This window comes from Thalassophryne amazonica, chromosome 8, assembly GCF_902500255.1.
Source record: "Thalassophryne amazonica chromosome 8, fThaAma1.1, whole genome shotgun sequence".
Lineage (NCBI taxonomy): Eukaryota > Metazoa > Chordata > Actinopteri > Batrachoidiformes > Batrachoididae > Thalassophryne > Thalassophryne amazonica.
The window spans coordinates 15,948,722-16,088,820 of NC_047110.1; the positions used below are offsets into that span (position 1 = coordinate 15,948,722).

General features: G+C 42.5%; 3 protein-coding genes across 4 annotated transcripts; 1 reads left to right on the top strand and 2 right to left on the bottom strand.

The window, feature by feature from the left end:
• Positions 1–232: 232 nt before the first annotated feature.
• LOC117515280 lies at positions 233–50,646 on the bottom strand. Its single transcript, XM_034175765.1, has 12 exons — positions 50,124–50,646; positions 49,943–50,036; positions 34,226–34,313; positions 25,673–26,009; positions 22,953–23,046; positions 18,824–18,911; positions 17,689–17,995; positions 16,147–16,240; positions 4,313–4,400; positions 1,290–1,612; positions 391–483; positions 233–288 (listed from the first exon to the last, which is right to left on the bottom strand). Exons 1-10 carry the CDS (start codon positions 50,182–50,184, stop codon positions 1,421–1,423), a joined length of 1,443 nt encoding a protein of 480 aa, XP_034031656.1. The 5' UTR covers positions 50,185–50,646; the 3' UTR covers positions 233–288; positions 391–483; positions 1,290–1,420.
• An 8,123-nt stretch (positions 50,647–58,769) lies between these two features.
• On the top strand, positions 58,770–94,307 carry kcnj11l (potassium inwardly rectifying channel subfamily J member 11, like). Of its 2 annotated transcripts, none has more exons than XM_034175767.1 (6): positions 58,770–58,897; positions 61,293–61,486; positions 71,906–72,145; positions 72,221–72,490; positions 74,994–75,201; positions 93,471–94,307. In XM_034175767.1, the coding sequence occupies exons 2-6, from the start codon at positions 61,328–61,330 to the stop codon at positions 93,899–93,901; spliced, it is 1,308 nt and encodes a 435-aa protein (XP_034031658.1). In that variant the 5' UTR covers positions 58,770–58,897; positions 61,293–61,327; the 3' UTR covers positions 93,902–94,307. The 2 variants fall into 2 exon arrangements, with proteins under 2 accessions (XP_034031658.1, XP_034031659.1); XM_034175768.1 differs by having other exon boundaries at positions 61,321–61,486.
• A 3,676-nt stretch (positions 94,308–97,983) lies between these two features.
• cd59 (CD59 molecule (CD59 blood group)) lies at positions 97,984–110,983 on the bottom strand. Its single transcript, XM_034175769.1, has 3 exons — positions 110,698–110,983; positions 100,393–100,494; positions 97,984–98,434 (listed from the first exon to the last, which is right to left on the bottom strand). The coding sequence occupies exons 1-3, from the start codon at positions 110,750–110,752 to the stop codon at positions 98,235–98,237; spliced, it is 357 nt and encodes a 118-aa protein (XP_034031660.1). The 5' UTR covers positions 110,753–110,983; the 3' UTR covers positions 97,984–98,234.
• Between the last annotated feature and the right edge of the window lie 29,116 nt (positions 110,984–140,099).

Here is a 140,099-nt window from a genome sequence, read left to right on the forward strand (position 1 = left end):
CTTCCATGAAAGTCACAGTGATTTCAACCCGATCAGAAAGTCCTCATACAAGTGTGTTGAGATGAAATATGGAGCTGATGTTCAATATACTGCTTTTTTTTTTTTTTTTTTAAACGTGGCTCTTTAACATCTGATACTTACAGTCATGTCTGAAGTGTGGCAAAAATAAATAAATAAAATGCTGTAGGCCACCACATTACCTTATATCGCCTCTTCAGATTGTCCCATTTCTTTGCCATCTGGTGTGTTGAAATCTTTCCCTGTAGCCCGAGCTCTTTCAGAATGGCTCTGATATGTGGAGTCAGGACAAGCAACACAAACACAGATTTAACCTGATGTGCAAGACAAGACCCTGTACACCTTTTTAGAGACCAACAGATAATGTCTTACTTCCAGGCGGCTTTAGCAGCATTTCTTCTCCCAGTGAACAGTGCCTCGTTAGCAGCTCTAGGCTAATCATCTTCCGGGTGTCCTGGTCTGTCACTTCACCAGAAAATAAATCAAGAGACAACTGAGATTACCAGGAATTACTAACAATTTGTGCACTACGTACTATTTTTGACCCTTATCATTAAACGACTATATAAAATTGGTCAGAAAAATAAAACATAAAAAGCTAAACTACAAACTGTGAGCAACCTCAGGAAAATGGTACCTCCCACTCTGCCATACAAGGTGTCAGCACACATTGTGTATATATCATTGGTAGTAAATCCTCTGTGTGGCAATCAAAAAAAAAAAATCAGCTCATCTGAAACAACTGGTAAGTATGGTTTTAATTTACAGATGAAGAAAGGTTTCTAAATAATCTTTTATGTTTTTACTATTTTAATTACAAGTGGTCTAATGTAAAAAAAAAAATCTTTTGTTACAGTAATCCAAAATAAATTGAGGTTAAAAAAAAAAAAACATTTGCAAGGATTTTCTTCAGACAACTGCTGTGTATAAATGAGCAGTTCTGTGACACGTTTCTGCACTGTAGTCTTTAGTGTTTTGGCCTGATGCCTCGTTTCTACTGGACAGCGCAAAGTTACGTCACAGAGCACAGCGACAAAAGTTGGACTGGGTTGAACTTTGACTGCGGCAGCTTGACAACAAGCGGCAATGTGTGCTCCCGGTGGAGCGTCAGTTTAGCTCGGGTTTTGGCGCGATGCTTGGCGTTGCGTCAAAAACGCAAAGTGTCTCATTGAAAATAATGCTTTTTAGACCGACCCGCGATGCGTCTAACGCCGTCAACGCTTGCAGTGTGAAATGGGAACAATACACTCGTGTGGAAAAACCTGTCTTACTTTTATAAGAGAGGTCTGAGGGTGTTGAGCATTCCTCGCCACTAGGCATCGATGTAGGTAATATTCCCTTCAGACTCGCTATTTTCCTCCACCCACCATGCTCTCCAGCTCTGATACACTGCTCCTCTCAGCTAAAATACAGTCCTCTGTCGGGAGGCGGAGAAGAACTGAAAAACTCCATCCTCCTCGCTGGTCCAGACAGGTGTCACTCTGGGAGCTTTACTCGCCAGTCGCCCCTCTAGAGCATCACTCATTAGCTGAAACCAGGGCCAGGAAGCAGGGTTTGTCTGACCCTCCATTCCTCGAGGAGGAAACTTCAGGTCCTACAGAAATGTGCAAAGAACATCCACAGATTAAAGTGTGATCCAATAAAGACCCAAGACCCATGGTACACAGCGGAAGAACCCGAACTGTGATGATAAACCTTTGCTGAATCAGTAACAGTACAGACTGGCTGCAAACCTAAAACAGGACTACATCATAAATCTCCAAACACAATACTTCAGGTTGTACCTGGCTTTAATTACAGTAGTGTTCAGAATAACAGTAGTGCTATGTGACTAAAAAGATGAATCCAAGTTTTGAGTATATTTCTTATTGTTACATGGGAAACAAGGTACCAGTAGATTCAGTAGATTCTCACAAATCCAACAAGACCAAGCATTCATGATATGCACACTCTTAAGGCTATGAAATTGGGCTATTAGTAAAAAAAAAAAAAAAAGTAGAAAAGGGGGTGTTCACAATAATAGTAGTGTGGCATTCGGTCAGTGAGTTTGCCAATTTTGTGGAACAAACAGGTGTGAATCAGGTGCCCCCTATTTAAGGATGAAGCCAGCACCTGTTGAACATGCTTTTCTCTTTGAAAGCCTGAGGAAAATGGGACGTTCAAGACATTGTTCAGAAGAACAGCGTAGTTTGATTAAAAAGTTGATTGGAGAGGGGAAAACTTATACGCAGGTGCAAAAAATGATAAGCTGTTCATCTACAATGATCTCCAATGTTTTAAAATGGACAAAAAATCAGAGACGCATGGAAGAAAATGGAGAACAACCATCAAAATGGATAGAAGAATAACCAGAATGGCAAAGGCTCACCCATTGATCAGCTCCAGGATGATCAAAGACAGTCTGGAGTTACCTGTAAGTGCTGTGACAGTTAAAAGACACCTGTGTGAAGCTAATTTATTTGCAAGAATCCCCCGGTTAAATAAAAGACGTGCAGTAGAGGTTACAATTTGCCAAAGAACACATCAACTGGCCTAAAGAGAAATGGAGGAATATTTTGTGGACTGATGTGAGTAAAACTGTTTTTTTGAGTCCAAGGGCCGCAGACAGTTTGAGATGATCCCCAAACTCTGAATTCAAGCCACAGTTCACAGTGAAGACAGTGAAGCATGGTGGTGCAAGCATAATGATATGGGCATGTTTCTCCTACTCTGGTGTTGGGCCTATATATCACATACCAGGTATCATGGATCAGTTTGGATATGTCAAAATACTTGAAGATGTCATGTTGCCTTATGCTGAAGAGGGCATGCCCTTGAAATGGGTGTTTCAACAAGACAATGACCCCAAGCACACTAGTAAACGAGCAAAATCTTGGTTCCAAACCAACAAAATTAATGCCTCGCAGATGTGATGAAATCATGAAAAACTGTGGTTATACAACTAAATACTAGTTTAGTGATTCACAGGATTGCTAAAAAAGCAGTTTGAACATAATAGTTTTGAGTTTGTAGCGTCAACAGCAGATGCTACTATTATTGTGAACACCCCCTTTTCTACTTTTTTTTTACTAATAGCCCAATTTCATAGCCTTAAGAGGGTGCATATCATGAATGCTTGGTCTTGTTGGATTTGTGAGAATCTACTGAATCTACTGGTACCTTGTTTCCCATGTAACAATAAGAAATATACTCAAAACCTGGATTCATCTTTTTAGTCACATAGCACTACTATTATTCTGAACACTACTGTATGTGTACTGTTTCTGAAATCATGTGATCATATTCATAACAGCACTGCCCTTCTGTGTTCCCTCACTGTACAGCTTTTGTAGCATGGTGATGAAAAATGTATGAGCACACTAAATCCAAAGTCTGTAGAATGTGGTGATCGAACTTTGCTTCTGAATTGCTAGAGTGGTGAATACAAAAGAAACCTTAACAATTCTAATAGTACTACTGGCAAAAAGTACTGTCCTTTTTTGTTGCACCCTATGACTGCTGGGATAGGCTCCAGCCCCCCACGACCCTTAATTTGGCTAAGCGGTAGAAGGTGAATGAATGAATGTGCTGCACTCTGAATTCCATTTTGAAAGCTGTCACACATCACGCTGCAGCTCCTCTATGAAAACACATATAATTATAGACGCCGCTGCCTGATTCAGAGGAGTTTGGGGGATGATGAAAGATAAACCGTAATTCTTCAAAAGACTTTTTACTGACCATTACTGTCCGTTATTCAGGGTAAAGTCATTTTCACATTCGGGCACAAATAAATTGATTTTTTTTTGTTTTTAAACTGTATCACTATTTTGTGGTGTGGAGGGACGAAATGCAACACCAATGTTAATTTAATTACTTCTGTGCGGGCTGCATGTCACACAGAAACAAAAACACACACATGCACACACCCGATGCAACTCTTGTGGATGGGATCAGTTTCTGTGCATAAAACCCTGTGTGCCTCCACTGGCAAGATTATTCTCCAGTTTAAGTATCATCAGAATGTCTGAAATCAGATTATTGGTTTTTAATTACAAGTGCTTGAACATGCTCAGATGGTTTGAGCGTAACAGCACATGGGAGTTGTGGATGACCACGCAGCACTTTCAGCAGAGAGAGCAACATTACTGTAATACACTACTCGGTATTAAAAAAAACGAGTAGAGTCGAGCCTAGTCGTGCTACTTTTGTGTAGTGGAAAAACGGCCTTTTTAACAAGTTCAAAAAGAGCTATTGTACTGGAAACAAGGATCGGAACTGAAAAAACAGGAGATCAGCCCATTCTATTTGTCACCTTAAATTTAGTCTTCAGGTTGTCCCATTTCTTTGCGACTTGGTCGGGGGTTATCTTCCCAGTTAACCCCATCTCCTTCACTATTCCCCTAACAAAATAAAAAAAAAAAGCAAAACAAGGCGAGTTAGCCATTTCAGATACAATAACTGTGCAAGTAGCTCTGCCATACCTAAAACACAGGTTGTTGCTATTCATTTTATAACTTTCTTTTGAGAGTAGGACTCATTAAGAATTACACTGGTTCATAAAAAGCAAATGGGATATATATCAGTCCAAGTAATCTTGGTTTCATTTGGAACTGGACAGTCTCCACCTGAAATCCCACCAAGACGAGCAGTTTAGGCTGGTTTAGCATGGTTGTTTTTACTCTCCAACCATGCAGGTTCAGCATTAACAAAAAGAGAAGGATCCCAGTTAACTACTGAGAACCCTTTAAAAGGGGAACACAGTAAAGGTGCCTTGACACTTACACGCATTTTGGCTCCATACTCTTGCGCACTTCGTCATGAAAATGCCACCCATTGTGTTCCCAGCTGGATGCTGCGCTTTGTGCGCTGAACACTGCGTATATAAAATAATTACTTCGTAACAGATTAATCATTTTCTCTCAGAGTTTGGATGTTGAAAACACCTAATCACTTCAAGAATCACAGAGGACCATTTCATCTGCAGCTTTTTTCCCCTCTCTCTTTCCTGTGCTTCATGAGGTGGAGAACGCATTTGGAACAGCCTAAAAGGTAACTATTTGTAATGTTTATTTTGTAATGGTTTGGCAAACAGTTGCATGTTCATTCCTTCTTATGAGTAGCTGTATAGATTAACATCTCGTTATAATCGTTCAGATGAGCTGAGCTGTGATGCAGTGCACTGACAGTCACTCGCACTCACGCAGTGTTTTTTAATTGTTTGTGCAATGTTCACGTGAAGTTCACATAATTAATGCATGACAGAGATTTTGAATATTTCAAAATTTTCTTTGCACACTTGCATGAAGTTACGCACATAACGGTTTGTGACAAGTTTACTCTCCTGCACAACAGAGTGCGTGCAAGTGCGGGAATCAAAGTCGTGCAAGCATCAAGGCACTTTAACTTTATGACCTTAATTTACAGCTTGGGAGTCATTATAATGGTTAAATTATTCGTTTTAGGAGGAATGGGGGCTCTCTCTCCCCCATCAGGACCCTTGTAGCAGAAAATTAGCCTTACAACTTCAGAGACACTGACCTGGTGTTGTGTGAATGACAGTCTTTAACTTTAACTGCTTTACGGCACTACAACGACACAAACATGCCCCTCTATCGAGGGGTCAGTGAGTTAACGGCTATAAGAAGAAGACAATACTTCAATTTTTTTTTACATGAAAATTCAGTAAGATATATCTTATATTCCAATTCTAAAGTGGAACTATGCCAGTATACAAAGGTATTTCTAAATATCTAAAAAAGAAGAGTAAAATAGGAGAGTAGACAAGAGTAGAGTAGAGCCACTTAGGTGCCTGGTCTTGAGAACCAGGGATGGTAGGTTAAAAAGCTTATTTATCCCATGGGAACTCTCCCTATCCACCCAAGCAGCTCAAGAAAAAGGTATATATAATAAATAATAAGACATAAGAAGGATAAGACATCACAGGAGAAGATGTAAAGTAGGCTCACCGCAACATGTAACAGTAGTGTTCCGCATAATAGTAGTGCTATGTGACTAAAAAGATTAATCCAGGTTTTGAGTAATTTTCTTATTGTTACATGGGAAACAATCGGTACCAGTAGATTCAGTAGATTCTCACAATCCACAAGACCAAGCATTCATGATATGCACACTCTTAAGGCTATGAAATTGGGCTATTAGTTAAAAAAAAAAAGTAGAAAAGGGGGTGTTCACATAATAGTAGCATCTGCTGTTGACGCTACAAACTCAAAACTATTATGTTCAAACTGCTTTTTTAGCAATCCTGTGAATCACTAAACTAGTATTAGTTCAGGGGTGACCAAGTTCAGTCCTCGAGAGCCACATTCCTGACACTGTTAGTTTTCCTCCCTGCTCCAACACACCTGAAATCCAATGAAAGGCCTCATTAAAAGTCTACTAACGAGTCTTTCATTGGATTCAGGTGTGTTGGAGCAGGGAGACAACTAAGAGTCTCAGGAATGTGGCTCTCGAGGACCGAACTTGGCCACCCCTGATTTAGTTGTATAAACCACAGTTTTTCATGATTTCTTCACATCTGCGAGGCATTAATTTGTTGGGTTTGGAACCAAGATTTTGCTCATTTACTAGTGTGCTTGGGGTCATTGTCTTGTTTGAAACACCCATTTCAAGGGCATGTCCTCTTCAGCGTAAGGCAACATGACCTCTTCAAGTATCTTGACACATCCAAACTGATCCATGATACCTGGTATGCGATATATAGGCCCAACACCATAGTAGGAGAAACATGCCCATATCATGATGCTTGCACCACCATGCTTCACTGTCTTCACTGTGAACTGTGGCTTGAATTCAGAGTTTGGGGGTCGTCTTACAAACTGTCTGCGGCCCTAAATTAGCTTCACACAGGTGTCTTTTAACTGTCACAGCACTACAGGTAACTCCAGACTGTCTTTGATCATCCTGGAGCTGATCAGTGGGTGAGCCTTTGCCATTCTGGTTATTCTTCTATCCATTTTGATGGTTGTTTTCCATTTTCTTCCATGCGTCTCTGGTTATTTTGTCCATTTTAAAGCATTGGAGATCATGTAGATGAACAGCCTATAATTTTTTGCACCTGCGTTAAGTTTTCCCCTCTCCAATCAACTTTTTAATCAAACTACGCTGTTCTTCTGAACAATGTCTTGAACATCCCATTTTCCTCAGGCTTTCAAAGAGAAAAGCATGTTCAACAGGTGCTGGCTTCATCCTTAAATAGGGGACACCTGATTCACACCTGTTTGTTCCACAAAATTGACGAACTCACTGACTGAATACCACACTACTATTATTGTGAACACCCCCTTTTCTACGCTTTTTTAAATGGTTGGTCTTGTTGGATTTGTGAGAACCTGCTGAATCTACTGGTACCTTGTTTCCCATGTAACAATAAGAAATATACTCAAACCTGGATTAATCTTTTAGTCACATAGCACTACTATTATTCTGACACTACTGTAGGTATTAGCATGTAGACTAGTAGTAAATCAAATATAGTTAGTAGGCTAAGCTGTAGATGCAGAAGCTGTGAGTGTGTGAGTGTACTGGTATCTATCTAAGTAACTCTGTTAGCATACAATAGGAAAATAAAAAGTATAATCATTATGCTATCAAATGGAAACCTTAGGTTACTATATGTTGTCTTTAGAGGAACACATAAACTGATGAATCATTAAAAAACCTACACCATGTAAAAAGTATTGTAAATGGTGAAAATAGGCTCGTGGAAGAGCTAAATTAGCCGTGAATAAGCCAACCGTACCCAGCAAGCTAACACGATAAACAAAAACGGTAATTAGTCTATAAAGTATAATAGCGTAGTTAAAACTGCAGCGACAGTATTAATAAATACATATAAATTAAATGTGGGCAAAAGTATGAATTAATGTGGGTTATCAAACACAAAGGAACCAACTATTTTGTAAGCTACGATGAATGCCGATAAGGCTTAAACTGGAATATATATATACACAAGGTCTATTAGAAAAGTATCCGACCTTATTATTTTTTTCAAAAACCATATGGATTTGAACCACGTGTGATTACATCAGACATGCTTGAACCCTTGTGGGCATGCAAGAGTTTTTTCACGCCTGTCGGTTACATCATTCGCCTGTGGGCAGTCTTTGAGTGAGGAGTGGCCCACCCTCTCGTCGATTTTTTCATTGTTTAGGAATGGCTCAGAGACTGCTGCTTTGTTTGATCAAACTTTTTTCAAAACTGTAAGGCACAACTGAGTGGACACCATTCGATAAATTCAGCTGGTTTTCGTTAAAAATTTTAACGGCTGATGAGAGATTTTGGTCTGGTAGTGTCGCCGTAAGGACGGCCCACGGCGCCTGACGGCAATCTGCGCTTCGAGGCGGCAGCGTCTCGCCATTTCAAGTTGAAAACTTCCACATTTCAGGCTCTGTTGACCCAGTAAGTCGTCAGCGAACAGAGAACTTTCAGAGAAGTCCGGCATGAGGAGGTTATTCGGACATTCCATTGTTAATGGACATTTTGTAATGAAAGAACGTGCGGGCAGAGTCGCATGTCGGGCCGGACCCGACCACGGGGGGTCACGACAGTAAAAACACATCCGTTGGAAACCTTAACGGGCAAGTTGGAACATGCCCAAGCTGTTAAACAATTTCTCAGTTACTCACTTGTTGAAAGCCATCAAAAGCCGCCTGAATTTTACAAATGGTTTTCAACACGGAGGTGTTTTTCCTGTCGCGGCGCACACAGATTGCCGAGTTGTCACGGAAACGACTCGGCGAATTTGCGCGCACGTCTTTCATTAAAAAATGTCCTTAAACAGTGGAATGTCCGCATAAAGTCCTCATGCCGGCCTCTTCTGAATCTTCTCTGTTCTCTCACGACGTCCTGGGTGAATTAAGCCTTAAATTAGGATGTTTTCAGGTCGAAACAGGCCGACGACGGCGCCTGGAAGCGCTGCACCACGTCCCGCTCCGTGGGAAGTCCTTACACCGACAGAAACACCCCATAATCTCTCACCAGCCTTTAAACTTTTCACCGAAAACCAGCTTAATTTCTCGAATAGTGTCCACTCGGATATTCCTCACAGGTCCAGAAAAAATTTTGATAAAGCAACGCGCGCCGTCTCGAGCAGCGTGTGAAACAAAGGAATTCAGCAGAGAGGGCGGGACCACATCTCACTCAAGGCCTGCCCACAGGGAAATGACGTCACCGACACGCGTGAAAAAACTCACGCATGCGCATGAGGGTTCAAGCATGATTGGTGTAATAGCATGTCATTCAAATCCATATAGTTAAAAAAATAATAATAATAATAAAAGGATCGGTTTATTATCTAATAGACCTCGTATATACACATATATATATATATACACATATATACACATATATATATACACATATATATATATATATATATATATATACACACACACACACACACACACGGTGAATGGGGGTGAGGCAGCTTATTAGATAATTAATAGCTAATAAGCTAAGCTATAATTGTAGCAGTATAACTATATAAACAAAGGCTCAGATATAATATGTTATAGGTTTTATCTAAGGTTTACTCTATTTGTTAGGTTATCGTTAGCTAATAGGTAGAAGAAATTCCATCTTCTACATGGGAACCCCAAACTTAGATATTATTTCTTGATGTCTATTAAAAAATCTTTTTGAACGGAAGAACCAATATGTTATACAGAAACCCTTGTTTAACTAATTTACTAGTAAGTTTATGGTGTCTGGTGGGAAAAACTTTGGTAATTATCACAAATGCAACCAATTCTGACTAACTGAGAGGTGTAAACACTGTATGTAGGTTTACTTGGTATGTTACTACTCATACAAGGACATTTTACAATATGAAAGTTAAAATCATCCCGTTTGTTGAAAACGGCTGTTCTAAACTGTCTATCTATAATGCTCAACTCTATATCTAAGTATGAGAGTTTTTTATTGTTTTCTGTAGTCTTTTTTAGTTCTAATTCTGATGGATAAATATTTTTAATTTCATTCTCAAAATTAGGGTTATTTAAAGTAAGTAGGTCATCAATGTAACGGAAGGTATTATTAAAGGTTTTTGCTGACTTGCTATTAGTTTTAAGTTTATCTTTCATAAATTTGTATTCATAATAAAAAAGGAAAAGGTTAGCTAAAAGTGGAGCACAATCTGTTCCCATAGGTATCCCTATTGTTTGTTTGAAAATTCTGTTGCCAACTTCTATATAGATATTGTCTACAAGGAATTCTATATGCGCAATCATATTTTCCTCAGTTATATTATGATAATGTGTTGATGTTAGACCAATATGTTGTGCTATCATTTCTAATAACGATATATTTAGAACCTCTAATTCTAAAAGCTTCCCTGACTAGTTCACTGATACTATATATAAATTGGTCATGTCGGATGTTAGTATACAGGGTGGAAAAATCAAAACAATCAAAATGTGTAGCTACTTTAGTTTGTTTAACTATTTTAGTTTATTTAAAACCTCTGTAGCATTATCGATAATCCAAAAGCAATTAACTCGAGTGTTACGAGCTATGCCTTCGCAGTATTATTTGAAATGTTTTGTAACTAATTTAAGGCTAGAGGTTAGTAGTTGGGATAATAGTTTAATAGTACACGCATTAGAGGCCACTATAAATCTACTACCTATTGGATTTTTATGCATTTTTGGAAGCCAGTAGAAGGATGGTAATTGTTTCATATCGTTAGTAATTTTAATGTTATATTTAGTCATAAATTGTTGGTGTTTTGTAACAATATCTTCTGTGTGACTATTATAAGACATATATGTTTGTGGGTTAGTCCCATCACTAGTGTTGAGTTCCTTAAAACTACATCTAAGTAATATTTTTTGCAAACTATTAGGATATTGTTGCTGGCTTTATCTGCTGGTACTAAAACAAAACGTCTCTGTTATTTAGGTATTCTAGGCAAACCTTGTCTGACAGTACATGTTTTTTATATGGATTTTTCCTTTTTTCCTAAGTCTATCTATCTTAATTTGAACTGTTTCTAATACTCGACCTTCCCATTCGTCCAATGTTCTAGTATCTACTTTTTCTTTTTTAGCCCAACGTTTTTTGTAATCCTTAATGGCTTTTTTTTTTTTTTTTTTTTTTTAACTATTATGAGGTTTGTGTCCCAGTTAATATTATTTTGTTCTCTAAATGATGGTCCTTTACTAAGTAATTTTCTAAGCTTCCTGTTCTAAATTATTCTGAGATTACCGGTTATTATATGTCCTGTTGGCTCGTATTTGAAATTAGACCAGTGGCAATCACAGCTAAGGTTTGTAGTAACTAATTCAAAGTCTAAATTTTTTATGCTTTGTTTGAAATTAAAAACTTTACCAGCTATATATTTAGCTACATATCACTACATATCATTTCAATGCCTTTGTTGTGAAAAGGAATTGTCAAGAAAGATTTATTATCATCTTTGGTTATTGTAGTTTTTTCCATTTTTTGTAAAGCTAACCTATAGTTAGCTAAATCTTTTATGACAAGTGAAATATAGTTAGGTAATCTTTGTTCTGAAAGTATAATATTAGCTAAAGCTGTTAGGATGCCAAGTTTTCGTTGTAGAACCAAAAACATTAACGTGATAAGTTCATATACTAACCCAGGTCTATTGTAATTGTTAACTAGTTCTTTTAATTTAAGTTCTAAATCTATCTTTGTAGTTGCATGTTGTCTACTGCACTTACCTTTTTTGAACTTACGTTGTTTTTTGTTAAAAAATGTCCATATGACAATATTTTCCATATCTTTTTTAGAAACATTACCTAGTTTTTTGACACTGTCATTAAGCCCATACAGATAAATTGTGGCTAGTTCTTTGTACCAGTATTCCTCCCTTTGTAATCGTTTAGAAGCTAAACTAAAGCATTCACCCTCTTCCAAAAATACTTCCTCTATAGGCATAACCTCTATGTCATCTACATTATGACCATATGAGCAAAAGTGTTGGTATAAAAATAAATTACACATTTTATTAAGCCTCTGTTTATGGTTGTTCATTCTGTGCCTAAGGGCTTGGCTAGTTTCTCCTATGTATTGGATACCACATTTTTTGCAGCTAATCAAGTAAATTATATTTTTTGTGTTGCATGTCATTTTTGTTTCAGGTGAGCTAACCTTGCATTGTCTACCTGTGGTGTTACTCCTGAAGTTATTTCCTTCTACTATGTATTTGCAAGTTTTACATTTACTACTACCACATTTACCAACTCTATTGTCCTGTATAGCATCAGTCACATCCCTTCCTACCAAGGTAGGGTTTGGGGATGTAACGTCATAATTACAGGACGAGTTGGAAATAAGAGGTATACCCTTCTTTAAGGGAGTAGGGTATGAGTCCATCACCTTGGTTTGCCGGGCTAGTGACCACCCCCTCTTATAAGTAGCCATCATGATATTTAAACCCTTGTTTAAGGGACTAGGGTACGAGTCCATCACCTTGGTATTTAGGGCTAGTGATCACCCTATATTAAAAGTAGCTATCATATATAGTAACTTAAGTATGAGGGACAGGGTAAAAATATATTATATTATAGGACTATTATTATACGTAGTTATCGTAATATCAGAAAAGTATAGAAAATTATTAATAGCTAGGAAAAAAATAGAAAGAAAGAATAGCTAGGAATAAGTATATAATATACAAACAGTATATGGAACATATATGAAGATTACCAGGCACGAATAACCGTGTCATATCAAAACTTAACCTAAACCAGTCTGCCGGGGTAATGAAACCACCAAGCACAGAACTGGAAGTTAAGTAGCTGCATGAAAATTCAGTAAGGTATATCTTATATATTATATTCCAATTCTAAGGTGGAACTATGCCAGTATATAAAGGTATATCTAAATATCTAAAAAGGAAGAGTAAAGTATAGGAGAGTAGAAAAGAGTAGAGTAGAGCCACTTAGGTGCCTGGTCTTGAGAACCAGGGATGGTAGAGCCAACGAACAAAGCAAAAAAACGCTGTCAGAGGAAGCGACAAAGAGGAAAAACAGCATGACAGAGCAAGGAGTCACCCATGAGTCAACATTCCTCTGGCTTTCTTGGAATAGCAGAGCTGAAAGATAACGAAGCGTGAAAAACAGATGCAGACGTGCATTCTTGCTGCTGGGGGAAGCTTAGGAGCACAGTTCAATGGGGCAGGGAGACTGAGAAACAGGAGGTGGAGCGAGTGCATCCACTGCTCACAACACGAAGTGGAGACCAAGCTGCACTTCCTAACCACCTGCCAGCTGTACCAAGACAGAGACACGTACTTCCCCACAGATCACAAACACCCAAAAAAGACTTTGAGAGCATGACCAACATAAAAAAAAAAAAAACTTCTGTATCTGTTGGGTGAAGTACACCAATGTGCAAACACAGCAGCGAGGTTTGTGAGCTGCTGTGACACGAAAAGGAGAAGCAACGGACATAAACCACCACAAACCCAAAACAGGAGGTTAAACTGCTGTGTCACTTTATCTATGTACAACCCCTGGCAAAAATTATGGAATCACCAGCCTCGGAGGATGTTCATTCAGTTGTTTAATTTTGTAGAAAAAAAGCAGATCACAGACATGACACAAAACTAAAGTCATTTCAAATGGCAACTTTCTGGCTTTAAGAAACACTATAAGAAATCAGGAAAAAAAATTGTGGCAGTCAGTAACGGTTACTTTTTTAGACCAAGCAGAGGGAAAAAAATATGGAATCACTCAATTCTGAGGAAAAAATTATGGAATCATGAAAAACAAAAGAACGCTGCAATACATCACTAGTATTTTGTTGCACAACCTCTGGCTTTTATAACAGCTTGCAGTCTCTGAGGCATGGACTTAATGAGTGACAAACAGTACTCTTCATTAATCTGGCTCCAACTTTCTCTGATTGCTGTTGCCAGATCAGCTTTGCAGGTTGGAGCCTTGTCATGGACCATTTTCTTCAACTTCCACCAAAGATTTTCAATTGGATTAAGATCCGGACTATTTGCAGGCCATGACATTGACCCTATGTGTCTTTTTGCAAGGAATGTTTTCACAGTTTTTGCTCTATGGCAAGATGCATTATCATCTTGAAAAATGATTTCATCATCCCCAAACATCCTTTCAATTGATGGGATAAGAAAAGTGTCCAAAATATCAACGTAAACTTGTGCATTTATTGATGATGTAATGACAGCCATCTCCCCCAGTGCCTTTACCTGACATGCAGCCCCATATCATCAATGACTGTGGAAATTTACATGTTCTCTTCAGGCAGTCATCTTTATAAATCTCATTGGAACGGCACCAAACAAAAGTTCCAGCATCATCACCTTGCCCAATGCAGATTCGAGATTCATCACTGAATATGGCTTTCATCCAGTCATCCACAGTCCACGATTGCTTTTCCTTAGCCCATTGTAACCTTGTTTTTTTCTGTTTAGGTGTTAATGATGGCTTTCGTTTAGCTTTTCTGTATGTAAATCCCATTTCCTTTAGGCGGTTTCTTACAGTTCGGTCACAGATGTTGACTCCAGTTTCCTCCCATTCGTTCCTCATTTGTTTTGTTGTGCATTTTCAATTTTTGAGACATACTGCTTTAAGTTTTCTGTCTTGATGCTTTGATGTCTTCCTTGGTCTACCAGTATGTTTGCCTTTAACAACCTTCCCATGTTGTTTGTATTTGGTCCAGAGTTTAGACACAGCTGACTGTGAACAACCAACATCTTTTGCAACATTGTGTGATGATTTACCCTCTTTTAAGAGTTTGATAATCCTCTCCTTTGTTTCAATTGACATCTCTCGTGTTGGAGCCATGATTCATGTCAGTCCACTTGGTGCAACAGCTCTCCAAGGTGCAATCACTCCTTTTTAGATGCAGACTAACAAGCAGATCTGATTTGATGCAGGTGTTAGTTTTGGGGATGAAAATTTACAGGGTGATTCCATAATTTATTCCTCAGAATTGAGTGAGTCCATATTTTTTTCCCTCTGCTTGGTCTAAAAAAGTAACCGTTACTGACTGCCACAATTTTTTTTCTTGATTTCTTATAGTGTTTCTTAAAGCCAGAATGTTGCCATTTGAAATGACTTTAGTTTTGTGTCATGTCTGTGATCTGCTTTTTTTCTACAAAATTAAACAACTGAATGAACATCCTCCGAGGCCGGTGATTCCATAATTTTTGCCAGGGGTTGTATAACACATTTTATAGGATAGTATTCTTTACTATTATTTCAATCCCATATCTCCTGTTTACAAATTTATTTACTGTACAATACTGTTAACTGTATGTACATCTTCTTAATTTTTGCTCTATATAACACTTGCTTTGACAATGTAAACATGTTTCCTCATGTCAATAAAGCTCCACTGAAATTGAAATTTAAGATCACACACGCAAGAGGGGCAGAGATTGACAATGAGAGAAACAGAAAGCATAGAGAGAAATCATGCATGAAAAGAGATAGAGACGGGAGCAGAGCAAGAACGAGAGATGCAGAGAAAGACTACACACGCAAGACAGGAGGAGAAGTAGAGGGAGAGGCCACAGAGAGTGAGAAATGGAGATGGAGAGAAAGAGAGAAGACAGAGATAAGGGACAGAGAGAGAGAAAGAGAGATTAGCCTGAGCTAAACTCTTTTCTCTGTGTATTTCTGATTGTCGCTTTCTTGACACGACTCCATGGGTAAAAACAAATGCACATGGAGAGAGCTGGAGGGGGGCAACAGTGAGGTTTTTTTAAATGACAGTTTTGTGACATATGTACTCCTGAGCTGTAGGGGGAGTGCAAACAAAAAAACAAAACAGACAAAACAAACAAACAAAACAGAAAAAACTGACCAGGAAGGTTGTGAGGTTCCAACAAGACAAGCAATCCGAAATAATTTCGACCCTCTGCTAGCCACGCAAGAAATGAAAAAAGGACTGAATGCCGGGTGACGTGCTCTCTTATACTGTCAGCTGATGTCACCTGGATCACACACACTAACGTGACTTTGTTGGTATAAGACTCGGCCAGTGTGCATGCGTGCATGGAAGAATTCAGCTGCTAAGCACTGCCCTCTGGTGGTCATCAGGAATTCATAGAACTGTAGTTACATACGTAACTGTCATTCTCCTTTAAAGTGTTCATTGGGCCATTGGTTTTATTTGTTTCTTTACCTCCAAGCCGGTTTGGCAGTGTTTCTCCTCCCAGTAAACAGAGATTCATTAGACGCTCGCAACTCAATCAGCCGCTTGATGTCTTCCTCTGTCACTACAAGTAAAAGCAAACAATTATCAGAATTCAGTAAAATTTTTAAAAACATATCCATCTCAGGCAAAACCACATTAGTTTTTATCCATCTGAACACAAGAATGTGCCAACGAACTGTCTAAAAACAAAAAACTTCTCTGTGGTATGTGAGATATCAGGCTCTGTCATTCACCTGGCATAAAGCAGGACAAAGCCCAGTGTAAGTGTCATTTCTAGATTCCAAACAATTAGTAGAAATACCCGCTGGTTATAAAGCAAAATGTAAAAGATAAAAAATAAAAAATAGAAAAACAAATGCAGCAACCATATTATAATGGACAGAGAATGAACATTTTTGTGGGAAAACAATAGTTATTGTCATCATCTTTGCTCAAGAAAATTTAAGAAATGAAAACAACTTAGATCAAAATAAATGCAAGATCAAAGGCAGTGGTATTATTTGAATATGTACTTATTGATTTACAGACATCATCACATTCACTGAAGCCCTATTCAGGGTGTTGCCATGCTAAAGGATAGCTGATAGCTTGAGTTGATGTTTTTGTTGTTTTATTTTTTCTTTGCTTGTGTGTTGTCACTGCAGTCAGTCAGAAGCTGATGGGTGCGGCCACCATGAAGGACCGCCTTTTATTACAAAATGTGTGTAATAACATAGCTTGTTGTACAGTTAATTCTCCAAAGGGATCACCTAAGATGTGTGCGCTGGTATTCGCACAGAGTGCAATTATGTTATGATGTAATTCTGGATGCTAACGGTGTTAGCATTTTTACCAGCTATTAGTAGCTTCATGACGTTAGGTTGTTAATCCATGATTATTGGGGAAATAAGCGGTTCATAATTTTAAATGCCCACACCAAAACAAAATCACTGTAACCACCACTATGCCCCCAAAATATGATTTAATAAACACCCGAACCAATGTTAGCTCAGCTTGTCTGTGTTTGGGCATTATTTGTCCTGGCCAGGTCATGTACGTTCTCACTCTCGCTCCACCTCTTTACCCACATATGGGCGGTGGACACACACAGAGGTACACGTTAGGCATATTATGAATAGAACGCAGATTCTTTTTTATCCCCAGCTTTTGCATCCTCACAACCACACTACCACTTGCACAAATGTGGGCATGATCTAATAATGAGATGTGCTTGGGTAGAGAGGTGGCACACTGATATCTTCTGTCGCCAAAAAGCATTTGTGCCTTATGCCAGCCATGATGGTGACACTTTGTGTTACCGCCATGTCATAAACACATCAACGTAATGCAGAAGTGTATGCCTCTGCTTTAATAGACAAGTGCATTTGGACATGCCCTCAATGGACTTGCACCCTGTGGGCAACATGATTTTGCGTTAGTTGTCATAATACAGCCCATCTTGTTTGAGTAACAACCAGTGGAACATTGTATTCTCAAACATAAGAACACTCTCTAAAGACAGATACTTACATTTGTAGGTTAACTCCGACATCCGATGCAAATCTCCCAGAACTGTGGATCCATTTTTCTCTTCATTGTCAACCAGCAGGTCCATCTCAGACTCTGTAAGGAACTCAGTCATACCCCCTCGGCTCCGGCGGGCTCGTTTTTTGGGCGTCGGTGACAATGGCTCACATTCCTCATCTTCTTCTGCTACAATGGGCGTAAGGATAGGTGCTGCGCCAGCAAAACGACCCTCCATGGCATCATTCATTCTATAAAACCAGGGCCAGGAACTTGGGTTGGTCTCAACACCACGAGTAGGAAACTTCAACTCCTGGTACAAACAGGAGACGTGATGGATTATGAAGTCAATACTACTACCAGTATCAATGACTGCACAATTCAGTGATGTCAGTGCTTTGCTGATAACAATGGCAACTTGTTCCATTTGCAGACCGTCTCAAGAAAGGTACTCATATTTTTGAAAGATTTCTTTCAACTGAATCCAAATTCTTAGCAATTTCACATTTTTAATCAAAACAAAAAAGTACCTAAGTTTACTTATTGCAAGGTGTATTTGAATATTACATAGAAGACAAAACTGTTTAATCTACCAAAGAACACACTGACTGGACTAAAGACAAATGCGCAACATTTTGTGGACTGATGAAAGCAAGATTGTTCTTTTTGGGTCTAAAGGTCACAGACAGTTTGTCAGACAACCCCCCCAAAAAATTCAAGCCACAGCACACTGTGAAGACGGTGAAGTAAGTTTCATGATACGGGGAGGTTTCTCATACTTATTTTTCGTGTTCCAGGGATCATGGATCAGTTTCAAAACATTAAAATACCTGAAGAGGTCATGTTGCCTTATGCTGAAGAGGAAATGCGCTTAAAATGAGTGTTTCAACAAGACAATGATACTAAACACACCATCAAGCGAGCAGCAGCTTGCGTCCAGACCAACAAACATAATTATTTAAATAAATAAATAAGTAGTTCCTAATAATTTAAAGCATGATGCAATTACACAATTCTACATAGTGTGGCTTCAGTAATATTCAAATACACTATCTTTACCATGTAACATAGCAAAAGTTAACAGGGCAGTGACATGACTATGTTCCCAATATTTTGCTCCCCATAGAGTTGGAGAGCCTACCTTATATCTCCTCTTTAGATTGTCCCACTTCTTGGCTAACTGGTCAGTGGTCAACTTCCCCTGGAGACCAAGCTCATACAGAATGGCTCTGAAATGAGACAGGCTTCACACTATTAACACATGGTTCAAGCTTATTTTGGGTAGTGTCAGTGAACTAAATACTCTCACAAATTTGGGATGGTGGACTAAAGTGGAAATCATACTCGAAGCTAATTTTATCCCAACAGAAATGTATGTATACACTACTGTCAAAATATGCAGAGGAGTGGAAACTAAAAGGAACAACCTGGATAAATGAGTCAAAAAATTACTCCATCCGGTGGGTGTGAATAATCACTGACTGGTTTGAAAATGATGATACACTTCGGATTTACTGTGGCAACCCCGAGTGCAAAAGGGACTTACGTTTTAGCCAGGAAGAAGGCCATATCACACTCACCGTTCACCAGAAACAAGCTTGGTGTGTACTTGAAGCAATGTGATGTGTGTTTATGACATGCTCACCCTGGCAGCTCTAAGCAGAGGTGGGACAAAGTCACTGTCAAGTCATTCTCAAGTCATGAATCGGCAAGTCTCAAGTCCCAAGTAAAGTCTCAAGTCAGCTTGCAATTGGTGGTCATTATGACTTGGGACTTGACTTGAGACTTGCCAATTCATGACTTGAGAATGACTTGCTGGTGACTTCGTCCCACCTCTGGCTCCAAGCATGGCCTGTTACCTCTTCGTGCTTATCAAACAGAGGAAGACTGATGTATACAGTTGATCTATAGCTTGTTAGGTATTTAAAGAACTTCCCCCCCCATCCACAGACATTGAACTTCTCAAGCAAACCACGGGGAAAATGTGCATGCACACTTACTTGATGACTCAAGTTTAATTGGCTTTAATTAAAAAAATATCAATCAATTGAAATGCCTACATCTGTGCCCAAGTCCTAACCTGAGCACTGAGAATGAAACTGAACAGACAAAATAATCAAACCAAGTGTGAATAAACTTCATACAAGGGTTCTCTTAAACTGGGTAATGAACGCTGCATGCCCCCCCCGCCTCACACTGTCAGCATGCTTCCTCTTTGACCAAAATGTTGATTTAATGGCATAAGTCATGCGAAATCCGCTCTGAAGCAACATCTCAGATAACTCATGTTGTGAAATACACCACAATAAAGGCTTTTTCAATTAAAAAAAACAGTTCCAGTATCCCCACAAAGACGTTAACTGTGAAAGACACAGCATCATTGTTCCAAGTGACTTTCTGATTTCATGGTGAGAAGCTGCCGTTAACTGAAATCGATTGTTTGCTTAAAAAAAAAGAAAAAGAGGAGGAGTGAACTACTGAACTGCACAGACTAATTTTGGATTAATGATACTGGATCATAGAATACTTTGGTCTAAAATTCTAGAGTTTTTAAATTTCTCAAAGTTCTGTGCAATTAAGTCAAATCCATCCAAACAATATATCTACATACAACCCCTGGCAATAATTATGGAATCACCGGCCTCGGAGAATGTTCATTCAGTTGTTTAATTTTGTAGAAAAAAAGCAGATCACAGACACAATGACACAAAACTAAAGTCATTTCAAAAGGCAACTTTCTGGCATTAAGAAACACTATAAGAAATCAGGAAAAATAATTGTGGCAGTCAGTAACGGTTACTTTTTTAGACCAAGCAGAGGGAAAAAAAATATGGACTCACTCAATTCTGAGGAATAAATTATGGAATCACCCTGTAAATTTTCATCCCCAAAACTAACACCTGCATCAAATCAGATCTGCTCGTTAGTCTGCATCTAAAAAGGAGTGATCACACCTTGGAGAGCTGTTGCACCAAGTGGACTGACATGAATCATGGCTCCAACACGAGAGATGTTAATTGAAACAAAGGAGAGGATTATCAAACTCTTAAAAGAGGGTAAATCATCACGCAATGTTGCAAAAGATGTTGGTTGTTCACAGTCAGCTGTGTCTAAACTCTGGACCAAATACAAACAACATGGGAAGGTTGTTAAAGGCAAACATACTGGTAGACCAAGGAAGACATCAAAGCGTCAAGACAGAAAACTTAAAGCAATATGTCTCAAAAATTGAAAATGCACAACAAAACAAATGAGGAACGAATGGGAGGAAAACTGGAGTCAACGTCCTGTGACCGAACTGTAAGAAACTGCCTAAAGGAATGGGATTTACATACAGAAAAGCTAAACAAAAGCCATCATTAACACCTAAACAGTAAAAAACAAGGTTACAATGGGCTAAGGAAAAGCAATTGTGGACTGTGGACAACTGGATGAAAGTCATATTCAGTGATGAATCTCGAATCTGCATTGGGCAAGGTGATGATGCTGGAACTTTTGTTTGGTGCCGTTCCAATGAGATTTATAAAGATGACTGCCTGAAGAGAACATGTAAATTTCCACAGTCATTGATGATATGGGGCTGCATGTCAGGTAAAGGCACTGGGGAGATGGCTGTCATTACATCATCAATAAATGCACAAGTTTACGTTGATATTTTGGACACTTTTCTTATCCCATCAATTGAAAGGATGTTTGGGGATGATGAAATCATTTTTCAAGATGATAATGCATCTTGTCATAGAGCAAAAACTGTGAAAACATTCCTTGCAAAAAAGACACATAGGGTCAATGTCATGGCCTGCAAATAGTCCGGATCTTAATCCAATTGAAAATCTTTGGTGGAAGTTGAAGAAAATGGTCCATGACAAGGCTCCAACCTGCAAAGCTGATCTGGCAACAGCAATCAGAGAAAGTTGGAGCCAGATTGATGAAGAGTAGTGTTTGTCACTCATTAAGTCCATGCCTCAGAGACTGCAAGCTGTGAGTGATTCCATATTTTTTTTCCCTCTGCTTGGTCTAAAAAAGTAACCGTTACTGACTGCCACAATTTTTTTTTCCTGATTTCTTATAGTGTTTCTTAAAGCCAGAAAGTTGCCATTTGAAATGACTTTAGTTTTGTGTCATGTCTGTGATCTGCTTTTTTTCTACAAAATTAGACAACTGAATGAACATCCTCCGAGGCTGGTGATTCCATAATTTTGCCAGGGGTTTGTACAGAGATAAAGTGACACAGCAGTTTAAGCTCCTGTTTTGGGTTTGTGGTGGTTTACAAACCTCGCTGCTGTGTTTGCACATTGGTGTACTTTAATTTTTGCCAGGGGTTGTACTATTAATCCTTTATATTTTTCTATAATTTATAACAAAATACAAAAACTCATTCTTCAAAACAATATTCAATCTTTCATCATTACCCAAAACGCAATGCACCACTATGCAATGGGGCATGCTGACAAAACTGTTGAAAGACTTACGGTTGGCAATGTGCTGTTTACTATTTTTGATTTATTTGTGTTCTTTCTTTAAGCATTTGAGCAAAAATGCAAAAAAGTTGCAATTTGATTTGCTGGCAGTCCACTAGCTTTGCTGCTCTAAAGGCCACCATAGCCAAAATAGTGTGAATCCATGTAGAAAAAACACACACCAGAACTCTTTCAACAATTTAATGTGCCTGCATCATTGCACGGCTATATGTTGCATTATTGACAATGACAAAAACAGAATGAATACTATGCTGAAATAATTTGATATAACTTATCAATAAAAACATAAAAGCTCCTCAAAGTATATAAAAAAAGTTCATATTATAAACTCTGTACATTTTTTATCATTATGTGAAATTTGTTGTGTATTATTTTTATGTATACATTTTTGGCCACTATATTGTTCAATTTGACATTCAAACTGCCTTACCAATAAAACCCCACTATTTAATATATTCAACATTCATGTTGTAATTTTTTTTCTAAAAAAAAGGCACTGATTCACACAGAGGTACCATTATAAACAGACTGGTTTAGCATCAGTATCACAAAAACCAATAATGATAACAACACCTCCAAACAATACCCAAAGCTAAACATCAGTATGCATATATAGACACAATGTTCTGATGATAGAATTCTAACACTGACCATTTTAATTAACTGTCTGTATATACTTTTTTTAGGGCACCATTATTTAAAAAAAATATTACAGGTATTGAAAGCTAAAGGAAAAAAAAAAAAATTCAGCCAAAATATTACTCACCAATTTAAAAAATAACAACTTACCTCCAGGCCGGTTTGGCTGAATGTTTTCTCCCTGTGAAAAGTGCTTCATTTGCAGCTCGAAGCTTGATCATCCTTTCTGTTTCTGGCTCTGTCACTATTCACAAAGAAAAAAACAATAATTTTCAGAGAGATCCGGCGGGGGGAGAGGGGTGTCAATTTTAACAATTGTAAGATTGGGCCCGTAAAAAAATATGTTAAAACATGGTGAATAAGTTGGTTCTTGTCCTAAAATCTCAGACAAATCCACATAGAGAGATAGAGTCTGAAAATTTAAAGTGCAAGAAGCCACTTTGAGCTAGCCAGTCAACTTTTTTTAAAAAATATAAATCAGATTTCACCAGGAATAGACAAAGAAAAATGTACAGAAAAGGAGGAAGAAGACATAGCAGATGTGGCTACATGAAAAAAGTAATTTAAAAAATAAATATTAATAATAAGTAAATAAATAAAACATCATTTTCAAAGAATTTTTGTATTTGTCGCCATTATGATCACATTATTGGACACCGCAGTCTCGTTTGAGAGCGGGCACTAAAGGGATAAAATATGACACACGAGGTAATTTTTCTACTTCCGGGGGGAAAAAAACAAGGCATTTTCTCTGAGTTTATGGACAAATTACACACAAACAAATTGAAAATGCAAAGTAAAAGTGGCGATGCGGTGGGAAAGTGGACATGTGTTGCGGTTTGTTTATGACCCGGAGCACAAACATGTCGAGGCGGTTTTGTAGGCGAGAGAACACAGCTACTCTGGTTAGCTGTGTAGACTAACACTTACCGATAAACGTCTCCCGTTTTCTTAGTCTTCCCTTCTCTACTGGGAACCGACAAAAAAAAAAAATTATTTTGCGACTGCTTCGGTGATTGCAGCCACAAACAAAACAGTGCACCATTTTCCCATGTGAAGTTATGCTGTGTATATATTGCACAACGGGACCCGTGTCGCAGGCTGAACGGTCCTCCCCCCAAAAAGTGGTCCGCCATGCCTCCACTGCACATGCATCATTTCGGAGCGCTGCAGCTCATCTGAGAAAGAGTCTCTTCACCCCATGCGATCACATGGATTAACGGGATTACTAACTATCAGATGACAAGGTAAAACCTATTAAATCATTCTAAAGTCAGTTTTAAGCAGAAATGAGGTGACGCTTTAAAATGACCGATGCGCAGTGAACACATCAGCTAGCAGCTCGTGTAGCTGCAGCGCTCTGATCGTTTCCTCCGTCTTTTATGATGAAATAATGCTGAATTTATGTGAAAATGATTGTTGTACAAAAGCTTCACATATCTGTTGCTGAGGTAGATGAATGCACTTTTTAAGCAGAAACGAGGTGATAACCAATGAACCGCGGCGAACAACGCATGCGGAGTGAAGGCAGGGCGGACCAATTATTAGGGGGGACCGTTAGGTTAGTGACACCGGCTGTTCCCATAAGTGGTCAAATCCTGCAATGTCACGCAGGGTTCAAACGAGAGTGCGTTGCCTTATTGTGGCAGTATTAAGAGATGGATCATTACATAGTATTTGCTGGGCCTTTATTTGTCAAAGTTAGATCTTTACTTTTAGCTCTAATTAGAAAAAAGTTGGTGACCACTGATCTAAAGTGCTATTTTAAAGAGCATGATTTAATGTTGCAAGAAGTGTGAATTAAATTACACTGCAATGTGATATTGCTGGACTAAGTGGTAGAAGATGAATGAATGAATGTGATATTGCTGTAAAAATGTAGCCGTTGTGTGATGTGTTCCTGCTTAGTTTAAATGAGAAGTGCCACTCTTCCTCATTTTTGTGTGATGAAGTGATAGTGAGCTGTGCACAATGTTATTTTAAGGGTACAGCAGAGCGCTCACGACAAATACAGTGATTGTTTCAAAGCAAGTGTTTGAAGATGTTTGAAGATCATCTACAGGTTGTTGAATGTCACTTCCAGCTTGTCCTGCCCATGTGTAATGCCAGCACATACAGCTAAAGTACACAACATGAACAGGACCAGAACTAATCAAGAAACTATGCCTTTACAATTCATTTACTAGCAATCTGTCACACAATTAAATAAAAATACCTGTTTTCAATGTCTTCAGGCAAATCACTAGAAGCTGAACTGCTCAGTTCATCTACAGAAAATAAGAGGTGTTTAAAGCTGCACCTCGTATTTTTCTCCAAAATATTCTTACTGCCACAAATCACTTTTAAAGAGAAACAACATAAATTTGTGATTATGGTACAGATGAGTCTAGCACATCAATGTAGCCTGGATTTTTTTTCTAAATTGCGAAATAAAATCCCAATAACAACATGAGGAAAAAAGTCACAAATAGTTTTTTTTCTTAAAATCTTCCAGACAGACAGACATGTTTACATCACTCTAGTACACTATATAAATATTCTCTAAACTGGAAGTGCAAAGAAAGGTCATGTCAAATCAGTTAAAGTTTGCTACGAATGCATCACTTATGATTAATCACGATCAGAATAAAAATAACTGATTATTATTTTGTGATTAATTGCTTCGGGTCTACCTGAAATATCTCAACTAAGTCCATTTCTGTGAACACCTGGACTGATAGTCAATTTAGGAAATCCATATAGTTGAATTTTCAAGTCAGTGACTCTGCTGCAAGTCACAGACATTATGATAACACATATCTTCTGAACTGAACTACAAATGAGGATCAGTTGGTTTCATGGCCGTGCTGAGCAGTGGTTGAGGCACCTACTTTTGTAAGAGCATTCAGTCATCCTTCTCCAGCCCATTGGGACAACCTCAGTGGGAGGAGCATCTGTGTGAACAGTGACATCATCCTCTGTGTGTTCTGCAGCCACAGTATCCTCCATCTCTGTTTTGATGAGAAACTCCAGGATGTCTGTGTTCTCCTGGTTGTGGTTGGGCTGCCCATTGCTGCAGTTACCAGCAACAGTGCCAGTCTCTGGGCACAACACCAGGTTATTGTTATACAGTCGACCCTGCATGGCTTCATCCATGATGTGGAACCACGGCCACGACTCTACAATGCCTGCTAAGTTGTCCTGGCCCTGATACGGCTGTTTCAGGTCCTAGAAAACAAACAAACAAATAAAAAAAAAAACAAAAAAAACAAGATCCTTTACTGCCCCCCTGCAGGAATAAAGAGGGAATTACACTCTGTTCACTGATACTGGTCAGTGCCTACTGTTCAACAGTAATGTAGTTTCTCCAGTCCTAACCCCAGAAGCCTCTAACTCCTCAGTTGTCTTGGTGGTTTCCCGCACTAGTCTCCTTCCACCAGGGTCACTCATTTTTTGAGAAATACCTACCTGACAGATTTACCACAGAGTACAATACTGTTTATATTTCTTAATGACTGATGTAAATGAGGTCAAAGACGTATTGAGAGACTTGGATATGTTCATATACAGTGCATCTAGAAAGTATTCACAATGCTTCACTTTTTCCACAATTTGTTACAGTGGGGCAAAAAGTATTTAGTTAGCCCCTGATTGTGCAAGTTCTCCTACTTAGAAAGATGAGAGAGGTCTGTAATTTTCATCACTGGTACACTTCAACTATGAGAGACAAAATGAAGAAGAAAAAAAAAATCCAGGAAATCACATTGTAGGATTTTTAAAGAATTCATTTGTAAATTATGGTGGAAAATAAGTATTTGGTCATCCACAAACAAGCAAGATGTCTGGCTCTCACAGACCTGTAACTTCTTCTTTAAGAAGCTCTTCTGTCCTCCACCTGTTACCTGTATTAATGGCACCTGTTGGAACTCGTTATCTGTATAAAAGACCTATCCACAGCGTCAAACAGTCAGACTCCAAACTCAACCATGGCCAAGACCAAAGAGCTGTCGAGGAAGAAAATTGTAGATGTGCACCAGGCTGGGAAGACTGAATCTACAATAGACAAGCAGGTTGGTGTGAATAAATCAACTGTGGGAGCAACTGTAAGAAAATGGAAGACATACAAGACCATTGATAATCTCCCTCGATCTGGGGCTCCACGCAAGATCTCATCCCGTGGGGTCAAAATGATCATGAGAACGGTAAGCAAAAATCCCAGAACTACACGGAGGGACCCAATGAATGACCTGCAGAGTGCTGGTACCAAAGTAACAAAGGCTACACACTCCGCAGAGAGGGACTCAAATCCTGCAGTGCCAGGCGTGTCCAGGCCCATTTGAAGTTTGCCAGAGAGCATATGGATGATCCAGAACAGGATTGGGAGAATATCATGTGGTCAGATGAAACCAAAATAGAACATTTTCATAAAAACTCAACTCGTCGTATTTGGAGGAAGAAGAATGCTGAGTTGCATTCCAAGAACACCATACCTACTGTGAAGCATGGGGGTGGAAACATCATGCTTTGGGGCTGTATTTCTGCAAAGGGGACAGGACAACTGATCCGTGTTAAGGGAACAATGAATGGGGCCACGTATCGGGAGATCTTAAGCCAAAACCTCCTTCCTTCAGTGAGAGCATTGAGGATGCAACGTGGCTGGGCCTCCAGCATGACAATGATCCCAAACACATCACTCAGGCAACGAAGGAGTGGCTCCGTAAAAAGCATTTCAAGGTCCTGGAGTGGCCAAGACAGTCTCCAGACGTCAACCCCATAGAAAATTTGTTGAGTGAGTTGAAAGGCTGTGTTGCCCAGCGACAGCCCCAAAACATCACTGCTCTGGAGGAGATCTGCATGGAGGAATGGGCCAAAATACCAGCTACAGTGTGTGCAAACCTGGTGAAGACTGACAGGAAACGTTTGACCTCTGTAAGATTATGTTACCAAGTATTGAGTTGAATACTTATTTTCCACCATAATTTACAAATAAATTCTTTAAAAATCCTACAATGTGATTTCCTGGATTTTTTTTTCTCATTTTGTCTCTCGTAGTTGAAGTGTACCTATGTTGAAAATTACAGACCTCTCTCATCTTTCTAGGTTGGAGATCTTGCACAATCAGGGACTGACTAAATACTTTTTTGCCCCACTGTATGTTACAGACTTATTCCAAATGGAGTAAATTCTTATTTCCCCTCAAAATTCTACTCACAACACCCCATAATGACAATATGAAAAACATAATTTTAAATTTTTTGCAAATTTGTTAAAATAATAATTAAAAAAAACAACTAGGAAATCATGTCAAAATAAGTATTCACACCCTTTGCTCAATACTTTGTTCATGTACCTTTGGCAACAACTGTGGCCTCAAGGCTTCTCGACTATGATACCACAAGCTTGGCGCACCTATCTTTGGGCAGTTTTTCCAAATTCTCTTTGCAGCATCTCTCATGTTGGATGGGAATTTTCAGCCATTTTCAGATCTCGCCAAAGATGTTCAATCAGATTCAGGTCTGGGCTCTGGCTGGGCTACTCAAAGGACATTCACAGAGTTGTTCTGAAGCCACTCCTTCGATATCTTGGCTGTGTGCTTAGGGTTACTGTCCTGCTGAAAGATGGACAGTCACCCCAGTCTGAGGTCAAGAGCACTCTGGAGCAGGTTTTCATGCAGGATGTCTCTGTACATTGCTGCATTCAGCTTTCTCTCAATCCTGACTTTTCTCCCAGTTCCTGCCGCTGAAAAACATCCCTGTAGCATGATGCTACCACCAGGCACCAGCTTTCCTCCAAACATGATGCCTGGCATTCAATCCAAAGAGTTCAATCTTTGTCTCATCAGACCAGAGAATTTTTGTTTCTCATGGTCTCAGAGTCCTTCAGGTGCCTTTTGGCAAACTCCAGGTGCCTTTTACTAAGGAGTGGCTTCCATCTTGCCACTCAGGCCTGATTGGTGCAGAGATGGCTGTCCTTCTGGAAGGTTCTCCTCTCTACACAAAGGAATGCTGGGGGTCTGAATGACCATCGGGTTCTTGGTGACCTCCCTGACCAAGATCCTTCTCCCTCAAATGCTCAGTTTAGATGGGCGACCAACTCTAGGAAGAGTCCTGGTGGATCCAAAATTCTTCCATGGATCTGGACTATTTCCATTTATGGATGATGGAGGCCACTGTGCTCATTGGAACCTTCAATGCAGCAGAACTGTTTCTATACTGTTCCCTAGATTTGAGCCTCGAGTTGAGACAATCCTGTCTCTGAGGTTTATGGACAATTCCTTTGACTTCATGCTTGGTTTGTGCTCTAACATGTACTGTCAACTGTGGGACCTTATATGCAGACAGGTGTGTGCCTTTCTAAATCATGTCCATTCAACTGAATTTACCCCAGGTGTACTCCAGTTAAGCTGTAGAAACATCTCAAGGATGATCCGTGGAAACAGAATGCACCCGAGCTCAATTCTGAGCTTCATGGCAAAGACTGAATACTTATGCACATGCGATTTCTTAGTTTTATTTTATTTATTATAATCATATTATATTATTATTATTGTTATTATTATAAATTTGCAAAAATCTAAAACAACAACAACAACAAAAACCCTTTATTTTGGGGCATTATGTGTAGAACTTTAAGGGAAAAAAATTAATTTCATCCATTACGGAATAAGGCTGTAACATATCAAAATGTGGAAAAAGTGACGTGCTGAAAATACTTTCCAGATGGACTGTATTCATCCCAACTTGTCTCAAGAAACTATCTGTAAAAGCGATGATTTAATCCTTATAAATAAACTGCCCCTACGTTTTTTTGAGAATATGTTGCAGAACTTAAATGCAGGAATGGGTGTATATTAACAAATGAAATTTGAGGTTACAACTTACACTGTCTGAGTCCAGTAATAACTTTATTTCTATAGCACCTTCAGAAAAAAATATTAGTCCTGTTCAGGAGTTAGGAATGTGTGTGAAGCACCTTGAGGCAACTTTGTTGTGATTTGGCACTATATAAATAAAAATACATTGAAAACTGAATTTAGAAATATCTGGAAAGCAATTTTTCCCAGAGCTCAGTGGAGTCCCAGCCCTCAGATTAGGACAGCGTGGAGAAGGCGAGGCATACATTCACTGATCTGAATGATCTCTGTGAGATCAGTGAGCACATTCCACCCTCAACTCCTGATATTTCTGAGTAATTCTTTCCATGCTTGGACCCCTATGGGGCCATTATTTTCACTAAAGTATTTGCAAATGTGTATTTCGATCTGGACAGACTGGCGTCCTGTCCTGGTTGTACCCCGCCTTGCGCTCCATGACTGCTGGGATACGCTCCAGCCCCTGCGACCCTTAATTGGACTAAGCAGTTGAAGATGAGTGTGTGTGTATATTTCGATCTGTGTGTGTGTATTTCATTCTGTGTGCTGCAAAAGTCACATGTAAGAACACATATCCAATACACACACACAGCTTTTTTTTTTTTTTTAAACATTTGTGGATTTGGTTACACACACAGCTTTTTTCATATTGTAGATCTGGTTAGATACACACAGATTTTATTTTACACATTTGTGGATCTGCTTACACACGTACAGATCAAAATACACATTTGCAAATACTTTTGCTTAAATAATGGTCCCACAGACTCCAATGACCAATGAACCTAAACACCCATGTGAATGCAGAACTGCTTTGATTTCACTGCCAACTCTGCATCAAGATTTATGCAATTATTACTTGTTAAACTAATCATGACAACAAACCTGTACTTGACACCATTATGTAAACTTTGCGATTAATCAGCACTTCATATGCATGCAAAGCTGGGTGAGGCGGTGCATAAGGAGCAATAATCAACTATGGTCTCTGTACCACAGAGCTAAATTTACACAATCTCATATGAAATCAAACTGAATACTTGATTTCATTTTAACACAAACCTCTTCAATATTTTGTCCTTTTGTAGTATATGATATGATAGCATTATGATACAGTGCATTTTCATGAATCTGTCTTATGTCACAAAGCTTTTTACATGTCCTGCTGAAAAACAGAATGCTGACCCTTGGCAGAGGTCTGACCTGTGAAACCACATCTAGCTTTGCAATAATCATTTTGGCTCAAAACATGTCAAAGGTCATCTCTTTGAGGAGCTTGCTTTGTTTCATCATGTGTTCAAGACATTTAACTTGCAAAGATACACTGGAGATAAAAGCAACAAATTGCCACATTTTACAAGTGGAAGCCAAACAATGTTATCAAAACTGTAGCAGCCCTAATACTCATTTGGCCTGATTCACTAAAGGTTTATATGTGTAAAAACATGTGCAAACACCATAGCTCGTGTGTACTAACAAGTGTGGATACACAACTGGAGGTGTATCCACTGAGTGTGTAATATTGTGAACGTTGAACATGCACATAGGTGAGGTTTGCACATGCAACATGATTTCAACCCCTGAAGTTGAGTTGTAATTGTTGTAAATGTTTGGAAATTTGGTGCCAACTTGCAGAGTTGTGGGATGAATGCAGACATGCATAAATCTGATTAAAAGTCATTCCCTGTGAGCTGAATGGATATACATGTATTCTGTATTTTCAATTAATCCTCTTTAGCACAGACAACACCACAACTAAACTTTAATTTATAGTGGCTTACTTCTAACACAACTAAAGATTCACAGCCTATATAAAATTTAATTTGTGATTCATCATGTCTTTCTATGCAATAGAAATACAAGTAGAAAACCTGTGCATGTCTGTCCAGTGAAGTGCACGAGAGCCAACCACAGTCAACACCACAGTCTATGGTCAGTACTCTACCAGCCATCTACATATAAAACATATACAAATGTTCACATTCTGTATTACTGTGTATCACGTTCTCCAACCACAATCCCACAAGCTGATGACTATGTTCTTCATATTCATATCAACACCAGAGGCAGTTCACATACTGTGAAAATACACCTCTGTTGTAGAACCATGCCTTTGAAGACATTGTCACCTTAAACCAAAAGATTAATAGGAACGTTAATAATGATAAAAAAATATATGTATTCAAGATATCCTAGCTCACCACAGTTAGGGATGGGGCCGAGCCGATCCGATATCGGATTCCGATACCAACGTAGTTCACACATCAGAAATTTACAATACAACTTGCGGAGTTTTCAGATTCAGGAGCCACGTCTGTGTGTGTGTGTGTGTGTGTGTGTGTGTTTTCTGATGAAATGTCTCCACAAATGCTGCTGGCTTTTCTGCTGGCTGGCTTAGGAGTGTGGGACGGGGTTCCTGAATGGAGGAGTGTCTCAGTGAGACGCAAAGTAATGAGACACGCATCCGTTTGGAAGTCCCTGTCGCTGACCAACTTTTCAACACATCATGTCATTGTGTGGAAATATTTTACACTATAAACACCACAAAGCAAGACAGCAATGTGCAATGTTTGCCAACCTGTTGTACCAAGAGGCAAAAGCTCCGTCGCGACCTACAATACAGTAAACTTAAAAGCACTACATTAAGAGCACAAGGATTTTTTTAGCCGGGGGCAAAAAGTTGAAAGAAGCCAATAAAAGAAGGGTTCTACAATTTACCCAGACTGAATCCAAATATGAGTAAATGAAGTACCTTCATTCATGTTTTGGTGGTTTCTTGTGCCATTTTGGAAATGCAGAAATACGCTCCTACCTCAAAACATTACATGAATTCGGGGCAGGTGTGCCATCCGATGTTCAAGAGATGAAATTTCAGCCACTGACCGAACAATGGCCCTGTTTACATGTAGATAAACATGTATACCATTAAAATCAGATTTATTTCATTCTTTTCCATGTGTGCACGTTTCAGCATTCTAAAAGAGCTAACTTCTTGGAGAGGGAGAGCGCTGTCTTTTCTCTATAAAGCTATGCTTTTTTCCAAGACCTGCCATTTTTCTTTTCTCCACTTCAAAAGAAATTCAACTTATGAACTGACATCATGTAAAACCAGGTTTTTCCTGATTAGCGAATTACTGAAGTACATGTAAACATAAGAGATCAGACTATTACAGTTACCTGATTATTATGGTCATGTAAACGTGCTCAACAGGGGAGCTCATCTCCCGTGATCTGACTGCGAAAAAAAAAATCAAATTCGTGACAGGGTGGGCTTCATTTTTTTCCACAGGGGTGCCCAAAAATTGCTTATGAGTACATGTACCGTTTTGAGGAAGGAGCGCATGTTCGCATTTCCAAAATGCCAGAAGAAACCACCAAAAAAATAAATAAAAGTACTTAATTCTTTCACCAAAATCTCAAATCTAGGCTTGCATCTTAGATGTACCTTCTGGCAAATTGCAGCTGAACTTTCAGGTCTTCTTTTAAAAAAAAATAAAAAATCCTCCTCTATACCACTTCATCATGAAGTTGTATAACTGGTGATATAAAATATCCTCATATAAAATCAGCAATAATAATAATAATAATAATAATAATAACAACATTAAAGCAAACAGAGCTCTGATATCGGAATAGTAACGGTATCGGCAGATATCCAAATTCAGGTATCTGGATCGGATCAAAAGTCAAAAAATGTGGATCATGCATCCCTAGCCACAGTATCCAGATAGAAGAAATGGATGCAGAGTCTACTTACAAATCTACCTACTTACTTATTGATTAATGTCACTTTGAGCAGATGGGATGAGTTCATCAGTGAAATCACCTGCTGGAGTCAGTAGCTGCAAAGAAAACCTGCACCCTCTTGGCCCTTTCTGTAATACTTTGGACACCACTGACTTAGAGGACTAAAATCATTGTTATTTGTGCAAGTGAGTGCTTTTCATGTTTGCGGTACAGAATGGAGGCTTGTGCCACACACCTGGTATCTCGCATGAACGAGCCAGCTTTTTCAAGGCACATTCATTTTTCGTTTGGTAAATGTTTGATAAATGACATTTTGAATTAAAATGTGTGTGTTTGTGTTATTGTGCAAATACCTGCAAATGGCTGATTGAATTTCATTTTGGAGTTACGGTCATTAACACACTAAAATTACTCAGTTACATACTGCTGTCTCTTTCACATTATCACCTGTCATGTGCACACTTATTCATCTGAAAAAGGCTCCTCCAACCCACTGTGCAGAAGTTTGGAATGCACACGTAATTTAGCTCCCTTTATCTGGGATGTTTGTAAATCAGGCCCACAATTATTTTTAACTGCATTTCTCTATATTTTACTTCTACTAGAAGCATTTCTGTCTTCAACAAGCATTGCGCATCTCTACTGTGCTGCTCTTTTTAAAGGTTGTTAATTATTGCTTCGGTTAACAAGTTTTGATTCAAGGGTCAAAGGGCATTGTATTGGGTACAGATTGTAAAGCTCACTCAAGCATTCTTGTAATTTGGTGCTTAAAATATAAAAACTTATATCTTCTAACCCAGAGCAGTGCTGCCTTTTTCATTAATACCTTGTATTTTGTCCGCAGGTTGTCCCATTTTTTGGCAATCTGGTCTGCTGTCAACTTCTCCTCGAGGCCCAGGCCTTTTAAAATTGTGCTAAAGAATAAACAGAAGGGTCACAGCAGGTCAGCTGAGGGCAAATTTCAGCATTTCAAGCAGTAATTCTACCAACATGGAGCGGGTTTTGGATTCCAGACACAGCAAGGAAAGACATGGAGCATGATCAAAAATAAATCTATTCAAAACGAACCCCACCCCCCCAAAAAAAAGTATTTAAGTGGTCACTGGGCTAACAACTGTCCTCAAATCCATGTTTACAATGCACCTTTGAGAAAAACTTTCAAACACCTGCACTGCACGCATTTCAATTAGAAAGTCTACTTTATGTCCATATAAAGTAATTTAAAAATAAGAGGAAGATTTATTTCGGTTTCACTATGTCAGATTAGTAGCAGTCAACAGTTTAACAAACATCAGGTTAACAATGTCTAAAAAACATGGAACATTTCAGAACGTTACAAACATATATATATGCAATTAATTTTCAAAACTGTCGAGTGGTTAACAGGCATAATAGGGATTAACTGGGGCACCCGTCATTGTATGTAAGGACCTACCTGTAGAACCTTGTGTTTGAGAGCACCAACACAAGGATGGGAGAGGGATCAAAAGAATAAAGTCAAAGCATTTTAAGAAAAATTGTAGCTTTCCAGAAGTTAAGTTCCCCATTAGGAGCCATTTTCTAAAGAACCTTGGACAATGTACAGAATTTACACCAGTCAGAAAGGAGGAATAAATTAATACATAGGGATGGACAAACGGCATGACTAAGATCATAAAAAAAACTAATAAAGTTGGAGGCATCAAGCAGAAGATGTGCCATCATCTGCTATTAAGAGAGCACTCCACTGGCTGTCGAACAAAGAGGGGGTCATTAATCCAGAATCACCACAACAAAAATCAAGCCTTTCGGAGGAATGTTCTCTGACCAGAAGTAGGGGGAAGGGGGAAGTGTGGACAAAAAAAAAATCAACAAATATATTGAGGAAAAAGGGCAAGGCTCTTAACTGTAAAGGTGATGCATACAGAAAGTATTCACAGCACTTCACATTTTCCACACTTTATGTTACAGCCTTATTCCAAAATGGAGAAAACTCATTTTTTCCCCTCAAAATTCTACTCACAACACCCCAAAATGACAACAGGAAAAGGTTTTAAAAAAAAAAAAAACAAAAACTAAGAAATCACGTATACATAAGTATTCACACCGTTTGCTCAATACTTTGTTAATGCACTTTCGGCAGCAATTACAGCCTCAAGTCTTCTTGAATATGATGCCACAAGCTTGGTGCACCTATCTCTGGGCAGTTTTGTCCATTCCTCTTTGCAGCATCTTTGAAGCTCCAACAGACTGGATGGGGAGCACCGGTGCACAGTCATTTTCAGATCTCTCCAGAGATGTTCAATCAGATTCAGGTCTGAGCTCTGGCTGGGCCACTCAAGGACATTCACAGAGTCGTCCTGAAGCCTCTCCTTTGATATCTTGGCTGTGTTCTTAAGCCCCTTTCACACCGGGGTTGCTCCCAGTTGCGTTGTGTGTCGTCATGATGACGCCACGTGGAAGCAACCTAGTGCCAAGACGATGCAGCTTGGCGCCACAACAGCGCAAGGGACGCAAAGGACGGAGCAAATCGGATGCCGAAAATTAAACATGTTTAGTTTTTGTTTGCGCCCTGTGCTCGACACAGAATTAAGTGGTTTCAGCGCACGTCAGAGCAACAGGACGGTACTCAGCATGACTGGAAGCCACACCCTCACAAGACGTTACCCGATGCCAATTTATGATTCCTGCTGTGTTCCATTGTTCCCGCAGTATAAATCACGCAGGATTGTTTTAATACTGTGTACACAATGCAGTAAAAACTACACGCTCAAAAAAAGAGCACAGAAAAAAAATGCTGATTGCAGCTGCTCCTCCTTCCTCCTGCTCCTTTGTGAGAGAAGACTCACAAAACTGTTTAAATAAAATCCACAAGTCCTGCTCACAGACTGATTGCCAGAGACAGGACATGTCCACATCCAGTAAAAAGTCCGGACATCTCCAGTCCACTCACGAATGATTCATTCATGTGCACACATGTGAACAATTAAAAGAAAAAAAATTCCTAGTTCTCCCCTCAAACTCTCTCATCACTGTGTTAAAAAAGAACAAAAAAGGACATAAGTCCTGCTCACAGACTGACTGCCAGAGACAGGACAAGTCCACATCAAGTATAAATCCAGACATCTCCACATTTACACATGGAGGGTTCATTCTCGCGGTCAAAGGAGGAAAGATAAACTATAACAGAACTCAGAGCGCAGACCTGCACAAGAACACATATAAAGTAGAAGAGAAGTCAAACTGCACAGTCTGGCTGCAGCCAAACTATGCACTCTGATTTCTCTGTGCAGAGAACCTGCAGGCTGCGTCCTCACCTCCTCTCTGCCCCCTGCTGCACGCACCTGACACAGAAATTCCTGCGTTGTCATGACGCAACAGGAAGCAACTCGAAGTGGACCCGGTGTGAAAGGGGCTTTAGGGTCACTGTCCTTATGAAACATGAACTGTCACCCCGGTCTGAGGTCAAGAGCGCTCTAGAGCAGGTTTTCATCCAGGATACCTCTGTACAATGCTGTATTCATCTTTCCCTCAATCCTAACGAGTCTCCCAGTTCCTGCCGCTGAAAAACAACCCCACAGTGTGATGCTGCCACCACCATGCTTCAGGGCCCCTTCACACATAACACGAATGAAGCCGACTATCACACGAAGGAGGAATTACATGCAATTTGTGAAAAATCTGAGCTGCCTCTAATGCCTCGTACACCTGTCGCTACAACTATTTGTGCACACTAGTGGCCGAAAGAGAGAGAGTGCCCTGTGAAAACCCTTTCGATCCATCTCGCGGCAGGTGTCGGCCAAATTCCAGGTGACACACACGAACATCCAAAACCACTTGCTAGTCACTTAGAAAATGTGTGGCCATTTGCACTGTTAGTACGAAAATAGTGAGCAGACGATCACTTTCAAGCTGGCTGAGAAATTTGTCTAAATGCCCCCACAAGTATGGCATTGCAAAAAACAACACGTGTGTATCACACGTGTGCGTGTGTCGCACCCCCCCCAGTCCACCCCCACCGAAACACATGTAGCGCATGTGTGTTTTGAGCGCCCCCCCCCCCCCAAACACATGGGTGTGTGGGGGAGGGAGGCACATTTGCATAAAATGCTCATAGGTATGTACAGACATGATCACATGGGGGCCGGACAGCCACGTCTGAGCGCACACAGATCAGAAAGGCGCCTCTCAGCTGAACGCAGCACAATGACAACATTACAAACACAGAGACCACCACCAGGACAGGTATATAAATAATTACTATAATAACTACATACACAATTACATGAATAATTAAAATGAAATACTTAAAGCATCTTTTGCCTTTGCGCCGGGCTGCAGCGGCTGCACAGAGCGCACCTCGGCAGGCTGCAGGCCGGCCCGACATGCGTGTCCATACATCATCCAATTTCTCTTTTTTGAAAACATACGTTTATCTCCTTGTTGATTTTAAGCATTTCACACTGCTGTTATAAGACAGCAATTGTAGAGCAGTGGTAAAGTTTCTGTCTGTCAATCAGAGCTTTTGTAAAATGCAGGTTCAAATCCCGCGAGTGGCATTTAGTTTTTTATTTAACCAAGGTTATTTAACTGCAGGGTTCTGTATTGGGTCCCCTTTTATTTATATCAACCAGGTGATTTTCACTAATTATACACCAGTATCTAATCTATCAATGTCCAGTGATTGTATTAATTATTTATATACCCAGATGGACATATGACATAATAACAGCACACTGCTTCATTCATGTCATTTCATGACTGTACATCTGTGACATGGGTCATATACAGAGGCACAGAGGGATCATATGTACTTTTATTGTCCGCTCGATAAGAGGGATAAAATATTGGACATTGTGGTATTTTTTTTTTAATGGTGTGTAGTTTTTATTTTTGTTTCTCCACAGCAGCTGCACAATGTGGTTCCACACGTTCCAGCTGTTTTTTTATTTTATCTCGGCAGCAACAGCACAATGTGGTTCCACACGTTCCAGCTGCTTGCACTGTGTTTGTGCCCGCGCATGCACGAAACTGTCACAGCGGGATCGTTCACGCCTGCCCAACCATGTGTCCTTCCCGACGCTGGCTCGATGTTTTCGGGGTTCGCTCATTTGGGCCGTTTTGTCATGATTCATCCTGATTCCTACTCATTTCTGCTATGTGTGAAGGGGCCCTCACTGTAGGGATGGTGCCTGATTTCCTCCAAATGTGACACCTGGCATTCACATCAAAGAGTTCAATCTTTGTCTCTTCAGACCATAGAATTTTGTTTCTCATGGTCTGAGAGTCCTTCAAGTGCTTTTTGGCAAAGTCCAGGCAGGCTGACATTTGCCTTTTACTAAGGAGTGGCTTCCATCTGGCCACTCTACTATACAGACCCGATTGGTGGATTGCTGCAGAGATGGTTGTCCTTCTGGAAGGTTCTCCTCTCTCCACAGAGGAGGTCAGGAATAGCGCTCCTATTTCGTTGTTTCCATTTAGTTTAAAGACTGTTTCATGTTCTGTCATATATGTGTGCCATATATGGGCATGCAGTAAAGTGAGCCTGTCGGTCGGGTTGCTGCGGTAACTCCTGTTGCAGCTGCGGTTGCCTCTGTATGTGTATCTGAAGATGGTTAGGCTATAGCCATTTACTCCATATTTTATTCATCAATATTATTGTGATTCATTTATATTGCAAATTTATACATAATTGTAATCATGGTAGCCTGCAAATTTTTGTGGTTGGCAGGTGACTGACAGGCTTGTTCGTCCAGGGTCGGCCCAACTAGCTCTGAGGCAAGGAACTTTAAGTCCCGCCCATGATGCCAGGTCTATGCTGCGGGACCAAAAAAAATAAAACAAAGGATATTGGAACAAAACAAAATACTGGGTAAGACAAAAAAGTAAGACAAAAAGACAAAAGACAAAAAAAAAAAAAATACTGAATTTGGGCAAACAGTCACTCACCAATTCTGAGAATTCTGCAGAACTTTTTTGTGCAAATACAGTAGCGGTACTCCGTTAATTTTACAATGTGTTCCATAGAGTCTGTTTATACAGTGAGGAAAATAAGTATTTGAACACCCTGTGGTTTTGGCAAGTTCTCCCACTTAGAAATCATGGAGGGGTCTGAAATTTTCATCTTAGGTGCATGTCCACTGTGAGAGACATAATCTAAAAAAAAAATAAAAAAAAAAAAAAAATCCGGAAATCACAATGTATGATTTTTTTAATAATTTATTTGTATGTTACTGCTGCAAATAAGTATTTGAACACCTACCAACCAGCAAGAATTCTGGCTCTCGCAGACCTGTTGAGTTTTCTTTAAGAAGACCTCTTATTCTGTACTCTTTACCTGTATTAATTACACCCGTTTGAACTTGTTACCTGTATAAACGACACCCGTTCACACACTCAATTAATCACACTCCAACCTGTCCACCATAGCCAAGACCAAAGAGCTGTCTAAGGACACCAGGGACAAAACTGTAGACCTGCACAAGGCTGGGATGGACTACAGGACAACAGGCAAGCAGCTTGGTAGAAGACAACTGTTATCACTCTCACTTTGATCTCACTTTGTGGGGTAAGGATGATTCTGAGAAAGCTCAGAACTACACAGGAGGACCTGGTCAATGACCTGAAGAGAGCTGGGACCACAGTCACAAAGATTACATTAGCAACACATGATGCTGTCATGGTTTAAAATCCTGCAGGGCAGCAAGGTCCCCCTGCTCAAGCCAGCACATGTCCAGGCCTGTTTGAAGTTCACCAGTGACCATCTGGATGATCCAGAGGAGGCATGGGAGAAGGTCATGTGGTCAGATGACACCAGAATAGAGCTTTTTGGAGTCAACTCCACTTACCATGTTTAGAGGATGAGAACAACCCCAAGAAAACCATCCCAACTGTGAAGCATGGGAGTGGAAACATCATACTCTGGGCGTGCTCTTCTGCAAAAGGGACAGGACGACTGCACCGTATTGAAGGGAGGATGGATGGGGTCATGTATTGTGAGATTTTGGCAAACAACCTCCTTCCCTCAGTAAGAGCATTGAAGATGGGTCATGGCTGGGTCTTCCAGCATGACAATGACCCCAAACACACTAAGGAGACAACTAAGGAGGGGCTACATAAGAAGCATTTCAAGGTCCTGGAGTGGCCTGGCCAGTCTCCAGACCTGAACTCAATAGAAAATCTTTGGAGGGAGCTGAAACCCCAAATCTGAAAGATCTAGAGAAGATCTGTATGGAGGAGTGGACCAAAATCCCTGCTGCAGTGTGTGCAAACCTGGTGAAAAAACTACAGGAAACATTTGACCTGTGTAATTGCAAACAAAGGCTACTGTACCAAATATTAACATTGATTTTCATAGGTGTTCAAATACTTATTTGCAGCAGTAACATACAAAGAAATTATTTAAAAAATCATACAATGTGATTTACGGATTTTTTTTCTTTAGATTATGTCTCTCACAGTGGACATGCACTTAAGATGAAAATTTCAGACCCCTCCATGATTTCTAAGTGGGAGAACTTGCAAAATTGCAGGGTGTTCAAATACTCATTTTTTCCTCACTGTATAAGCCAACACTGGAGTAAGACAGGGAATGTCTTTCACCGTCCAGCATCCATCCTTCACCCTTCTCCGCACTGTGTCACCTGAAAACGCATGATGGATGATGGAGCACACAGACACCTCCCGTGTGTCCATCCACTTTACAAACACCAGAGGCCCCTCTCTTATCCATCTTATAGATCGTCTTTCAGATTTTTTTTGTGAGAGAATTTTCCTTTCCTCCAATTGTGAATGGCCAAACCATTCACAATTTGATGATCAAGTGTAAAGTTCACGTTAAATATGGATTTACATCATTACACAAATTCTCGTGATGGCAGTTAATTCCAAATAAAAGAAACACAAATAGTTTGCCGTTTTCAAGTTCTAAAGTCGACACCACAGTCGTCATAAATGACCGACCACATGCTTTACGTGTCATCAACGCCACTATATCCACCTCACTACCTACATCATCACTTCCAGTCCTGCTACACTAAGTGGTGTACAAAAACATCACAGCAAATTCAGCTTGCAGAAAACTGCCTTGTAAACGACTATCATTTTTGAGCCAGGACACTTAATCTGTACCAATCTTCCAGACTAGACTAGCTGAATGGGCTATCACGAGCTAGCACGATGCTCTCATGTCAATACTGAAACATCTCTGAGGAATGTTTCTGACACCTTGCTGAATTTATGCCATGTAGAAGTAAAGCAGTTCTCAAGGCAAAAGGAGGGTCCTAATAAAGTAGGCATAGAGAGTGTGTGTGTGTGTGTGTGTGTGTGTGTGTGTGTGTGTGTGTGTGTGTGTGTATATATATATATATATGTAAAAAAATTAATGAGTTTATTTTATAAATGTACTAAAAAGAACTTTAAATTACATTTAAATTATGTTGTACCTCACATATGATCTCATCCCCGTAGAGACGGTGCCTGCTCCCAGACTACCAATAACCAGCAAAAATCTATTTAAGCATAAAAATTCAAAAAGAAAAAATAATATAGCACCTTCAACTGCACCACAGACTAAAACAGTTAAATGTGGTCTATTAAACATTAGGTCTCTCTCTTCTAAGTCCCTGTTGGTAAATGATATAATAATTGATCAACATATTGATTTATTCTGCCTAACAGAAACCTGGTTACAGCAGGATGAATATGTTAGTTTAAATGAGTCAACACCCCCGAGTCACACTAACTGTCAAAATGCTCGTAGCACGGGCCGGGGCGGAGGATTAGCAGCAATCTTCCATTCCAGCTTATTAATTAATCCAAAACCCAGACAGAGCTTTAATTCATTTGAAAGCTTGTCTCTTAGTCTTGTCCATCCAAATTGGAAGTCCCAAAAACCAGTTTTATTTGTTATTATCTATCGTCCACCTGGTCGTTACTGTGAGTTTCTCTGTGAATTTTCAGACCTTTTGTCTGACTTAGTGCTTAGCTCAGATAAGATAATTATAGTGGGCGATTTTAACATCCACACAGATGCTGAGAATGACAGCCTCAACACTGCATTTAATCTATTATTAGACTCTATTGGCTTTGCTCAAAAAGTAAATGAGTCCACCCACCACTTTAATCATATCTTAGATCTTGTTCTGACTTATGGTATGGAAATAGAAGACTTAACAGTATTCCCTGAAAACTCCCTTCTGTCTGATCATTTCTTAATAACATTTACATTTACTCTGATGGACTACCCAGCAGTGGGGAATAAGTTTCATTACACTAGAAGTCTTTCAGAAAGCGCTGTAACTAGGTTTAAGGATATGATTCCTTCTTTATGTTCTCTAATGCCATATACCAACACAGTGCAGAGTAGCTACCTAATGGTAGCTATGGTAATGGTAATGGAGTATTCCATTAACTTTAACTAGTAATGACTTCATGACTTTCTTTGCTAACAAAATTTTAACTATTAGAGAAAAAATTACTCATAACCATCCCAAAGACATATCGTTATCTTTGGCTGCTTTCAGTGATGCCGATATTTGGTTAGACTCTTTCTCTCCGATTGTTCTGTCTGAGTTATTCTCATTAGTTACTTCATCCAAACCATCAACATGTTTATTAGACCCCATTCCTACCAGGCTGCTCAAGGAAGCCCTACCATTATTTAATGCTTCGATCTTAAATATGATCAATCTATCTTTGTTAGTTGGCTATGTACCACAGGCTTTTAAGGTGGCAGTAATTGAACCATTACTTAAAAAGCCATCACTTGACCCAGCTATCTTAGCTAATTATAGGCCAATCTCCAACCTTCCTTTTCTCTCAAAAATTCTTGAAAGGGTAGTTGTAAAACAGCTAACTGATCATCTGCAGAGGAATGGTCTATTTGAAGAGTTTCAGTCAGGTTTTAGAATTCATCATAGTACAGAAACAGCATTAGTGAAGGTTACAAATGATCTTCTTATGGCCTCGGACAGTGGACTCATCTCTGTGCTTGTTCTGTTAGACCTCAGTGCTGCTTTTGATACTGTTGACCATAAAATTTTATTACAGAGATTAGAGCATGCCATAGGTATTAAAGGCACTGCGCTGCGGTGGTTTGAATCATATTTGTCTAATAGATTACAATTTGTTCATGTAAATGGGGAATCCTCTTCACAGACTAAAGTTAATTATGGAGTTCCACAAGGTTCTGTGCTAGGACCAATTTTATTCACTTTATACATGCTTCCCTTAGGCAGTATTATTAGACGGTATTGCTTAAATTTTAATTGTTACGCAGATGATACCCAGCTTTATCTATCCATGAAGCCAGAGGACACACACCAATTAGCTAAACTGCAGGATTGTCTTACAGACATAAAGACATGGATGACCTCTAATTTCCTGCTTTTAAACTCAGATAAAACTGAAGTTATTGTACTTGGCCCCACAAATCTAACCAGATCCTTACTCTGGATGGCATTACCCTGACCTCTAGTAATACTGTGAGAAATCTTGGAGTCATTTTTGATCAGGATATGTCATTCAAAGCGCATATTAAACAAATATGTAGGACTGCTTTTTTGCATTTACGCAATATCTCTAAAATCAGAAAGGTCTTGTCTCAGAGTGATGCTGAAAAACTAATTCATGCATTTATTTCCTCTAGGCTGGACTATTGTAATTCATTATTATCAGGTTGTCCTAAAAGTTCCCTAAAAAGCCTTCAGTTAATTCAAAATGCTGCAGCTAGAGTACTGACGGGGACTAGAAGGAGAGAGCATATCTCACCCATATTGGCCTCTCTTCATTGGCTTCCTGTTAATTCTAGAATAGAATTTAAAATTCTTCTTCTTACTTATAAGGTTTTGAATAATCAGGTCCCATCTTATCTTAGGGACCTCGTAGTACCATATCACCCCAATAGAGCGCTTCGCTCTCAGACTGCAGGCTTACTTGTAGTTCCTAGGGTTTGTAAGAGTAGAATGGGAGGCAGAGCCTTCAGCTTTCAGGCTCCTCTCCTGTGGAACCAGCTCCCAATTCAGATCAGGGAGACAGACACCCTCTCTACTTTTAAGATTAGGCTTAAAACTTTCCTTTTTGCTAAAGCTTATAGTTAGGGCTGGATCAGGTGACCCTGAACCATCCCTTAGTTATGCTGCTATAGACGTAGACTGCTGGGGGGTTCCCATGATGCACTGTTTCTTTCTCTTTTTGCTCTGTATGCACCACTCTGCATTTAATCATTAGTGATCGATCTCTGCTCCCCTCCACAGCATGTCTTTTTCCTGGTTCTCTCCCTCAGCCCCAACCAGTCCCAGCAGAAGACTGCCCCTCCCTGAGCCTGGTTCTGCTGGAGGTTTCTTCCTGTTAAAAGGGAGTTTTTCCTTCCCACTGTAGCCAAGTGCTTGCTCACAGGGGGTCGTTTTGACCGTTGGGGTTTTACATAATTATTGTATGGCCTTGCCTTACAATATAAAGCGCCTTGGGGCAACTGTTTGTTGTGATTTGGCGCTATATAAAAAAATTGATTGATTGATTGATCTGTTCCGTGGCTTCAAGAAGCAGTTTGTGCTAGTAACAAAAACATTTATTAGGTTTTAGCTTCCGATGGCTAAAGCAGTGTTTGTGTTGAAAATATTTAAATGATACATCAGTTTTTTTTCTTTATTTATTTCATTCATTTAAAAGAAAAAGACATAAAAAGCAGAAATGAAATTTACAAGACTTTGAATGAAAAGGAGCAGAGAGAAAAACAAGTCTTATATTTTCTGCCCCTTTTACAATACAATCTTTCAATTTTAAGCATCATTATTCAACATTATTAAACAGATTACATTTTTGACTTGTCACATACCACTGACTTATTTCAAATTTTAACCATTATTTAAAAGATTACATCCCTAACAGGTTACATTTTAAACTTAAAACATTCTGGACATCACTAACAGATCACACCCTAGGCTTTGTCATAGCCCACTGACTTATTTCATAGTTTCATACTTACTTAATACATCTAATTTAATATGTTTTTAAATAATTTGAGCGACCTTGATTCTTTGATTTCTTTGTTGAAGTTGCTCCATAATTTTACACCATTCACTGCAATACTCCATTCCTTTACTTTGGTTCTGAATCTTGGTTTTTTTAAAGACTTCTATTCCTTTCAAATTGTAACTACTTACTCTTTTTTCAAACATACAAGGTCTGTGAGAAAAGTATCGTACCTTTTTATTTTTTTCAAAAACTATATGGATTTGAATCATATGTTTTTACGTCAGCCAAGCTTGAACCTTCGTGCGCATGCGTGAGTTTTTCCACGCCTGTCGGTTGCGTCATTCGCCTGTGGGCAGGTTTTGAGTGAGCACTGCTCCACCCCTCTCGTCGTTGTTTCATTGCGAGGAAATGGCGGAATGATTTGGGCTTTTTTTCCATCAGAATTTTTTCAGAAACTGTTAGAGACAAGCAGCTGGAAACCATTCTAAAAATTTATCTGGCTTTCGGTGAAAATTTTACGGGCTTCACAGAGAATAAGGAGTGTTACTACAGCTTTAAGGAACACCACATCATTTCTAAACGGATGGCTGTGTGGAGCCGGGACCGTCGTGAGCAATTTCTCTGGTTATCACAAGAGCTGGACATCAGCCATTTTCCGGCAGATTTCACTTTTAACAAGAGATTTTGTCATGGAAAGCCGCGCGGAGGCTTCGCGCGTCAGGACCGATTCGCTGATCGAGCGAGACAAAGGAACACCCGTTTCGGAGTGCCAGGGGACAAGTTGGGACATGCCTATCTCGGCTTTCAATGCTTACCAGCCCAGTGAGTATAAGAGAAATTGTGGAGAGCTGGCCTGAAATCCTGACAATGACCATCACACACTGTTAAGAAACCTATTCAGATGTGTTAAGTCATGTTAAGAATGTCAGAAATGTGCCACAAATGACAGAAAAATTACATTCATAACGCATCCTGCCTATGTATAAACACAGCATTAAAGAGGCATTTTTGGACCAATGCGAGTTATACTCCAGTATTACTTATACTCCAGAAAGTACATTATACAATTATAGAGTTTTGATGAGGTGTACCCGTGATTATGCGGACCTGGTCAGGATAATCACGGGTACATCGAAATCAAAAGTCTATAACTGTTTTATTATATGTTTGTCAAACATACTAAAACTGAAAAATCTTTCTCAAGTTTCAACTCTTTATTATTACTGCCATACTGCACCAACAGATCCAAAATACTTCATGAGCACAATCTTTAAAGCCCCTTTCACACCGGGACTGCCTTGAGCTTCCTATGGTGTCATTACGCAGGAATGTCTGCGTCAGGTGCGGGCAGAAGGGGACAGAGAGGAGGTGACAATGCAGCCTGCAGGTTCTCTGCACAGAGAAGTCAAAGTGCAGTTTGGCTGCAGACAGGCTGTGCACTCTGATTTCTCTTCTAGTTTATATTTGTTCTTGTACTGAGCTGCAGGTCTGCGCTCTGAGTTCTGTTATACAACCCCTGGCAAAAATTATGGAATCAACGGCCTCGGAGGATGTTCATTCAGTTGTTTAATTTTGTAGAAAAAAAGCAGATCACAGACATGACACAAAACTAAAGTCATTTCAAATGGCAACTTTCTGACTTTAAGAAACACTGTAAGAAATCAGGAAAAATAATTGTGGCAGTCAGTAATGGTTACTTTTTTAGACCAAGCAGAGGGAAAAAAATATGGACTCACTCAATTCTGAGGAATAAATTATGGAATCACCCTAAAGGCAAACATACTGGTAGACCAAGGAAGACGTCAACGCGTCAAGACAGAAAACTTAAAGCAATATGTCTCAAAAATCAAAAATGCACAACAAAACAAATGAGGAACAAATGGGAGGAAACTGGAGTCAACGTCTGTGACCGAACTGTAAGAAACCGCCTAAAGGAAATGGGATTTACATACAGAAAAGATGAAAATGAAAAGAAAAGATGATAATGCATCTTGCCATAGAGCAAAAACTGTGAAAACATTCCTTGCAAAAAGACACATAGGGTCAATGTCATGGCCTGCAAATAGTCCGGATCTTAATCCAATTGAAAATCTTTGGTGGAAGTTGAAGAAAATGGTCCATGACAAGGCTCCAACCTGCAAAGCTGATCTGGTAACAGCAATCAGAGAAAGTTGGAGCCAGACTGATGAAGAGTACTATTTGTCACTCATTAAGTCCATGCCTCAGAGACTGCAAGCTGTTATAAAAGCCAGAGGTGGTGCAACAAAATACTAGTGATGTGTTGGAGCGTTCTTTTGTTTTTTCATGATTCCATAATTTTTTCCTCAGAATTGAGTGATTCCATATTTTTTTCCCTCTGCTTGGTCGAAAAAAAGTAACCGTTACTGACTGCCACAATTATTTTTCCTGATTTCTTATAGTGTTTCTAAAAGCCAGAAAGTTGCCATTTGAAATGACTTTAGTTTTGTGTCATGTCTGTGATCTGCTTTTTTTCTACAAAATTAAACAACTGAATGAACATCCTCTGAGGCCGGTGATTTCATAATTTTTGCCAGGGGTTGTAGTTAATCTTTCCTCCTTTGACCGCGAGATGCACGAACGAAATGCGCGTGCGCACACACGCGAACAAACTATCTGTAAGTAAATGTGGAGATGTCTGGAGTTATACTTGATGGGTACATGTCCTGTCTCTGGCAATCAGTCTGTGAGCAGGACTTATATCTTTTCTTTAACACAGTGATGAGAGAGTTTGCGGATAGCGAGGAGTGCAGGCAGCCTTTTCTTTCTTTCAATTGTTCACATGTGCGCGCACGAACGAATCCTCCGTGAGCAAGATGTCCGGACTTTTTACTGAACCTGGACATGTCCTGTTTTTGGCAATCAGTCTGTGAGCAGGACTTTTATGGACTGTGTTTAAACACATTTGTGAGAGAAGACCGAGAAGCTGCTGCAGCAGCTTGAAGCCAGCAGCGTGTGAAAGGGGCTTAATAAGGAATAGTCTTTGTGAAATAATGCACAGGCATCATGTAGAATCTTGTCAACAAACTGACAGCCAAAGTAGGCGTTGTAGCACGTTATCTGATTGGTCGTTATCGATAAAAAGCGTCACTCAATTGGCTAGCGCTACGCTGCACGTGAGGTGTACTCGGCTCCACCAGCCGTCAACTCGGCATGTGGTACAGCTCAGAAAGTGGCAAATGGGCCAATCAGACGTTGGAAAAATCATATACCATATAATAATACTTATTATTTCATGATTAGTTATCAGTTGGGGTACAACTGATCACAAAACCTATGGTTCAGATGACAGGTTTTAGTCAAGGATCGGATCTTCTTTCAAGGCAGCAAAAGCAATGACAACAAGGAATTTTTACAGATGGTCCCGCATGAAAACAGGGTGTCCGATGTTCAAATAGTATTTTTTCAATAAGATAGAACATCCTCTCACAAGACAGCAAAGTACCAGTAGCAACTCACAACACCTCATCTGACTCTTGCAGCCTGGCTATGCCGAGTCCTCCAATACTTTCCAGTACTTTTGCAGAGTGGTACTCTGCAAAAGTCAGGAAAAGATGGGCAGAATTTCCCCAAAGCACAATGGGCTCCCAGCTATTATAAACCCAGCCGTCGGCTCAGTGGGCTCAAGACAGCACATGGACACAGTCCATCCTCAACCCCTGATATTTCAGAGTGATTCTTTTGTAGAAGAGCTTTCGAGTGTGTCAAGCCTATACCAGGCTGCCTCCATTCAGATATACGCAATGATTACTTTAAAAACAAGTCACTGTGTCAGTAAATATGTATTTCACATTCTCATTTAAATTTAACTCATTTGAACTTAATTAATCTGTGGTTTGTATGCGCTGGGAAAATGGGGAGGGGGTATGTATATATCATGGATCATCTATGGTCTGTTACACCAGCAGCTGCAACACATTGGGCATCTTTTGTTTTATACCTGTATCAGGAAAACTGACAGGAATGTACCATGATTTAAAATGGTAACTGTGATTCAAACCAAATGTGATAGCCTAGTGGTCACATAGCCACAAATAGTGTGCCGGTGAAAAAAAAAAAGCATTGTGTTCACCGGTGTCCATGTTAATTACCATGTTAAAGTAGCAAATTTTCATCGGGTTGACCTTGAAGTTTTAGTAGCCACTGCAGCGCATATGTAAACAACAGAGAAAGCTGTGTGTTTTCACCAGCCCTTCAGGTTGGTAGATTAGGAAAGATGTAGTCAAGTTCCCATATGTCAGCCAACACCTATACCCATAGTTGGAACACAAACACTCGACCCACTATATCCATGGTGCAATTGGTACATTAACATTTGAACTCTGCACATCTAAACAAGACATACAACAGAGATGCAGCTTGTCAAAAGTCTTCAAGCATCAGAATCACAAGACATTTTCAATTAAACATGTAAGAACATCCTACGCCATAGTGATCACATCAGAGCTTTGGAGTAGTTCTAACCAGGGTCAATGCATGTTATTTTGATGGATGCATAAATGTGAACAATCAGACCATTTTAGTGGAAAAGCATTAACACAACTTTTAAGAAGCAGGATCAGGTTCATACCTCCACGCTATCTTTGCTGAGTTCCTTTTCCCAGTGAAGAGAGCTTCATTGGATGCCCGAAACTCAATCAGCCGCTTCACATCCTCCTCTGTCACTGGGGGAGTGGTGGTTGCGGGGTCAAAGGTCAAGTTATCATGAATGACAACTTCATATGTCATCTATGCATTTAATATTCACTCACTTTTATAGGTGTTTTCTGTGAAGTGTGGCAGCGGATTCAGGGCCGACTCCATAGTGATCATTGAAAAAGGCAGTTGGTGTTCCCGAGGCAGGGCAAGGAAACTAGGAAGGAAGCAAGGAAGGGTGGAAGTGTCTGGTAGCTATTCAGGAGGGTCGATGTTACCGTTAGCCAGCAAGTTCACCAGCTTGTTTCTGCTACAGGAACACCAGACTTCATTGTTTGAGACGGTCGGAGTAGCAGTTTAATCCACTCCTGAGCAGTCGGTGTTTGTTTCCACTGGGGCTAAGCTAATGAACACCAAGGAAGCACTAGCTAGCGAGCGAACCTAAACAAACCACCACAGCGCCAGTATTCCACACCCAGACACATTATCGTCATATCACAATAATTCTTACAAATGCTACTTAATGTTGTTTTCTATAATAACAGCGAATGGGAATAAATAAGCAATTAAAGGCCGTTGTATTTACCAGAGCTAGTTTGCATCCCATGAGAGGACACAGAGTACGTTCGTTGTGTACACCCCTGACTGGCTTTCCATCACGTGACCTCCATGAGAGGACAGAGTACGTTCGTTGTGTACACCCCTGACTGGCTTTCCATCACGTGACCTCCAGATCAGTGGGCGGAGTCGACAGAAATGTAAAAGCTTTGAAAAAAACAAAACAAAAAAAACAACGTGCGCACTCCTGCACGTGCGGGCAGTCTGCGGTCTGCTGGATACGACTGTGAAATAAAAGTTTAAAAACATTAATCCAGGTTTGCTCACTCACGTTTTGAATTGCAAATCCACTGAAGCACACTAAAATGTTCAGTAGAAATTCATCACTTAACCTCAATCATGCCACTTAGTCATTATAGTGCAGCAGATAACAGAATATTTACAGAGGAATCCTTCAAATCTGGAAACAAGCACTACAGTTGGCACAAATACTCCTTAGACATTACTCTTTTGAAAAAACTGAGTATCCACTTGAATTTTCAGTAGGCGGCCAGATAAGGGTCAATTGAAGAATTACACAGGGGTCAAAATTTAAAAATGTTTCAATCATATTGAAAGCTATACCACATTATTTGTCTGATCACAACGATACCAAAAAGGTATAGTTTGGGCTATCTATGACTGAATGTTATGGAGTTATGGGGTAAAAACAGCACGAATGGTAACAAAGGTATTCATTAGTTTGTACAGGGGTCAGATGTTAAAGTTGCTCTAAATATTGTAAAATGTGATGCAAAGTATTGGTTGAGTTAACAGGGTTTTAAAAAGGAATAGTTTGCACTATGTGGCATGTTTAGTTATCATGTTACAGGGTAACATATGTCACATGTCATAGAATCCAATGGATGTCGACATTGCTCTACCTTTACCTTGCAGACCAAGTATTCAACACAGTCAAAACTATTTCATTTATTAATCCTATTAGCATGCGCAAGGTGATGTTTTAAAAAGGCACTAACAGTGGCTGCATTAGTGTGGTAGAGGATCTTGCAAATGGTCCAATCTGAGGTGAGCATGTATTAGGGAACGCAGGGATTTACTTGCAAATGACAATAATTGGCTCATAAGCTGATTTAATTTATCAAGGCCACTGTTACTGAAGTTCCACACAGAACTGCGGCTGGCCCAGAGTGCAATAAGGAGTTGTCTGTGCCCGCACAGGTGTTGACCATGCTGGGGATCCTGGAAACAGGGGCATTCCAGCAGAAGCTGGCTGATCGGTCAGGAGTCTGCCGGTCAACCTTGAACCGAGCCATGCAGCTGTGTGGAACGTAATCATCCAAATGTCATCCAGGTACATCACATTCCAAAGTTAAAGCGGAATTTGCAGCGAGAGCCGATTTCCCTAATGTAATCAGATCTTTTGACTGCAAACATATTGCTATAAAGGTGCCATCACATGATGAATTTGTTTTTGTTAATAGGAAACATTTTCATTCCATCAATGTTCAAATCATATGTGATGTACAAATGCATATGACTCATTCATCTTGATTAACAACAGTGGCTGGGGGAGTCCAGTCTCATGCATTTTTTCATGCTTCCCTCACAAAATGAGTGAGATTTCTGTGGCGCATTTATTTATTTATTTATTTATTTGGGCTATTTTTAACCCAAACCTTTTCTCCTAACCCTAATTATAACCATAATGTAACTGTCTTTCTTCTTTCCCCTAATCATAAATCCCCCAGCATCCCCCACCCCACCATATCACCCCACATTTCATGCCCCTGTCTGGTATGTACGCGAAGAGTAAATAGTTTATTCGTATAATTATTCTGAATGAAACCAGCGCAGGCACATTCCCAGCTAACAATTTGACATTGCCGGAACGTTGCCGGAACATTGCACAGAAGTTGCAACGACGCTGTGTTGCAACGTTGTAGCAACGTGAATTTGTAGACTCCCCACAACGTTGTAGCAACGTGAATTTGTAGACTCCCCACAACGTTGTAGCAACGTGAATTTGTAGACTCCCCACAACGTTGTAGCAATGTGAATTTGTAGACTCCCCACAACGTTGTAGCAATGTGAATTTGTAGACTCCCCACAACGTTGTAGCAACGTGAATTTGTAGACTCCCCACAACGTTGTAGCAATGTGAATTTGTAGACTCCCCACAACATTGTAGCAATGTGAATTTGTAGACTCCCCACAACGTTGTAGCAACGTGAATTTGTAGACTCCCCACAACGTTGTAGCAATGTGAATTTGTAGACTCCCCACAACGTTGTAGCAACGTGAATTTGTAGACTCCCCACAACGTTGTAGCAACGTGAATTTGTAGACTCCCCACAACGTTGTAGCAACGTGAATTTGTAGACTCCCCACAACGTTGCTGACAACGTTGTCAGCAACCTTCCAGCAACATTGCATTTACGTTGTGTGTTGCCTGGGCACAGAGCAAACACATTACCTCAGCCCACGGGAAACATGAGCAAGTTAGGAAACAAATTTTAGGCTTTAAAGACACTTCCAGTGATTCTTCTGTTTCAGCTTGTAACCCCAAAACCAATAGGGTTGAAGTAGACAGGTCCTCCAATATACAGTGCATTTGGAAAGTATTCACAGCACTTCACTTTTTATGTTTTTTTTTTTTTTAATGTTACAGCCTTATTTCAAAACAGATGAAAATCATTTTCCCCTCAAACTTCTACACACAATACCCCATAATGACAACATGATTTTTTTAGATTGTTGCAGATTTATTAAAAATAAAAAACTAAGAATTCACATGTACATAAGTACTGACAGCCTTTGCCAGGAAGCTCAGACTTGACCTCAGATGCATCCTGTTTACACTGATCATTCTTGAGATGTTTCTACGGCTTAATTGGAGTCCACTTGGGGTAAATTCAGTTGATTGGACGTGATTTGGAAAGACACACACACCTGTCTACATACAACCCCTGCAATAATTATGGAATCACCGGCCTCGGAGGATGGTCATTCAGTTGTTTAATTTTGTAGAAAAAAAGCAGATCACAGACATGACACAAAACTAAAGTCATTTCAAATGGCAACGTTCTGGCTTTAAGAAACACTATAAGAAATCAGGAAAAATAATTGTGGCAGTCAGTAATGGTTACTTTTTTAGACCAAGCAGAGGGGAAAAAAATATGGAATCACTCAATTCTGAGGAAAAAATTATGGAAAGTCACTGACTGTGTCTTGGACTTTACTTACATCAAGAAATACAAATAGTACTTGACTAAGTGAGGAAAGCCACCAAGACACCCAGACAGCTGAAGGTGTTATAGACTTCTGTGTGACTGGAGAAAGTGTGCACAGTGAAATGTTGCATCAACATCTATAGAATTTCATGGCATTATGCCATAGATTAAGATTTTTTGCAGAAGATGATCTGAAATTTCAGCTACAGTTAACCAGAAGGTACCTAAATTTGTCCCTTTTTTCTTGGATCAAGATGCTTCTCTGTTTCACTTTATCATGAAGCTGTGAGTGGCAGTGCAACAGACAAAAAGTGCACGATGCCCAGTTTCGGCCCAAGTCTCTACATTAATATTCATCTGCCTCGTGCTGCACCTGCAGCCTTGTCTCTGCAGTCAGACCTCCGCCCTGGAAACACTTTCTGACATGACTTGTGCCACGTTAATCAGTCTTCCGGCATTTTCTGCTTGTTCTGATGACCGGTTCATGAGTCCTGCCAACACCCGCTTTTCTCCTTTTTGACCCACTGCCACGTATCCTGACCCAGTGCCACAGCCACATTAGCTACAAATGATGGCGTCAAGCATTTTGCTTTGTCGCTTACTGTGCGTTCCCGGGCATGCATGCTAACATCTCTGTAAGCTGTCTTGTAAATCACCTCAGAGGTGTTATCTGGTTACAAAACCAGTGTTAAAATTTAGAAGTGTGTCTTGCTAATGTTTACAAAATATATGCCAAACATGTTAGAAACACGTCAGCTCTCTCATCAAGAGAGAACAACAGAAGGTGTACTTTCTGTGGCAGCTAAGGAAGTTCAACAATGATGGTGAACTTCTACACTGCCATCTTTGAGTCCATCATCTCCTCCTCCATCACAGTCTGGTACGCTGCTGCCACTGCTAAGGACAGGAGCAGACTGCAGCGTATCATCCACGCCACAGAGAAGGTGATGGACTGCAGTCTGCCATCCCTACAGGACCTGTACACCTCAAGCAAGGAAGATAGTGGTCGATCCCTCACCCAGAACTCAAACTTTTTGTCACCCTCTGCTCTGGCAGATGGCTGAGGTCCATCAGGCCTAAAACATCAAGTCACAAAAACAGCTTCTTTCCGTCCGCAGCTAGCCTAATAAATAATGCCAGAGACCTCCATTTACCCTTCATCCCCCCACTCCCACAAAGTACAGCCTGATCATCCCTGTACTGTTCATCTGCATGCCTGCACAGCCCCATTCCGCCATATTTATTTGACAGTAAACGTAGGTTTGCGCATTTGTCTATTTGACCCCTTTACGTCTTACAGAATTATTTTTCCATTTGTTTTTATTGTTGTTTATGCACCTTATACTTCTTACAGAAGTATTTTCTTTTGTTGTTGTTTATGCACCAATGACACCAGACCAAATTCCTTGTGAGAACTTACTTGGCAATAAATTCAGTTCTGATATACAGAAATGTAGCTGTTTCAAAGTGTTTTCTGCCATCTTAAATTATTTTGGCTAACGTCACGTTGCCCGTTCACTCTGACTGGACGTGGCCTCAGCATTTGCATAAAATAGACTCTAGGTCTATTTTGGCCTCGCCAAGCTGGCAGCAGAGTGACTGCTGTCTCTTGCCGCTGCAGAACACCTGCTCTCATTGATAATTAATGGTAAGTGTCTCTGTCGCTTGCCACCAAACAGGAAGTGAGTCCATATCTCAGCAACGCTTTAAAGTATCTGAACCAAATTTGGTAGGTGGGCTTGCAAGGCCATTGTGAGGATGTGGAGTGATTTGGTGTAACTTAAGTTCTAGGGGGCGCTATAATCCCCAAATATGTGTTTTTGCTCACACAACTGCTTGTGTGTTTTATTTTAAAACATAGTTCTTGTGTCTGTTAATGGTGCACAGCAGGACTGTTGCAAAAAAAAAAAAATTGTCATATTAACCGAAAGCCAAAGAGAAGCATTTCAGTGAGGATCGAGTGCAGAAGGACGGAGCAGTTGGCTATCCAGAAAAGGCTTTTCAAAAAGGAGCTTGAGGCCAAAGATGGAAGTTTCCGATGGAAGGAGGATCGTTTCATTAAAGACACGGCAGCCAAGGAGGAGATCTTTAAGCAGAAGCTTGAAGGCTAGAAGGAGAAGTTCAGAAAAAAGCAGGAACCTGAGGAGCATCACTTCAGGCAGGAGCTGACAGTCCAGGAGCAGAGACGGAGTGAGACATTGGCTGCCCAGAAAAGAGGTTTTGAAACGGAGCTGGAGGCCAAAAATGAAAGTTTCAAATGGAAGGAGGACCACCTCATGAAAGACATGGCAGCCAAGGAGGAGCGTTTTAAGGACGAGATAGAAGGGTGGACTTCAAGAGAGAAACGGAAATCCTGAAAAAGCATTTTGAAGAAGAACTGGAGCATAAATATAAATCTTACAGTTTTTCTGAACAGATGGAAACCAGGGAGGAAAGAATCAGGAAGGAGCTGGAAGCCCAGAAAAAAATAAGTAAATAATAATACATTTATTAAAGAACAAGAACTGGAAGCAAAAGAAGAGAAACTGCAGAAGGAACTGTCTCACAAAAAGAGCTCCAGTTTTATTTTCACAGGCATTTATTTGCCTTTTTTTTGCTGGTTTAGTTACAGCAGGTTTTTTTTTTGTTTTTTTTAATGAACAGTTGTCAGCTTTAAACTGAACACTTATTTAATTAATTGGTTTTATGTTGCAGTGTGATTTTTAATAACAGGTGGTGTGGGATTTTCTTCATCAAACACTTTTGCACTGGGTTTCTCTCGGTATTTGGTCCTCAGCAGACCGGTGTGTGAATGTGGATTCCACAGATACCTGCAGGGGGCATTTTCCAGACAACAAATGCCTCAAATTGGGCAATTTAACAACTACATTTTTTTTCCTCAAATGACAAGGTCAAGGTCATTGGAGTCCAAAGCTGAGGATTGAAAACACAAGGGTTCACATCAAAACTGAGTTGGATAAATCTGATGAATTATTTTCTTCACTTTATGGGCAACAGACAGGAAAATATTCATCATTAATACAGACGAGTTCAAAAAAGTTTCCGTCATGAACATATTTTTGAGGTCACCCACAGATAGTAAACTCGCTCAGCTTCGTCTGTCCGCTCCTGGATCCGCTCTGTACGCTGCTTTTCTGTCTTTTCATTCACCTTCTACAAGATTTGGTATATTTTTGTGTGCTCATAAAGTTCAGTGAAAAAACATATATGTAATAACAGCACAACACCGGCAGGTGACAGTGTTATAAATAGTAGGAGTCGTGACTTTTTCTGCATATAGCAGAGTGGCGCAGCGGGAGCGTGCTGAGCCCATAACCCAGAGGTTGATGGATTGAAACCATACTCTGCTAGGTATTTTAATTTCTTCCTTAATTTTTTTAATCACATTGCATAATTATATATATATATATAATTTTGCAATGTGATTTAAAAAAAAAAAGGAAGGAGGGAGGAGAAGGAGAAAAGGACTTGTACCAGTTGGCCAGACAAAGGGACAGAGCTGGAAAGGATGTGCAGCAGGTTAGGGTGGTAAAAGATGCACATGGTAATGTGCTGACAAGTGAGGAGTGTGTGCTGAGAAGGTGGAGGGAATATTTGGAAGAGCTGATGAATAAAGAAAATGAGCGAGAGAAAAGGCTGGATAATGTGGTGAGAGTAAATCAGGAAGTACAAGAGATTGGTAAGGAAGAAGTGAGGGCTGCTATGAAGAGGATGAAGAGTGGAAAGGCAGTTGGTCCAGATGACATTCCAGTGGAGGCATGGAAATGTCTAGGAGAGATGGCAGTAGAGTTTCTAATCAGATTGTTTAATAAAATCTTGGAAAGTGAGAGGATGCCTGAGGAGTGGAGACGAAGTGTGAAGGTGAAGATCTGTGAGCAGCAATATGGTTTCATGCCGAGAAAGAGCACTATGATGCAATGTTTGCTCTAAGAATACTGTTGGAGAAGTACAGAGAACGACAGAAAGAGTTACATTGTGTGTTTGTGGACTTAGAAAAAGCTTATGATAAGGTGCCAAGAGAAGAGTTGTGGTATTGTATGAGGAAGTCTGGAGTGGCAGAGAAGTATGTTAGGATAGTGCAGGACATGTACAAGAACAGTGTGACAGCGGTGAGATGCGCAGTCGGAATGACAGACTGGAGGTGGGATTACACTAATGCCCAGTGCCATGACATTATATAGCTGGTTAGCCTGTGAGTGTGTTTACATTCTAAATCAGTGCTGTTCCTAGTGATCAGACAACCCGCAACTTCCAAAAATAGAGTCAATTAGAAAAATGTCGAACTTCTCATTTAATACTTGGCTCCTGTTAATTTTAACACGTTTACTGTCCTCGATCGCCCTCTGGCGGTCCTAGTGTGCCTCTGCATCAGATCAGAAACCTGCTCAGCACAGCATGAACGCAGAAGAGGCGTGTCAAGCTAGAAAAAACATTTTAAAACGGGTTGTTTTCTTACTTTCAACGTAATAGCCACTATTTCAGAGATAAAAGACGGGTTTCATGCTTTCTAAACACAAACCCAACTACAGTATGAATCAGAAACTCATAGAAATATACTGACTAATTTAATATAGTTTTTCTTACACTTAAGACTTCTCAGTTATTACGAGACACCATATATTCATTTTTTTAACATAAAATTTAATATGATTTAGTTCATTCATGTGACATATTTTGCCATAATTACGGGAAAATATGGCTGATGGTGATGCGAGATAATGAGATGATGAAAGACGGTTATTCTAAACTTTCTAATCGTTAAAAACTTTTGCATAATTCTGAAAGTTTGTCATAGCTTTAACAAAATAAGTCACATTAATACTCAGTATATGTTTAAAAATATAACGTAAAGCATACATTTTCACGTTTTGAATGAAACATTTCTTCGGCGACAGCGCCGTAACCCGCTTAGTTGTATTTTATTTTGAAAGCCGGAATACCTTTGTATAGTGTTTTGTGTTGTAACTTGACACTCGTCCTGCTCCAGGGTCGAAAAGGATGAATTCTTTTTCCTGTTTCATTTCGAAATGAAAAATATAGCAAGTAATATCAGATTTTACAGATATTTCCTGTGAGCCCAGCTGCTTTTTCTTGAACAGGTAACGTGTGTGTGTGTGTGGGTCTTCATCACACTGTGTAAGATGATAATAATTAACGTCAAGCGTTGTGATGATGCTCTCTGAACAACACGTCGTTTATAAAACGAAATCTTACAAAATAATGAAAGATGCAGTCAGAATGTCCCGAAGCCAAAGGTGCTCCTTATCAGCGTGTTTGTCTGGATGTCAGGACAAACTCTGAATGTTAAATAAATGGGTCATGTTGTGTAAATCGTCTTTTTTCGCATTTTTCAGCCAAATATATTTGGAATGTGATATTAAACATCCTGACATTCCCATAGGTTTTGTCTGCAAATGTGGAAACCCCACAGCTATGATCATAATTTAGCCCTGTAACAGCTCGTTTTAGTCTCCTGTGACATACTGTACCGCTCACCGCTGCTCAGGCAGCAGTGGTCTCTCTCAGTTGGGCCGAACCACTATTAAGATTTTTAATATTCTGTGTGCATCCACGCTCTGGCCTCGTCACCAAGACGCGATCACTACACCTAAAGTAGTCCCACAGAAACGAATAACTGCACTGCAAAACAACGCGTGAGTTGCCGATGTATTAATTTGACAATGTTTTAAGTCACACGAATGGCAAAAATTTCAACTAAATCGTGATTACTCACCCTCTTATTAATGCATGTGTGTGGCTTCGTGCCATGCTGGATAGATAGATAGAGAGAGAGAGAGAGAGAGAGAGAGAGAGAGAGAGAGAGAGAGAGAGAGAGAGAGAGAGAGAGAGAGACTGGGACAGCAGTCTGCCGCTGAATGAGCTCCTCTGCCTGATGATGGCGCTGTGCAGAGGGTGCTCAACATTGTCCATGATGGCCAGCAGTTTACAGAGGGTCCTTCTCTCTGCCACTGATGTTAGTGTCTCCAGCTCTGTTCCCAGCAGTAAACCAGCTTTCCTCACCAGCCTGTCCAGTCGCCCGGCGTCCCTCCTCTTCATGCTGCTCCCCCAGCAGACCACCACAGAGAAGAGGACACTGGCTACCACAGACTGGTAGACCATTCGCAGGAGTTTATGGCAGATCCTGAAGGACCCTAACCTCCTCAGGAAGTACAGTCTGCTCTGTCCCTTCCTGTAGAGGGTGTCAGTATTGGCTGACCAATCCAACCTATCGTCCATAAGTGTCCCCAGATATTTGTAAGTCTGGACCACCTCCACATCGACCCCCTCAATGGAAACTGGCTGCAGAGTGGGCCCGGACCTTCTGAAGTCCACTACCATCTCCTTTGTTTTGGCAATGTTCAGCTGCATGTCTTCTTGTTTACATCCGGGAAACTTCGAAAGTAGTCCGGCAGCCTTCCCACAAGTCCATATTGCAGCGCTGACCTGGCACAGTCAGTCAGAAGCTGCGAGCAGTGTGGGACTCTGAGTGCGATTTCGGAGGCAGTGAACAGCTGAAGGGACATGTTGGATCAGGAGTGAATAAGATTTGGGACACTGGTACTTTCCCAACAGCCTGGAAGAAGGGACTTGTTTGGAGGGCGGTCCCGCTTCCCCCTGTCATTTCCGATCACTGCCTTTTTAAATGTTAAATCACATTTCTGCATAATGAATGATGAAATAGCTGGAGAGGAGAATTTGATGCAATGTCTCTTCCGGGAATATCCCACTCCTACAGTAGCCCGGCCATCAGTGCCTCTAACATGGCACCACCGTACACCGTGGTGTTTGCACATTTTAGGACTTTAACAATCAACATCCAAATGGACAATGGGGAAGGAGTGCATCTGTCGTGGACGTACAAATAGGGACATGGACAAACAAATAGTCCTGAAGTTTCGCAGAATTCCAAAGGATTTTGTGAGGAGAAAACAGTGGTTAAGAGCAACGAACAGGAGGAGCCCAAGACACGGGAAAACAGTGGGGACCACTCGGTGACAAAGAGGCTTGTAGTGTTCACTTCATCAAAGATATGTTATCTCTCAGAAATGTTGTCCTTTCATATAATTAATTTCATTTGTAGTTAATAATGTGCGCTCTTCCTTAACATATCTGCTTCAGCATACAGCTGCAGTCAAATGCATAATTAAAAAATAAATAAAATTCATTACATAGCTGTAGGCTTCCAAGCTGTTGTAATTTAAAACAAATAAAGCTGGACTCACAATCAAATATGTATAGATTTGTCCCAGTTCCAAATTAATTTTTTTTTATTGCAGGAGCAGCTCAACCCTGGATACTGTTGAATCATAAAACTAAAGAAATGATTATTCACTTACAATCTGTTAATTCATGCACTGTGAAATGTGAATATCTTGTGTCGCGTCGATTGTGTACAGGCACAATACATTGTTTGTGAATCAGCCACAGTGATCAACTGGTTTGACAAATTGACAGCACTTATAAAATTTACTTTAAACCTGTGTGTGTGTTTAGTTTTGCAGTTGCAGCTGTACACGTGCAGTACCATCATGTTGGCCAGGAAAGGTCTTCTGCCAGACGGCTTCCTGCTGACCCGTCTGGCGGAGGAACAGAACCAGCCAAACCGCAGCCGGTGCCGAGCACAGAGAGCCCGCTTTATCACCAAGACCGGATCCTGCAATGTGGCTCACAAGAACATCAGAGAGCAGGTAAATCAGAGGAGACTGCAGCACCCCGCTCTGCTCTGAACATTGGCAGATGCACAGATGGCTCAGTAAAATTCTCGACTTCCTTTCCACTGTCAAAGCGCTGCATAAACATAAGCAGCACTCATTAGGGTGCAAACCTCCACCAAGAACCTACCATCTTGTGATTGTCAAATGTGGAACATGTTGACTGACGGATCAGTAATAATCATAATTTCAAACAATCTACGAAATTGTTACAAAGTGCTTTATGACATCTTTCTAATACAAAACACATCTACAGCATACAAAGGTTTAACACACCAATCCCCAAAGCTGACCTTCCGCTAAGCGGCACACAGCACACTGAGTGTCTTTGCTATCTTCCACCTGATGCAGCTGCATTCCTGCCACAACAAAGAGTTTGTGCTTTAAATCACATAAAGCAGATCTAAAGTCTATTCTAATCCAATTATATTTGTTCTGAAATCTGATTGGTTAGTTGTGTGAGATTTCCGACAATAATATATCACATTGATAGTGGCAAAATGTTCAACCGTTTCACATTTGCTGTATTACTCCACGCCCTGACCGCGTTGCTACGCAGATGTCAGTAATGGCGCTGTCACCTGAGAGCGAGACAAATGACGCTGTTGCTATGGTAAGCTTCCCCAACCAAATTACTTACAGAAAAATAAACCGTGCAAACAATGGAATTGTATTAGAACGGGAATAACCCCCTTGTGTGTGATGATTTGTGGACATTAATGCGGGATTACGGTCGAAAATATACGTTTTCAAAACTGGCAAAACTCAATTTGCGACTGGAAAATCCAGCATTAACATCCGCACATCATCAGACACAACAGGGTTATTCCCTAAGCACAGTGACTTTGTGACATTTTAAGAGTGCAGCACACAGATAACACCTTAAATGACAACACACGTACACAATATCACAATAAAATGTTGTATTCACTCAATAAAGATCATTTGTGGTCATTTTAATGACCATTTTAAGGTATAGTGTTGTAACTTAGTTTTTTTTGTTTGTATGTTCTTGTTTTATTTTCCACAGTGCAGCTAGTAGGCTCAGCATCACTATGCACAGTGAGTCAGTCAGTTATTTAGTCAGTGATGAGACACTTCACTTGTGAGTAAGATTACTTCAGTTGTACCAATCTGATTGTCACCAAACTTGAATTATGCATTACACATAGTAACCCCAAGACGTGTATTGATTCTGGGTTCAAAAAGTCAGACGTCAAGTCACTGCAGCATACTTTGTAAAACATTTTTGAGCGCAATAACTTCTTTCCTAAATGCCTGATTGTCACCAAACTTGGTATGTGTGTTAGGTACAATGAACCCAAGAAGTGTATTGATTATTGGGTAGAAAAGCGTTACGTGCCAGTGGTAAACTTGTCAGTGTTTGCCCAGGGTGCTGTGGCTTGGTGCAGACTATGTGCTTGTTTGGAGGAGTTGCTGACTTGGTGTAATACAATAGACAAAGAATGATCACTACAACACAGTGTAAAGATAGAGTGCATCTGGAAAGTAGTCACAGCGCTTAACTTTTTTCACATTTTGTTATGTTACAGCCTTATTCCAAAATAGAGTAAATATTTTTTCCTCAAAATTATACACACAATATCCAATAATGACAATGTGAAAAGTTTTTTTTTTTTTTTTTTTTTAGATTTTTGCAAATTTATTAAAATAAAAAACTAAGAAATCACATGTACATAAGTATTCACAGTCTTTGACATGAAGCTCAAAATTGAGCTCAGGTGCACCTCTTTCCACTGATAATCCTTGAGATGTTTCTGCAGCTTAATTAGGCACAAATTAGGCAGTTTAGTTTGTTGGCGGGCGCTAAAGGGGTAAAATATGACGCATATGACGTGATTGCTCGAGTTCCAGGGAACCAACCACGGCATTTTCAATGGGTTTTTGGGCAAATTACACACAAACAAGGTGAAAATGCAAAGAAAAAGAGACGATGCAGTGGGAAAGTAGACGTGTTGCGGTTTGTTTATGAGCCGGCGAACAAACGTGTCAAGATGATTTTGCAGGCAAGAGAACAGAGCTACTCTGGTTAGCTGTGTAGGCTAACACTTATCGACACGACGTCTCCCATTCAGGTGGTCTTTTCTTCTCCACTGAAAAAAAAAACACTTTTCACAACTGCTTCGGTGATTGTAGTCGAAAACAAAACAGAACACCATTTATCTGTGTGAAGTGATGCTGTGTATACAACCCCTGGCAAAAATTATGGAATCACCGGCCTCGGAGGATGTTCATTCAGTTGTTTAATTTTATAGAAAAAAAGCAGATCACAGACATGACACAAAACTAAAGTCATTTCAAATGGCAACTTTCTGGCTTTAAGAAACACTATAAGAAATCAAGAAAAAAGATTGTGGCAGTCAGTAACGGTTACTTTTTTAGACCAAGCAGAGGAAAAAAATATGGAATCACTCAATTCTGAGGAAAAAATTATGGAATCACCCTGTAAATTTTCATCCCCCAAATTAACACCTGCATCAAATCAGATCTGCTCATTGACATTGACCCTATGTGTCTTTTTGCAAGGAATGTTTTTGCAGTTTTTGCTCTATGGCAAGATGCATTATCATCTTGAAAAATGATTTCATCATCCCCAAACATCCTTTCAATTGTCCAAAATATCAACATAAACTTGTGCATTTATTGATGATGTAATGACAGCCATCTCCCCAGTGCCTTTACCTGACATGCAGCCCCATATCATCAATGACTGTGGAAATTTACATGTTCTCTTCAGGCAGTCATCTTTATAAATCTCATTGGAAAGGCACCTGTTGGGAAAGTGTAGGAACACGGACCCACAACAGGGGGCGCAAATGAACGGACAATGGAGTAAGTCAAATAACAACGCTTTACTGTTGTGAATGTGCACAACGAATACAACCAATCACAGAAATGGACAACAGTCAATTCACAAAAGTGTCGTGTGGGCAGGCTCGAAGATAGGAGACGCCTCTCCAAGGTAAGACCGGTACCACACGGCTTCCTCCGCCACAGGACCCCGGGAATACTGGAGCCGCCAAGTCCCGAACTCCCAGGTGGCCACTGCCTCCGCGTGTCGGACCTGGTACTGCTGGCGAGGAAACAAAGTACAGTCAGATGGGGGCGCGTTTGCACCCAGGACTCCGAACAGCAGGAAAGTTACCTCCACCTCTCGTTGGAACAGTAATCCAAATAACTAGCTCAATCCAAAAGAATACACTCTGTTAGCGTCAATACGTTACCTCTCCGGTAAAACGATATCTCGGCAATGAGGTGGAGATGCCGTCCTGCTGATATACCCCACTGATGATTGCCGTCAGCTGTCTCAGGTGATGGGTGACAGCTGTCACCGAGGCTGCTCCCGTGAGGCGGCGGCGCCCTCTGGTGCCTGGAGCCCGCACTCCAGGCAGGGCGCCCTCTGGTGGTGGTGGGCCAGCAGTACCTCCTCTTCAGCGGCCCACACAACAGGCACCAAACAAAAGTTCCAGCATCATCACCTTGTCCAATGCAGATTCGAGATTCATCACTGAATATGACTTTCATCCAGTCATCCACAGTCCACAATTGCTTTTCCTTAGCCCATTGTAACCTTGTTTTTTTCTGTTTAGGTGTTAATGATGCCTTTCGTTTAGCTTTTCTGTATGTAAATCCCATTTCCTTTAGGTGGTTTCTTACAGTTCGGTCACAGATGTTGACTCCAGTTTCCTCCCATTCGTTCCTCATTTGTTTTGTTGTACATTTTTCGATTTTTGAGACATATTGCTTTAAGTTTTCTGTCTTGACGCTTTGATGTCTTCCTTGGTCTACCACTATGTTTGCCTTTAACAACCTTCCCATGTTTGTATTTGGTCCAGAGTTTAGACACAGCTGACTGTGAACAACCAACATCTTTTGCAACATTGCGTGATGATTTACTCTCTTTTAAGAGTTTGATAATCCTCTCCTTTGTTTCAATTGATATCTCTCGTGTTGGAGCCATGATTCATGTCAGTCCACTTGGTGCAACAGCTGTCCAAGGTGTGTTCACTCCTTTTTAGATGCAGACTAACGAGCAGATCTGATATGATGCAGGTGTTAGTTTTGGGGATGAAAATTTACAGGGTGATTCCATAATTTTTTCCTCAAAAAAGTAACCGTTACTGACTGCCACAATTTTTTTTCTTCATTTCTTATAGTGTTTCTTAAAGCCAGAAAGTTGCCATTTGAAATGACTTTAGTTTTGTGTCATGTCTGTGATCTGCTTTTTTCTACAAAATTAAACAACTGAATGAACATCCTCAGAGGCCGGTGATTCCATAATTTTTGCCAGGGGTTGTATATTGCACAATGGAGCGCAGGTCCCTGTAAGTGGTGAAATCCCACAATATCGCACAGGATTCAGACGAGCCTGCGGTGCCCTATTGGAGTCTACCTGGGGTAAATTCAGTTGACTGGGCTTGATTTGTAAAGACACACATCTGTCTACATATAAGGTCCCACAGTTGACAGGGCAAGTCAGAGCACAAACCAAGCATGAAGTCAAAGGAATTGTCTGTAAACCTCTGAGACAGGATTGTCTCGAGGCACAAATCTGGGGAAGGGTACAGAAACATTTTCTGCTGCTTTGAAGGTCCCAATGAGCACAGTGGCCTCTATCATCCATAAATGGAAGAAAATTGGATCCACCAGCACTCGGCCATCTAAACAGAGCAATCAGGGGGGAGGGGCTTTAGTCATGGAGGTGACCAAGAACCTAGAGTCCCTTTATTCAGAGTAGCGACATGACAAGTCGGAAGAAAACGGTCACGTGACTCCTGGTGCCATCTTGGGGCCAAAATAGTGTTCACTGTTAGTTAATCTATCTGCATGTAAATCCAGCTATTTAATTTATTTATTCACTGAAAATGCCAGGATGCTGTGTGTTTGGCTGCACAAATAGACACAGCAAGGGCTTGAGATGTACAGATTCCCTTCAGATCTGACCAGAAGAAAAATTTGGGGAAATAAAGTCAGCCGTGTGGGATGGAAGCAACTTCATTGTCAAAGCTTTTCGGGGTAAATTTAGTGTTCATTCTGATGTACAATGAAACTCACCTAAACCATCATTGTATAAACTGGATATTTGCTGTCACCGGACAAAAAAGTCCCAATTTTTTTTCCATGTAACAAACACTGGATATAATGGATTTTGAATAACGGATTTTTCGCTCACATTGGATAAAATGTCCCGTCCGTTATTTTCTGTTTCTCGTTATGTCGTCATTAGTTGTGTCATTCCCTGACTGCACCTCCCTTCCTGAACATTCCCTGACACGTGCGTCTTGTTTCCCTAATTACTGCACCTGTGTTATTTAAGCCCCTCACTTTCTCCACTCCCTGGCAGTTCATTGACCTTCATATCTTTGTTCCAGCCTTTTTTTCATAGTCCTGTTTTGCCACACTGTGTATTGACCTTGCTTTGTTTTTCAGACCTCGCTTTTTGCGTCAGCCCATGTTACAGTGTCTCTCCGTGCCTTTGAACCCAGCCTGTTTTTTGACCACGTTATTGCCTTGTACTTACCTGTACCTCTGCTTCTCTGCCTGCCTTCCTGTGTACTGTATTCCAGCCTGTTTGAACGATAAAGTCTATTTTTTACCTCCAACATTTGTCAACAAGTCTGCATATTGTGTCCTCCCACTTTCTGTGCCATGCATCCTCATGCCTTGACATCAACAATGTATTGAACAAAGGGTGGGAATACTTATGTACATGTGATTTCTTATTTTTATTTTTAATAAATTTGCAAAAAAAAAACAAAAAAAAAAAACCTTTTTCATGTTGTCCATTATGGGGTGCTGTGAGTAGACTTTTGAGGGGAAAAAATAATTTACTCCATTTTGGAGTAAGACTGTAACATAAATTCTGGAAAAAGCAAAGCGCTGTGAATACTTCCCAGATGCACCGTAGATAGGAGATGAGAGTTAAACACAAACCAACAGCTCTTATCTTGTCTTAACAAGTACTGCATGCAACAGCTCCATCTTTATGGGTGAGATCCAATGCATAGTCCCGCTGAAACAGCCTCATGCACAGTGGTTACCCTACACACCAGAGTAACATGAAAGATGATGTCATCTGAGCACTGATATTGATGAAGCACTGAGCACTGATGAAGTGATGAAGGTTAATATTTGGTACAGAAACCTCTGTTTACAATTACAGAGGTCAGACGTTTCCTGTAGTTCTTGACAAAGTTTGCGCTCGGCAGCAGGGATTTTGGTCTACTCCTCCATACAGATCTTCTCAAGATCTTTCAGGTTTTGAATTTCAGCTCCCTCTAAAGATTTTCTATTGAGTTCAGGTCTGGAGACTGGCCAGGTCACTCCAGAGCACTCCTTGAAATGCTTCTTACAGAGCCCTTCCTTAGTTGCCCTGGCTGTGTTTCAGGTCATTGTCATGCTGGATGACCCAGCCACAGCCCATCTTCAATGCTCTTACTGGGGCAAGGAGGTTGTTTGCCAAAATCTTACAATACATGACCCCATCAATCCTCCCTTCAATATGGTGCAGTTGTCCTGTCCCCTTTGCAGAAAAGCACCCTAAAATTGATATTTCCACCCCCATGCTTCACGGTTGGGACGGTGTTCTTGGGGTTGTTCTCATCCTCCACACACAGCGAGTGGAGTTGATACCAAAAAGCTCTATTTTGGTCTCATCTGGCCACATGACCTTCTCCCATGCCTCCTCTGGATCATCAAAGTGGTCCCTGGTGAACTTCAAAGGGGCCTGGACATGTGCTGGGACAAGCAGGGGGACCTTGCTGCCCTGCAGGATTTTAAACCATGGCGGTGTAGTGTGTTACTAATGTAAACTTTGCAACTGTGGTCCCAGCTTGCTTCCGGTCATTGACCAGGTCCTCCTGTGTAGTTCTGTGCTTTCTCAGAATCATCACGAGGCGAGATATTGCATGGAGCCCCAGACTGAGGAAGATTGACAGTCATCTTGTTTTTTCCATTTTCTAATAATTTCACAAACAGTTGTTGCCTTCTCACCGAGCCATTCTTTGTAGGTGGGAAAACTTGCAAAATCAACAGTGGATCAAATACTTATTTTCCTCATTGTATATGACTCCAAAAACACAATCAAAGTAAAGCATTCTCATAATTTGTCAAACTAAACTAAGTAATAATTATTATTTACATATTTAAGTCTTTCAATGTGTAACTTTGGTGTTAAATTAACTCTATCTGTAAATATTGTAATTAAAAAGTTGTGCATAAAAATTACATAATTTATCATTTATTTAATAGTATTATTTTAATTCAGATTTATTGAAAAAATAACTGATTATGAAAATAATCATTGGTTGCAGCCTTAACATAAGCATTTATCTCTTCTAGCATCACATGTACAACACCACATCAGAAAAAGTTGGGACGTGGAAAATTCAGTTATCAGTTGCATCATCAGTTATACAGCTTCATGATGAGGTGCTATGGAAGAGGATTTTTTTTTAAAGAACATGCAAAATTTCAGCCTTCAGTTTGCCAGAAGGCACATGATAAACCTGAGCCTAGATTAGATCTGTTTTCTTGTTTTACAATCTCTCTCTTCTCCACTCCAACATGAAGCTGCAAATGAGGATGAAATGTTCCACTATTCGGTTTCTCCACTTGCATCACATCTGCTGTGGCGACTCCTAACGGGAGCAGCCAAAAGAAAAAGATCAGCAGAAGCCTAGAATTCTTTTAGAGCTGTCATTGATGTCTTGGTGGCTTACCTCACAGGGCTCGAAATAGTACGTGCATGTGCTAGTTTGTGCATGCATTATTCGAGCAGTGCACGTAATTTTATACTGCACTTGCACTGGTGTAACTAACTTTATCCAAGTTTTAACAACTATAAGCACCAGTAAAATGAAACAATAAAGGAATAAATAAGGAAAAACAATTTCCAGTGTATTGTCTTCATCTTCCCTGCATTTTATGACTCTCACACACGGAGCAAGTTGCTGTTTGTTTGTTGTGTTCCCACGCACACATGTAAACAAAGAAAAGGAAAAAAAAACTGGCTGGCTGCAGTTCCTCTCTCTCTCTCTCTCCCCCTCAAACTCTGTCATTGTGTTATAAACCAGTCACCATTTATTTTATTATACATCTGTGTAGTTAATAAAATTATCTTCACGGACGATGAGTTCGCGCGCGCACGTGAAAAAAAACAAAACAACTGGCTGCCGCTGCTGTTCCTTATGGAACCCGGGAGAGGTCACTTAGTGATATTTTTTTCTGGCCATGATAATTTGTGGGCACGTTTTCCTTTAATTGAGCCCACGAATTAATAAAACGTGCTCTCAAATTAATAAAACATGCGCACGTTTTCCTTTAATTGAGCCCACAAATTACTAAAACGTGCTCTCAAATTAATAAAACATGCGCACGTTTTCCTGGCCATGATAATTTGTGCACACGTTTTCCTTTAATTGAGCCCACGAATTAATAAAACGTGCTCTCAAATTAATAAAACGTGCGCACGTTTTCCTGGCCGTGATAATTCCTGTGCACGTTTTCCTTTAATTGAGCCCTCAAATTAATAAAATGTGTCATCCTTTTTAATGTGCTTAAACTCCAGATAATGCCATGCTGGGCAGCTGGAGTTCTCTGTATGTCCTTGTGCGCCCAACCCATGATGATATACTCTGACCAGATCCATTTCTAATGGGTAAATGTATTACACTGTCGGCTGGTTTGTTGGCTAATAGCCAACATTTATGTGTCAAGACAATATTGAGTGCAAGTTTTACACATTGTGGCCACGTTTAAGTAGATCATGCCCTTGATTTACTAAAACAATGCTTAAAACGTGTGCACAATATCATAAAACGTGCATACAATATCATAAAATGTGCACACATTATAATAAAACGTGCACATAATATAATAAAATGAGCGTACATTCTCTCCACATGCAAAACGTTTTGCGATGACACTTCCAGGGCTCCGTAGTTCCTCGCTCTCTCTCCCCTGAAACTCTGTCATAATTGTGTTATAAACCAGTCACTATTTGTTTTATTATACATCTGTGTAGGTAATAAATAAAATAATCTTCAGGGACGATTCGTTCGCGCACGTGAAAAAACTGTCTGCCGCTGCTGCTGCTCTCCCCTCAAACTCTCCCCAGAGAGGAAGAGTCTGACACATCAGAGGAGGAGTTTTCAGGTTGATATAAGACTGACTTTTGGTTGTGCAAGTAACTTTTTTGGTGCAAGTATTTTTTTTGTTACTCGCACCAGTGCAAGTAGGTTAAAAAATGTATTTTGACCCCTGCCTCACTCGTCTCCTTCCAGCATGGTTGCTCAATTTTTGAGAACTGTCAACCTGACAGATTTATTGTACAGTTCCAAAATGATTATATTTCTTAATAACTGATGTAAATGATGTCCAAGACATATTCAGTGACTTAGAAATGTTCATATGTTCACCCCCTGAGGCTTTGCAAGAAAACTGGCTGAAAAAGTGTTTATTTAATCTTTATTTTTGAAATAAATTTTCCAATGTTTTAATGTGCAGCAATGGATGTATATTATCAAATGAAATAAAGTTGACCACACAAATCACAAAATATCTTAGGGTCATACTGTCTGCAGTGAAATAGAAGTCAAAATAAATGTAAGGATCACTGCTGTTTTATTTGTTTATTTTATCAGTTTGCATTTTCCATATCTTCCTAACTTTTTCTGATTTGTGGTGATACAATACAACCATGTTGTATTTAGTTATACATCATAAGGTCTGCTGTAGACTGTGATCTACAGGTCTGCACTGGCCCCTGGGCCACCAGTTTCAGACATCTGTATTAGTGTTAGTTTGACTAACGTTTCAATTTCAATTTATTTTAATTTATATAGCGCCAAATTACAACAAGTTACCTCAAGGCACTTCACACAAGTACGGTCTAACCTTCCCAACCCCCAGAGCAAGCGCACAGGCAACAGTGGTAAGGAAAAACTCCTTCTGAGGAAGAAACCTCAAGCAGACCAGATTCAAAGGGGTGACCCTCTACTTGGGCCATGCTAGCGACACAATTAACAAAACAATTTACAAAATGAATAGACAGGTGCACAGGACAGGAGGGTTGCAGAAGTTGACACCACTCCCATCTCTGTATGGAGATACACCTCAGACAGAGAGAAAAAACAGAATCAAACATCAGAAAGACAACAAATACAGTATAATTAGTCAGCAATAAGCAACAACACAAACAGAAGAAATACTAAAGTGATCACCGGCCACTAGCCCTAAGCTAAATATCTCCTCACTAGTTTTCACTCGTATTTTTCTGTAGCTTATATACGAAGACACACACAAACTGGGTTTATTTGTTTGTTTGTTTTTGTTGTTGGCTGGAGCTTGTGTTCTTCTTGTGTTGTGTCTCAGGGTCGATTCCTGCAGGATGTTTTCACAACCATGGTGGACCTGAAGTGGCAGCACTCTCTCCTCATTTTCATCTTGGCTTTCCTCTGCTCCTGGATGCTGTTTGCTATGATCTGGTGGCTCCTAGCGTTTGCTCATGGAGACCTGGATCTCCGCGACCCCAGTGGCGAGCCAGGTCCCATCCCCTGTGTGACGGCCATCCACTCCTTTGCCTCAGCCTTCCTGTTCTCTATTGAAGTCCAGGTGAGAGCTCCTGTCCAGTTTGATGCAGTGTTGTTGGTGTTTCTGTTTGTTAGTTGTGAACGTTGTGGGCTTCAGGTAACGATTGGTTTTGGTGGGAGGATGGTGACGGAGGAGTGTCCAATGGCCATCACAGTGCTGATCGTCCAGAACATCCTGGGACTGATTATTAATGCCGTGATGCTTGGCTGTGTGTTCATGAAGACCGCCCAAGCCAACCGCCGAGCCGAGACACTCATCTTCTCCAGAAATGCAGTCATTGCTTCTCGTAATGGTCGGCCCACCTTCATGTTCCGAGTCGGGGACCTGAGGAAAAGTATGATCATTTCTGCTACCGTTCAGCTGCAGGTAAAATCACGCAGTCGACTCGCAGTTGTACCTTGACCTCTTAAAATCAACCAGATGCCCAACTGACCTGTTTGACCCTTTATATTAATGTACATAACAAATAATAAAATGAAAACAGCTTTATGGGTCAAAAAATGTTTTCATATCCATGCACACTGCACATTTATTTAGTTAAAAAAGTCTTTGATTTGGATGACAATTCACTGTTTTAACACTCACATGGCTGCAAGTGGACTTGTCATTTTTGAGAACATGGGCACTGAGTGTAAAAAATGACAACTACACTGGATAGAAACTACCAAGAACACTTGTGATGTGATGTGCGCTACTTTGTGTTGTATTTTAGTTGTCCTACAGAATAAAGGATTGGCCTCCATGGGTAAAATGATGAAGTGGTGTGATGGCTGCATTAATTGAATAATATGATATTCAGTGGAGTTTCCTTAAACTAATCAAATTCTCAGTTAATATGAAAATACCGGTGTCTCTCAATCTATCATCCAGCTATTAACTGGTTATTATGTGTACAGAGAAATCATGTTATGTCCTGTCCAACTTGTAATATCATAGTATCTGTGTTCTATATTATTTGACCAGCAGATGTCAGTAGTCTGTCATTAACTGCAAAAGAGGCTTTGTGTAATGAAGCTTTTGGTGAAGCTATTGGCTGGAAAGTTTGATAACCCTTTGGATTCCAGGGTATAATTGGCTGTTTTTGACTACTTTAGGTTTTACCTTTATAATTTACCTTTAAAAAGTGTTTACCTGGCCTTGTTTTGTGTCATTTTTTTCAACACAACCTCACCTGTGTGGCTTTCCAGTTTTCCTGTCAGTCTGACCTACTGTAGTAACACAGTGAGCTTAAAATCACACATCGCTCACAACGAGCACATCAAAGCGCCCGCACATCCTGCAAGACAGACACACAGAGAGAGAGAGAGAGAGAGAGAGAGAGAGAGAGAGAGAGAGAGAGAGAGAGAGAGAGAGAGAGAGAGAGAGAGAGAGAAAAGCCAGATTAAAAAGTGCACTCCACTCCTGCAGAATTGTGTGCCTCAAAAAGGAAAAAAAAACAAAACATTAAATGCAGAAGTTCTGGGCCCGCATCCACGAAGCAGACTTAGGCTAAAAATAGCTCCTAGTACAGTACCATGCTCCTAGTGACTTATTCTAAGAAAAAAATCTTAGAATTCCTTTCATTCTTAGACATTTCTTAGAATTTTGGTAAGATGAAAGTTGTCTGCAAAGTACCTTAGGCCTTAAGAGAGCTCCTAAGGTGCCAAACTGGTAACAGGAGGAAGGAGGACTTTGAAGAAGCCTAAGAGTGTCTTAAGCAGAGGAGATGGCGGAAAAGACAGAGGAAGCAGAGATATTCTCCATATGTAGGATGATAGTGAGTCAGTAACACGCTACTGGCTTGATCAACAGAATTATTTTATTTTAATTTACTATCTTAATGTATTTATAAATTGTCTAGGTTCTTGGTATCATATACACATTATTATTATTATTATTACCACAGTGGTAATATGTGTTTTCACTGTCTTGTGTCATGCATGTATTTTTATCATATTTACAATTATATTATGTACTTACAATGGACGTACTTGCATGTGAAGTCATAGCTTCAGTGCCAGGTTTGAGCACTTTTCCACTGCTGGATTAATCATCTGGTTTTGTCAATTTATCAGATGAATTTACTGGCCCCCAGACCTTGGGTGTGACATTTATTATCTGCTGTTCATGACATTTAGTACAATTCTCACATCAGCTAGAAATCATTCAACAATAATTACAGATTATTTCCTTTTATTTTGTGTCAAACACATTTACTCTCTTTTACCAAACGTGTAAGAACTGAAAAATACTGCTGTATTGTTCAGTGTAACTACTTCTTCTGTTTCGTTTTCCACACACTTCATATGTAAAGCCATCTTGGCGGGACTGACATGTTCCTGAACCCGGTGTCGCAGACCGAATGGTCCGCCCCTAAAAATTAGTCAACCTTTTGCATATGCGCATGCGTCATTTCAGACCACAGCAGCACATCTGAGACTGAGTCTCTTCACCCAAAGCAATCAAATGGATTAATGGGATTATTAACAGATGATAAAGGTAAAAGCTCTAAAATCAGTTTTAAGCAGAAATGAGGCCATTTTAAGCAGAAACTCTGCGAAATTCCGTGACGCTTTGAAATGACCGACACGCAGTGAATGCATCAGCTAGCAGCTCATTTAGCCGCGGTGCTTTGATCGCTTCATCTGTCTTTTATGATGAAATAATGCTAAATCTATGTGGAAATGATTGTTGTACAAAAGCTTCAGATATCTGCCACTGTGATAGATGATGACTGGAGTGCAGTTTTAAGCAGAAACAAGGTTTTAATCCGTGAACTGCGGCTAATAACACATGCGCAGATGCAAAAGGTGGACCGATTTTTTGGGGGGACTGTTTGCTCGGCGACACCGGCATTGCAGTTGGTGGTTAATGCTGATTTGGTCTCCAGGTGATCCGGCGGACTGTGACAGCAGAAGGTGAGGTGATCCCAGTGTGCCAGCTGGACATCCAGGTGGAGAATCCTTTGAGGAGTAATGGCATCTTCCTGGTTTCTCCTCTGATCATCAGTCACACCATTGAGAGAGGGAGTCCTCTGTATGAGCTCTCTGCCCAGTCACTGGCTGCTGAGGACCTGGAGATCATCGTCATCCTGGAAGGTCAGATGTCATTGCAGCTCATTAGTGACTTATCCAAAACAACACACATCAATCAATCAATCAATCAATTTTTTTATATAGCGCCAAATCACAACAAACAGTTGCCCCAAGGCGCTTTATATTGTAAGGCAAGGCCATACAATAATTATGTAAAACCCCAACGGTCAAAACGACCCCCTGTGAGCAAGCACTTGGCTACAGTGGGAAGGAAAAACTCCCTTTTAACAGGAAGAAACCTCCAGCAGAACCAGGCTCAGGGAGGGGCAGTCTTCTGCTGGGACTGGTTGGGGCTGAGGGAGAGAACCAGGAAAAAGACATGCTGTGGAGGGGAGCAGAGATCGATCACTAATGATTAAATGCAGAGTGGTGCATACAGAGCAAAAAGAGAAAGAAACAGTGCATCATGGGAACCCCCCAGCAGTCTACGTCTATAGCAGCATAACTAAGGGATGGTTCAGGGTCACCTGATCCAGCCCTAACTATAAGCTTTAGCAAAAAGGAAAGTTTTAAGGCTAATCTTAAAAGTAGAGAGGGTGTCTGTCTCCCTGATCTGAATTGGGAGCTGGTTCCACAGGAGAGGAGCCTGAAAGCTGAAGGCTCTGCCTCCCATTCTACTCCTTATAAACCTTATAAGTAAGAAGAAGAATTTTAAATTCTATTCTAGAATTAACAGGAAGCCAATGAAGAGAGGCCAATATGGGTGAGATATGCTCTCTCCTTCTAGTCCCCGTCAGTACTCTAGCTGCAGCATTTTGAATTAACTGAAGGCTTTTTAGGGAACTTTTAGGACAACCTGATAATGAATTACAATAGTCCAGCCTAGAGGAAATAAATGCATGAATTAGTTTTTCAGCATCACTCTGAGACAAGACCTTTCTGATTTTAGAGATATTGCGTAAATGCAAAAAAGCAGTCCTACATATTTGTTTAATATGCGCTTTGAATGACATATCCTGATCAAAAATGACTCCAAGATTTCTCACAGTATTACTAGAGGTCAGGGTAATGCCATCCAGAGTAAGGATCTGGTTAGACACCATGTTTCTAAGATTTGTGAGGCCAAGTACAATAACTTCAGTTTTATCTGAGTTTAAAAGCAGGAAATTAGAGGTCATCCATGTCTTTATGTCTGTAAGACAATCCTGCAGTTTAGCTAATTGGTGTGTGTCCTCTGGCTTCATGGATAGATAAAGCTGGGTATCATCTGCGTAACAATGAAAATTTAAGCAATACCGTCTAATAATACTGCCTAAGGGAAGCATGTATAAAGTGAATAAAATTGGTCCTAGCACAGAACCTTGTGGAACTCCATAATTAACTTTAGTCTGTGAAGAAGATTCCCCATTTACATGAACAAATTGTAATCTATTAGACAAATATGATTCAAACCACCGCAGCGCAGTGCCTTTAATACCTATGGCATGCTCTAATCTCTGTAATAAACTTTTATGGTCAACAGTATCAAAAGCAGCACTGAGGTCTAACAGAACAAGCACAGAGATGAGTCCACTGTCCGAGGCCATAAGAAGATCATTTGTAACCTTCACCAATGCTGTTTCTGTACTATGATGAATTCTAAAACCTGACTGAAACTCTTCAAATAGACCATTCCTCTGCAGATGATCAGTTAGCTGTTTTACAACTACCCTTTCAAGAATTTTTGAGAGAAAAGGAAGGACACATGAGTATTTGTAAAATGACTGATGAATATTTATGATCAGCCATCCCAAGTAATGCTGCATTTAGTGATGCTTTTGATAACTGAATAAATCTAACAATTGTCACCATGATGAGTCATCTGTCACTAAATGGATGTCACTAAGTGAACTAAGGGCCCTACTGTGATAAATATGTGGCACATGGTCTAAGGCTTATTGCACAAGTGCATTTCCACAATAGATCTTACAGTACAGATATTTGTCCATTCCTTCCCATGGGCAATGTAAATAATATGAACTATTGTCTCCATCATAACTGTATATAACACGAGCAGCTGCTCTTTTCTGTGGTGCGTAGTAACATGTCATTGCATGTGTCAGGCTCGCAGCTGAACGCATCTCACGCAGTAATACATGATATGATCACGTTCTAACTCTGTAGGAGATATGACATGGAACTGTGCCATGCCATGACAGCATTAATAAACATGAATCTCACCTCCAACAGCGGTCCAGGAGTGTTTCGCAGTGAGGATGCGGACGTGGACGTGGAGCCGGACCACAGCCTGTGTTTAAAATCCTCTCATCCAAAAAAAAAAAAACAAGTCCCGTGTGATAATCCAACTGTCGCAGTGTCCAAAGTTGGGCTGTGCTCTTGAAGTGAGAAAAAAGAAATTAAAGTTCCCCGGAAAGGCTCCGTCTGATACATGGGACAACATGGCCCAATGCCAGCAAACTTTCAGCTAAGCTGTCTAGTGCCAAGCACACGCACTTGTGCCCGCGCACACGCTTAGTAGCTCATACAGCGTTATGCATACACACACGCACACACCCACACACTCAGACATATGGCTGAGTGATAATTGCAGCCCCACGAATGTGCGCAGAGCACATGTGTGCCTGTGTTTGGCATCCAGGCGTTTGGACATCGGGCAGTCTTCAGCGCCTTTTATGGGCGTCTGACAGCAGTCTGTGTCATCTACCTGTAGTCTACATACGCTTTGGATACCATCGTGAAGGTGTGGATGACGTAATCCGGATACGTTCTGACACTGCTGACCACACCTCTTTTCCTCCTGGCTGTGTCAGATTATGGCAATATTTGCCGTGTCGGGCTGGTTCCTGCACATTCTTGCTATGTGTGACAGGCTATCTGTTCTGAACACTGCTGAAAATCAATGAGACATCATAAAAATATGAAGTGGATATGTTTTCAATTTTTACTTGAACCAAGGTCTAATTCTTCACCAAAATATATTGAAATTTGTTAATGTGTTTTTGTGATACCTTCTAAAAAAAACAAACGGGGCCAAGAAGGGGTTAAAGAAATCACAGACCTGAACAATTACTTACACAAATAAAATCAAAATGAACAGATTCTTCAAACATCATCCCATTTGATGCATCAGTTACAGACATACAGCCAGATATATGATAGATTTGAATGCATAATGGACCCTTCACACATAGTGCGAAGTTTGGACAGTGTTTGGACGAAAATGGCGAAACAGCGCGAAACAGTTCGAAATTAGCGCACAAAACAATGCGCTGAAGGCCAGGTGTGCACGAACCAGGTGTGAGAGTTCGTGCACTCGACGGTGTCTGTCAAGCAGGAACAGTGCGAGGTGCACCACATGACGCCGCTTATGTGGAATAAATAAAAAATAAAAACCAGCCAGTACCTGTGTGACCACATCGTGCCTCTTATGGGTAATGAATGAATGAATGATTAAAAAAAACGCACACACCACTGGGGATGCGAACTCACACCTTTCAAAACCTCTGATTCTCAGTCAAAGACTTTACCACCGAGTTACGGAGCTGTTCTTTGAAAGCTGCAGGAAGCTGCCTCATATCAGGAAGGACATGGAAGTATTACAAAAAAAAAAAATTGAAATCTCACACCATATAAAAACACCACATTTATCAAGTGAGCAATACAAATATGATTCGTCTGTTTCTCTGGTGATGACCCATGGTGACAGACATACAGTCATGAAATGACATGAATGAGAAGCAGTGTGCTCTGATCATGTCCACATCTACTGGTCAGGTGCGTCCAGTTGGCCATGTGCGTTCTGCCCGACATGTGTGTCTTGTGGATGGCGCGCCACAGCACAGACACCACATCATGTGGAACAGAGCTCACGTGGGTGACTTGACGGTCAGCTCGCCCTCTGCGTGTTCTGATCTGACAGTCCGTTTCAACCTGGGGGGCTGTCAGTATTCGCTCCGTGCACGCGCTCGCTTGCTGCAGCTTGTCACCACCACAGTGATATGTTTTTATTTATGTCCACGTAAATACAGCAATCAGACACACGCGCCTCACAGTGGACAGTCCATGTCTGTCCAGACACAGTAGATGTTGTGTAGCTGGAATGTCCAGAATGACAGATCACCACAGCTGCTTCATGAACAATCATGTCAGTGTCTTATTGCACCATTATTGTGGTGCTGTGGAGTGTCATTCAGCAACCCCTTGTGAAATTTGCTTCCACTGCTGATGACATGGCCACAGCGTGTCATAGGAGCATATCAGGGCTGAGAATACTTTCAAGATAAATGATCTATGTTAAGTAAAACAGAAACATTCAAAGAGATAATCATAAGAAACTGACACCCCTCCTCTGTGGATTATCTGCACATTTGTATCCAGTGGCGTTTCTACAAACAAACACATAACTGACACATATTGTTTTTTTTTTAATCTGTACTGTTGTGAAAGTGTAGTGACACGGACCCACAACAGGGGGCGCAAATGAACGGTCAATAGATGAGCCAAAAAAGTAACAATTTAATGTTGTGAAGGTGCACAACGAATATACAAACAATCTCAGAATCTGATAACAGTCAATCCACAAAGGTGACGTGTGGGCAGGCTCGAGGATAGAAGACGTCTGTCCTGAGAAGAGCCGGAACCACACGATTTCCGCCGCCACCGAACCTGGTGAATACTGGAGCCGCCAAGTCCCGAATTCCCAGGTGATCACCGTCCCCGTCTGTCGGATCTGGTACTGCTGGCGAAGAGCAAAGACAGTCAAGTGTGGGTGTGTGTACACCCCGTAACAACAACGGTGGGAATGCCACCTCCACCTTTAACACACACTCGTGCAGCGTCTGTTTAACCACTTATCTGACGGGATGTAGGACGAAACAGTCGCGACCCACGCCGGTCCTCTGGTTGACAGCTGCAACACAATAGCACTTGGAATCACTTAATGCTGGCAGAGAAAGTTACCTCCATAGAAGTACGATATCTCGGCGATGAGGTGGAGATGACGTCTGGGTTTTATGGAGTGAGATGATGAAGAATGCGTGACAGCTGTCAGGAAATAATGAGTGACAGCTGTCACTCCCGGCTGTGTCCGTGGCGGCAGCGCCCTCTCGTGCCTGAAGCCCGCACTTCAGGCAGGGCGCCCTCTGGTGGTGGGCCAGCAGTACCTCCTCTTCTGGCGGCCCACACAACAGGACCCCACCCTCAACGGGCGCCTCCTGGGGTGTCGACGGTAGAAATCGGCCAGGAGGGCCGGATCCAGGATGAAGCTCCTCTTCACCCAGGAGTGTTCTTCGGGTCCATACCCCTCCCAGTCCACCAGATATTGGAACCCCCGGCCCATTCGACGGACGTCCAGGAGCCGGCGCACTGTCCAAGCCGGCTCCCCGTCAATGATCCGGGCAGGAGACGGCGCCGGACCGGGAGCACAGAGGGGTGAGGTGTGGTACGGTTTGATTCTGGAGATGTGGAACACCGGGTGGATCCGCAGTGAAGCTGGGAGCTGGAGCTTCACTGCGGCAGGGCTAAGGACCTTGAGAATGCGAAATGGTCCGATGAACCTGTCCATCAGTTTTGGTGACTGTACCTGCAGTGGGATGTCCTTCGTTGACAACCACACCTCCTGCCCGGGCTGGTATGCAGGGGCCGGGGACCGCCGGCGGTCTGCATGGGTCTTGGCCCTCGTCCGGGCCTTCAACAAGGCAGAACAGGCGGTGCGCCACACCCGACGGCACCTCCGAAGGTGGGCCCGGACCGAGGGCACACTGACCTCTCCCTCCACCACGGGAAATAATGGGGGCTGGTACCCCAAACACACCTCAAATGGGGAGAGGCCGGTAGCAGAAGACACCTGGCTGTTATGCGCATACTCGATCCAGTCCAGGTGGTTGCTCCAGGCCGTCGGGTGCGCGGATGTCACACAGCGGAGGGTCTGTTCCAGCTCCTGGTTGGCCCGCTCTGCCTGTCCGTTCGTCTGTGGATGGTACCCAGACGAGAGGCTCACGGTGGCCCCCAGTTCCCTGCAGAAACTCCTCCAGACATGAGAGGAAAACTGGGGACCACGATCCGAGACCACGTCAGTGGGGATCCCATGCAGACGGACGACGTGGTGGACCAGGAGGTCCACTGTCTCCTGGGCCGTAGGGAGCTTCGGGAGGGCCACGAAGTGGGCCGCCTTGGAGAATCGGTCCACTATCGTGAGGATGGTGGTGTTGCCCTGGGACGGTGGGAGACCCGTGACAAAATCCAGGCCAATGTGGGACCAGGGGCGATGAGGCACAGGAAGCGGTTGGAGTAGACCTTGGGACTTCCTGTGGTCAGCCTTGCCCCTGGCACAGGTGGTGCAGGCCTGGATGTACTCCCGGACGTCGGCCTCCATAGACGCCCACCAGAAGCGCTGCCGGACAACTGCCACGGTCCTTCGCACCCCCGGATGACAGGCGAGCTTGGAACCATGAGAGAAGTCCAGGACCGCAGCCCTGGCCTCTGGTGGGACGTATAGTTTGTTTCTTGGTCCAGTTCCCGGGTCCGGGCTTCGTGCCAGGGCCTCCCGGACAATCTTCTCCACGTCCCAGGTGAGGGTGGCCACGATAGTGGACTCAGGCAGGATGGGCTCCGGTGGATCCGACAGTGCAGTTTTGACCTCCTCTTCGTGTACCCGGGACAAGGCATCCGACCTCTGGTTCTTGGTCCCGGGGCGATAGGTGATCCGGAAGTCAAAACGCCCGAAGAACAGTGACCAGCGGGCTTGCCTGGGGTTCAGCCGCTTGGCGGTCCTGATATACTCCAGGTTCCGATGGTCAGTGAAAACCGTGAACGGCACAGACGCTCCCTCCAACAGGTGTCTCCACTCCTCAAGAGCCTCTTTCACCGCAAGGAGTTCTCGATTGCCGACGTCATAGTTCCGTTCAGCCGGGGTCAACCTGCGAGAAAAGTAGGCACACGGGTGAAGAACCTTATCGGTCTCTCCGCTCTGGGATAGCACAGCTCCTATCCCTGAGTCAGAGGCATCCACTTCAACCACGAACTGGCGGCTAGGGTCGGGCTGCACCAAAACTGGCGCAGTAGAGAACCGTCATTTCAACTCCTTGAACGCGGTTTCGCACCGATCCGACCAGGTGAAGGGGACTTTTGGAGAGGTCAAGGCTGTCAGGGGGCTAACTACCTGACTGTAGCCCTTAATGAACCTCCTATAGAAATTAGTGAAACCGAGGAACTGTTGCAGCTTCCTACGGCTTGTTGGTTGGGGCCAATCTCTCACCGCTGCAACCTTGGCCGGATCAGGGGCGACGGAGTTAGAGGAGATGATAAACCCCAGGAAGGACAAAGACGTGCGGTGAAACTCGCACTTCTCGCCCTTCACAAACAGTCGGTTCTCTAACAACCGCTGCAGGACCTGACGTACATGCTGGACATGGGTCTCAGGATCCAGAGAAAAGATGAGAATATCGTCCAGATATACGAAGACGAATCGGTGCAGGAAGTCCCGCAAGACGTCGTTTACCAAGGCTTGGAACGTCGCAGGGGCGTTGGTGAGGCCGAACGGCATGACCAGGTACTCAAAGTGACCTAACGGGGTGTTAAATGCCGTCTTCCATTCGTCTCCCTTCCGGATCCGAACCAGGTGATACGCATTTCTAAGATCCAGCTTAGTAAAGATTTTGGCTCCATGCAGGGGGGTGAACACGGAATCCAACAATGGCAACGGGTATCGGTTGCGAACCGTAATCTCATTCAGCCCCCTGTAATCAATGCATGGACGGAGTCCGCCACCTTTCTTGCCCACAAAAAAGAAACCTGCACCCATCGGGGAGGTGGAGTTCCGGATCAGCCCGGCAGCTAATGAGTCCCGGATGTAGGTCTCCATTGATTCGCGCTCAGGTCGTGAGAGGTTGTACAGCCTGCTGGACGGGAACTCAACGCCTGGAACCAAATCAATGGCACAATCGTACGGACGGTGCGGGGGAAGGGTGAGTGCCAGATCCTTGCTGAAGACGTCAGCAAGATCGTGGTACTCAACCGGCACTGCCGTCAGATTGGGAGGGACTTTGACCTCCTCCTTAGCATGTAAACCGGGAGGAACCGAGGATCCTAAACACACACGATGGCAGGTTTCGCTCCACTGAACCACTACCCCAGATGGCCAATCAATCCGGGGATTGTGTTTCAACATCCATGGGAAGCCCAAAATCACGCGGGAGGTAGAAGGAGTTACAAAAAACTCAATCTCCTCCCGATGGTTTCCACACACCACCAGAGTTACTGGTTGTGTCTTGTGTGTGATTAAAGGGAGGAGGGTGCCATCTAGTGCCCGCACCTGCAATGGCGAAGGAAGCACCACCAGAGGGAGCCCTACCTCCCTTGCCCATCTGCTGTCTAGCAAATTCCCTTCTGCCCCGTGTCCACCAGTGCTGGGGCTTGAAGGGTTAAATCCCCGCTCAGGATTGTAACTGGGAGTCGTGTGGCAATCTGTGTGTGTCCCACGTGAATGTTATGACCCCCCCTTAGCCCAGTCTCTAAGGGCGGTTGTTGTCGTTGTGGCCGTTTGGGGCAGTTTTTCTGTATGTGCGCCTTTGAGCTGCAGAGAAAACACTCCCCGCGGACCAGCCTCCTCATTCTGTCTTCTGTTCTCGGTTTGGCCCTGTGCGTTTCCCTAGCAACGTCAGCAGGGGGAGCTGTTGCCCCACGGAGCGCTGCGGCTGTGGAGCGTGGGGAGGGCGGCCCCTTTTTGAACCCGGAAGGGAGAGGGATGGCTCGTACCCAGCCACGTCCTTCGCCTCGCTCCCGACAACGTTCCTCCAACCGATTGTCTAACCGTATAACGAGATCGATAAGCCCATCTAAATCCTTAGCTACCAGATGCTCCTTCAGGACCGATGACAGTCCGTTTATGAAGGCGGCGCGGAGCGCAACGTTATTCCAGCCGGACCTCGCAGCCGCGATGCGGAAGTCGACTGCATATTCGGCTGCGCACCGGCGCCCCTGTCACATTGACAGCAGCATTGTTGAAGCGGTCTCTCCTCTGTTAGGGTGATCAAACACTGTTCTGAACTCCCCCACAAACCCAGTGTATGCTGATAACAACCGTGAGTTCTGTTCCCAGAGCGCCGTAGCCCAGGCACGTGCCTTACCCCGAAGCAAGTTAATAACATAAGCCACCTTGCTGGCGTCAGACACGTACATCACGGGTCGTTGTGCAAAGACGAGCGAACACTGCATCAGAAAGTCCGCGCACGTCTCCACACAACCCCCGTACGGCTCTGGGGGACTTATGTATGCTTCAGGGGATGGTGGGGGGGTTCGTTGAACGACCAGTGGAATGTTAATATCCGGCACCGGGTCGGCAGGAGGAGGAGCCGCAGCAGCGCTCTGATCGCGCGCTTCCACCTGTGCGGTGAGAGCCTCCATCCTGCGATTAAGGATGACGTTTTGCTCGGACATCAAATCCAGCCGAGCGGTAAAGGCAGTGAGGATTTGCTGCAATTCACCGAGCACGCCTCCTGCAGACGCCTGTGCACCCTGCTCTTCCATTGGCTGTCCAACAGATGGGTGACGCCCCTCGGGATCCATGACGCTGGCCGAGATATCCTGTTGTGAAAGTGTAGTGACACGGACCCACAACAGGGGGCACAAATGAAAGGTCAATAGATGAGCCAAAAAAGTAACAATTTAATGTTGTGAAGGTGCACAACGAATATACAAACAATCTCAGAATCTGATAACAGTCAATCCACAAAGGTGATGTGTGGGCAGGCTCGAGGATAGAAGACGTCTGTCCTGAGAAGAGCTGGAACCACACGATTTCCGCCGCCACCGAACCTGGTGAATACTGGAGCCGCCAAGTCCCGAATTCCCAGGTGATCACCGTCCCTGACTGTCGGATCTGGTACTGCTGGCGAAGAGCAAAGACAGTCAAGTGTGGGTGTGTGTACACCCCGTAACAACAACGGTGGGAATGCCACCTCCACCTTTAACACACACTCGTGCAGCGTCTGTTTAACCACTTATCTGACGGGATGTAGGACGAAACAGTCGCGACCCACGCCGGTCCTCTGGTTGACAGCTGCAACACAATAGCACTTGGAATCACTTAATGCTGGCAGAGAAAGTTACCTCCATAGAAGTACGATATCTCGGCGATGAGGTGGAGATGACGTCTGGGTTTTATGGAGTGAGATGATGAAGAATGAATGACAGCTGTCAGGAAATAATGAGTGACAGCTGTCACTCCCGGCTGTGTCCGTGTCGGCAGCGCCCTCTCGTGCCTGAAGCCCGCACTTCAGGCAGGGCGCCCTCTGGTGGTGGGCCAGCAGTACCTCCTCTTCTGGCGGCCCACACAGCATGTACATGGTCACTGGATCCTTGATCTCTGGACATAAATAAAAATAAATAAAATCTGTACATGATGGATCCTAGACCTCTGGACATAAATGGAAATAAACAAAATCTGTAGTTTTTGTCTAAAGCATCTCCTTTTAGGTATTATTTAACTCCATAGCTCCTGAGCTGCGGTCTTGCAGCCGTCTGCGCTGCAGGTCAGCAGCAATGTAATTCATAAAGAACGTAGGACGTCTCATTTTGGGGGAAAAAAACACACTGTTTTAGTCTGTTGTAGTTTGCTGTCTGTATTACAACGTTTGGAAAGAGGTGTCGTTTGATTTAAAACGGCAATTCGCTTTGAAGTTATTTATTCTGACCGGAATCTATCTTTTCAATGTTTGCAGCCGCACAATTAGTCCCACAAAATGATCATCTATATACGAGGTCTATTAGAAAAGAAAACAACCTTTTTATTTTTTCAAAAACTATATGGATTTGAATCACGTGATTGCGTCAGACAAGCTTGAACCCTCGTGCGCATGCGTGAGTTTTTCCACGCCTGTCGGTTGCGTCATTCACCTGTGAGCAGGCTTTGAGTGAGGAGTGGTCCAGCCCCTCGGCGGATTTTCATTGTCAGGAAATGGCGGAATGATTTGGGCTTTTTTTCCATCAGAATTTTTTCAGAAACTGTTAGAGACTGGCAGCTGGAAACCATTAGAAAAATTTATCTGGCTTTCAGTGAAAATTTTACGGGCTTCACAGAGAATAAGGACTGTTACTACAGCTTTAAGGACGGCTTTAAGGACGCTCGGCGCGCCGCGCACGTGTCACCATCGAGAGCCACAAACCACCGGATCATTTCTAAACGGATGGCTCTGTGGATCCGAGACCGTCGTGTGCACTTTCTCTGGTTATCACAAGAGCTGGACATCAGCCATTTTCCGGCAGATTTCACTTTTAACAAGAGATTTTGTCATGGAAAGCTGAGCGGAGGCTTCGCACATCACGACCGATTTGCTGATGGAGCGAGACAAAGGAACACCTCCGTTTTGGTCTCACAGGATGGCTTTGAGATGGCGTTCAGACAGCTGTCGGTGGTTTTTCCATCGAGTGATTATCCGAGAAATTGTGGATGTGCCTGGACATGCCAGAACATGTCCCGTGAGGCTTCATCACAGCGTTGCTGTGCGCCATGCGGCACCGCCTCTTTCCATGACAAAAACTCCTGTAACAGTGGAATGTGCTGTTCATTTCCAAACTGGACGCTGTGTTTTATCCGGGACGTCGTCTGACTAGCACAGGAATTGTGAAAAGACGTACACATCAGCACTTTTTCGGCACATTGAGACAGACGTGCGGAGGAATTCCGCGCGTCGCGGCGGTGCCGCATGGCACAAAGCAACGCCGTGATGAAGCCTCACGGGACATGTTCTGGCATGTCCAGGCACAAAAAAAAATTGGATGGAAAAAAGCCCAAATCATTCCGCCATTTCATGACAATTAAAATCCGCCGAGGGGGCTGGACCACTCCTCACTCAAAGCCTGCTCACTGTTGTGTGGGCTGCTGAAGAGGAGGTACTGCTGGCCTACCACCACCAGAGGGCGCCCTGCTTGAAGTGCGGGCTTCAAGCACGAGAGGGCGTCGGAGCAACAGAGAGTGACAGCTGTCACTCATCAACAGCACCAGCTGTCACTCATTCTACTATCATCATCCACATCACCATAAAAGCCGGACTGCAACTCCACCTCCCCGCCGAGAAATCAGCTACCACTCAGGTAACCTTCTCTGCTGTGCCTTACCGTGACTAAATATTGTTCTGTGTGCAGCCGTTGTTCCTGTGGATACAGTCTTCTGCTGGATTGGCGCATAGTGTGGGTTTGCGACGTCTTCACCTCTCACTCCATCCAGAGAAGCGACTGACAGGAGCTGCACGGGTGTTCCTATTTTGGAGGTGGAGGTTCTCCCTCCTGGAGGAACTGAGTACTGAGAGATTACTGGGTGTGTATTCACACACCCACCATTAACTGTTTCTCTTTCTGCCAGCAGTACCAGGTCTGACAGCTGGAGACGGTGGCCACCTGGGGACCCAGGACTTGGCGGCTCCGGTGTTCTTCAGATCCGTTGGCGGTGGAAGCCGTGTGGGATCCGGCTCTTCTCTGGACAGACGTCTTCTATCCTCGAGCCTGCCCACACGTCACCTTTTGTACGATTGACTGTACTTCTCAACTGCAATTGTCTGTATTCCGTTGTGCAATTCACAACATTAAATTGTTATTTTTGGCTTATCCATTGTTCGTTCATTTGCGCCCCCTGTTGTGGGTCCGTGTCACTACACTTTCCCAACACTCACAGGTGAATGACGCAACCGACAGGTGTGGAAAAACTCACGCATGCGCACGAGGGTTCAAGCTTGTCTGACGCAATCACACGTGATTCAAATCCATATGGTTTTTGAAAAAAATAATAAGGTCGGATACTTTTCTAATAGACCTCGTACTAAGCGTGGAGGTCCCATTTTTTTGTCCTTGATGTTCTCTGGATCTGCTCACCTCACACATCATCTCTACAGTTTTGATCTTCCAACATCCTCTGTAGTTATGGATGCACATCATGTCTCTTTCACAAATCCTCTTAATTGTCCACATTTTGCGGTTAATTAGAACCGCCAATCTGTGATATACCGCCAATTTCCACCAGATGCCATTTTTGCTGAGTGAGTATGAATCCGTCCAGCTTCCATGTATGATGTTCAATGCATTGTCACTGAGCACTGCTTTTTTTTTTTTTTTTTTTTTTGTCCGTTTTTCATCAAGGTAGGTCATTTAAAATTATCTGAAGATGTTTTCTAGGGCAAAAACATCCACAGATTCCAAATCTGCCATCACATTTGTACCACCTATTATGGTTTGGGCACTATGGGCCCCGTTTTGATGCCGAAAATAGTGCTCGGCCAGGACCCCCCCCCAAAATGCATAAAAACAGTATAGTTTTGTGAAAGCAATGCTTGTTAATTATTGCAAACAATTGTCAGCAAGTTTTTATTACACTTTCTTTCCTGTCTTGCATTGAATTTCATGTATTCTCATAATTTATTATAATCTGTCATTCCCATCATACTTCAGTATACACTAGGTGGCGCTGTTACTGCTGCAAGTGTCTTTTACTGACACCTGCTGTCGTGATAGATAAATGTTATTGACAACTTCAGAACATAATCAGAAAAAATTCAAAGTTACATCCATTTTCATTACACTACAGCATGGGTGCCCAAGTTTGGTCCTTGAGATCTACCTTCCTGACACTCTTAGTTGTCTCCCTGTTTCAACACACCTGAATCCAAGGAAAGACTCATTAGCAGGCTTTTAATGAGCCTTTCCTTGAGTTCATGTGTGTTGGAGCAGGGAGACAACTAAGAGTGTCAGGAAGGTAGATCTCGAGGACCAAACTTGGGCACCCCTGCACTATAGAGTCAGTCATTTAATAATTATTAGGACTGAAAAAAAGATGAAGTTTAACCTTCTTAAATAAGGGCTCAGTGTGTCTGTTATAGCTGTTACTTCAAAATACTTTGAAAGCTTTCTTTTGGAAGCTAATACATTGTCTCAGTATAGTGCTGCACACTTTCCCGCGTCAGTGACTCACGATTAGTACACTCTTTCTTCACCGTCCGAAGGACAGGTACTTTGCTAGTTATTATTATTATTATTTCCTTTACCTGAGGGACAGTAACTTTAGTTTACAAACTGGCGAAGCAGGTCCAGTCCACACCAGAGAACCACTGCCTGCGCGAAAATTTAATGAGGAATGAATTAAAACTGTAATGTGCCCACAACAAGACAAGAGTCCGAGTTAGTGACTTTAATGAGCACAAAGGTAAGTCACAGTTGACATCTTTAAATGGCAAGCAGCGCTGTGACCTGCTCCTTCAAGCAGACCCGCAAACCCACTGCAGAAGCAGCAAGTCTGCAATCAACGTAGAGAAAAAGTAATGTGAACTGAAGGACCATTAAAGGGAATCGTTATAAAAAAGGCTATTGATGTCGGTGGATTGAATCATTTCTTATCGATTCTTACCATGGGAGCCTCTAAACTCCTCTCAAATGACCTGAAAACAAAGATTGTTCAACATCATGGTTTAGGGGAAGGATACAAAAAGCTATCTCAGAGATTTCAGCTGTCAGTTTCCACTGAGAGGAACATAGTGAGGAAATGGAACACCACAGTACAGTGGCACAGTACTAGTTAAGGCCCGAAGTGGCAGGCCAAGAAAAATCTCAGATAAGCTGAAGTGAAGGATGATGAGAACAGTCATAGTCAACCCACAGACCTGCTCCAAAGACCTACAACATGATCTTGCTGCAGATAGTGTCTCTGTGCATCGTTCAACTATACAGCACACTTTGCACAAAGAGATGCTGTATGATGCTGTAATGCAGAGGAAGACTTTTCTGCATACACGCCACAAACAGAGTCACTTGAGGTATGCTAAAGCACATTTGGACAAGCCAGCTTCATTTTGGAATAAGGTGCTGTGGACTGATGAAGCTAAGGGCCCGGTCCCACTGGGGAGAGGATTAATTGCGCATGAATTGAGTATACAAATTACGAGCGTTCTTTATCGTCCACAACAAAATTGGCCAAAAATGACAAATGTCTCAGTATGAATTACGGATATATTAATAATGTATAGCGAGTATATGACGAACAATTACAGATGTACAACGCATGTATTGTGAATGCATCGCGCACATGTGGCGGCAACAGCGGTTGTAATGCGCGTGCACGCCATCTGCATTGCGGTCATAAAAGAAGTGCACCCGGGCATCACTATTCACACCAACACCACAGCCTCTGGAGCAATTGCCGGACTTGGACACATTGATTGGTATGTTGTTGGATGGCAGCAACTATCACACTACGTCTTTGGGGATCTATAACTACATCTGTACGTCTCCATAGCTGGACTGGCAATGGCCGGCAGGTATGTCAATTTCTGTTTGTTATGCATTCGCAAATTGTCCGCAAAGCATACGTAATAGAAATGCTTTATTCATGGCCAGTCTGTATGCATTTGCTACAACTTATTTTAGTTTGTGATGTGGACGTGATAGGCACGCTATATATTCATTTTACACACTGTCCCAGTCCGCTGCCAAGCCGCAATACCCCGTCAGTTGCGGATATCAGCGGATAACGGCGAATATACAGTGCATAGATTGTGTATGTATTGAGTATGTATATTGCGTATGTAAGGCGGATGTCATCTGCAACCAAAATTTTGTGCAGCTTAAAAAGCCTGGCAATGGAAAAACATGCCTCTGCAGATACTTGCGGATGTGTGCGGATGTCGGCCGACTCATACAAGCATGTTTCACGGATATTGCAGATGTTTAGCGAATATGAACCAATTTTGTACGCAATTCATACGCAAATCTTCCTAAACTCCAGTGGGACCAGGCCCTAAAATTTAGTTATTTGGACATAACAAGGGTTGGTATACATGGGTGAAAAAGAACACAGGATTCCAAGAAAAACACTTGCTACCTACTGTAAAATTTGGAGGTTGTTCCATCATGCTGTGTGGCCAGTGCAGGTACTGGGAATCTTGTTAAAGTTGAGGGTCACATGGATTCCAGTCAATTTCAGCAGATTCTTGAGAACAATGTTCATGAATCAGTGACAAATTTGAAGTTGCGCCGGGGCTGGATCTTTCAACAAGACAACGACCCTAAACACTGCTCAAAATCTACTAATGCATTAATGCAGAGGAACCAGTACAATGTTCTGGAATGGCCTTCTCAGTCCCCAGACCTGAATATTATTGAAAATCTGTGGTGTGATTTTAAGCGGGCTGTCCATGCTCAGAAAACAACAAACCTGACTGAACTGGAGATGTTTTGTAAAGAAGAATGGTCCAAAATACCTTCAACCAGAATCTAGACTCTCATTGGAAACTATAGGAAGTGTTTAGAGGCGGTTATTTTGGCAAAAGGAGGATCTACTAAATATTGATGTATTTTTTTCTGTTGGGGTGCCCAAATTTATGCACCTGCCTAATTTTGTTTAAATAATTATTGCACACTTTCTGTAAATCCTATGAACTTCATTTCACTTCTCAAATATCACTGTGTTTGTCTGCTATATGATATATTTAACTGAAATTTCTGATCCAACCAATGATTTATATAGGAAAATCATGAAAATTATCAGGAGTGCCCAAACGTTTGCATTCAACTGTATACACACAAGATAGATCTAAACTGAAGTGTGAAAAATAAATCATTTAATATTTAGTTCCTTTTAGCTGGGAGCTTCTCTCTGTCTCCCTGTTTTTTAGCTGTAGAAAGTCCAGTGAATGACGGAAAAACGCATGCACTTGCACATCATATAGCACCACCTACAGGCCTGGCATATGTACGACAGGTTTTTTGGTTGATTTGAGCACTTTACTGTGGATGCAGTTCAATCTTGAAACGTTGCCGTGTTAATGGAACACTATTTAAAAACAAAGACAATTTTGTATCCATGTGGACAAGGCCTAAAGTAGCTGAAATACTATTGTGTATCCGCAGTTTGAATATATAATGAATTCATTTTGGTAGCACATACAAGATAATCTATTCTTACATCTGCATGCATGCTTCTCTCTGAGCAAACAAAAACTATTCTGTGCTCAGTAAAATTATTTCCATGTTTGCTGTTATCCACACGAACACCAAATGATTTTCACCCAGACTGTTATTTTTTATCTCGGTTTTCTGTGTGGCTCAGATTGGCACTGCACAGATCCTTATAGAATGCACATGAAGTAATCAAATGTGGGAATTTATTATACCGTGTGCATATACAGTAACATTTTGAGTGCTCAATAAAACATGGCCTTGTTACCTATTCGTTTCTCTGCACTGCGCGGCTCCGGCTCCTCCTTTGCTGCACACCATATGTGTATGTTGTTATTCTAATGTTCTTTTGCGCTCCTGCATTAGATTGATGCATGATACAGCAGTGTCACGTGGTATCATTGTGTATAACGTTTCACTCACCCATTCATGTGCATTTTTGCTGTCCAATCTGGACAAAAGTCAACCATACACTGAATTGACTGCAAATGGATGAAATGTGGCTCAAGGAAATGGGGAGTGTACTATGCCTTGAAAGGATCAGATACCACAACAAAGATAATTAAAGTACTTAATACATAAATGGCTAACTCTGACAAACTTCTAATACTGTATACTTTTAGAAAACTTGATCAATGTTTGCGTTTCAATTTACTTTTGAACTTCTTTTTGTACTCTGTATTGAACCACTGTACATTCATGACTGACTGTGTTGAACGAATATGTGCTTTGTTTGATCTATAACTAAAATAATGAAAACATTCTTAAAAAAAACTGGATTATTTTTTCTGAAAATGCTGTTGGTTCTCATGAGTGTATTTAGTATTAGAGATCCGGACAACCGAGCGGAGTCCGGCACAAATTCAACTCAGGGCATTTAGGTTCTATTCCTCACTTCTCTTCGATCTTGATTTGCAGTGATCACTGCATCACATTAAATAAAGTGCAGAAAAACCAAAAAGGACTGGATGCTTCACCATATCCTGTTTGTTTTGTTTGTTCCTTGGCGTAGCTCAGTTAGGTTCAGGTCCAAAAGAACTGGTGGAACATCAGAGGTGAACATCGCCAGTTATCACAAATATTATTACAGTTTTCCTGTTTTTCATACTGTTGCCATTTTAGTAAAGCAGAAGAAGTAGTATGTGCTGTATGGGCCCGTTTGGGTTGGTGATTATCTTCAAATTCCGTCGTGTGAACGGGACGCCGGGTGTGATTTTAGTGGTGCAAATTACTTTGGCTGGTCCAGTAAGATATGGGCGGAGCTGAGTAATACATCATATCTATGTGAAGTCACGTCCACTTTGTAATGGTCACATGACATCTGATGTCAGCGTGGATATATATGACAGCGGATAATCATGGCGTCATGCTGACATGGTTCTCTGTTTGATTGACAGGTGTAGTGGAAACCACAGGGATCAGCATGCAGGCTCGCACCTCCTACACTCCAGAGGAGATCCTATGGGGGAGACGCTTCGTGTCCATCATAACAGAGGAGGATGGCCGATACTGCGTGGACTATTCTAAGTTTGGTAACACAGTTCCTGTACGGATGTCGTCTCTGAGCGCCAAAGAGCTGGATCAGCTCAGGGGCGTGCAGGAGGGCGGGTCTGATGTCCAGCTTCAGGGCTGGGGGCTGGTCAGAGCCGGCAGAGGGGGCTTCCGTAGAGGAGGCAGGGCCTGCAGTAGCGCCATCTCTCAGCCATGGTATGCCCAATCAGAGAAGTCCCAGAACGAGGAGGAGCAAAAGGGGCATAAGAAAACTGTGAAGTTGGAAGTGATTGGACGAAAAACTGAAGAGGAGAGTGCTGGGGAGATGAGTGAGTGAACACTAGGAATGTTTTGGTTGTGAATGTTCCTGATGTCACATTTCTCCTCCTACACATTACATTCCAGTTACTTTATTGTTATTGTTGATGCCTCCGTTCATTCTGGGTCACCACAGCCGATCCAGTATGGAGCTGCATACTCATCTGGCACATTTTTTGGGGGGAGGGGGTTCCCCCCTGGATGTATACTCACATTCCAGTCATGTGACGTTCCTTATTTAAATAATATTTTGTGCATAAGACATAAAAGATGAAGGACATTAAAAAAAAGTAACAGATATAGTTGGAACCAATTCTTTTTCAATGATGATCCAAAAACAAGGAGTGCAGACTTTAAATGTGTGATTATTTGTGTGTAAAGTATTATATAGCTGATGTGTAATAAATATATTTTCTTGTATTTTCTCTGATACTGTGTTGCTTTTAGGAAACCTTGGGCAGCTTTAATTTACCAGTAACCACTTATTTCCCTCACGGCACCGGAGCGTGGGCGGAGTTAGTCACAAAATGGTCCTTTGTTGGCATGTCTACTCAGGTAACTCAACAAATATTACTCAGATTGACTGAAAAGGGTTTTAAGTAGAGTAGGGTGTCACCTTGTCTCAATCCTCTTCAAAAACCAGATGGATTATAGAATTACTCAAATAATTTTTGAGTGCGTCTGTGACATTTTTGTTCCCATCAAGAGATGACATATCCCCCAGTCCCCACAAATCAGTAATACAAAATGTCGGGATCACCCACGTACACCCTTATGCTAAATATGAATTAAATTAGTTAACTGGTTCTTGAGATATCTCGCTAACTAGCGAAAATGGACAAACAGACGGCAAGGACATGCTAACTGTTATATCCCCATGTATTTTATATCGGTGGGATAAAAATGGTGTCTTGGGTGGTAATCACCTCACTAATGTTTACCAACCTTGACAAAGTGGGGACTGACCATTTTGAATCAAGTTATGAACTGGAGACGTTAATGCCCTGTATGTCAGACAAGTGGTGAAAGCAGGGCATCGTTTTCACTAGTGTGTCTGTAGACAAGATAATTTTAAAAAAAGCTAGACAGATTTCCTTCAAACCTGGTTTGAATATTACTCAGATAAGTAGATATCTAGAGGTGATGACATTTTCGACGAGTTTGGTCACAGGTCAACAAAAACACTTTCTTTTTGTATATCTCAAAAACCAAGGAGTCTAGATGGATCAGACATTGTGGGAGTATTCCTTGGGTGGATATCTAAAGGTGAAAATATTTTGGAGTTTTGTCAGAAGTCAAAATCAAGGAAAACATGGTCCGGTTTTTATTTTTATGTATACCAGCAACCAGGAGGCCTAGATACATGATCTAAAGCCTACAATATATTTATAAGCAAAATATTTGTGATTGCCCCGTGGCCAATCACAAATTAAATTTCGAGCGGGTAGGCCCAAACGTATCGTGACGGTCTGCTGGGAATGACTGGCGGAACCCTCTGTCAGCAAGGTCTTCAACTCTCACCTCCGGGAGAGCTTCTCCCAGATCCTGGGGGAGATTGGAGACATGGAGTCCGAGTGGACCATGTTCTCCACCTCCATTGTCGATGCGGCCGCTCGTAGCTGTGGTCACAGGGTCTCTGGTGCCTGTCACGGCGGCAATCTCCGAAACCAGTGGTGGATGCTGGAAGTAAGGGATGCCGTCATGCTGAAGGAGTCCTACTTGTCTTTGTTGGCAGGTAAGACTCCGGAGGCAGCTGACAGGTACCGGCAGGCCAAGCGTGCTGCAGCCTGTGCGGTCACAAAGGCAAAAACTCGGGTCTGGGAGGAGTTCAGGGAGGCCATGGAGGAGGACTATTGGTCGGCCTCGAAGAAATTCTGGCAAACCGTCCAACGCCTCTGGAGGCGGAAGCAGCTCTCCACCAACACTGTCTACAGTGCAGGTGGGGAGCTGTTGACCCTGACTGGGGATGTTGTCGGGCGGTGGAAGGAATACCTCGAGGATCTCCTCAATCCTATCATCACAGCTTCCGAAGAGGAAGCAGAGACTGGGGACTCAGAGGCGGACTCATCCATCACCCAGGCTGAAGTCACCGAGGTGGTCAGAAAGCTCCTCGGTGGCAAGGCTCCTGGGGTGGATGAAATCCATCCGGAGTATCTTAAGTGTCTGCATGTTGTGGGACTGTCTTGGTTGACATGTCTCTGCAGCATCGCATGACAGTCGGGGACAGTGCCTCTGGATTGGCAGACCGTGGTGGTGGTCCCTCTGTTTAAGAAGGGAGACCGGAGGGTGTGTTCCAACTACAGGGGGCTCACACTCCTCAGCCTCCCCGGTAAGGTCTATTCCAGAGTACTGGAGAGGAGAATTCAACCGATAGTCGAACCTCGAATTTAGGAGGAGCAGTGTGGTTTTCGTCCTGGTCGCGGCACACTGGAGCAGCTCTATACCCTCCATCGGGTACTCGAGGGTTCATGGGAGTTCGCCCAACCAGTCCACATGTGTTTTGTGGATCTGGAGAAGGCGTTTGACCGTGTCCCTCAAGACGCCCTGTGGGGGGTGCTCCGGGAGTACGGGGTCCGGGGTCCTTTGTTAAGGGCTATCCGGTCCCTGTACGACCGCAGCAGGAGCTTGGTTCACATTGCCGGTAGTAAGTCAAACCTGTTTCCAGTGCACATTGGCCAGGGCTGCCCTTTGTCACCGGTTCTGTTCATTACCTTTATGGACAGAATTTCTAGGCGCAGTCAGGGTGTAGAGGGGGTCCGGTTTGGGAACCACAGAATCTCATCTCTGCTGTTTGCGGATGATGTGGTTCTGTTGGCTTCGTCAAATCAAGACCTTCAGCGTGCACTGGGGCGGTTTGCAGCCGAGTGTGAAGCGTCCTGGATGAAAATCAGGACCTCCAAATCCGAGGCCATGGTTCTCGACCGGAAAAAGGTACCTTGCCCTCTTCTTGGTGGAGTGTCCTTGCCTCAAGTGGAGGAGTTTAAGTATCTCTGGGTCTTTTTCATGAGCGAGGGACAGATGGAGCGTGAGATCGACAGACGGATCGGTGCATCATCCGTAGTGATGCGGTCGCTGTATTGGACCTTTGTGAAGAGAGAGCTGAGCGGGGAGGCAAAGCTCTCGATTTACCGATCGATCTACGTTCAGACCCTCACCTATGGTCATGCGATTTGGCTCATGACTGAAAGAACGAGATCGTGAGTACAAGTGGCCGAGATGAGTTTCCTCTACAGGGTGGCTGGGCGCTCCCTTAGAGATAGGGTAAGGAGCTCGGTCACTCGGGAGGAGCTCGTAGTCGAGCCGCTGCTCCTCCATGTCGAAAGGAGCCAGCTGAGGTGGCTCGGGCATCTTTTCCGGATGCACCCTGGATGCCTCTCTGGAGAGGTGTTCCGGGCACGTCCCATTGTGTAGGAGGCCCCGGGGAAGACCCAGGACACGCTGGAGGGACTACGTCTCTCGGCTGGCTTGGGAACGCCTTGGGGTTCCCCCGGAGGAGCTGGGGGAGGTGTGTGTGGATCGGGAGGTCTGGGTGGCTTTGCTTGAGCTGCTGCCCCCGCGACCCGACTTCGGATAAAGCGGAAGAAAATGGATGGATGGATGGATATTTGTGATTGTTTGGTATGAATGAGTTCATAATGAAATCACACAGAAGTCATATGATGAAGTCATGTGATGGAGTCATATGATGCAGTCAGCCCTCTGATGCCTTTAATTAGATCATTTATTGTTGCCACTATCAATCACAGCTGTTTCCATTTATTTTTGTCTTCTCTGTGCACTAACTAGACGTTTCACTGATTGTCACCAAATGTCTTTTCGGAAGTTACCTTTGACCGTGTGTGATGGGCGTGCCGCTGTCTGACATATAAACAGCGATCAGGGTGACCCTCCTACTGGTCCTCAGCAGCAGCAGTAACAGACCCAGCAAACCTATGACTTTGTGTGTGAGGAGCTGTGACAACACGACTTGGTGCCACGTCTTTCGTAATGGTGGAAAAGTGTTTTTAACAATGACAGAAGGAAGCAGAATTTAGATTTTTTTTTTCTCCCCATCGTGTTAATTGAAAGTGAATCTGGAGGGTTTGAAAGCCCCAAAATGAGTTTTTATTTCCACCCATGAGTGAAACAGAAAAAGACACAATTAAAGACAACAGCACACAACAAGAATGAGAGTGTGATACAAAAATACAACATGTCTGTTCTGATATGTAATGTTAAATGAGAATTAGCATATATTGTGAAAAAGGTTTTTCTTCTTTCGGCTTAAAGTGCAATAGGCGACTGACAGAAAACAGTTTACTTTATGTTAACTTCACTAAACATCACCTATACTTAATGTGCACTTAGTAGATTCACGACAAACACCACCAAATACTCAGCAAGGAGCCCAGGAGACCCAGCATGGGCATTGCCGTGGTAACACCTGCACCAGAGTTACAGAGGTTGCTGCTGCAGCATCGGTAGTTAAAGCCGGAGATGGATGGAAACATCTGGCTGAGGCGGGAGTTATCGCAGTCTGTGTACCTGATACACTGACGGATGGTTTTCCCTCCTGCAGGCAAAAGGACACCAAATATAAGGGCACTAGAACCCAAATACATTTGGACAGTTACACTTTTTCTTTGTGTGTGTGTGTGTGTGTGTGTGTGTGTGTGTGTGTGTGTGTGTGTGTGTGTGTGTGTGTGTGTGTGTGTGTGTGTGTGTGTGTGTGTGTGTGTGTGTGTGTGTGTGTATACTATACCACCACATCCATCCATTTTCTAAACCCATTTATTCCAGTTCAGGTTCAGTTGTGCTGCTGGAGCCTTTGGTTGAGAGGCGGTTTACAGCCTGGACAGGAAGCCAGTCTATAGCACTGCCGACACATACTACAGTAGTGTTCAGAATAATAGTAGTGCTATGTGACTAAAAAGAGTAATCCAGGTTTTGAGTATATTTCTTATTGTTACATGGGAAACAAGGTACCAGTAGATTCAGTAGATTCTCACAAATCCAACAAGACAAAGCCTTCATGATATGCACACTCTTAAGGCTATGAAATTGGGCTGTTAGTAAAAAAAAAGTAGAAAAGGGGGTGTTCACAATAATAATAATAATGGCTGAATAATAATTCACCCATTGATCAGCTCCAGGATGATCAAAGACAGTCTGGAGTTACCTGTAAGTCCTGTGACAGTTAGAAGACGCCTGTGTGAACCTAATTTATTTGCAAGAATCCCCCGCAAAGTCCCTCTGTTAAATAAAAGACGTGCAGAAGAGGTTACAATTTGCCAAAGAACACATCAACTGGCCTAAAGAGAAATGGAGGAATATTTTGTGGACTGATGAGAGTAAAATTGTTCTTTTTTGTTGTTCAGTTCTGGGCTCTGGCTGGGCCACTCAAGGACATTGACTGAGTTGTCCTGAAGCCACTCCTTTGATATCTTGGCTGTGTGCTTAGGGTCATTGTCCTGCTGAAAGATGAACCGTCACCCCAGGGATGGCGCCTTGTTTCCTCCAAACATGATGCCTGGCATTCATGCCAAAGAGTTCAATCTTTGTCTTATCAGACCAGTGAATTTTGTTTCTAATGGTCTGAGAGTCCTTCAGGTGCCTTTTGGCAAATTCCAGGTAGGCTGCCATGTGACTTTTACTTAGGAGTGGCTTCTGTCTGACCACTCTACCATACAGGCCTGATTGGTGGATTGCTGCAGAGATGGTTGTCCTTCTGGAAGGTTCTCCTCTCTCCACAGAGGAATGCCGGAGCTCTGGCAGAGTGACCATTGGATTCTTGTTCACCTCACTGACTAAGACCCTTCTCTCCTGATCGCGCAGTTTAGACAGGCGACCAGCTCTAGGAAGAGTCCTCTTGGATCTGAACAACTTCTGTTTATGGATGATGAGGGCCACTGTGCTCATTGGGACCTTCAAAGCAGCAGAAATGTTTCTGTACCCTTTCCCCAGATTTGTACCTTGAGACAATCTTGTGTCAGAGGTCTACAGACAATTCCTTTGACTTCTTGCTTGGTTTGTGCTCTGACATGCTGTCAACTGTGGGACCTTGTATGTAGACAGGTGTGTGTCTTCAAATCATGTCCAATCAACTGAATTTACTCCAGGTGGACTCCAGTTAAGCTGTAGAAATATGTTAAGGATGATCAGTGGAAACAGGATGCACCTGAGCTCAATTTTGCACTTCATGGCAAAGGCTGTGAATACTTAAGTACGTGTGATTTCTTAGTTTGTTTGTTTTTTATTTTTAATAAATTTGCAAAAATCTCATCTTTTTCCACATTGTCATTATGGGGTGTTGTGTGTAGACGTTTGATGAAAAAATGAATTTCATCTATTTTAAAACACGGCTGTAACAGAACAAAATGTGGAAAAACTGACGCTTGTTTGTTTGTGTCTGTTCCCCCCCCCCCCCCCCCCCCCCACACACACACACACTCACTCTGCAGAACTTGAGCCATATCGATGTACTGACTGAACTTTGCAAGTGCGCAGTCGTGTTGAAAGCTCTGATCTCACCTCTTTCACTCAGAGATATGCACGAGTCCTCGTACGTGCACTCTTGCACGTTCTGACACACTCCCGTGTAATCTGAGCACTTATAGCAACGAAGTCCGGATGCTGCAGAAAAAAGAAGCAACAGGTTTCATTCAGTATGAGACACTGTGTCACCTCCAAACTGACCTCTAAACTTTTTTTTTTTTTTGGCAAACGAATGTACTTTACTCTGAGTATAGAACATACCACATGCTGTATGTTTTATCAAATACATCAGGGTAACCAGTTTATTACCAGTTGGAGAAAACAGGTGCTAAAAATATATTTTAGCATATAATAATCTCACAAACTCTGCTAACACACACAGAAAAACAAATTATTATTGTTTACGAGGGCTGTCAATAAAGTATAGGTCCTTTTTATTTTTTTCAAAAACTATATGGATTTCATTCATATGTTTTTACGTCAGACATGCTTGAACCCTCGTGCGCATGCGTGAGTTTTTCCACGCCTGTCGGTGACGTCATTCGCCTGTGAGCACTCCTTGTGGGAGGAGTCGTCCAGCCCCTCGTCGGAATTCTTTTGTCTGAGAAGTTGCTGAGAGACTGGCGCTTTGTTTGATCAAAATTTTTTCTAAACCTGTGAGACACATTGAAGTGGACACGGTTCGAAAAATTAAGCTGATTTTCAGTGAAAATTTTAAGGGCTGATGAGAGATTTTGAGGTGATACTGTCGCTTTAAGGACTTTTCACGGTGCGAGACGTCGCTCAGCGCTCTCAGCTGCCGTCGTCAGCCTGTTTCAAGCTGAAAACCTCCACATTTCAGGCTCTATTGATCCAGGACGTCGTGAGAGAACAGAGAAGTTTCAGAAGAAGTCGGTTTCAGCATTTTATCCGGATATTCCACTGTTAAAGGAGATTTTTTTTAATGAAAGACGTGCGGACGGATCCGCGCGTCGGGACGCAGCTGACGCGGTGCGGCGGCACAGGAAAAACACCTCCGTGTTGATAACCATTTGTAAAATCCAGGCGGCTTTTGATGGCTTTCAGTGGAGTGAGTATATGAGAAATTGTTTAACAGGCAGGACATGTTCCAACTTGTCCTTCAGGCTTCCAACAGAGGTGTTTTTCCTGTGGCGGAGCGTCGCGTCGGCTGCGTCCCGACGCGCGGATCCGTCCGCACGTCTTTCATTAAAAAAAATCTCCTTTAACAGTGGAATATCCGGATAAAATGCTGAAACCGACTTCTTCTGAAACTTCTCTGTTCTCTCACGACGTCCTGGATCAATAGAGCCTGAAATGTGGAGGTTTTCAGCTTGAACAGGCTGATGACGCCGCCTGAGAGCGCTGCGCGACGTCTCGCACCGTGAAAAGTCCTTAAAGCGACGGTCTCACCTCAAAATCTCTCATCAGCCGTTAAAATTTTCACTGAAACCAGCTTAATTTTTCGAACCGTGTCCACTTCGATGTGTCTCACAGGTTTAGAAAAAAGTTTGATCAAACAAAGCGCCAGTCTCTCAGCAACTTCTCAGACAAAGGAATTCCGACGAGGGGCTGGACGACTCCTCCCATAAGGAGTGCTCACAGGCGAATGACGTCACCGACAGGCGTGGAAAAACTCACGCATGCGCACGAGGGTTCAAGCATGTCTGACGTAAAAACATATGAATGAAATCCATATAGTTTTTGAAAAAAATAAAAAGGACCGTTACTTTATTGACAGACCTATTTATTTTTTATTTATTAGATTTTTCTATCCGTCTTGTCTGCATGCATAAATCTGTGTAATGTGAGTTTATAACCCTGAAATACATTAAGAAAAAAACTACTAAGAAAAACTTTACAAATATTTGACAGATCTAATTTTTTTTATTTTTATTTATTTATTTATTGTCAATAGATGCCAGCTGTCAGCACATTAGCACAGCTGCTCCTCTTCAACAGTCATCTTCATCCACATTTTTGAGAAAAAGCACACCCATCTTTGTAGATACATTTTCATTTTTAATTTCTTTTTAAATATCCAACTAACTCATTACCAAATTAATCGAAAAAACAGTTAAAGACAAGTGATCTCGTACTATGTCCTGCCCCTCAGGAGTAAAGGACATCACCACCAAAATACAGAGGTATGTAAAAGTTTGGGCACCCCTTATGATTTCCGTGATTTTCCTTTATAAATCATTGGTTGTTTGGATCAGCAAATTCAGTTAAATATGTCATATAGCAGACAAACACAGTGATATTTGAGAAGTGAAATGAAGTTTATAGGATTTATCGAAAGTGTGCAATAAATCTTTAAACAAAATTAGGCAGGTGCATAAATTTGGGCACCCCAACAGAAAAAATACATCAATATTTAGTAGATCCTCCTTTTGCAAAAATAACAGCCTCTAAACGCTTCCTATAGCTTCCAATGAGAGTCTGGATTTTGGTTGAAGGTATTTTGGACCATTCTTCTTTACAAAACATCTCAGGTTTGTTGGTTTCTGAGCATGGACAGCCTGCTTAAAATCACACCACAGATTTTCAGTAATATTCAGGTCTGGGACTAAGACCTGAATATTAATATCCTGTAGGATGCAGTTCTCTATCTCCTACACCGTGCTCTTACGTACTTGGATGTGTGTGTGGGGAGAGGGGGGGGCATTGTGAGGATGTTGTTTTTTGACTTCTCCAGTGGTTTTAATACAATCCATCCCAGCCTCCTGCAGGAGAAACTTAACATCATGGCTGTGGACCCTCACCTTGTATGCTGGATGTCGGACTGTTTGACCAACAGGCCACAGTTTGTTTGTGCTGGGGGAGCTGTAGGTCTTCCTCATTGATCTGCAGCACTGGAGCTCCTCAGGGCACGGTGCTCTCCTCTCGCCCCTTCTCTTCACCCTCTATACTGCTGATTTTCAACTCAGGTACATGCCACATGCAGAAGTTTTCTGATGACACTGCAATTGTGACATGTATTAAGGAGGGCGAGGAGGGGGAGTACAGGGGCTTGGTGGAGGATTTTGGGAGGTGGTGTCAGCAGAATAAGCTCCTGCTGAACACCACCAAGATAAAGGAGGTGGTGCTCAATTTTTGATGGAGGCCAACTTCTCTGCAGCCTATCGTTATTCATGGATCACCTGGGGCTGCAGCTGGACAATAGGCTGAGCTGGACAGCCAACATGGACGCTGTGTACAAGAAGGGGCAGAGTTGGATGTACTTTCTTAGAAGGCTGGCTTCTTTTAGTGTCAGTTCGAACCTTCTGTCCATGTTTTATCACTCCATTGTGTCCAGTGTCTTCTTTTTATGGTGTTGTGTGTTGGGGGAGCAGTTCTAAGAAAAAAGACATTCTCCAGTTGAAACGGCTCATTAAGAAGGCGGGCTCTGTGGTTGGACTGGGTCTGGACTCTGTGGAGAAGGTGGTGGAGCACAGGACGCTCTCCAAGATCAGGGCGATCCTGTCCAATCAGAACCGCCCACTGAACTCCGTTTTCTCTCACCAGAGAAGCACCGTGAGCAACAGATTCCTCTCAGTGAGGTGCTCCACTGAGAGACTGAAGAACGTGTTTGCCCCTTGCGCTCTCAGGCTGTATAATTCAGCCAGGAGCAGGAGATGTGAACTGGAAATGCCATAAATGTCCCATATAGTGCCTTAAAGTCCTTCTACTTTTTACTTGAATTTTATTGTGCTGTATTATTTATTGTTACTTTTATATGCACTTTTAATATGTGTGTTTTATTTGTGTGAATGGGAGCAACAGACCACCACATAATTTCCTTCTGGATTACTAAAGTATCTATCCATCGATCCATCCATCCATGATGGCAATTCCAGAATGTTGTACTTGTTCCTCTGCATTAATGCCTTAGTCGATTTTGAGCAGTGTTTATGGTCGTTGTCTTGTTGAAATATCCAGCCCCGGCGCAACTTCAACTTTGTCACTGATTCATGAACATTGTTCTCAAGAATCTACTGATATTGACTGGAATCCATATGACCCTCAACTTTAATAAGAATCCCAGTACCTGCACTGGCCACACAGCCTGACAGAATGATGGAACCACCTCCAAATTTTACTGTAGGTCACAAGTGTTTTTCTTGGAATGCTGTGTTCTTTTTCAGCCAGGCATACCGGCCCTTGTTATGTCCAAATAACTCAATTTTAGTGTCATCAGTCCACAGCACCTTATTCCAAAATGAAGCTGGCTTGTCCAAATGTGTTTTAGCATACCTCAAGCAACTCTGTGGCGTGTATGCAGAAAAGGCTTGCTCTGCATTACAGCATCATCCAGCATCTCCTTCTGCAAAGTGTGTTGTATAGTTGAATGATGCACAGAGACACTATTTGCAGCAAGATCATGCTGTTGGTCTTTGGAGCAGGTCTGTGGGTTGACTATGACTGTTCTCACCATCCTTTGCTTCAGTTTATCTGAGATTTTTCTTGGCCTGCCACTTCAGGCCTTAACTAGTACAGTGCCTGTGGTCTTCCATTTCCTCATTATGTTCCTCACAGTGGAAACTGACAGCGGAAATCTCTGAGACAGCTTTTTGTATCCTTCCCCTAAACCATAATGTTGAACAGTCTTTGTTTTCAGGTCATTTGAGAGTTGTTTAGAGGCTCCCATGTTGCCACTCATTAGAAGAGATGCAAAAAGAGAAACGTTTGCAAATGGTCACCTTAAATACCCTTTCTCATGAATGGATTCACCTGTGTAAGGAGGTCAAGGGTCAATGAGCTTACCAAATCAATTTTGTGTTCCAATAATTAGTGCTAAATGTATTCAAATCAATACAATGACAAATTTATGCACCTACCTAATTTTGTTTCAATAATTATTGCACACTTTTGTAAATGCTAGAAACTTCATATCACTTCTCAAATATCAGTGTGTTCATCTGCTATATGATATACTTAACTGAAATTTCTGATCCAGACAACCAATGATTTATAAAGGAAAATAATGAAAATTGTCAGGGGTGCCCAAACTTCTACATACAACTGTAACTAATGCTTTCTTTTCAGTAACACAGTAAAATGCTGCACTGCCACACAATCAATCAATCAATCAATTTTTTTTATATAGCGCCAAATCACAACAGTTGCCCCAAGGCGCTTTATATTGTAAGGCAAGGCCATACAATAATTATGTAAAACCCCAACGGTCAAAACGACCCCCTGTGAGCAAGCACTTGGCTACAGTGGGAAGGAAAAACTCCCTTTTAACAGGAAGAAACCTCCAGCAGAACCAGGCTCAGGGAGGGGCAGTCTTCTGCTGGGACTGGTTGGGGCTGAGGGAGAGAACCAGGAAAAAGACATGCTGTGGAGGGGAGCAGAGATCGATCACTAATGATTAAATGCAGAGTGGTGCATACAGAGCAAAAAGAGAAAGAAACAGTGCATCATGGGAACCCCCCAGCAGTCTACGTCTATAGCAGCATAACTAAGGGATGGTTCAGGGTCACCTGATCCAGCCCTAACTATAAGCTTTAGCAAAAAGGAAAGTTTTAAGCCTAATCTTAAAAGTAGAGAGGGTGTCTGTCTCCCTGATCTGAATTGGGAGCTGGTTCCACAGGAGAGGAGCCTGAAAGCTGAAGGCTCTGCCTCCCATTCTACTCTTACAAACCCTAGGAACTACAAGTAAGCCTGCAGTCTGAGAGCGAAGCGCTCTATTGGGGTGATATGGTACTACGAGGTCCCTAAGATAAGATGGGACCTGATTATTCAAAACCTTATAAGTAAGAAGAAGAATTTTAAATTCTATTCTAGAATTAACAGGAAGCCAATGAAGAGAGGCCAATATGGGTGAGATATGCTCTCTCCTTCTAGTCCCCGTCAGTACTCTAGCTGCAGCATTTTGAATTAACTGAAGGCTTTTTAGGGAACTTTTAGGACAACCTGATAATAATGAATTACAATAGTCCAGCCTAGAGGAAATAAATGCATGAATTAGTTTTTCAGCATCACTCTGAGACAAGACCTTTCTGATTTTAGAGATATTGCGTAAATGCAAAAAAGCAGTCCTACATATTTGTTTAATATGCGCTTTGAATGACATATCCTGATCAAAAATGACTCCAAGATTTCTCACAGTATTACTAGAGGTCAGGGTAATGCCATCCAGAGTAAGGATCTGGTTAGACACCATGTTTCTAAGATTTGTGGGGCCAAGTACAATAACTTCAGTTTTATCTGAGTTTAAAAGCAGGAAATTAGAGGTCATCCATGTCTTTAGACACAGAGACACGTGTGTCTTTATATTTGTGTTTCATGACTTCATATAATATTTTATTGTTTAGTTTTTTTAGTGTTACGTTGTAAAGTTTGTTGTAAAGTCTTATATCTGCCGTACTGTATATATACTGAAATTTTATCTGTATTTGGTGAAAAAGTTTGAAACATCTAAACGTGACTCAGGGGCAACTTAGAGATGAATGAAACAAGATGTATTTACACAAATTTGTTCTGTTTGCTTGAAGATTAAAGTCAGTTTTTAAAGCAGAAGTCCACTAAGTTTCAATATGTGTATTTGTTTTCAAATCTTTTTGAGCAGCAGCCACACTTCAAATGAACATACATGTAATTAAATACCATAAATAACCATACGTGTGTGTGTATCCGCAGTGAAAGCAGCACTCCGGGTTAATGGCAAGCCGTCACCTTGCTCAACAGAAAAATTGGAGCACAGACGTCTTAGGCCAATTAACCACACAACAATCCATATTATTACAGATATTTGTAATAACATGCTCATAATAACGGTCATAATAACGGTCATGTTATTGTTAGACATTACCACCATGCAGTGGTGGGCATAGCTAACCAAAAAGGTAGCTTTGATAACCATTAATCTGATAACTGCAAAGTTATCTTTTATGATGCTAAACTGCTAAAAAAAAATGTATCTTTATTACAGATGAGATAACTGATAACTTTTAGTATTGATTCGGACGTGGCCACAGCTTCTGATAAACCAGTTTCACTTTCACTTTTCATAAATTCAAGGATCACAAACACATAAGAACATACGAACAATGAATGAATAAAAAATAAAACCCCAAACACTGTCATCATCTTTCAAAGGCAATAAAACACAGTATTACAAGTCACAGTTTATCTCGGTATTAGATACACCGTCATTTACAAACTAAAAAGCTGCTGCTTTTTTCACACACTTTTAACTCTGTGGCTTAAACAACCGAAATACGTCCATTAATGCCTTGATTGGCAGAGTAAAATACACGTAGTAAATATAAATTCTTACCTGTTAGTTTCAGTGGGATTCATCTGAATAAATAATCCACATAAAGCGTCCATTTTTTTTTTATCCAAAAACAGTGTCTAAATGTGAAGAAAAGTCCCTCTGTACACACAGCTGTGCCATGAGAGCTCCTGTCCCCAACTGAGTCTTGGCAATTAACTTACAGCCACAAAGAAATAAAATAAAATAATGTTAAAATTGGTCCGTTTTGTTTTGTGTTGACTCACTCACTGTAACATCCAAAGTGAACCTGAGCTACACTACCCACAATGCTCCCTGCGGTGACCGGTCAATCACATTTTGTGCTTAATGATGACGTCCTCAGCAAGCGACAGGCAGCCAGTCTAATATAAACACAACAGATGCACTAAAAATTTTGATTTCAGGTTATCGGACTGAAAGTTATCGGAACTAAATTTATCGGAAGATAATTGGTCCGATGATGGTTTTAAAATTTATCTGAAAAGCTAATCCGCTACCAAAAACATTAGCTTTGATAATTATCTTTTATCGGATTAGCTGAACTGAGCCCACCACTGCCACCATACTATGTGATACTAATGCCTTCTAAAATATGACATTTTCAAGAGACACGAATGATTAAATCCATCGTGAATCACTGCTTTAAGGCACTCACCTTGGTCACGTTGTCAGCCAGTCTGTAAATAAACTTAACATTTATAAAAAAATAACACTAAAGCTTCTTTTTCTTTGTGTTTATCCACAAATTGCAAACCAGTTTTACAGTTGCATACACCACCACCTATTGTTCCAGAATGTGTGGATCCCAGTGCTGCCGACCGAATGGATGCCCTAAAAATTGATCCGTCCTGCCTTCACTGCGCATTCTTCACTAGCCGCGGTACACTGCTTATCACCTTGTTTCTGCTTAAAACTGCACTCCGGTCATCATCTATTTCAGCGAGAGATATCTGAAGTTTTTCTTCAACAATCATTTCCACATAAATTCAACATTATTTCATCATTAAAGACGGAGGAAGGAATCAGAGCACCGCGGCTACACAAGCTGCTAGCTGATGCATTCACTGCGCGCCGGTCATTTCAAAGCGTCACGGTCATTTCTGCTTCAAACAACCTCATTTCTGCTTAAACCTGACTTTAGATTGATGTAAGAGTTTTTACTTTGTGATCTGATGGTTAATAATCACATTAATCCATTTGATTGCTTGGTTGAAGAGACGCGCTGCTGAGCTCCAAAATGACGCATGCACAGTGAAGGCAGGGCGGACCAATTTTTCGGTCTGTGACACCGTCATAAGTCAATACAATACAGAACGTGAAACAATAAAATGAAAACAACAACAAAAAAAAAAAGCAAAATGTACAATAAATATTTTAACAGTATTAGAAAACAACACGTTTTATCATTTTAGCACAATCATACAACACTTTTAAAAGACAGACTTTATACAAATGTTGACTAACTGAACCGTGGGCTATACACATTCTAACTACTTCATTAGTTAATTTACCTTGTGCAGTGGACATGTATAGAACTTTTTTTTCATTAAGATAAATAGATGTACAAATGGCAGATGTTGGTCAGTCAAGCTTATCAGTTGGGAACTACTGGGTGGAGAAAAATTAGGTGTTAAATAAATTGTAGCACTCACAAAGTGCACACCTCAGCCGAGGAAAAACTCTTTAAACTTAAGTGCAGGGCACTGAAAAAAAACTCCCAGCACACCATGATTAAAGGCTACAGAAAACAAGAGCAGACCCAGAGTGCTATTATTATTATTATTTAATGTATTTGAGGTGTTTTACCACTACTTGTCATTTAAAAAAAAAATCGCGCTGTTGAGGAAAACCTCAAGTGCATTTCAGTGCTATTCTCTAGGGGGCAGCATAACCTTGCCAGTAGCCAGTACATTATAGTACTTACATAGTATCTGCAGTATGTTTATAGGCACTCCCCCAGTATTAAAACACTGCTGTATCATTCCATAGAACTGACAATTTTTGGCCAAGTGGTTAGTGTGCTTGGCTTTGGTGCAGAAGGTTCCTGGTTCAAACCCCACCCCTGCCACATTTCTCCATGTAATGTAGAGTTGCGTCAGGAAGAACATCCGGTAGTAAAAGTTGTGTCAGCTCAACATGCAGATCCACCTCAGATCTGCTACAGTGACCCTGAGTGAAAAGCAAGGGAGCAGCTGAAGGGACTTTTACTTAATGAAAACTTTAATTTAATTGTAATCATCAGGTAGAAGTAGCATAAGTTCTAGGAACAACTGACTTTAAGTTTATGAACTCAAAAATATTGTGGCAACTGATGACCTCAGTATTTTTGAGTTCTGCTGACTTGTTTGGCCAAATCACAACAAACAGCACTATATAAATAAAATTGATTGATTGATTGATTGATTGATTGTTTGGGGTTACAGCGTAGAGATAGGGTGAGAAGCTCAGCCGTCTGTGTGGCGCTCGGAGTAGAACCGCTGCTCCTTCACGTTGAAGGGAGCCAACTGAAGCAGTTCGGGCATCTGATAAGGATGCCCCCTGGGCACCTCCCTAGGGAGGTGTTCCAGGCACGTCCATCTGGGAGGAGACCCCGGGGAAGACCCACGACTAGGTGGAGAAATTCTATCTTCTTTATGGGTTATCCCGCTCACAAACGCACGCCAGTGAAAACATTCGCTCCTTGACAGCAGTAATAATTTCATTCCACAAGTAATTTTTTTTATTTAAATATTATTTTTCTAAGTTGATCAGGCACAAGATGATGTTCAGCATCTAAAATATGAAAGTTTTGATTCATTTTAACAATTTTTTTGTTACCGCACTTCTGCATTTGTCGTATTTCACATTTTTGTTGATATTAATCTTCCAGCAGAGGAAGTAAAGAAAAGCTCTTGTAACTAACTGTTTGTGGGTCATTTTAATGACAAACACAGTCAGCCTCTTTCTGCAAAATAATGAGCTGTCATTCTGTGAACATGTAAGAGTCCAAATGAAGGTGACAATACTTTTTACTAAAGTTTCAGGATAATTTAAGCAGAGTTTTGTGTGTCTGTGTGTGTGTGTGTGTGTGTGTGTGTGTGTGTGTGTGTTGCACTCACCCACATCAAGCATCCCAAAGCAGGTGAGCAGACACAGGCCGAAGCAGCTCCTCATGTCGCCTCCTGGTGCTCTCAGGCTGTTTGTGAGCTGCGCTCTGCGTTGGCTGGCGGTTTCTGTGCGCTGGGACCGCAGAGGGACGACAGACACTCGACATGAGCTCAGAACGCCTCTTTGTCCACGAGGCCACAAAGACTTGCTGTCTGGCCAAAACACAGCCTCTTCCTCCTCCTCCTGACAGTCTCTGCAGCCTCACTGAGGCCTTTACTGTGCACGCCATCCTGTGCACGCCGTCCTGTGCATGTTTTACTCCATCACGTAATCAGACCTGCTTCCTCTGATACTTTTATAGATCTCTGCAAACATTCAGTATATCACATCACCAGAGTGATGATTGTGTGTCTGCATTATCACCCGCCGTGACATTTAAGTTTTGGCACTTATGGTGTCTGCATGCCTGTGAGGCATTTGAGGCGTTTCCCCTCAAATGGCACTCTGATGCCAGCTTCTCCCACTGGACACACACTGACAACATTCTGCTGTTTGTGTGAGGCCGTTATGGTGAACTGGATCAAAGAAGGATTTTCTTAAGGATGTGAAATTTCCACTACAGTTTGCCAGAAGGCACATGATAGACTGGAGCCAAGATTTGATCCTCTTTCTCTACTCCACTCCACCATGAAGCCAAAGGGTCTTTAGAGTCATCATCATGGGGGTTTGGTGGCTTCCCTCACTAGTTTCCTTCTTGCATGGTCACTCAGTTTTTGAGAAATGGAGCATAGCGCAGGTTCTATCAGGAAGACTCAGGTTTTAGCTTATTTAGCTTATTCGCGAATTTATAAAACCTGTTATCTAGTCAGAAGCAGATGATCTCAATTTCAGCATTAACGGCAACTAATATGAAATGCCAAAGCCATTTAAAGATGTAATCCTGACTCACCTCCTGCGTGTTTACAGACGCTGTCTGAGGCTTTGCCTTCTCCACCCTGCTGCTTCCTGGTTGCTTCCTGTCATGCCTCCATATTCTGTTGCGCCCTGTGTGTTGCTGGCCTTGCCTCTGCCTCCTCTTCGTGTCGTCTTCACCTGGCTCCTGCATCCACCTTGGTCGCCGTCCTGTGCAGCGCCCTCCTCCACCCCACTGCCACCATTTTTAGCTCATCTGACGCCGGACAGGTAGGCTATGTCTGTGCCTTCTTCCAACGGCAGGATTTGAGTGTGTTCCAATGCCATCAGGAATGGGGACCAGACTCAAAACAAAGACTATCTCATTTGTACATATACACAGTCATACATACACACAATCACACATAAACACAGTCACACATATACACAGTCACACATACACACAGTCATACATACACACAGTTATACATACACACAATCATACATACACACAGTCATACATACACACAGTTATACATATACACAGTCATACATACACACAGTCATACATACACACAATCACACATAAACACAGTCATACATACACACAGTCATACATATACACAGTCATACATACACACAATCACACATAAACACAGTCACACATATACACAGTCATACATACACACAATCACACATAAACACAGTCACACATATACACAGTCATACATACACACAGTTATACATACACACAATCATACATACACACAGTCATACATATACACAGTCATACACACACACAGTCATACATACACACAGTCATACATACACACAGTTATACATACACAGTTATACATAAACACAGTCATACATATACACAGTCCATACAAAACACACAGTCCATACATACACACAGTCCCATACATACACACAGTTATATCATATACACAGTCATACATATACACAGTCATACATACACACAGTTATACATACACACAAGCATACATACACACCAGTCATACTATACCACAGTCATACAAACACACAGTCATACATACACACAGTTATACATATACACAGTTATACATATCACACAATCACACATAAACACAGTCACACATATACACAGTCATACATACACACAGTTATACATATACACAGTTATACATACACACAATCATACATACACAGTCATACATATACACAGTCATACAAACACAGTCATACATACACACAGTCATACATACACACAGTTATACATATACACAGTTATACATACACACAGTCATACATATACACAGTCATACAAACACACAGTCATACATACACACAGTCATACATACACACAGTTATACATATACACAGTCATACATATACACAGTCATACATACACACAGTTATACATACACACAATCATACATACACACAGTCATACATATACACAGTCATACAAACACACAGTCATACATACACACAGTTATACATATACACAGTTATACATACACACAGTCACACATATACACAGTCATACATATACACAGTTATACATATACACAGTCATACATATACACAGTTATACATATACACAGTTATACATACACACAATCACACATAAACACAGTCACACATAAACAGTCACACATATACACAGTCATACATACACACAGTTATACATACACACAATCATACATACACACAGTCATATATATACACAGTCATACAAACACACAGTCATACATACACACAGTTATACATATACACAGTTATACATACACACAATCACACATAAACACAGTCACACATATACACAGTCATACATACACACAGTTATACATACACACAATCACACATAAACACAGTCACACATATACACAGTCATACATACACACAGTTATACATACACACAATCATACATACACACAGTCATACATATACACAGTCATACAAACACACAGTCATACATACACACAGTTTATACATATACACAGTTATACATACACACAATCATACATACACACAGTCATACAAACACACAGTCATACATACACACAGTTATACATATACACAGTTATACATACCCACAATCATACATACACACAGTCATACATATACACAGTCATACATACACACAGTCATACATATACACAGTCATACAGTTTTTATTTATGAAATAAATGTTCATGTTGTTTACCTCCTGAGTCTTAAAGGTAGAACTGCATACTCCACAGATTTACTGTTACAGGCACTGCAGTTTGGTAAGCAAAAAGTTGGGAAAAAAATCCTAAATGTTGGTAGCTCTCATATCAACTACCAATGTTGTGTAATAATAGAAATAGATCATAGTTTGCAGGCACTTTTAAACTATCTGAGCTAGCTGTCCTAGCTCAGTCAAAGACCAAAGTGGACGTCAACCTCAGTTTCTACAATATTTCCATCCACCATCTTGAGATTTTGAGTGAGAAAATGGATTATTGCAAATGGACTCCACCTTTCTCCTTAAATAACTCCACATTCAGAAAGTGATTTTGATCACTGTGTTCTTAGGGATTGAAACAGAATATTTATTACTAAACGTTCAGTAGTGGCATTGCATTAAAATCAATTTTAAGGTAATTTTGTGTGAGAACACACACCCGCTACAGACTGTTAGTATCGCTGACAGAATAACAGACTTTTTTTAATTTAAAGATCAGTTCCATGGAGTGGACAGCCGCTGGTTTAGCTGCCACAGAGGAGCTGCTGTTTCTGTATCCAGCTGCAGACGGAATCTGCGTGGCCTTTGTCCAAACCTTAGCTTTGCATTCAAACTACTTCAGACTTGCTGCAGTTAACAGTACTGGTTTAATGCGCTACTAGTGCACACCACAGTTACACTGTGTGTTTCTGTCCACTTGTAAACAGTTCTCCATCACTGGCAGCTTTCTGATGAACGAAACATTTGTTTCTTGCTTGAAAATGAAACAAGTAATATAATAAAAATCCAAAAACCTTGTGGATGGTAGCTGACATTTATAATGGTGGTAATAAATTATGCAAAGTTTCTGTAATGATTTTAACTGAAAGTGCAGCAAATTAAAATGAGAAAGTTTTGTGAATAATTGTATTTATTATTGGGCACATTTAGTTGATGTCATGTGTTACAACTGGCAAGGTTGAGATATTTCCTTTGTTCAGAGCTGGTCTGGTGACCAGTAGAGGTGGGCGGATCAATCCTAATATCGATAATATTGATACCAACGCTGGTATTGATACTGAACGATCCTCGTGTAAAAAGATCGATACTCAAGCTTTTTTTCTCTCGCGCATGCACTGACTTCTGTGCATGCAGATTCATCAAAGTGTACTCTCTGTCTGTAAGAGCAGCACTGCACTGTGTCACACAACACGGAAAAGCACACCCTTGTATTGTGGTTTGTCAGCCCTCTACCTCAGGAGATTTTAAGTTGTGTTGAGTGGTATTTTTTAAACAAAAATGTTGATTGTGATAATAAAGTATTTTGTTGTCACGTACAATGTTTGGCGAAATTCTGTCCTAGGTCTTTTGGATCCTTTGGATCTATGAAGTTTAAATTTGAAAAAGTATTGGTATTGGTATAGATATCGGCGATACTGGGCCTGTATTTACTTGGTATCAGATCAATACCAAAATTCATAGTATCGCCCACCTCTAGTGACCAGCGACTGATTAATGGTGATATCAACATCCATTGTTTACCATTGTTACTTAATATCCCTATTTTCTCCAAAAGTATTAGTCCTATTAACTTTCCGTTTTCACGGCGTTCATCCTTGACCCAAATACGTAAGCATGCCAAATGGGAAACGTCACCTCTCCCTAGTTTCTCCATGAATGACGGTACACACACGTATGCATACATGCACACAGAGGCCACTTCGCTTTTAATAAATAGATGGCTTCTAAATACATTATTTTGTCTTTTCTATTAATATTACTGCTAATAATAAGTGTTTTGTTTCCTTATGATGTCTCCTTTTTTTCCTCTTCCACTGATGTTCGCTGCTGTTTGTCAACAAGATTGCTCAAAAGACATGACTCGATTTCACAGAAATCTGGTGGACAGGTAAACTTAATCATTGATCAAGGTCAAGTAATGTGTGAGTAATAGAACCTGAATGACTTAAAGTAGCAGGTGGCTTCCCTCACTCTTCTCTGTCCAGCAGGGCCACTCAGAGAAACTGGCTACTTGACACAGATTTACCACACACTACCGTACTAATGACTGATGTTATAAAGTCCAAGACACATTCAGAGACTTGGGAATGTTCATGTATCCATCTACTGACTCGTCTCAAGAACAATGACTGTAAAAAGTGATGATTTATCCTTAGGGCCCCTTCACACAACACGATAGAAGGAGCTACCGCATAACTATCGCATGAAGGAGGCATTGCATGCCATTCGTGAAAAATCAGAGCCGCCTCTAAAGCCTCGTACACCTGTCGCTACATCTATTCCCGCACACCAGCAGCTGAAAGACAGTGTGCCCTGTGAGAGACAATTCGAAGGAAAGGTGATGTAACACAATGTTAAACAGTTCAATGTCCCCAGCTCTTTTGAAACGTGTTTGCAGGCATCCATTTCAAAATGAGCAAATATTTGCACAAAAACAATAAAGTTTATCAGTTTGAAAATTAAATCATCTTCGTGATTCTCTCATCTTAGTGGTGTATTCAATTGAATATAGGTTGATGAGGATTTGCAAATCGTATTCTGTTTTATCTACATTTTACACAACGTCTCAACTTCATTGGTATTGGGTTGTATGAGTATTTTTTACGCCATGCACTTTCATGAATATTATTGTCATTTTTCACTGCGCGGTTATGTACACACACACACAGCCAAAAGGATCATTTCCTTCTCTACTGCAGCAGCAGCAGTGACTCCTTCTTCCTCATTGGTTGGCTGGCTTGTGAATTTTCCACCAATCACAAGTCACTAACCCCACGTGTGTTCACTAACCCCACATGTGTTTGATCACAGCCCACTCACCCCACGTGGGTCTGATTGTGTAATAGTTTTGTCTTATTATTGGAGGAAAGCGTGTGTGGTTAGTGTTTTGTTGTTGTTTTTTTTTTTTGTTGTTGTTTTTTTTGAATAACTGAAGCAAGCGCTTCAGTTATTTTTTTTAACTGGAGGAAGACGAAGCGCACAGCGCGTTGTCAGAGTCTGAAACAGACAGTGAGGATTCTGGTGCTGAAAGAGATGATCCCTCTTTTGTTCTGGAGGATCAACCAAAGCAGGTGGATCCACCAACATGCGCACGGAGATCTGAACCGTCAGAGCGAGCACTTCTGTTTCCAGATCCACATCTCCGCCGGACGCACAGCAGCGACACACCCCAGTGCTGACTGCTGGAACACGATGGACTATGCAGACACTGGTCCAGCAGTAAGCAGATTTCAGCCTCGAAGAACACCAAGAGTCCAGGTTGATGTTGGGATGGTGTCGTAACACGGACCCACAACAGGGGGCGCAAATGAACGGACAATGGATAAGAAAAGGAGTAACAATTTAATGTTGTGAAGGCACACAACAGAATACAGACAGAAAAATAATGGATGCCAATTATACACAAGAGGACTGTGGGCAGGCTCGAAGATAGGAGACCTCTGGTGATCGAAGAGTCGGGGCCCACACCGCTTCCACCACCAACGGCCTGAAGAACACCGGAGCCGCCAAGTCCTGAGTCCCCAGGTGGTCTCTGTCTCCGTTGTCGGCCCTGGTACTGCTGGCAGACAAGAAAAAGATGACGGTGAGTGTGAGTCCTCACACCAGCAACCTTACGCACAATTCCTCCGGGAGGGAAAACCTCCACCTCCAGATACGTTATCACTCGTGCCGCTCCTGTTTGTCCCTCTTTGGATGGAATGAGAGACGAAGACCGTCGTCCCTCTCACTATCCGCCAATCCAATCTCCACAGACTTCACAGGTGTACGGCTGCACAAAGATCACAATTTGAAAAAACACTCAGAAAGTACAGCAGAGAAGACTACCTCTAGTGGTAGATGATTTCTCGGCAAGGAGGTGGAGTTGTAATCCGCTTCTTATGAGGTGGTTGATGAGAGACAGCTGGTGTGGTTGACAAGTGACAGCTGTCACTTCCAATGGCTCCGGCGCCTCTCATGCTTGAAGCCCGCACTCCAAGCAGGGCGCCGACTGGTGGTGGTGGGCCAGCAGTACCTCCTCTTCAGCGGCCCACACAACAGTTGATACACTTTCCACCCAAAGTCCAAAAGACCTTTTTCTTTTGTTTTTTGCAACTGACACAATTAGAACAATCTGCACCAACACCAATAAAATTGCTGCAAAAAACAAGGCATCAAGGAAAAATACAACTGGACAGACATTGAAACAGAAGATCTGTACAAATTTTTTGGAATTCTGATATACATGTCGTTGGACTGCTGGAAACAAAATAATATTTTGTCTGTAGCCTTTCCAGCAAAGTAATGTCCAGAGACAGATTTAGATTGATATTCTGGAACTCCACCTAATTTATCCAGATGAGGATGTAGAAAATTATAGAAAAAGGGAACAGCTGTTTCAAGTCAGGCCTCTTTTGATGACATCCTCTGTGCTGCCAGGCTTATTACCACCTGAGTAGGGAGCTGGCAGTAGATGAAAGGATGGTGGTGACAAAGGCAAAAGTGGAATGACTCAATATTTGAAGGAACAAGCCAACAAAATGGGGCATGAAACTTTTTGTGTTGGCTGTTTCAATTAATGGATACACACTCAAGTTCACCATTTTACACTGGCAAGACTGTGACCACAAGTGTGCACGGGCTGTCATACGATGTGGTCAAGAACCTGATCCAACCATCCTCGCTTGGTACTACCACATTACCACATTTACATGGGCAATTTTTACACGAGTCCCAAACTGTTCATGGACCTGACTAACATGAAGTTTGGGGCATGTGGCACATACAGGGAGAACAGACGAGGATGCCCCAGAGGAAGGGAAAATTCTCTCACAAAAAAATCTGAAAGAGGATCTATAAGATGGATAAGAGAGGGGCCTCTGGTGTTTGTAAAGTGGATGGACACACGGGAGGTGTCTGTGTGCTCCACCATCCATCATGCGTTTTCAGGTGACACAGTGCGGAGAAGGGTGAAGGATGGACGTTGGACAGTGAAAGACATTCCCTGTGTTACTCCAGTGTTGGCTTATACAGTGAGGAAAAAATGAGTATTTGAACACCCTGTTGTGAAAGTGTAGGTACACGGACCCACAACAGGGGGCGCAATGAACGGACAATGGAGAAAGGTGAATAACAAGTTTTACTGTTGTGAAAAGAGCACAACCAATACAACAATTAATAATTTGGAGTTTGAAGCCGAAATCTGCTGGTGTCGTGTGGGCAGGCTCGAAGGTAGGAGGCGTCCGTCCTAGTCGAACCGGAACCACCCAGATTCCTCTGCCACCGAACCCCAGAAGTACTGGAACCGCCAAGTCCCGAATTCCCAGGTGGCCACTGCTCCGCTCGTCGGAATCCGGTACTGCTGGCGGGAAAGAGCACAACACACAGGTATGGATGCGACAGCACCCAGTAGACGGAGAGGGGAGAAGCGCCTCCACCTCTTGTTACAATGAAGCAGGAAAGGTGAGTACTTATCCAAGCAAGTAGCTTTCTGTAGTCAGCTGTCCTGAAAAGGTTTACCAAGGTTTATTCAGAGTCTTCAATATGAGCTTGCAGAGAAGGTTACCTTAATCTCAAGGCGATATCTCGGCACTGAGGTGGAGCGCTGTCCTGCTGATATACCTCCGTCCTGAGTGCAGTCAGCTGTGTCCAGTAATGGGTGACAGCTGTCACCCTGGCAGCCCTCGTCGGCGGCAGCGCCCTCTGGTGCCTGGAGCCCGCACTCCAGGCAGGGCGCCCTCTGGTGGTGGTGGGCCAGCAGTACCTCCTCTTCAGCGGCCCACACAACAGGACCCCCCCTCAACGGGCGCCTCTGGCGCACGACCGGGCTTGTCCGGATGGCGTCGGTAGAAGTCGGCCAGGAGGGCCGGGTCCAGGATGAAGCCCTTCTTCACCCAGGAGCGCTCCTCGGGGCCGTACCCCTCCCAGTCCACCAGGTACTGAAAACCCCGGCCCATTCGACGGACATCGAGGAGCCGGCGCACGGTCCAAGCCGGTTCCCCGTCGATGATCCGGGCAGGAGGTGGTGCCGGACCCGGGGTGCAGAGGGGTGAGGTGTGATGGGGTTTATCCGGGAGACGTGAACACTGGGTGAATCCGCAGTGAGGCCGGAAGCTGAAGCCTCACTGCGGCGGGATTGATGACTTTGAGGACTTTGAAGGGACCGATGTATCGTTCTTGGAGCTTGGGGAGTCCACTGAAGGGGAATGTCCTTGGTGGACAACCACACTTCCTGCCCAGGACGATACGTGGGGGCCGGGGCCACCGCCGGTCTGCATGTTTCTTCGCCCTCGTCCAGGCCTTCAACAAGCAGAGCGGGCAGCACGCCACAACCCGACGGCACTTCCGTAGGTGGGCTGGACCGAGGGCACACCGACCTCTCCCTCGACCACCGGAAACAAGGGGGGCTGATACCCCAAGCACACCTCAAACGGGGAGAGGCCGGTGGCTGATGACACTTGGCTGTTGTGGGCGTACCGATCCAGGCCAGGTGGGTACTCCGGCCGTCGGCTGTGCGCGGCTGTCACACAGCGTAGTGTCTGCCTCCAATCTTGGTTGGCCCGCTCTGCTTGCCGTTGGTCTGGGGGTTGGTACCCGGACGAAAGGCTGACCGAGGCCCCCAGTTCCCGGCAGAAGCTCCTCCAGACATGTGAGGTGAACTGGGGACCGCGATCGGAGACGATGTCTGATGGTATGCCATGCAGACGGACGACGTGTGGACCAGGAGGTCCGCTGTCTCCTGGGCCGTAGGGAGCTTCGGGAGGGCCCACGAAGTGGGCCGCCCTTGGAGAAACGGTCCACTATCGTGAAGACGACGGTGTTTCCCTGGGACGGCGGGAGACCCGTGACGAAGTCCAGGCCGATGTGGGACCAGGGGCGATGAGTGCCCGGGCAACGGCTGTAGCTGCCCTGAGTCTTCCTGTGATCGGCCTTGCCCCTGGCGCAGGTGGTACAGGCTCTGGACGTAGTCCCAGGACGTCGGTCTCCAGGATTGCCCACCAGAAGCGTTGCCGGACGACTGCCACGGTCCTTCGCACCCCTGGGTGACAGGAGAGCTTAGAAACCGTGGACAGAAGTCCAGGACTGCAGCTCTAGCCTCTGGTGGGACGTATAGTCTGTTTTTTGGTCCGTTTTCCGGGTCGGACACGGGTCAGGCCTCCCGGACGGTCTTCTCCACGTCCCAGGTGAGGGCGGCCACGATAGCGGACTCCGGGATGATGGGATCCGGGGGATCCGACGGTTCCCTTTGACCTCATCTTCGTGCACCCGGGACAATGCATCGATCTCTGATTCTGGTCCCGGGACGGTAGGTAATCCGGAAGTCAAAACGGCCCAAAGAACAGGACCAGCGGGCTGCCTGGGGTTCAGACGCTTGGCGGTCCTGATGTACTCCAGGTTCCGATGGTCAGTGAAACCGTGAATGGCACGGCTGTTCCCTCCAACAGATGTCTCCACTCTTCGAGGGCCTCTTTCACAGCAAGGAGTTCCCGATTGACGACGTCATACTTCCGTTCAGCGCGGGGGTTCAACCTGCGAGAAAATAGGCACACGGGTGAAGGACCTTATCGGTCTTCCCGCTCTGGGAGAGCACCGCTCCTATCCCTGAGTCCGAGGCATCCACTTCAACCACTAACTGGCGGCTAGGATCGGGCTGCACACCAGAACTGGTGCAGACGAGAAGCGCCGTTTCAACTCCTTGAACGCGGCCTCGCACCGGTCCGACCAGGTGAAGGGAACTTTTGGTGAGGTCAGGGCTGTCAGGGGGCTAACTCCTGACTGTAGCCCTTAATGAACCTCCTGTAGAAATTAGCAAAACCGAGGAACTGTTGCAGCTTCCTACGGCTTGTAGGTTGGGGGCCAATCTCTCACCGCCGCAACCTTGGCCGGGTCCGGGGCGACGGAGTTAGAGGAGATGATGAACCCCAGGAAGGACAAAGAAGTGCGGTGAACTCACACTCTCGCCCTTCACAAACAGGCGGTTCTCCAACAACCGCTGGCAGGACCTGACGGACATGCCGGACATGAGTCTCAGGATCCGGGGAAAAGATGAGTATATCATCCAGATACACGAAGACGAACGGTGCAGGAAGTCCCGCAGGACATCGTTTACCAATGCTTGGAAGGTCGCGGGAGCGTTAGTGAGACCGAACGGCATGACCAGGTACTCAAAATGGCCCAACGGGGTGTTAAATGCCGTCTTCCATTCGTCTCCCTTCCGGATCCGAACCAAATGATAGGCATTCCTAAGATCAAGTTTGGAGAAGATATTGGCTCCATGCAAGGGGGTGAACACCGAATCCAACAGGGGCAACGGGTATCGATTGCGAACCGTGATTTCGTTCAACCCCCTATAATCAATGCATGGACGAAGCCCGCCATCCTTTTTACCCACAAAAAAGAAACCAGCACCCATCGGAGAGGTGGAATTCCGGATCAACCCGGCAGCTAATGAGTCCCGGATGTAGGTCTCCATTGATTCGCGCTCCGGCCGTGAGAGGTTGTACAGCCTACTGGACGGGAACTCACTGCCTGGAACCAAATCAATGGCACAATCGTATGGGCGGTGAGGAGGAAGCGTGAGAGCCAGATCCGTGCTGAACAATCAGCGAGGTCATGGTACTCCGCTGGCACCGCCTTCAGATTGGGCGGGACTCGGACCTCCTCCTTAGCTTGGGAGCCGGGAGGAACCGAGGAACCTAGACACTCCCGATGGCAGGTTTCGCTCCACTGAACCACCACCCGGACGGCCAATCAATCCGGGGATTGTGCTTTAACATCCATGGAAACCCTAAACCACACGGGAGGTGGCCTGAGTCACGAAGAACTCGATCACCTCCCGTGTGGTTACCTGACACCACCAGAGTTACTGGAGGTGTCTTATGTGTGATTGGTGGGAGTAGGGAGCCATCTAGCGCCCGAACCTGCACAGGCGAGGTAAGAGCCACCAGAGGGAGCCCTATCTCCCTGGCCCATCTACTGTCAAGCAGATTCCCCTCAGAGCCGTGTCACAGTGCTGGGGCCTTCAGGGTTGAATCCTCATAAAGGATCGTGACTGGGAGTCGTGTAGCAATGTGGGTGTGTCCCACGTGAATGTTTTGGCCCACCCCTGGCCCAGTCTCTAGGGGCGGGCGTTGGAGTGTTAACCGCTCGGGGCAGTCGTTAGCCATATGCTCACTCGAGCCACAAACATAACAAGCTCCGTGGTTCGCCTCCTTTGTGCTCCAGGTGCCCTAATGTTGCCCTGCTCGTGTCCATAGCTTCGTCAGCAGGGGGAGCCATAGGCGCACGGATGCGCAGGAACAGAGGAGCATGGGGAGGGCGGAGCTCGATCGGACCCGGAAGGGAGAGGGACGACGCGTGCCTGGCCACGCCCTTCGCCTCGTTCCCGACGGCGTTCTTCTAACGGTTGTCGAGTCGTATAACTAGATCGATGAGCCCATCTAAATCCCGCGGTTCGTCCTTAGCCACCAGGTGCTCTTTTAGGACCAGAGACAGTCCGTTTACAAAGGCAGAGCGGAGGGCAGTGCTATTCCAGCCGGATCTCGCCGCCGCGATGCGGAAGGCGACCTGCATAGGCAGCTGCGCTCCGACGACCCCTGTCGTATGGACAGTAGTGCGGTTGAAGCGGACTCGCCTCTGTGGGATGATCGAACACCGTTCTGAGCTCCCGTACCAAACCCATCGTATGAATGAAGGAGCCGTGAGTTCTGCTCCCAGAGCGCTGTAGCCCAAGCGCGTGCCTCCCCGCGAAGCAGGTTTATGACATAAGCTACTTTGCTAGCGTCAGTCGCGTACATCACGGGACGCTGTGCGAAGACGACCTGCGAACATTGCATCAAAAAATCCGCGCACGTCTCCACACAGCCTCCGTACGGTTCTGGAGGGCTTATGTAAGCTTCTGGGGACGGAGGAAGGGACCGTTGAACGACCAGTGGAACGTCACTCTCACGCGCAGGGTCCTCGGGAGGGAGAGCCGCAGCGGCGCCGGAGGGCGCGCTTCCACTTGTGCGGCGAGAGCCTCCACCCTGCGGTTTAGGAGAACGTGCTGCTCGGTCATTAAATCGATCCGAGTGGTGAAAACGGTGAGGATCCGCTGCAACTCACCGACTACCCCTCCCGAAGCCGCCGATGCGCCCTGTTCTTCCATTGGCCGTTCAACAGCCGGTTGACGCCCCTCGGGATCCATGACGCTGGCCGAGATATCCTGTTGTGAAAGTGTAGGTACACGGACCCACAACAGGGGGCGCAATGAACGGACAATGGAGAAAGGTGAATAACAAGTTTTACTGTTGTGAAAAGAGCACAACCAATACAACAATTAATAATTTGGAGTTTGAAGCCGAAATCTGCTGGTGTCGTGTGGGCAGGCTCGAAGGTAGGAGGCGTCCGTCCTAGTCGAACCGGAACCACCCAGATTTCCTCTGCCACCGAACCCCAGAAGTACTGGAACCGCCAAGTCCCGAATTCCCAGGTGGCCACTGCCTCCGCTCGTCGGATCCGGTACTGCTGGCGGGAAAGAGCACAAACACACAGGTATGGATGCGACAGCACCCAGTAGACGGAGAGGGGAGAAGCCGCCTCCACCTCTTGTTACAATGAAGCAGGAAAGGTGAGTACTTATCCAAGCAAGTAGCTTTCTGTAGTCAGCTGTCCTGAAAAGGTTTACCAAGGTTTATCAGAGTCTTCAATATGAGCTTGCAGAGAAGGTTACCTTAATCTCAAGGCGATATCTCGGCACTGAGGTGGAGACGCTGTCCTGCTGATATACCTCCGTCCTGAGTGCAGTCAGCTGTGTCCAGTAATGGGTGACAGCTGTCACCCTGGCAGCCCTCGTCGGCGGCAGCGCCCTCTGGTGCCTGGAGCCCGCACTCCAGGCAGGGCGCCCTCTGGTGGTGGTGGGCCAGCAGTACCTCCTCTTCAGCGGCCCACACAACACACCCTGCAATTTTGCAAGTTCTCCCACTTAGAAATCATGGAGGGGTCTGAAATTTTCATCTTAAGTGCATGTCCACTGTGAGAGACATAATCTAAAAAAAAAATAAAAAAAATTCGTAAATCACAATGTATGATTTTTTTTAATAATTTCTTTGTATGTTACTGCTGCAAATAAGTATTTGAACACCTATGAAAATCAATGTTAATATTTGGTACAGTAGCCTTTGTTTGCAATTACACAGGTCAAATGTTTCCTGTAGTTTTTTCACCAGGTTTGCACACACTGCAGCAGGGATTTTGGTCCACTCCTCCATACAGATCTTCTCTAGATCTTTCAGATTTGGAGTTTCAGCTCCCTCCAAAGATTTTCTATTGAGTTCAGGTCTGGAGACTGGCCAGGCCACTCCAGGACCTTGAAATGCTTCTTATGTAGCCCCTCCTTAGTTGTCTCCTTAGTGTGTTTGGGGTCATTGTCATGCTGGAAGACCCAGCCATGACCCATCTTCAATGCTCTTACTGAGGGAAGGAGGTTGTTTGCCAAAATCTCACAATACATGACCCCATCCATCCTCCCTTCAATACGGTGCAGTCGTCCTGTCCCCTTTGCAGAAGAGCACGCCCAGAGTATGATGTTTCCACCCCCATGCTTCACGGTTGGGATGGTTTTCTTGGGGTTGTTCTCATCCTCTAAACATGGTAAGTGGAGTTGACTCCAAAAAGCTCTATTCTGGTGTCATCTGACCACATGACCTTCTCCCAAAATCCTCTGGATAATCCAGATGGTCACTGGTGAACTTCAAACGGGCCTGGACATGTGCTGGCTTGAGCAGGGGGACCTTGCTGCCCTGCAGGATTTGAAACCATGACAGCAATTTGTAAGTAGAATACCACACAAACACAAGTTGCAAACCAGAGCATCGAGCTCGTACAGCACAAACCTTCGCAAACACTAGTTTCCAATTCCACAAAACGTAACCTTGGAAAAAAAATTCAAGGTCAAAGTCCTGTTAGATGTGACTTTTCATAAGATAAATGAGACAGGATCAAATGTCAGGAGTATGTGTTTAGTTCAGGCACTTGAATCAAATCTTAGAAACATGGTGTCTAACCAGATCCTTACTCTGGATGGCATTACCTTGACCTCTAGTAATACTGTGAGAAATCTTGGAGTCATTTTTGATCAGGATATGTCATTCAAAGCGCATATTAAACAAATATGTAGGACTGCTTTTTTGCATTTACGCAATATCTCTAAAATCAGAAAGGTCTTGTCTCAGAGTGATGCTGAAAAACTAATTCATGCATTTATTTCCTCTAGGCTGGACTATTGTAATTCATTATTATCAGGTTGTCCTAAAAGTTCCCTGAAAAGCCTTCAGTTAATTCAAAATGCTGCAGCTAGAGTACTAACAAGGACTAGAAGGAGAGAGCATATCTCACCCATACTGGCCTCTCTTCATTGGCTTCCTGTTAAGTCTAGAATAGAATTTAAAATTCTTCTTCTTACTTATAAGGTTTTGAATAATCAGGTCCCATCTTATCTTAGGGACCTCATAGTACCATATCACCCCAATAGAGCGCTTCGCTCTCAGACTGCAGGCTTACTTGTAGTTCCTAGGGTTTGTAAGAGTAGAATGGGAGGCAGAGCTTTCAGCTTTCAGGCTCCTCTCCTGTGGAACCAGCTCCCAATTCGGATCAGGGAGACAGACACCCTCTCTACTTTTAAGATTAGGCTTAAAACTTTCCTTTTTGCTAAAGCTTATAGTTAGGGCTGGATCAGGTGACCCTGAACCATCCCTTAGTTATGCTGCTATAGACTTAGACTGCTGGGGGGTTCCCATGATGCACTGAGTGTTTCTTTCTCTTTTTGCTCTGTATGCACCACTCTGCATTTAATCATTAGTGATTGATCTCTGCTGCCCTCCACAGCATGTCTTTTTCCTGGTTCTCTCCCTCAGCCCCAACCAGTCCCAGCAGAAGACTGCCCCTCCCTGAGCCTGGTTCTGCTGGAGGTTTCTTCCTGTTAAAAGGGAGTTTTTCCTTCCCACTGTCACTAAGTGCTTGCTCACAGGGGGTCGTTTTGACCGTTGGGGTTTTTACGTAATTATTGTATGGCCTTGCCTTACAATATAAAGCGCCTTGGGGCAACTGTTTGTTGTGATTTGGCGCTATATAAATAAAATTGATTGAAATTGATTGATTGAAATCTGTGGTGTTTTCAGGTTTTTTGTCTCAGCTTTTTTGGTTTCTCAATTTTTTTCAGATAATTTTCACCGAACATTGGTTATCTCTGCTGTGTCATTAGTTTCTGGCACTTGGTTTCAAACTGATAACTGGAAGATTAAAAAACAAACAGAAAAAAAAAAACAGGCATAAAATTAGAACGTCCATCCAATTTTGGTGGTTTGGGTAAATCCGTAACAGAAAAATAAGAGTGATTGAGGCACTGTTGACTGAGATATAATGCAAAATGTGCATCAAATGGGCTTTTCAATATTAAATTCAAATGTCCACAAAATCCACAATCCGGATCAGATCCAGATCAGACTGTCAGTTGATAAAGGATACATCATACAACCCCAATTCCAATGAAGTTGGGACGTTCTGTAAAATGTAAATAAGAACAGAACATGATTTGCAAATCCTCTTCAACCTATATTCAGTTGAATACACCACAAAGACAAGATATTTAATGTTCAAACTGATAAACTTTATTGTTTTGTGCAAATATTTGCTCATTTTGAAATGGAAGCTGCAACACGTTTCAAAAAAGCTGAGACAGTGGCAACAAAAGACTGGGAAAGTTGGAGGTGATCTGGATCTGGACACTGGATCAAGTTTCACTTTACAGTAGTGTTCAGAATAATAGTAGTGCTATGTAACTAAAAAGATTAATCCAGGTTTTGAGTATATTTCGTATTGTTACATGGGAAACAAGGTAACAGTAGATTCAGTAGATTCTCACAAATCCAACAAGACCAAGCATTCATGATATGCACACTCTTAAGGCTATGAAATTGGGCTATTAGCCCATTAACGCCTGAATGTATATAGCTGTATATAAAAAAAATGTTTTGTGTGTGTTTTTGCCTTTAAGTAGATGGTAAATAATGTTGAGATGATTAATTTCACTTTTGCACAAAAAATAAATAGTAATTTTGGTATTTTGGTAATAATGTATGTTATAATGTTATACTAATAACACTGGCATGTTGCAAATTTGCAACAACAGGCATAAACAGGCACAAACAGGCATACTGGTCAGTTTGGTATGTTGCATATTTGAGTCAAATATTGTAGCATATATGCGACAATAGGCGTTAAGGGGTTAGTAAAGAAAAAAGTAGAAAAGGGGGTGTTCACAATAATAGTAGCATCTGCTGTTGACGCTACAAACTCAAAACTATTATGTTCAAACTGCTTTTTTAGCAATGCTGTGAATCACTAAACTAGTATTTAGTTGTATAACCATAGTTTTTCATGATTTCTTCACATCTGCGAGGCATTAATTTTGTTGGTTTGGAACCAAGATTTTGCTCATTTACTAGTGTGCTTGGGGTCATTGTCTTGTTGAAACACCCATTTTAAGGGCATGTCCTCTTCAGCATAAGGCAACATGACCTCTTCAAGTATTTTGATATATCCAAACTGATCCATGATACTTGGTATGCAATATACGAGGTCTGTCAATAAAGTAACAGTCCTTTTTATTTTTTCAAAAACTATATGGATTTCATTCATATGTTTTTACATCAGACATGCTTGAACCCTCGTGCGCATGCGTGGGTTTTTCCACGCCTGTCGGTTACATCATTCGCCTGTGAGCACGCCTTGGGAAGGAGTGGTCCCGCCCCCTCGTCGGATTTTCATTGTCTGGAAATGGCAGAATGAAAAGGACTTTTTTCCATCAGAATTTTTTCAGAAGCTGTTAGAGACTGGCACCTGGAAACCATTCGAAAAATTTATCTGGCTTTTGGTGAAAATTTTACGGGCTTCACAGAGAATAAAGACTGTTACTACAGCTTTAAGGACCCCTTTAAGGACGCTCGCCGTGCCGCGCTCCGAGCTGTGACGACACGGCACAAGCCACCGGACCATTTCTAAATGGATGGCTCTGTGGATACGAGACCGTTGTGTGCTCTTTCTCTGGTTATCACAAGAGCTAGACATCAGCCATTTTCCGGCAGATTTCACTTTTAACAAGAGATTTTGTCATGGAAAGCCGCGCGGAGGCTTCGCGCGTAAACACCGATTCGCTTTGGAAGCGAGACAAAGGAACACCTCTGTTTCGGCGTGTCAGAGGACAAGTTTGGACATGTCCAGCTCTCCACAATTTCTCTGATACTTACTGGACTGGTAAGCATTGAAAGCTGAGATAAGCATATCCAAACTTGTCCTCTGACACGCTGAAACAGAGGTGTTCCTTTGTCAAGGAGTTCCTTTGGTTCAAGCAAGTCTGACATAAAAACATATGAATGAAATCCATATAGTTTTTGAAAAAAATAAAAAGGACCGTTACTTTATTGACAGACCTCGTATAGGCCCAACACCATAGTAGGAGAAACATGCCCATATCATGATGCTTGCACCACCATGCTTCACTGTGAGCTGTGGCTTGAATTCAGAGTTTGGGGGTCATCTCACAAACTGTCTGCTGCCCTTGGACCCAAAAAGAACAATTTTACTCTCATCAGTCCACAAAATATTCCTCCATTTCTCTTTAGGCCAGTTGATGTGTTCTTTAGCAAATTGTAACCTCTTCTGCACATGTCTTTTATTTAACAGAGGGACTTTGTAGGGGATTCTTGCAAATAAATTAGCTTCACACAGGCGTCTTCTAACTGTCACAGCACTTACAGGTAACTCCAGACTGTCTTTGATCATCCTGGAGCTGATCAATGGGTGAGCCTTTGCCATTCTGGTTATTCTTCTATCCATTTTGATGGTTGTTTTCTGTTTTCTTCCACGCGTCTGGTTTATTTGTCCATTTTAAAGCATTGGAGATCATTGTAGATGAACAGCCTATAATTTTTTGCACCTGCGTATAAGTTTTTCCCTCTCCAATCAACTTTTTAATCAAACTACGCTGTTCTTCTGAACAATGTCTTGAACGTCCCATTTTCCTCAGGCTTTCAAAGAGAAAAGCATGTTCAACAGGTGCTGGCTTCATCCTTAAATAGGGGACACCTGATTCACACCTGTTTGTTCCACAAAATTAACGAACTCACTGACTGAATGCCACACTACTATTATTGTGAACACCCCCTTTTCTACTTTATTTACTAATAGACCAATTTCATAGCCTTAAGAGTGTGCATATCATGAATGCTTGGTCTTGTTGGATTTGTGAGAATCTACTGAATCTACTGGTACCTTATTTCCCATGTAACAATAAGAAATATACTCAAAACCTGGATTAATCGTTTTAGTCACATATTATTCTGAACACTACTGTATAGTCCGTTTACATCTGGTGTAATCACAGAGTGCAAACAAGAACCTGCTGCATTTATATACAGTTCATTGTAAATGTACAGACAAGCAAAACTAGAGTGTTTTTAAGTCATAAGACAGCCGGCGATGTCAGCTCCCATCCAGCTGCAGACGCCTCTTGACAAAGACTGTTTCACTGCTCGAACAGTTGTGACAAAGAGGTCACAGTTTCTGTATTAGCTCCAGTCCGTCTACATTCTGACGAGGATTGTGGCAATAACACAAGAACACTGATGAACAGCAGTACAGTAGCTGTAAAAGTTCATCTGAATTGCAGCTTTTGTCTCCATTTTTTATGAAAAACATGGGATGTCTTCCTGGTCTCCCACTGTTTCACTAGCTGACCTCAGACAAATTTCCTTACACTTCTTTAGACTAGAGTCCAAAGAGCTGTTCAAGTTGGCAGGACAACATTTGCTCTTTGGTGGAAATCTTTTCACAGTCTCTCTCTTGGGAGACCAGCACGTCCTCTTTGGCAGGAATAGTTGAACTGTGAACTGTGGTTCACAGTCCAGTTTGAATGAATTGTTTGTTAAATGAATCTGGTCCATAACTACTTGCACATCAAGGAGCTCTGACAAAAACAACCTTTCTTTGTTCTCCATCCTCCACCTACTGGGAGCCTCAGGCTGTATATAATGATGAAGTGGTGACCAGCATTTCTGAATTCTAATGCACTGCTCTGCGGGACGGCACTGTGTCTCAGCTGCTCCGGCCAGCCGCGCATCCACCACTGCGGACGGCCACATAAGAAATGTGCTACATTTACCACCCCCAACTATGGGAGATGTTGGAGAAAAAGCAACACCGTTCGTAAAAGACCATCCTCGTCTGAAGCCATTTTACACAGACTCAGACATACTCCAGGTTGAATGTTGGCATGGGACCCAAAGGCCTTAGTGTGAAAGTGAACAGAGTAGTTTTCAGATTTATATGAACTTTTGTCAAGGTAGGTTTGGGCAATGAGGAAGTAGTAGTATAGACGCTCAGCATCTTTACATAGTGAGTCCACAACCATTCAATCTGTACTGTCCTTCTGATGTTTCAATTTGTTTTTCCACTTTTACGGATATCCTATCACAAATCACTCCTGCCACTTTTTTTTGTTTTGTTTTACACGGTGCCTGCACTCTTTGTTCACCACTCTATCACACTCTCCATTATTTTGGGACAGTTGACCCCAAGTATTTAAAGTAACTCAGCCACATGGGGTGTGCAGCCAGTACATTCCGAGTGCAGGTCCCAAGCCCAGATAAATGAGAAGGGTTGCGTCAGGAAGGGAATCCCAATTATGCAGACTAAGAATCGAATTTCCATACCGGATCGGTCGAGGCCCGGGTTAACAACATCCGCCACCGGTGCTGTTGCCCAACAGGGTGCCGGTGGAAATTGGGCTACTGCTGCGCAAAGATGACGAAGAAGAGGAGTAGAATGTTTCCACAAACAGCGGTAGAAGAAGAAAACGAGAAGGGTGGAAATGAGAGGACTTTGAATGTTGGTAGTATGACTGGTAAAGGGAGAGAGCTGGCTGATATGATGGAGAGGAGAAAGGTAGACATATTGTGTGTGTGCAAGAGGCCAAGTGGAAGGGAAGTAAGAGCAGGAGCATCGGCGGTGGGTACAAGTTGTTGTACCATGGTGAGGACAGGAAGAGAAATGCTGTTGGGGTCATTTTAAAGGAAGAGTATGTTAAAACTGTGTTGGTGGTTAAGTGAGTGTCTGACAGGGTGATGAGTGTGAAGTTGGAAATTGAAGGGGTGATGATGAATATCATCAGTGCATATGCCCCACAGGTAGGTTGGTGAGATGAAGGAGAAAGAAGATTTCTGGAGTGTGTTAGATGAGGTGGTGGAGAGTGTGCCCAAGCATGAAAGAGTGGTGATAGGAGCGGACTTCAATGGGCATGTTGGTGAAGGGAACAGAGGTGATGAAGTAATGGGTAGATATGGTATCAAGGATAGGAATGGGGAAGGACAGATGGTAGTTGATTTTGCAAAAAGGATGGAAATGGCTGTGGTGAATACCTACTTTAAGAAAAGGGAGGAGCACAGGGTAACATATAAGAGTGGAGGAAGGTGCACACAGGTGGACTACATTCTTTATAGGAGATGCAAGCTAAAAGAAATCAGAGACTGTAAGGTGGTAGCAGGAGAGAGTGCCGTTAGACAGCATAGGATGGTTGTTTGTAGGATGACTTTAGAGGTAAGAAAAAGAGGTAGAAGAAAGGTGGAAGAAAAAAGAGTGAGAGCTCAACAAAGGATCAGATGGTGGAAGCTGAAGGAGAAAGACTGTTGTGTGAAATTTAGGGAGCAGGTGAGAGAAGCACTGGTTGGAGGGGAAGCAATTTTGGACAACTGGAAAAGTACTGCAGATGTGGTGAGGGAGACAGCTAGGACAGTATTGGGTATGGCATCTGGACAGTGGAAGGAAGACAAGGAGACTTGGTGGTGGAATGAAGAGGTCCAGGAAAGCATAAGGAGAAAGAGGTTGGCGAAAAAGTTTTGGGATAGTCGGAGAGATGAAGAAAGTAGACATGAGTACAAGGAGATGCGGCATAAGGCGAAAAGAGAAGTGGCAAAAGCGAAGGAAAAGGCATATTGCGAGCTGTACAAGAAGTTGAATAGTAAAGCCCCGTTTACACATAGACGGTAAACTCTCCCGAAAGCATCCCGGCAGAGATTTTGCCTCCTCCGGGCTGTTTTAGGGATCAAACGCCGTAGTTAACGCCGGCGCACGGGGGCGTGGTTTGGTTCCGGCTTCACTGGGAATCGTCGAAAAAATTATTCAACATATCGAATAATTCCAGGAGCGCTCCCGGAGAAGTGGCCTGACGACGGAAACAACGCGAACAACGGCGTTTGATACTTTTTAATCGCCGTGTCATCCCGCCCCTTCCTGTAGTGCCGCAGCTTACACCACCGTAATTGGCGGCCGGCATTGTATCCCTAACCAACGGCGTGTAAAACAGCGATAGAGCCCACATTGGCGTCCTCAAAGGTGTTTTAACTGGCGACAGAGGCAGACAAAACGGCGGCGCTAACGGACAGTACGCTGTTCTAAACGCCACCTCCCAGTTAACAGCGTTCCAAACGGCCGATAGGCAGCGGTCAGTATAAAAACGCTAGCGCGCTGCATGCAGGCCTCTCACTCGTGGCCAGCTCCAGATATTTTGCAGAGAAGCTCCAGTATGCCTCCTAAAGTAAAACTGGCAGCGGCAAGGACTTACCAAGAGGTCTGGTTCAGAAGCAGAGGGTAGCCCTGTGGTGAAGACAAGCAACACGTTGAGGAGGGGAAACAGGAGAGAAAAGAAAAGGCTGAGAGATGATCTCCCTCCCCCTGCAGTGACAGCTGCTTCAGCCTATTATACTCTGGGGGCGGTGCCTATATGCAAAAGTTCCTGGAGGAACACAGGATTTACCTGGAGAAATCCAGCGGAACACAGGGCATTATCGGTGGCAGCAGAACACCGCCATTCTCACGCGCATCTTAACCTGCGATTGTTAAGGATAGAACTGGGTATTAACCCCCATTGCTGACGTGTGCCGGATGCTACGGCGTCAAAACTCCACTTTATTCGGCGGATTTAGCAGCATTTTATCCACGTATTTGCGGCTAGTACGGTGCACAAAATGCCGGCGAAATGCTCCGCCCCTTTCCACAGCGAAAACAGCCGGAACTACCGCGAACTTCGGTCTACGTACTACCCGCCGACAAAACCGTCTATGTGTAACCTGGGCTTAAGGAAGGAGAAAAGGACTTGTACCGATTGGCCAGACAAAGGGACAGAGCTGGAAAGATGTGCAGCAGGTTACGGTGGTAAAAGATGCACATGGTAATGTGCTGACAAGTGAGGAGTGTGTGCTGAGAAGGTGGAGGGAATATTTTGAAGAGCTAATGAATGAAGAAAATTAGCGAGGGAAAAGGCTGGATGAAGTGGTGAGAGTAACTCAGGAAGTACAAGAGGTTAGTAAGGAAGAAGTGAGGGCTGCTATGAAGAGAATGAAGAGTGGAAAGGCAGTAGGTCCAGATGACATTCCAGTGGAGGCATGGAAATGTCTAGTTAGAGATGGCAGTAGTGTTTCTAACCACATTGTTTAATAAAATCTTGGAAAGTGAGAGGATGCCTGAGGAGTGGAGACAAAGTGTGCTGGTTCCTATTTTCAAGAACAAGGGGGATGTGCAGAGCTGCAGTAACTACAGAGGCATAAAGTTGATCAGCCACAGCATGAAGTTATGGGAAAGAGTAGTAGAAGCTAGGCTTAAAAAATAAGTGAAGATCTGTGAGCAGCAGTATGGTTTCATGCCGAGAAAGAGCACTACAGATGCAATGTTTGCTCTGAGAATACTGTTGAAGTACAGAGAAGGCCAGAGTTACATTGAGTGTTTGTGGACTTAGAAAAAGCTTATGATAGTGTGCCAAGAGAAGAGCTGTGGTATTGTATGAGGAAGTCTGGAGTGGCAGAGAAGTATGTTATGGTAGTGCAGGACACGTACAAGAATAGTGTGACAGCGGTGAGATGCGCAGTCGGAATGACAGACTCATTCAAGGTGGAGGTGGGATTACACCAAGGATCATCAGCTCTGAGTCCTTTCTTGTTTGCAGTGGTGATGGACAGGCTGACAGATGAGATCAGACAGGAGTCCCCATGAACTATGATGTTTGCAGATGACATTGTGATGTGTAGTGAGAGTAGAGAGCAAGTTTTGTCTAGTCTGGAGAGGTGGAGATATGCTTTGCTGTGTGTGTTTCTCCAGGTAACACTGGAGTTGCATCAGGAAGGGCATCCGGCGTAAAACTTGTGCCAAATATCAATGTGGATCTGGTTGTATCTGCTGTGGCGACCCCGAACACAAAACGGGAGCAGCCGAATGGACAACAACAGTGAGACCAGCTATGTTGTACGGCTTAGAAACAGTGGCACTAACAAAAAGACAGGAGGCAGAGCTGAAGATGTTGAGATAATCTTTGGGAGTGACGAGAATGGACAAGATTAGGAATGAACATATCAGAGGGACAGCTCAGCTGGGACAGTTTGGTGACAAAATCAGAGAGGCGAGATTGAGATTGTTTGGACATGTGCAGAGGAGGGACCCCGGTTATATAGGGAAAAGGATGCTGAGGATGGTGCCACCAGGCAGGAGGAGAAGATGGAGGCTAAAGAGGAGGTTTATGGATGTGCTGAGGGAGGACATGCAGGTGGTTGGTGTGACAGAGGAAGATACAGAGGACAGGGTGAGATGGAAATAATTGATCTGCTGTGGCGACCCCTAACGGGAACAGCCGAAAGACAAAGAAGAAGAAACCAAGTACGAGGTCTGTCCATAAAGTATAGGTCGTTTTTATTTTTTTCAAAAACTATATGGATTTCATTCATATGTTTTTACGTCAGACATGCTTGAACCCTCGTGCACATGCGTGAGTTTTTCCACGCCTGTCGGTGACGTCATTCGTCTCTGAGCACTCCTTGTGGGAGGAGTCGTCCAGCCCCTTGTCGGAATTCCTTTGTCTGAGAAGTTGCTGAGAGACTGGCGCTTTGTTTGATCAAAATTTTTTCTAAACCTGTGAGACACATCGAAGTGGACACGGTTTGAAAAATTAAGCTGGTTTTCGGTTAAAATTTTAACAGCTGATGAGAGATTTTGAGGTGATTCTGTCGCTTTAAGGACTTTTCACGGTGCGAGACGTCGCGCAGCGCTCTCAGGCAGCGTCATCAGCCTGTTTCAAGCTTAAAACCTCCACATTTCAGGCTCTATTGATCCAGGACGTCGTGAGAGAACAGAGGAGTTTCAGAAGAAGTCGGTTTCAGCATTTTATCTGGATATTCCACTGTTAAAGGAGATTTTTTTAATGAAAGACATGCGGGCGGATTGCAGCGTCGGCTCGCAGCCGCCGTGACGCTCCGCCACAGGAAAAACACCTCTGTTGGAAGCCTTAAGGACAAGTTAGAACATGTCCAGCTGTTAAACAATTTCTCATATACTCACTCCACTGAAAGCCATCAAAAGCCGCCTGGATTTTACAAATGGTTATCAACACGGAGGTGTTTTTCCTGTGCCGCCGCGCTGCGTCGGCTGCGTCCCGACGCGCGGACCCGTCCGCACGTCTTTCATTAAAAAAATCTCCTTTAACAGTGGAATATCCGGATAAAATGCTGAAACCGACTTCTCTGAAACTTCTCTGTTTCTCTCACGACGTCCTGGATCAGTAGAGCCTGAAATGTGGAGGTTTTAAGCTTGAAACAGGCTGATGACGCTGCCTGAGAGCGCTGCGCGACGTCTCGCACCGTGAAAAGTCCTTAAAGCGAGTCTCACCTCAAAATCTCTCATCAGCTGTTAAAACTTTTACCGAAAACCAGCTTAATTTTTCGAACCATGTCCACTTCGATGTGTCTCACAGGTTTAGAAAAAATTTTGATCAAACAAAGCGCCAGTCTCTCAGCAACTTCTCAGACAAAGGAATCCGACGAGGGGCTGGACGACTCCTCCCACAAGGAGTGCTCACAGGCGAATGACGTCACCGACAGGCGTGGAAAAACTCACGCATGCGCACGAGGGTTCAAGCATGTCTGACGTAAAAACATATGAATGAAATCCATATAGTTTTTGAAAAAAAATAAAAAGGACCTATACTTTATGGACAGCCCTCGTATTTGAAGTCATCTACCTTTACCACCTCTACTAGCAAACCTCATTCCACCATGCTCCGTCATTCATAGGTATTGTGTCTTGCTCTTAATGCCTTTCATTCCCCTTCTTTACAGGGCATATCCCCCCCTCTCCAGGTTAGTTGCAACCTTCTATATATGCTCACTATTGTTTTATATAGCATCAAAGCACAACATACAGTAAGTCACCCGAAGGTGCTTCACAAGGGTAAGGTCTAACTTTACCAACTAACACCCCCTCCAAGCAAGCACTTTGGTAACAGTGATAAGGGGAAAAACTCCCTCTGGTGTTTTCTGAGGAAAAAACTTCAAGCATACCAACTGCTTAGGCCATTAAAACAGTAACAATGATCAAATCAAGTACAACAAAGAACTTTCAAACACACAAAACAAGAACAGGAAGAAAAATTCTAGATATAATCCTTCAGTAGTTGTTGCACAAAAATCTTCCCGGATGGATATCTTTCAGTTTGGTCAAGCTGCATCCTCAGACAGTTAAATGTGTTCCACTCCACCGAAGCCATCTGTGAAAGAATCTGATGACAGCAATTCAAAGGGAAAGAGAGCAGAATCAGTCAGAACAAACAACTCACAGAACTTTCTCAGTAGTAAAATAACAGAATCAGAGAGCATGGCAGTGGGCCCTTTGCTTCAATAACAGTTCTAGAAATTAGATATGATGAGAATGAGTTCCGTTATTAGCAACAAAATTAAGATCAAGAGGGAAAAAAATAGTTCAATACGATACGAATATGTTAGTCATACAAAAGAGAGAACATGGTGCTTTAATCTGGATTTGAATGACTCCAGAGAATCACAGTGTTTCATGTCAGTACGCAGATTGTTCCATATAACAAGTGTACAGTAAGAGAAAGCTCTGTGGCCTGCTGACTTCTTTTTAACCTTTGGAACATGCAGTAATCCTGGCTCCTGTGACCACAGAGCACGGACCAGTATATCAGATTTAATTAGGTTGGACAGATAGGGAGGTTCTTATGCATGAAGGATTTTGTAAGTTAATAAAACCTTAAAATCTGATCTCACACACCCAGAAAGCCAATGAAGGGAGGCCACAACTGGGATAATGTGGTTGAACTTTCTTCTCTAGAAGCAGCATTCTGAACCAATTGGAGAACTCTGATGCTGGACTGTGGCAAACCAGAAAATAGGACATTACAGTAATCCAATCTAGAATCAGTATCTCTGCATCAACCACAGATCCAACAGACCGAACCCTCACAATATTAGAGGTGATAGAAAGCAGTTTTAATCACTTCTCTAATGTGTCAGTCTAAGGACAGTGTGGGATCAAAGGTCACTAAAATTATTCACTTTATCGCTGTGATGAACAACAACTAGTCCAAGGTTAATGTGAGGTGGTCAAACGGATGCCTGTGCCTCACAGGACCAATGACCTTTATCTCCGTCTTGTCAGAATTTAAAAGTAAGAAGCTGCACAACACCCAGTTTTTCACTGAACCCAGGTAATCCTCTTTTATTCCTTAAAAAAATAAAAATCTGTGTAATTGAGGTTGGAATGGATTAGGCACACAAAAAACCCATAGAAAACAAGATTTCATATGCCATGAAGACACAAATGAAGTATTGTTTTCTGATTACGGCCTCAAAATGAAGAAATAATGCCTCATTTTTGAATGACTGGTGAAACCATATCAACATTTTTTTCTAATATAAAAAACAATACCACAGTATTTTTAATTATTATTTTATTTATTTAAAGCAAAGTTCAGCTTCATTTGCTCTGTGGCATCAGATCATAATCACTTAAAGTTTGCAACAAAGACCAACTATTAAACAAATACAAGCACAAAATATGAACATTTTTTTGGATTAAAAGGGAAAGTGAAATATGCTCAAACCAACAGTTTAAATCATCACCGTTGGGTGCAGCTCTGCAGAAGTTGATGAAAGACGAAGGCGAAAACAGCATCCAGAGTAGCAAAGACATTTTAGAGTACAAACTGCACACGCACACAGAATTAAATAACAAAAACAGAAAAACACACAATTCAATCCACTGCTCAAAGCAGGGAAGAGACTTTAAAAAAAAAAAAAAAAAAAAAATCACACTGCAATTACAAGTGAATTCATTGTTTTTTGTTGTTTTTAAAACATGTTTGCAGTATAAAAATAAAGCACAGGGTCCTCAGCAAGAGAGGCTCAGTCAATTTACATGTTGCACAGGGGCCTCAGCAAGAGAGGCTCAGTCAATTTACATGTTGCACTTACAGCTGCCTCACATACTTTAGTGCAGCAGATAACAGAATATTTGCAGGGGAATTGTTCAAATCTGGTTACAAGCACCAAATTTGACTGTGGATACCTTTTGGTATATATTTTAAACAAATAACATTAGCCATTTTAATTTTCAATTGGGGGCCAAATAGGAGTCAATGAAGAATTGCACAGGGGTCAAAATTAAAAAAATGTTCCAATCATATTGAAAGCTATACCACATTATGTGTCTGATCATAACTATTCCAAAAAGGTATAGTTTGGACTATCTATGACTGGAGTTATGGGGTAAAAAAAAAAAAAAAAAAAAAAAGCAAGAATGGTGACAAAGGTCAGTTTCAGTTTGTACAGGAGTCAGAAGTTAAAGTTGCTCCAGTTATTGTAAAACATGATGCAAATTATTGGTTGAGTTAATAAGGTTTTTAAAAGGAATAGTTTGCACCATGTGTCATGCTTAGTTATCATGTTACGGGGTAACATATGTCACATGCCGTAGAATCCAATGGACGTTGACATTGTTTGACCTTTACCTTACAGACCAAGCATTCAACACAGTCAGAACTATTCAATTTGTTAATCCTATCAACGCAACCAATAGTTTGCACCACTTTTTACCAAAATTGGAGCAACTTTAACTTTTGACCCCTGTACAAACTGAAATTGACCTTTGTCACCATTCTTGCTGTTTTTACCCCATAACTCCATAATATTCAGTCATATAGATAGTCCAAACTATACCCTTTTGGAATCTTCAAGATCAGACAAATAATGTGGTATAGTTTTCTATATGATTGGAGCATTTCTAAATTTTGACCCCTGTGTAATTCTTCAATTGACCCCTACCTGGCTGCCTATTGAAAATGTAGGTGGCTAATGTGCTTTTACAAAAGAGTAATGTCTAAGGTGTATGCATGCCAATTTTGTTTCCAGAAACGAACAATTGTAACAGTTATCTGCTCCACTACTTAATGCTGCTTACCAAATTATAGACATACCGCTAACA

Coding starts and splice junctions, on each gene's coding strand:
- LOC117515280 (XM_034175765.1), bottom strand. CDS start 50,184: ATGATCACTATGGAGTCGGCCCTGAATCCGCTGCCACACTTCACAGAA. Junction 17,996..18,823: donor ATCTAAAGAGGAGATATAAG/GTAGGCTCTCCA, acceptor TGTTTGTACCAG/GAGTTGAAGTTTCCTACTCG. Junction 4,401..16,146: donor ACTGCCAAACCGGCTTGGAG/GTAAAGAAACAA, acceptor TTATTTTGTTAG/GGGAATAGTGAAGGAGATGG.
- kcnj11l (XM_034175767.1), top strand. CDS start 61,328: ATGTTGGCCAGGAAAGGTCTTCTGCCAGACGGCTTCCTGCTGACCCGT. Junction 61,487..71,905: donor ACAAGAACATCAGAGAGCAG/GTAAATCAGAGG, acceptor GTTGTGTCTCAG/GGTCGATTCCTGCAGGATGT. Junction 72,491..74,993: donor CTGCTACCGTTCAGCTGCAG/GTAAAATCACGC, acceptor TTTGGTCTCCAG/GTGATCCGGCGGACTGTGAC.
- cd59 (XM_034175769.1), bottom strand. CDS start 110,752: ATGAGGAGCTGCTTCGGCCTGTGTCTGCTCACCTGCTTTGGGATGCTT. Junction 100,495..110,697: donor CTTTGGGATGCTTGATGTGG/GTGAGTGCAACA, acceptor TTTTTTCTGCAG/CATCCGGACTTCGTTGCTAT. Junction 98,435..100,392: donor CATATCTCTGAGTGAAAGAG/GTGAGATCAGAG, acceptor TTTTGCCTGCAG/GAGGGAAAACCATCCGTCAG.